Here is a 144,179-nt window from a genome sequence, read left to right on the forward strand (position 1 = left end):
CCTCTAAATCCACTTTGTAGAGAGTTTATATCTTGAATGGATGTTGAATTTTGTCAAATACTTTTTCTGCATTGAGGTGATCATGTGATTGTTACTCTTTGTTTTTTAATGTGTGTTATGTTGATTGATTTGCAAATATTCAGGCATCCTTGCATCCCCAGAACAAATTCCACTTGATTGTGGTGAATGATCCTTTTAATGTTTATTGCATGCAGTTTGTTAATATTTTGTTGAGGATTTTTGCATCTATATTCATCAGGAATATTGGCCTGTACTGTTTTTTTTTTTTTTTTTTGTAGTGTCTTTGTCTGATTTTGTTACCAGGGTACTGTTGGCCTCATAGAATGTATTTGGAAGCTTTCCTTCCCCTTCTATTTTTTGGAATAGTTTGAGAAGGATAGGTATTAACTCTTTATGTGTTTGGTAAATTTTACCTGTTGGTACAAGCCAGGGGTTTCCAAGGGAGCTCTACACAGAGGACACCCTCATAGAGTGGCTGGAGCCAAAGCAGGTGTGAGCCAGGTGATACCAGAGCATTCATGCTGAGGGTGCTCTAGCAAGCCATCTGAAGCTGAAGTTGTATGGACCTGGAGTGTTTTGGAGTGCTTTGCACCTGTATCACCTTTGCATGACGGCTAGGGCTGTGGTGAGCACTGACCAGAGGTGTCCCAGTGTGCACTGTGCAAGGGGCAGCCTTGGTGGAATGGCTGGGGCTAGGACTCACAAAGCAGTTGGCTGGTTAGGACACCAGGACCCTGCTCCCATCCACACTATTAAGATGGAGAAGGAATGTAAGCCATAGCATTCACCAGCCCCTCTGACCCGGAGAGAATTCTAGCAGCTCCCTTGCTGCTATTTGGCAGGATTCTAGGGTTCATTCCTTTGTACTTGAGTTGCTTTTTTAAACAGCAGGTTTTTTCTATGCTCAAGGACAGATAAATCTACTCACAGACCATCAGTATTCTCTCTCTTCACTGCATTAGTAGCTTTGGGGGTGGGGGTTCCCCTTGTTATCATGTTTCCAGATCTCTTGCCATTCTCTATGTGATTTCTCTATCTTTTCTTGTTGGAAGATTTTCAGTCAGCCATCAGTTCCTCTTCAGGAGGAATTGTTCTAGAAATAGATACAGATTTGGTGTGTTAGTGGAGGAGGTGAATTTCGGGTCTTCCTGTGTCACCATCTTGGACCCTTTCCTTCTCATTTAAAAAAAAAATCTGGTTGGAGATTATCAATCATTTTATTAATCTGAAAAAACAGACTTTGCTTTCATTGATTATTCTCTATTGTGTTTGGTTTTCAAAGTCATTGACTATTTTTTATTAACTTATTTTTGATTTTGCTTTTTTTGTGTTTAATTCATTCTTCCTCCTATACTTTCTTGAAATAGAGGCTTATAGTGCTGATTTGAGCCTTCTTTTTAAATGTAAGCATTCAGTACTATTCATTTCTCTCCTAATGCTGCTTTAGCTGTATCTCCAACATATAGTACATCATTAGTTTTGATGTGGTGTTCAACAATTAGTTGCATATAACACCCAGGGCTCATTCACAGCACATGCCCTCCTTAATACCTATCCCCTACCCCCTCCCTTCTGTTACCCTCACTTTGTTTCCCAGAGTCCAGAGGCTCTCATGGTTTGTCTCCTTCTCTGATTTCTTCCCATTCAGTTTTACCTCCCTTCCCCTATGGTCCTCTGTGCTATTGCTTATGTTCCACATATGAGTGAAACCATATAATAATTGTCTTTCACTTGGCATAATCCCCTCCAGTTCCATCCATGTCGATGCAAATGGTGGGTATTCATCCTTTCTGATGGCTGATCACATTGTATATATGAACCACACCTTTTTTGTTCCATTGAAAATATTAAAAAAATTATTTTGAGCCTTCCACTATGATCTCAAAATTGTGCATTGAGGTTTCTTTTTTCTGGCATATTATTCCTCCAAATGTCCTAATATTTTTCTTCTTCATGTTTTTAAGTTATTATTCAAATGTCATTTTCCCAGTGATGATGGCCATCTTATTTAAAATTATAACCCTCCAGGTTTATTTATTTATTTTGGAGAGAAAAAGAAAGAGACAGACGGAGAAAGGGGCAGGGGGAAGGGCAGAGAGAAACCCAAGCAGACTCAGCCTGAGCATGGAAACTGCCACTGCTCTGACAACCCTGAGATCCTGACCTGTGAAGAAATCAAGAGTACTTTTAATCCTACTTTACAGATAAGAAAATGTAATCTCCAAGAATAAAGCAATGTACACACTTCATAAAGTTAAGAGTGAGACAGAAAGTGGGACTTTAAAAGTTCTTATTTACAAACCTAGACCTTTACAACATACACATATATCCAGGCAGCAGCACACATGAGAATTGCAAATATGGACCTCAACAAACTTACATTATATACATATTCATTATATATGCATGCATAACATAATTAGTTTACAGAGAGATCTATGAAAATGTCTAACTATAATGTTAAAATTAAATTTATTAATAGAAAAACTAGAACTGTCTAAATTTAAATTGTTTATAAATCATTGGAATCAGTAGTTAGAGGAACATGCTGATACTCCTTTTTCAAATAAAATTTGAACAAAAACTTATAGTTCATGGTGAACACTGTGAATTGTGCAAGACTGTTGAATCACAGATCTGTACCTCTGAAACAAATAATGCAATATATGTTAAGAAAAAAAAAAGAAGAAGAAGATAGAAGGAGGGGAAGAATGAAGGGGAGTAAGTTGGAGGGGGAGATGAACCATGAGAGACGATGGACTCTGAAAAACAAACTGAGGGTTCTAGAGGGGAGGGGGGTGGGGGGATGGGTTAGCCTGGTGATGGGTATTAAAGAGGGCACATTCTGCATGGAGCACTGGGTGTTATGCACAAACAATGAATCATGGAACACTACATCAAAAGCTAGTGATGTAATGTATGGTGATTAACATAATAAAAAATTTTTAAAAAAACTTATAGTTCACATTTCTTTAAGAAGGAGTATTTTAGAATGAGTATATTATCATTTCAGTAGCCAGGCAGTATTATGGCCTTGACATATTCCAATTCTCAAAACATAGCCAAGGGCATCTTAATTCCCCTGAGACATTATTATTTCTAATAACCAGATTTCCAGAATTACATTACTATTACAGAGCTTCATTAATGTGTGGGATGTATTTAACTCTCAGATAGCAAGATTTTACTGAAGTTTGTCAGATGTTCCCTTGTGTGTTTGGAAGAATAATGAGCAAATCAGAATATTTTTCCAAAATTAGCTTCAATCTCTGCTAAATGAGCCCCCAAGAAAACAACAACAAAAAGTCATAGATAAAAATGCGAAATTATAGGAATGGGTTTCTCTACTATTTTAAATAGTGTTTCCCAGCTTAATGGAGCTTTGGAAATTTTTAACAGCAATTCAAAATTATGTGATCAACTCTTTTATATTTTTGGTAGATTGTTTATTTCTTTCTGCTAAAAATACTCAGAACAATTCTCCTTCATAAATGCCAACTATTATCCCTTTCAATCATTTTCAAAAGGATGCAATAGTACCATCTTAAATTTATCCTTCTAAGGATTGTTTTCCAATTCCAAGTTTCTGCCACATGCAAAATTAATCACATCTATCACAACTAAAATAACTACCTTGAAAGCCATGCCAAGATCTGGATAAATAATTGCAAAGGGCTATGGGTTTTTTTTTTAATCTTTATTAACACATACCAGGGAAATGTTTAAAGAGAGATTTTAAGAAGAAGCCATATTAAATGAGACAGTGATTACTAGAATCTTAATAACTCCTCATAGTTCTATTTAAAAAACAAATGAGGTAAAAGTAAAGAAAATGAAATTAATGGAAGGTATGATAAAAGAAAGGGGAAGGAAGAAGAACTAACATCTTTTTTCACCACTTAGTTCTCCTTTTTCACCTTAAGTTAGTCCTTGTCTACTACTTGGCTGGTTCCTCCTCATTTCCTAATCTCTAAAATGTAGAGTCTCCCAGACTTTATTCTCTAAATCCTCTATTTAACTATGTAAACTCTCCACATGATCTCTACCAGACTACCAGTCTCTTGGATATAAATACCACTACATGCTATTTACTTTCAAATAATATCTCAAGTATATACTTACCTACTTACCCTACTGGACAGTTCCACTAGGATATCCAAAACCAATCCTATTCCCAACCCACACACTTGCTCTTTGTCTTTCCTCTCAATATAGAATGATTCCATTTTATCTGTTTAACAGGAAAAACATACATACACTTAGTGATCTCCTCGATTATTTTTTTCTCTTCTGCCTGTCTTGCAATACAGCACCAAATGATGTATTTTTAAGATAGAATCAACATCAAGAAACCAATCTTTTCTATTTCAAGCCATCCTCAACTTGTATATGAATTAATCCAATAATTTTTAAATTGATCTTCCTGATTCTACTCTTATCCATTTATAGGTAATTCTCAATGAAGCACTTAGAATACCACTTCTAAAATTCCTTTCTAATTAAATCTCCCTCTAGCTTAAAATACTGCAGTGGTTTTCTACTCACTCAAAGTAAAAATCAGAGACTTTACAGAAGCCCCTAAATACTCCACATTCTGGCTCTCAACTGCTTTCCACTTTATCTCCTACCACAGACCTGACACCACTGCACTGTGTTCAAATATCACTGAAGAGTTCTCCCTAAATACTTTATGTAAAAGAGCACTTCCTCACCACTCCATATCCCCCCTCATTTTGCTGTATTTGTGTTCAAAGCACTATTATCTAATAGTCTATAAAATTATTTATATTTTGCCACTCCCCACTAGAATGTCAGAGCAACGACCTACCCTGTTTTGTTCACTGTGTCTTGATAATTGCCCACCAAATTTACCATATTCACTGCATTAGTAAATATTAATAATGCTTACTTGTTTTTCACCATTCCACCAGGAGTCAAGGTTTATTAGATGTTATACATTATTTTCTCTATCTCATTCTAAATATCTCTTATCGTTTATTCCCACCATTCTCCTTCTCTTTCCCAAATCATACCACTATGATCCAGGGAATTTGCTTTTGACCACATCATTCTATTGTATCTTCATCCTCTTCCAGAATATTTTCACTACCTTAATTGAAAAGAGAGTAATCCTTTCTTAAATAGAACCTGTTTTGCCTCAGCCATACACATCAGAATCATAAAGTGGGGTTATCTTCTCACAATCCAATGCTGTCTCCACATCACTTATCTCCTTCTACTTATAAAATCTTTTCATCATTCAGTTAAGTTTATGACATTGTTTTTCCATGCTCTTTTTGTTTTTCTGGTCTTCCACAAACTACCTGCTCTCTTCCAGTATTATATTAGAAAGTGTTAGAACCTGGCTCTATAACTAACCCTTCTGTTCTTGGTGACTTTGTGTAATTAGACCATCTGGCCCATTTGCCTCTAAGATTCTTAACCTCTAGATCTCTAAGACTTTTTGTTCCATTTCATCCAATTACCCTAATCCCATATTATAACATGGGATTTTATCAGCAGAAATTGCATTGCCTCCAAAACCTTCAAATATAACCTATATTTTACTTATGTAGGCATTAGCTTTATTAATCATTTAACACCACTAGAGGCTTAATTTCTTTCAAAAATTTACAAATTGCAAACTCCCTCTGGTACAATCATGTGGAAATTCTCCATTTCTGGAGGAATTTATGAAATTTATCCATGCTAACACATGTGTAGAAAATTTTGCAGGAAAACACACACACACACTGGAGAGAGTAATCTTATTCTATGCTCATGATGACCAATTTCTTTCTTTTTTAAAGATTTTATTTATTCATTTTAGAGAGAGAGAACATGAGCAGGGGGAGGAGCAGAGGGAGAGAATCTCAAGCAGACTCCATGCTGAGAGTGGAGCCCAGTGCAGGGCTCAATCTCACGACCCTGAAATCATGACCTGAGCTGAAATCAAGAGTCAGATGCTTAACTAACTGAGCCACCCAGGAACCCATCTTGATCACCCATTTCCATGGGTACTCAACACTGCCTTGTAACCTCATTATTTTTCTCTTAAACATCTGTTCTTAATCTCTGTGATATCTATGATGGCTATTTCTCACTCTATGCTCATGTATCACCCTTCTTCTCATGCATCATTTTTAGCTTCTGGACTTGTATTTGAATTCCTAAACAATTCAGAAATCTTCAAATCCTAATTATATCATTTTCTATCACCAAATGTACAATACCTGTCTTCTTCTTTCAATAAATTATAATGAATTACAATGCAAGTTAAAATGTGACTCTCCCTTAGTCAAATGTAAGTTTTTCCACTTTTGCTGTGGACTCAAAGACTTTAACATCATAAATTATACATGATCACTCCTAAACTGTCAAAGTCTCTTACTCTTTAGAGTAAATAATGGCTTACAAACAGGTTTTCTGCTGGTGAGTATACTCTTCCTTGTCACAAATGTTGTTCCATATTCCATCTTTCTGTATTTTTCCAAAGAATTATTTCTAAAGAAAGTTTCTAATTTACCACATTCTTAAACCTAACACATGCTTTTCTGTCTCATCATATTTCTGGAACTCTTCTAGTGAAAGTTTTGATGGTCTCCAGGACTCCAATTCCTTCATTTTTTAAATTTTTTTAAAAGTTTTTGTTTTAATCACCTGGCACTCATCACAAGTGATTCCTAACTCTATCACCTCTTTTACCCATCACCCCCCACACCTTTCCTCTGGTAACCATCAGTTTGTTCACTCTATTTAAGAGTGCTTCTTGGTTTGTCTTTCTCCCTCTCTTTTTTACTCTTTGCCCCTTTGTTTTGTTTCTTATATTCCACATGAGTGAAATCATTTGGTATTTGTCTCTGATGACTTATTTCATTAACATTATACTCTCTAGCTCCTTCCATGTCATTGGAAATGGCAAAATTTTGAACTTTTTAATGGCTGAATAATATTCCACTGTGCATATACACATATATACCACCTCTTCTTTATCCATTCATCAATTGTCGGGCATTTGGGCTGATTCCATAATTTGGCCATTGTAAATAATACTGCTATAGACATATGGGTGCATGTATCTCTTTGAATTCATCTTTTTGTATTCTTTGGGTAAATATTCAGTAGTGTGATTGCTGGATCATAAGGTAGTTCTATTTTTAATTTTTTGAGGAACCTCCACATTCTTTCCCACAGTGACTGCACCAGTTTGCATTCCCACTAATAGTGCATAAGTGGTCATTTTTCTCCAAATCCTTACCAACACTTTTGTTTTTTGCTGTTGACTTTAGCCAATCTTACAGTGTGAGGTGATATCTCATTGTGGTTTTGATTTGCATTTCCCTGATGATGAGTGATGTTGAGCATCTTTTCATGTGTCTGTTGGCCATCTGGATGTCTTCTTTGGAGAAATGTCTTTTCATGTCTTCTGCCAATTTTTATTGAATTATTGTTTTTTGGGGGGTGTTGGGTTGTATAAGTTCTTTATGTATTTTGGATACTAGCCCTTATCATTTCTGTCACTTGCAAATATCTTCTCCCATTCTGTAGGTTGGTTGCCTTTTAGTCTTGTTTATTGTTTCCTTTGCTGTACAGCAGCTTTTTATTTTGATAAAGTTCCAATAGTTTATTTTTGCTTTTGCTTCCCTTGCTTCAGGGGACCTATCTAGAAAAAAAGGTGCTATGGCTAATGTCAGAAAAATTGATGCCTGTGTTCTCTTCTAGGATTTTTATGGTGTCAGGTCTCATATTTAGGTCTTTAATCCATTTTGAATTTATTTTTGTATATGGTCTAAGAAAGTGGTCCAGTGTCATTCTTTTGCATGTTGCTGTCCAGTTTTCCCAACACCATTTGTGGAAGATACATTCTTTTCCCACTGCATATTCTTCCCAGCTTTGTCGAAGATTATTTGACCGTATAGTTGTAGGTTCATTTCTGGGTTTTCTATCCTCTTTCATTGATCTGTGTGTCTACTTTTGTGCCAGCACCATACTGTCTTGACCACTATAGCTTTGTAATATAACTTGAAGTCCTGAATTGTGATGTCTCCAGCTTTGCTTTTCTTTTTCAAGATTGCTTTTGCTATTTTCAGTCTTTTGTGGTTAAATACAAATTCTAGGATTGTTTGTTCTAGCTCTGTGAAAAATGTTGCTGGTTTTACTTCTTTACGGAATTGGATGCCTTTTATTTCTTTTCATTGTCTGATTGCTGTGGCTGGGACTTCCAGTACTATGTTGAATAAAAGTGGTGAGAGTGGACATCTTGGCATCATTCCTAACCATAGAGGAAAAGCTCTCAGTTTTTCCCCATTCAGGATGATGTTAGCTGTATGTTTTTCATAGATGGCCTTTATTATGTTGAGGTATGTTCCCTCTAAACCTATTTTGTTGAGGGCTTTTTATCATGAATGGATGTATTTTGCCAAATGCTTTGTCTGCATCTATTGAAAGGATCATATGTGTCTTATCCTCTCTCTTATTGATGTAATATATCAGGCTGATTGGTTTAGGAATATTGTACCACCCTTGTAACTCAGGAATAAATCCTACTTGATCATGGTCAATGAAGTACTTTGTTGACCATTTCTGCATCTGTGTTCATCAGAGATATTGGACTGTAGGGTTTTTTTGTTTTGTTTTGTGGTATCTTTATCTCATTTTGGTATAAGGTAATGCAGGCTTTCATAGAATGAATTTGGAAGTTTTTCTTCCTTTTCTAAGAAGAATGAGTATTTACTCTTTAAATATTTGGTAAAATTTGCCTGTGAATCCATCTGGTCCTGGACTTTTGTTTGTTGGGAGTAAAAAGTTTTTATTTCTTTTTTTTTTTTTTAAGAGAATGTGCATGTGTGCATGAGCATGGGGAGGGGCAAATGGGTGGAAGAGGGACAAGCAGATTCCACACTGAGCAGCAGAGCCCAAAAAGGGGCTCTATCTTACAACCTTGAGATCATGACCTGAGCCAAAACCAAGAGTCAGATGCTTAACTGATTGAGACACCCAGATGCCCCTACTGATTCAGTTTCTTTGCTAATAATTGGTCTGTTCAAATTTCCTATTTCTTTCTTTTAGTGCCAGTAGGTTATAGGTTTCTAGGGATTTTTTTTTTTTTAAGATTTTATTTATTTGACAGAGAGACACAGCGAGAGAGGGAACACAAGCAGGGGGAGTGGGAGAGGGAGAAGCAGGCCTTCGCCAAGCAGGGAGCCCAACGTGGGGCTGGATCCCAGGACTCTGGGATCATGACCTGAGCCGAAGGCAGACTCTTAATGACTGAGCCACCCAGGCACCCCTAAGAATTTATTTCTTATAGGTTGTCCAATTTGTTGGCATATATTTTTTCAAAAATTTCCATATAATTGTATTTCTGTGGTGTTGGTTATTATTTCTCCTCTTTCATTTGTGATTTTATCAATTTGGGTCATCTTTCTTTTCTTGATAAGTCTGGCTAGAGATTTATCAATTTTATTAATTTTTCCAAAACAAGCTCCTGGTTTTATTGATCTGTTCTATTATTTTTTTTTAGTTTCTATATCATTTATTTCTGCTCTAATCCTTGTTATTTCCTTCCTTCTGCTCATTTTAGGCTTCATTGGTTTTGCTTTTTCTAGATCCTTTAGGTATAATGTTGGGTTGTTTGAGATTTTTCCTGCTTCTTGAGTTAGGCCTATATTGCTATAAACTTCCCTATTAGAACCACTTTTGCTATGTCTTAAAGGTTCTGGATTGTTGCATTTTCATTTTCATATGTTTCCATGTATTTTTTTATTCTTTTATTTTTTGGTTGACCCATTCATTTTTTAGTAGCATATTATTTAACCTCCATATATTTGTGGTCTTTCCAGATCTTTTCTTGTGGTTGATTTCCAGTTTCATGGTGGTGTTGTCAGAAAAGAAGTGGGGTATAACTTTGATCTTTCTGAATTTCTTGAGGCTTGTTTTGTGACCTAATATGTGACCTATTCTGGAGAATGTTCCATATGCACTTGAAAAGAATGTGTATTCTAGTATTTAGCATGGAATGTTCTGAATATAGTTTTTAAATCCATCTGGTCCAGTGTGTCATTCAAAAGCCATTATTTCCTTGTTTATTTTCTGTTTAGATAACCTGTCCATTGATGTCAGTGGGGTGTTAAAGTCCCCTACTATTATTGTTATTTATTTAGTTCCTTTATGTTTGTTATTAACTCTTTTATATATTTGAGTGGTCCTGTGTTGAGGGCATATTTATGTTTTAAAGTCTATTTTGTCCAATGTAAGTATTACTACTCTGGCTTTCCTATTACATTCATTTGCATGATAACTGTTTCTCCATTCCCTCACTTTGAATATGCACGTTTCTTTAGGTCTAAAATGAGTCTCTTGTGGGTAACATATGATGGTTCTTGGTTTTTGTTTGTTTGTTTTTAATCTATTCAGTCACCCTATGGCTTTTGATTGAATGTAAATGGACTAAATGCTCCAGAGTAATTATTGATAGATATACATTTATTGCCATTTTATTATTTGTTTTGTGGTTGTTCCTGAAGATTTTCTGATTATTTCTTGCCTTTCTCTCCTTCATGGTTTTCTGGTTTTCTTGAGGGATATATTTGGATGTCTTTCTCTTTATTCTCTACATATTTATTAATGGTTTTTAATTTGTGGCTACCATTTGGTTTGCATATAACATCTTCTGCATATATTAGTCTCTATTAAGTTGATGGTTGTTTAAATTTGAACCTATCCTTTCCTCCCATGTTTTAGGTATATTGTGTCTTATTTTACATCCTTTTATTTTGTGAGTTATTTGACAGATTTTTTACAGGAATACTCATTTTTACTGCTTTTATGTTTCCTACCTTCATACTGTCATTTTTGGTCATTCCTTTCCACTTAGAGTCCCCTTCAGTATTTCCGGCAGGGCTTTAGTTTTTGTTTGTCTGAAAAAACAAAACAAAACAAAAAAAAACTCTTTTTCTATTCTGAATGATAGCCTTGTTGGATAGGGTATTTTTGGTTACAGGATTTTCCCATTCAGAAATTTGAATATATCATGACCAAATCCAATTCTTAACAAGCACAAAAGCAACTTGATTTTACACACTTCTTTGTTCTTCAAAGGTATATATTCCCTTGTTCTTAAAATGCCTTGTACTCTTAGTCCTTGTGACTTCTTACTTTGCTTCTAGCTGGAGTTGGAATTATTTTCCTATTCCTGATCTCTGAATTCTGGACTGCTTAGTCTAGAGTGTCTTCACTTCTTTCTATATAACCTGTCCTGGATGTACTTAACCAAGTACTAATCCTATGCATATGACTCTATTTCTCAAGGAAAGGACATCCATTTGAATTATAGATGCATATCCAAAATGGTATTTTTATACCCCACACAGAAAAGTAGCATATCCAAAATGTATTCACTATTTTCCACCTTACTATCTCCCATGTATTTTCCTATCCTTTTTTTTTCAGCTTAGTAATGGCACCATTCACCTAGTTGGCCAAATCAAAAAAAGTTAGTATAATCTTAAACTTTTCTCTTTTGTTCTTCCCCCACATCCAGTCCATCACAAAGTCCTGGATATTGCTACCTCAAAAATGTGTCTCAAAGTTAAACATTGAGAAAACATAATAGCTATAATTGGGATTTATCTAATTAAAAGGTACATGGTAGAGAAGAAAGTAGAGGTTTTCATTGCATTTAGATCAATATTGCTGTAAAAATAAGGTAGCAAAAAGTTAAAAATCTCTACCAAATATCCCTATACATTTGTTTTTCTTTCAAGTTTAATATTCTTCAACATCCTCCCATTTTTTCTTATCCAAAATTCTTTAAACATACCCTTTTAGAAAAGAAAATTTATGTATTACTATAATTTTTTACACATAATTATCTTTTTAAAAATTTAATTTTCCATTCTTTCTGACTTACTAAATAAAATTAGCACCAAGCCAAGCCTTTGTCTTTAGGACCTGTCATTATTTTTTCTAACTTCATGTTATTCACACATAGGCACATCATATTATAGTTGTTGAGCATTTTAAAAAATAAAAGCAGTCAAAGGGAAATAAAATATTACCTTTAAAGGATTTCTCAGTAATTATCAAGCTGACCATAATAGAATACTAGAAGGACATATATAAATTGCTAAAAGAAAATGACTTTCAACCTAGATTTTATACGCTGTGAAAATCTTTCAAGCTTGAACGTAAAAGAAATATATGTATTAGAAAAACAGAAAATGAAAACATTAATCTCCCAAAATTTTGACATTTAAGGATAATATATAAAAGGTAATTCTTTAGGATAAACAATAATGATCTCAGAATATAAAATTTAAGAAAGAATAAAGTTAAAATGCTAATGCATATGTAAATATAAATCATACTAATTACATATTCGCTGAATAAAATAATAGTAATATCTTAAGAATTTGAACTTTCTTGAAGTGCATTACAACAATAATGCAAAGAGCACAAGAAGATTGTTAATTTTAAGTGTTCAAAAATGCTTTCATAATTGGATAGGAGGTAAAAATAATTTTATTGAGATATCTCAAGGAGCTGTCATCTCTATAGTAACAAATAAGCAAGTTAATAGAGGGAAATGAAATAAAAGGAATATCAGGCTGGGTTAAAAATATATAAAGCAACTATGTAAAGCTTATATGAGACACCTCTTTGATATAAGAATTTAACAAAGGACAGGGAGTAATATTTAAAAATAACCAAAAGAAAGCAATGTACTTATTTTAATATCAGTCAAAAATGCTCTAGGGCAATAAAAATTGAGGCACAGAGAAGCATGCCATAAGAGTAAAGCAGTCAAATTTTCAGAAAGGTATCACAATCCTAATTCTGTATATATCTAATACCATACCTTTAAAATATCCACACGCAAAAAGGAAGGCTTTAACTGGTCTCATTCAATAGCTGATAAAATACGTTGACTAAAAATCAATAAGGCTATTCATTAAATAAGATCCAAAATGTGCGATCAACAGATTTGTCCTAGTTGATTCTCTATTGTATCTGTCTACACAGAGATGTATGTATACACACACATATGTGTGTGTATGTATATATTATATATATATACTATATATATATATATATACACTTCTAGAAATATATAAAGAGTAGACACATTTGTTAGTTACACGGGTATATCTTACTTAACCTTTCTCTCTCTCTCTCAAAACCATCTTAAGACCAAGTCTACCTAGGAATATCTTAGCAATTAGTATGTATCACTACTATAGCTGCTATGTTTGTTAAATCAATGTTAAATTGTCAAAAAAAAAATTTTTTTTTTTTACATCCGTGTGTGTCTATAGGCACAACTTCATTAATTAGGTCATTTAAAAAAGGACCTTTTTATGGTTTTATCAAAAATAGCACATTTTTTAAATTTAGCTTTTGGCTGTTGTACTAATTTCCAAATTGTATGGGATAAAATAAGTTATGTGATGTATCAGATTCTTAAGACTATCATGACAAATTACCACAAAATGAGCATCTTAAAACAATAGAAATTTATTCTCCCACAGTTCTGGAGTCCAGAGCCTGAAATCAAGTTATCAGCATGCTCCCTCTGAAAGCTCTAGGACAGAACCTGACCTAGCCTCTTTGAATTCCTACTGCTACAGGCATACCTTGCCTTATGGAACCATAACTGTACTCTCTGCCTCTGTCTTTGTGTGGCCTTCCCCCTGTGTCTCTCTGTGTCCATATCTTCCTTTCTTTTCTCTTATAAGTGAATCCAGTCATTGGATTTAAGGTCCATGATATTTCATCCTGAGATCCTTAACTAGTTAAATCTGCAAAGACCATATTTCCAAATAGTCACTTTCTGAGGTTCTGAGTGGAGATTTCGGTGGGGGGTGCTATTTAACCCAATACATGTGATATCTTTTATCATCTCGCTATCTTTTATGCAATTTCTCAAGGTTATGGTAAAAGATTGTTTCTAACTAGCCAAAGAATTGCTTTTCCCATAACACAGAGAAATCAAACGGTAGGCTTTAATTAGAGTACTCTAGGTACTCAGTTCACCTCTGGTATGTTTCTTTTTGAAAAAAAAATCATTACAATCAACAAATGGTATGATATAGGAATTGAGTAGAATATTGGCACCAAGTAGTACTCTGTTCAAATCCAGGTCCTATTAAGAGCATGGGACTATAAACTTCCACAAATGTTCTTTAAAGAATAAGCTTCACATGGAAGCCTATACTATGGGGTTGTGCGAAACATAAGATGACGGCAATAAATGTTAATACAATAAAAACGACAGAGTGGGCAGTGCCTAAATTATAGTCTATTGCCACATAACTTACCCAATGAACATCATTGTTCATGACACTTCACAAAACGTCAATAGGATGGTTTGCTTTGTGAGCTCAGACAGGCAAACCTAAAGATGAAGCTATATCTAATTTTAATAATCAGACATGGATTTTTAGCTTTAATAACTCACTTTGACAAGGCAGAAATAACCTGTATAAACTGTTAATTACTGCCAACAGAATACTGAGGCTAAATCATTGACTCCTCCCCATTCTATACTTTGTTTTACTTATTTGTGTAGTTATTTATCAAAGCAAATACTATTGCAGTTTTATAGAATGACTACAGGTTTCAAAGTATACTATGAAAGCACTACATAGAACTACACAAAACTCACAAACTGAACCCTGCCTTAAACATCTAAACTTCTGTTGCTTACTGGATCAATTTTTAAAATAACCTCCTCAATTTAATCAGGAAAATGGTATAATTTCTCTTATAATTTAGACTTATAAAATTTAGCCTGGGCAATATTTTTAAAATTTATAATATTAAAAATGAGCCTCTCAGCTATAGAAAGATGTCTCTGCACTTGTAAAACACTGTAAACTGTCTAGGTTCATCAGTTAATCTTAGAAGCTTTAGACATTAAAGCCAGTTTGATGCCAGTGGAATGCTTTTAACTCCACACAATGCAAAATGAATATATCTCTTGCATCCAAATCACTAATATCACTTTAAAACATGCTTCTTGTTTCCCTAATAAGATATATGGTTAAGAAGTCTGCTCATATTTCTCACTATGGAAATGTCATTTTCTAGCACATTATTCTGCCCTTTCATTCTGTGACAGGTGTTGTGCTTTTATTTGCTTCTAAGAAATTTCTAAAAAATGTGTTCCACAGCATAAATAGGATTTTTTCAAATTCTTCCGTAACACTAAGAGTAAATGAAATCTCATTTTAAGAAAAATATCAACTACCTTTATTCCTTCAAATAATACCTATTTGCTCAAACTCTTGTGGTAGTTGTTGAAAATGTATTTCACCCATTAATATAGATATTTTTATAAATTACTTTGTATTTTGTATTATGTCTGACTTACCACCTCTTTTAAGTTGTAAACATCTTGAGAGCTGTGTGGATATGTATATGTGTGTATATAGATATGTTGTAAACTGTATACATCTTAAGATATATATAGCCTTTATTTTTGTTTTATTAATGACAATATTATACATATACACATAAATAAATCCTTTAAGAGAAGTCATAAACATCAAAATGTTTATAATTTACAACATACGTGTGTATATATATCTATATCTATATTTTGGTTTATACAGTTTACAATGTATATATATTCTGGTTTCCCCCACATAATATCTATGTCAAATACATACAACATATGTTTTTTCAATGTATAATTTTTTTCTAAAATTAGTGAAAATATTTCATAGTATTCTCAACAGAGTCAATAATTCTCAATCTTGCAGCAAGGCTTTTCATAAAGGGGGATAAATGAAAGCATTACCCGTTCACATATCTTTTTATTGACATTTAATGTTTATAATGCCAAAATAATTGCTTGATAATGCTAAGGAAACTACTGGAAGAAAAATACTTTGAAAGATTCTCTCTTTTAAACACTGCTTCTCTAGCTTATAGAGATGATAGCATTGTTATAATTAGCTGATTGCTTTTTTTAAAGATTTTACTTATTAGAGAGAGAGCATAAGCGGTGGGGAGGAGGCAGAGGGAGAGGGAGAAGCAGACACCCCACTGAGCAGACAGCCAAATGAGGGACTCCATTCCAGGACACAGGGATCATGACCTGAGCCAAAGGCAGATGCTTACCCAACTGAGCCACACAGGCACCCCAGTTGATTGCTTTTTAAATATATATAAAATAAATGCAAGTGTATCTTCAGTGAGAATTAGATTAAATCTCAAGTATTTATCTGAGGAAAATTGATAGTCTTTTGAAATGAGGTTTCAGAAACTGCATTTAAAGACATTTTGTTTTTGTCTTGCTTAAATATTTTCAAAAGAAATGTTAAGAGGTTAGAAATCCATTCTACAGGGTCAGATTGCCTGTTTCTGAAACTTGGATATGCCATTTTCTATGTGTGGCCTTGAGCGAATGATTTAATATCACCATACATCAGCTTTAAAACCAATATTAGTAATCTTGCATACAGAGTTGTTTGGATTATTAAATGAGTTAAAGCACATAAAAGCAATAGGAAACATAGGCTTTTAAATGTTTGTCATTCCAAATGGATATGTTCTAGATTTAGGCACAGAATGTTACTGGCAGTTCTAAACTAAATTTAGGTCAGAAGTTAAAGCCTGCTTTAGAACTTCAGGTAAATATTGGTAATAATAAAAAAAAAAAAGCCAGAACTCAAGTCTCCTGCAGATTAAAAATAGCTCAGATTCTTTACTACTGTTCTAATTAAATAATGTTCCCTTTCCTTAAGCCTATGCTGAATTCCTGAGTTGCTTAAATTTGCTAAAAGTTTTCCATAAAAGAATGTAACTGAAGTGATTATCTTGGACTTCTGATACTAGGCATAATATTGGCAGCTTCTTGGAACTCCCATAGTAAGAGGTAAAGAGGAAAATACGTCCACGTGAAGAGGGACCAAAAGCCTTGGATGACAGTCTCAGCTGATAGCCCTGGCTAAGTTCCCAGCAAAGAGTTAGCATTAGTTTGAAACAAGTACGAATGAGTCACCTTGAAAATTAATCCTCAAGGCTTCTCATCTGTGATGACTCCCAATGTCATGGGGAACAAAAGTGAGCCACCCAGCTGAGCCCTTCCTGCATTCCTGACTCAAGGCTATGAGCAATTAAAATTATTGTAATCCACTAGGTTTCAGAGCAATTTGTTACACAACATGGCTGAATAAAATATCTCCCAGTGATTTTTTTTTTTTAGGTAATTGGGTAATTTTCTTCTGTCACTGAAAAATAATAATGAGCTTGACAATGGAAAACACTCCTCTCATTGTTCCTACAAAGTTTCAACTTAGTATCATGCAATCTGTTAGCGCTTTAAAGTTTGCAATTTCAAGACAGCACAGGAGAATATTGCATTGTAAATTATAAAATTACTACAGAGATACCTGGAAACCTCCATCTTTTAATAAAAAGTTTTACTATTCTAACTTCACATACATTTTCTCACGGTAGTTCTTCATAAGACTTTCACTCTCTCAGTCTCCAGCCTTTCCTGTTTGCTTGGTCCAAATATTCACCTTTGGTTAAAATTATACTTCTCACAATTATACAAACTATGATTTGATAATTTAGTTAGAATATAAAATCAGATAATTCTACTTATACAAATCTTAAAATCATTTTTCCTTATGTCAATTGTTTTATATTCCTTTTTTAAAGAATTTTAAAAAGAAAAATTCATTTTAAAATATTCATTGTAGAAAGTGAGAGAAAGCAAAAATGAGTAAATATAGATTTTTTTTTTTTTTTAGAGAGAGAGGAGAGAGTGCCCAAGCAGTGTGGGTGGGGAGGGAGAGAGAGAAAATCTGATACAGGCTCCATGCCTAGCACAGAGCCCCATGCTAGGCTCCATTTCTGACCCTGAGATCATGACCTGAGCTGAAATCAAGAGTCGATGCTTAACCAACTGAGCCATCCAGGCACCTCTAGATCATCTATAATCAATGTTAGAAAAGTATATTTTTTATGCCTTTGATGAGTATTGAAGTCACTTTTTCAAATCTATCCATTCATTATTGTTATACCTCTAAGTCTATTCTGTTAGATATAAATAGGAGTGTATATTCCTAAATATTTGCCTGTTTAATGTATGAAAAGAAGTTCCTGTTTCCATTGTTATTACTTAGTAAGTGTTCTGTTTTCATAATTTATCCCTTTGTCACTTTTTGCTAATATTTACACCACCATGGTCAAAACAACTGGTTTATACAAGTTCTATTTTGTTGTTACACTTTATGGTATCCAGTATAACATACCACAATTATGAATTATGTTTAGCAAATAACTATAATAAGCACATTGTTATTTTGATATTTTAGTAATATTAATTTACCTTAAAATTATCAAAAATTAATGTAGAAATGTACAGGAAAGAAAACTCAAAAGTCCTTGAAATTCCAAATCATCTTTTTTGGGGGGGTTTCCTTTTTTTAAATTTTAAGTTCAGTTAATTAACAATATAGTGTATTATTAGTTTTAGAGTTCAGTGATTCATCAGTTGCATACAACACCCGTGCTCATTCCATCACGTGCCCTCCTTCATGCCCACCACCCAGTCACCCCATCCCCCCCCCACCTCCCCTCCAGCAAGCCTGTTTCTTTCCTATGCTTAAGTCTCTTATGGTTTGTCTGCCTCTCTGGTTTCACCTTGTTTTATTCCTCCCAGGTTTTGGGGTTTTTTTTAACTAACCAGAATCATGCTGTATATATTGTTCATGTGCTTTTTAGAGATGTTCTCAGCCTAGCACACTCCTTTTATCCATTCCATATTCCACAGAAATATATGTTTGGGTTGCTTCATTCTGCTGTTATAACTATTCCCACTTTTGTGCACAAACTTGGGTAAAGGGGCTGAAATTTGAGGGGAACAGTGTCAATTTGAGCCTTTGGCAATCTGAGGAGAAGGCGTGTTGACTTGGCATTTAGCAGGTGGCAGGCCGTGCACGCTGACTCAGGCAGGAGGGCAGCTGGACCGTAAATTTGGGACCCACAGGCCGATGGCATCGTGTGTGACAGAGACGTGGCTGGTTTTGCTTTTAATTTTTGTTTTTCTAGGAAACTTGATCTCTCCTTCTATTCTAAATGAAAGCCTTGCTGGATGGAGAATTCTTGGCTGTAGATTTTTTCCTTTTAGCAGTTGGAATCTATCATGCCACTTTCTTCTGGCCTGCAGAGTTTCTGCTGAAAAACCCACTGATAGCCGTATGGGGTTTCCTTTGTATGTACCTGCTTTCCTTTCTCTTGCAGCTTTTAAAATTCTCTCTTTCTCACTACTTTTGGCCGTCTTATTTACTTTGTGTCTTGGTGCAGACCTCTTTAGGTTGGTTTTTGGGGGGCTCTCTGTGCCTCCTGGATCTGGATTTCTCTTTCCTTCCCCAGATTCAGAAAGTTTTCAGCTATTATTTCTTCAGACAAATCTTCTGCCCCCTTTCCTCGCTCTTTTCCTTCTGGGATCCCTATCATGCGACTGTTAGGCCTGACAGTGTTGCTCAGTTCCCTGGGTCTATTTTCATTTTGCGTATTTTTCCCCCCTCTCATCTGCTCGGCTTGATTGCTTTCCATGACTCTGTCCTCCAGGTGGCTGGTTGTTTCTTCTACTTCCTCTTGCTTGCTATTTATTCCAAATGGTCTATTTTTATTTCCATTTAGTAAATCCAATAGCTCTAACTGGTTCTTTTTTATGTCTCCTATCTCTTGGTGTAGGGTCTCAAGGAAGTCCTGCAGTCCTTCCTCAATTCCAGCGAGAATTTTTATGAGCATTACTTTAAATTCACTATCAGACATATTACTTATCTCCATTTCACTTAGGTCTCCTGCTCTGATTTTGTCCTGTTCTTTGATTTGGGACACTTTCCTCTGTCTCCTCATTCTGTCTCTTGCGTTGTCTGTTTTTCTGTGTTAGGAAAGTCAGCTACGTCTCCTGCACTTGAAAGTAGTGGCTCTATGAAGAAGAGGTCCTGCAGTGCAATGTCTGTTCCCCAGAACCTGGTGCTTCAGGGGGTGTCTCCTATGTGTGTTGCTCCAGGGGGTGTCCTACCGTTGTGGCTGGGATGTGTTTGCCTTCAGTCCTGTTGTCTGCAATGGCTCCCTGCCTGGTGTGGGCAGAGTCTGGTTCCCATGGTGTTAGTGGGCTGCTCTGGGGCTGCCTTGGGCTTGAGTCAAGTCAGACCAGGTGTTTGCCAGAGATGCAGTAGCACCAAACTGCAGGCACTGTCCCTGTGTCATCCCCAGAGAAGCTTTTGTTGGTGGGTGGGGCCTGCAGTCAGACCAGCTGCCTGCCCTCAGCCCACTGCTGGGGTCACAGTCAGACAGGTGTGTGGTTATCTTCCCCTCTCCCTGGGGCAGGACTCACTCTGGAGTGGTGCTGACTTTGTCTGGGCTGCGCACACACTGCCAGGCTTGTGGCACCACTTTGATGGGATCTTGCCAAGAGCGATCAGAGTGGGTGGATCTGCTTCGCCGTGGCCTCTTGTCTATGCTGGGCTGCGGGGAGTCTGTTCTGCCAGTTTTCGGGCTGCTTTTTGGGTTATTTGTGCCCACGTGGGTGCTCTCTAGGCGGCCACGCAGCAAGAGGTCAGCCCAGGGTCATCCTACTGCGCCATCTTCCCAGCAGCCTCTCAAAATTCCAAATCATCTTAATGAATTAGCCATCATTTCCATTTTGATGACTCTTATATTCATAAATGTTCCTATAGAGATACACATGTATTCATAATTCATTATAAAAACATTTTCTAATTTTAGAAAATCAATTGAATTTTCTCACACATGTTGGTTTTACAATTGACATATTTTAACAGATTCTTCTTTGTATGCAAAGGTAAGTTATCACCCCAGAGAAAATGCAGAGTGAGGACAAAGCCCATTGATATAAGAATGTGAAAAGCTTTCAGCCTGAGTATTCACCTCAATTTATTTGAAAGATCTCAAAAGTCAGAGAGATGCTATAATGTGAAACAGTTTTCAATTATACTGACACCTTGTAGAAAATTAAGTACATTATGGCCTATTATAACTATAAAATATGGCCCAAATTTACCCCCATAACATCTTCCTACAAAAAAAAGATGGACATGGGCAGTTTTCTTGGCTGGGAGCAGTGAAACCAGTTCTGATAACAAATCAGTAAATGGGCCAGTTGTTTTGAGAAATGACCTATAGAGAACACTATTCTAAAGAGATGAGTAAATGAGTACAGTTGTGGAAATGCCACTGCTAAGAGGGTTTGAGAATAGATATATGAACAAGAGATGGAAGGTAACATCAAAGTGCTGCCATTTTCTGTTGAATACCATATGCTGTCACCTACTCTATATCCATATCTTGGTCTGTTTTTCTCCAGAGTACCTATCACCATCTAACTGAAGCCATGAAGGCAGAGACTTTTTTTCTTTATCTTAGAAGCTACAATGGTGTTTGTCACAGAAGTTCTTTGTTAATTAACATATTTGTTAATTGAATAAAAAATGAATAAGTGACTATACAAACATGCATATGTACAAACAGAAACCTGTTATAAATACAAAATAAGCAGTGCTAGAGACTGGTATCAATATTGACTGAAATGAAGATCATATATTCAGTCATCATTCCTTCCATTTCTCACAAATAATAGATAATGGAAATTTCTTCTAAGTCACCTAATTTATGTCTATCTTGGTTTACTGTTTGTTTTGGCTTCAAGACATCCCATGGCATGGGAGTGACACAATATTTAAAACAAAAAACAAAAAAATTTATTGAAAACAACCAGGAATATATAATGTTACTTCCTGGAGCTCTTATTTTTATGGAATAGATTCAGAGTTTTTGGATTTCTTGTTAAATGATTTTACTTTAATTTTAATTAATAAAGGGTAAAATTATGTCAGAAGCTATAATGAATCATAATAGAATAAATTTCCTCACATTCTCATCAGGACTGGGTGTTAGAACAAAGAAAACAAAAGCTGATTACTATTTAATTGGTAGTTCATTGACTAAAAGTGAAATTGAGTACTTTTCAAGTTTTATTTTATGAATTATCTGTTTAGAATTGTGTTTATTTTTCTTTAGGTGCTTTTGTCTTAACATTAAAAAACTAATTTTCAATTTTTTTAAGGATTCCTTATATTACATGTAGGCAAATAGGTCTAATATGTGAAGTAGGATCTCAAATTTACTATTTTAGTTTCATACAGACAGCTAGTTGCAACATCAGGTGACAAACTGAATAAAAGTATTTGTTGAATTGAAATACCACTTTTTAATAAATTCTCATTAAACTGGAATATATACGGCCCATATATTAAATTTCACTAACCTGTCTCATTCCTTGTAATCAAGTCTTTTTTCCATTCTTCCCTCTTGTAGTATAATTAGCTATGCTCAGAACTAAGATTCCATCTGTAGCTTTATGGGATTTTATCTAATTCTCCTTTGCCTCCCAGCCCCCCAAATTTACTACTGGATTATAAGTAGAACCATATTCTAATTTATATGTTGAATTTATGAGATTTAACAGGAAATTAGGCCATTTATATCTTATTCTTGATTTTCATAAAAATAGAATTTTGTAACTACATTTTTATTTACTTGTATATGCTAATATTTGCTACTGGATTTTTATTTAAACCATTTCCTTCTATTATTGAGGATTTTTTCCTCAATATGTAGCTGGGTTTATTTTATACTAAATTTCATCAAATATCATTAATTTAATTTATTTGAGAGAAAGAGAACAGGAAGAGCAGAGGGAGAAGGACAAGCAGACTCCCTGCTGAGCAGGGAGCTCAACACAGGTATCCTCCTTTGGTATCCTGAGAGCTAGGAAGAATGTCTTAGTATTCAATAAATACTAATAAAGGAAACATTCCTTTATATGCTAAGTACTTTATCTCATTTATTATTTATAGTAATTCTTTAAGGTTAAGTATTATTTCAGATGAGAAAAATTTAAAGAGGTTAAGAAAGTCACCCTTTATCCAGAAAGTGATGGCAGAGCTGTGATTTCAACTCGTGTCCAACTATAATGTCCATAATTTTAAATTGTTTTAATTGCATTTATCAATATCCATATGCTTTCTGAAGGCATAATTTCTCTGACATTCCACATTTGCTCACAATGAATTCCCCTAAGGCAATCCACTAAGTCGAACTTAGCACATGCCATTATATTAATGTATTCTTGACTTTAAAAAGACAGTAAAAATAAATGAATGAACATAAGCACTTCTACAACCCAACTATGCTTTTATAATTTTGAATTAACCAGGGATCCATCCACATATGGCTTTAGGGGAAAGCAGGTTTGTACCACTTAGGATCATATTTCATACTCATTCAATAAATCTTTGAAAGAGTTCAAGTTGATTAATGAATACGGAAAAAAGAACCTAAAGATAATTAGATGAGATTGAACTAGAGGACTTATATGGAGGAAAGATTTTCAAAATTAGATGGATAAAGAATGGTGGTAAAAGCCAAAATGCAAGTGATAATAAAAGAATAGATATATTGTATGTATCTTAGCTTACTTTCTTAGATGAATACATTATTTAACCAACTATTCTTTTCAGTTCACTAACAGTGAACTGAAAGACACAGGAACAGAAAATTCCTGAATTCATTGGCTATCCAAAAAAGTACTGTAAGAGTTTAGAATTTTTTCTTTGAAAATAATTCCTATTTTCTAAAAGAGTCAAGAAGCCTTATTTTCAAAACTTTAAAGAAAGTCAAACAATTTTTCTCTGCTTGAAAACTGTATTTTGCAAAGAATTATTATAAACTAATTTCTATGTAAATAAGGAACTCCAGGTATATAATTCTTAAAATGCTGAGATGAAAATATGTTACAAAATATCTTCAGTTGGAAAGAAATTATGACCTTTAAAAATAATACAAATTATAATATTAAAAATACCACAGGAAAGAAAACCCTATAACTTAATACTTTATAATAAAAGCAAAATATCTACAAAGAAAATATTTATATTTACAGAAGTTGTAGCTACCCACATGTTAAAAGTCATTAAGGCATTGAATCGGAATGAAAGTTTATATGTTATTAAAGTATAATACAACAAAAATATAGTTGAATAATTTATTCAGTTTTTGGCATAAGAGAAACAAATCTTTTTAATATTTGCTATTATAGAAATAATTACAGCAAAGTTATTTTTTTTAATTTTCTATACTTTGTCATTGGAAAATGAAACTTAGAATTTGTGCTATTACTAGTTGTTTAATGATTCTATGAATGTTGGGAAATTTTTGTAAAGTATTGGTTACAAAGAATTGTCAAAGATGCATTGAGTAATACATTTTGAAAACAATTTTAAATTTGGGTCTTTGAGGTTTTTTATTGTTTTGTTCCTATTTTCTAACATGCATACTATATATAATAAGAAAATGGAAATTTTAAAAATAAAAAATTATGAATTGTCATTTTACAAAATAATGACAGGCTATAGAAGATAAAAAAGTCAATCTCTGGTTATTCACAGAAGTGACATTCAATATTTTATACCTTATTTTCCAATAGACTTTCTATTTTTTTTTAAAGAAAGTGACTATCCAATTATATCAATATTTATTTTATTCTGTAAATCACATTCCATTAAAATTATTTATATAACAGGGGACTTAGGGAATACTGTATTCAAAAAATTATGGTTTATTTCAATAAATGTTTTCACGTATTTGGCCAGAAGTACCTTATCAAGCTGACTCCTTTGTACTTTTGTTATATAACAATTACTCTTTGAGCAGTCCCTTAACTTTTGGCCAAAAGTATGTTATAGGTTTTCCTATACAACGTTTAACCCAGTCTTGAAATCAAACAATCCTCCAAGAAGCCCCAAATTCTTTCACTGAAGAACATTCAGATATCAAGATCAGAGTGTTAGGTGTCCTTACTGATATGTTATTCTTCTCTCAGTGGATATAGTCAATAAATATTCATATGTGTCTTCACATATATTTTTATTTCTGCATCATCTATTTAAAAATTATGCATATGTATTGATACTTCTGATTTCAACCAGCATTACAGGATATCTTCTCCCTACTTTATTTATAACTCTTTAATGATGAGAACCCATTCTTATTATCCACAAGATATTTACTAATTTGTTCAAACCTGGAATGCACATGCCCTTGAAAATTGACCCAACTTAATTAGATCAGACCATAGAGAAATTTATGCCACACATTAAGAAAAATAATATAGCAATGAGCTGGTAATTATGAAAACATAATTGAGGACTAGCAGCTGAGTGTGATACCAGCCAAGTCAGGAACAGCTTAACAGAGAGATCAGGAAAAGAGGTAAAGAGCACACTGCTCAAATGACTGTCATCTAAGGCTGTCCTATCCAAAGCAACACTCTATGAAGAGCAACATCATAAATTATTCACTGCTCAACTAGTCCAGCAAATTAAATAAGCAACAATTATCTTCAGTGGTGAGGGGGAATCAGTATCCAGAGTTACTACAATATGGTATTTAAAATACCACTTTTCAACCAAAAAATTCATGACATGAAACAAGAATATGTGGCTGTTACACAGTAATTTCTATTCAACATTGTAATGTTGCTTGTGCCAGGACTTAGGCAAGAAAAATAAAGGATACCCAAATTGGAAAGAAGTAAAACAATCTCTATTTGCAGATAACATAATGTATAGACTAGGTTAAGGAATCAGCTTTAAAAAATACTATTAGAACTGATAAATGAGCTCAACATGGTGTCAGAATATCAGATCAATAAAAAATGAAATATCTAAAAATAAGGTAAACAATTTTATTTTCATCAAAAACATTAAAAATATGTGAAACTTGTATTCTGAAAACCAAAACATTGTTGAAATAAATTAAAAATAGTATAAATAACTAGAAAACATCCATGTTCATAGGTAGAAGACAACATTGTTAAGATAGCAACACTTCTTAAATTGCAAATTATTTTTAAAAATTTTTGAAGAATGGAAAACTTGATCCCAAAAATTGTATGGAAATTTAAGGGACACAGAATAAGCAAAATAATATTGAAAAGGAACAAAGCTAAAGGATTCAAGACAATGTGACACTTGCATAAAGACATAGAGATCAATGAAATAGAATGGAGAGTCCAGAAATAAACCTATATATGTGTAGTCAATTGATTTCAATCAGGGTGCCAAAGCAATTCAATGTGTAAAGAACAATGTTTTTGTTTGTTTTTTCAAGAAATGGTGCTGAAACCATTGAATACCACATGAAAATCGACAAAATTGGACCACTTCCCTTAAAAATTAACTCCAAATGGATTAAAGACCTCAATGCAAAATCTAAAATTATAGAACTCTTAGGGGAAAAAAAAGAAACATGACCTTGATATAAGCAATGGTTACTTTGAACTCAATCAAAATTCAAAATTTCTATGTTCTATAGGTCACCATGAAGAAAGTAAAAAGGGAGAAGTGGCACTTGGATATGGAAGACTGTGTTTCTATCTGCAGTGCCCAAGCAGTAGTCCCAGCCAATAGCTTTGCTTATCTGCAGAATCAGGTCATGGTAGTGTCTGACCAGTGAACCTGATGGGTTGCAGGTCTGTCTGATTGGGGTCCTCAAGCAAAGAACTTTTCTGGATCTGGAGACAGGTCCAGGAAACTATGCAGCCTATCCAATAGCCCCACCTACTGTGGTGTTTGAACAGAACACATTCTGTGGCTTTTTCCATCTGCAGAATAAAACTAGTAGCACCATTTGGCCAGGGAATTCTGTTCAGAGTCTTGCCTGATTTGGGTTCCCAATGAACTGTGCAGATCCTGAGCCCTATCTTGCTGCACTGCCAACTAATGTATAGCCCTAACTTCAGTTGAGAATAGTGCCCAATTCTGACTAATATACCTGAGCAGAGAACTCAGGCAACCATGAAATGCATCCTCCAGTCTTGGTTAAGCAGGAAACCAAAGCCAACAGTCCTATGCAATTGTTCCCAGCCAGCAGTAACTTCCTCCCCTGAGACTGACTGAAGAGCTTGGGCAATGGATTCACCCAAATACAGACACTGACAGCAAGCCTCACCTGCCCAAAGACATTACCAGCAGACAAATCTAGAAACCCAAACTGAGCAGATTCCAAACTCAAATGTGCAGAAACCAATGTGAGGAATGAAGGATTATGAAAAATCAGATAAACATTACACCATCAAAGAAAACTAATACAGCTTTGATAAGTAGCCATAAAAAGGGAGATCTGTGAACTATAAAATAATTCAGAATAATCCTCTTAAAGAAGTTTAGTGAAATACAAGAACGCACAGATAACAAAATTAGAAAAACAATGCATCAGCAAAATGAGTTTATAAAAAACAAAAACAAAAACAATTGGAAGTCCTAGAGCTGCAAAATAAAGTAAGTAAACTCAAGAATTCAATGGTTTCAAAAGGAGACTCAACTATGCAGAAGTATACATCTAGCTGTTTTTCAGAAATGAAGGAGAGATAAAGACTTTCCCAAACAAGAGCTGAGAGAAAATCATCACTACTAGACCTGCCTTACAAAAAAATGCTAATGGGGGGTTGCCTGGGTGTTTCAGTTGGTTAAGCATCTACCTTTGGCTCAGATCATGATCCCAGGGTTCTGGGATGAGTCCCTCATCGGGCTCCCTGCTCAGTGGGGAACCTGCTTCTCCTTCTCCCTGCACCTTGTTCATGCTTTCTCTCACATGCTCTCTCTCTAAGATAGAAAGAAAGAAAAGAAAGAAAAGAAAGAAAAGAAAGAAAAGAAAGAAAGAAAAGAAAAGGAAAGAAAGAAAGAAAGAAAGAAAGAAAGAAAGAAAGAAAGAAAGAAAGAAAGAAAGAAAGAAAGAAAGAAAGAAAGAAAAAACTAATGGAAGTCTTTTGAGTGGCACTGAAAAAAAAACAACTAACAAATATCATAATAATATGAGAAGATAGCATAAAACTCATTGGTAATGATAAATACATACCCAAAGCTAGATATTGTAATATGGTAATGGTGGTACCTAATCCACTTACAACTCTAGTTTAAAAGCTAAAGTATTAAAAATAAACATAACTTCAATATTCTGTGAATAGTTACCCAATCATTACACAAAAGATCATGATAAGTCCAGCACATTGACACCAAAAGACATCAAAAAGAAAAATAAGTAGAATAAGAAACAACAGATCTACAAAACACCAAGAAAACAATTAAAATGACAATAGTAAGACCTTACCTATCAATAGTTAATTTAAATGTAAACAGATTAAATTTTCTAATCAAAATACATAGAAGGGCTGTATGGATTTAAAACACTAGACCCGATGATATGCTGCCTATAAGAGACTCACTTAGGCTTAAAGGCACTGACAATAAGGGAAGGAAAAAATATTCCAAGCAAAAAGAAACAAACAAACAAAAAAAAAAAGGCAGGAGTAGCTATACTTATATAAGACAAAATAGACTTTAAACTAAAAATGGTAAAAAGAGACAAACAAGCTCATTGTATAATGATAAAGGGATTAGTCTTCAAGAAGATGTAACAATTGTAAATAATCATGTTCCCACCATTGCAAACCTAAATATATAGAGCAAAACCTAACATAGCAAAAAGGAGAAATAAACAATGCAATAATAGTTGGGGATTTTATATCCCATTCTAAACAATTAACAGATCATCCAGACATAAAACCAGTAAGAACACAGTAGATTTAAACAACATTATAGACCAAATGAAATTTCCAGTTATGTGCAGAATATTTTATCTGAAAACAGAATACACATTCTTCTCAAGTACACATGTAACATTTTCTAAAATAGACCATATGTTAGGCCACAAAAACCAGCAAATTGAAGAAGTCTGAAATCATACAAAGTATATTCTCTAACCACACTAGTATGAAACTGAAAAATAATAACAGGAGGAAACTGAAACATTCACAAATACATAGATACTAAATATTACTCTCCTAAAAAACCAGTGAACCAAAAAAGAAATGGTAAAATTTAAGTATCTTGAGAAAAGTGAAAATGGAAACAAAACATACCAAAACTTAGGAGATGCAGCAAAAACAGTTCCAAGAGGGAATTTACTATCAATAAACATATACAATAAAAAACTATAATAATTGTAAATAACAATTGAACTCTATACTTTAAGGAACTAGAAAAAGAATAAAATGAGCCCAAAGTTAGCATAAGAAAGGAAATAAAGTAAATGAAATGAAGAGGAAAAAAATATCAAAAAGATTTAAAAAACTGAGAGTTGTTTCTTTGAAAAGGAAATCAAAATTGAAAAACTTTTAGCTAGACCAATCAAGGGGAAAAAAACAAAATAATGAAAAAGGAGACATTACTACAGATACTACAGAAATACAGGATCATAAGAGGCTACAATGGACAATTAGAAGCCAACAAACTGAGCAACCCAATGAAATAGAAAAACTCATACATACAACTTACCAAGATTGAATTAGGAAGAAATAGAAAATCTGAATAGACCAATCACTAGTGAGGAGATTGGATTAATAGTCAAAACTCTCTGATGAAGAAAAGGCCAGGAACAGATTTCTTCACAGGTGAATTTTACCAAATATTTAAAGTCTCAAATTGCCAAAAAATGGAAGAGGTAACACTCTCAAATTTATTTTATGAGGCAACATTACCTTGATACCAAAACCACACTACAGGAGAATAATAGGACATTATCTCTGATGAACACACATACAAAAATTCTCAAAAAAATACCAGTAAAATATATTTAACAGCACATTAAAAAGATCATTTACCATGATCAAGTGGGATTTATCCTGGGAAGGCAAAGATGGTTCAACATATGAAAATCAATCATTGTGATGACTCACATTAATAGAATGAAAACAAAACCATATAATCATCTGAATAGATGCAGAACAATCATTTGAAAAAAAAATTCATTCATGACAAAAACTCAACAAATTAGGTATGGAAGGAATGTTCTTCAATTTAACAAAGACTATATCTGGCAAAACCACAGCTAACAACATAATGATAAAGCTTCCAGCTTTCCCTGTGAGATTAGAAACAAGACAAGGGTGCCCACTCTCATCACTACTGTTCAACATCATACTGAAAGTCCTGGCCAAAACAATCGGGCAAGAAAAACAAAAGCCATCAGAATTGGAAAGGAAGAAGTAAAATTGTCTCTGTTTAAAGATGACATTACTATATATGTAGAAAATCATAAAAACACAAAAATCTTATGAATCTTATCAACAAATTCAGTAAAGTTACATAAAAAATTAACATTCACAAAACAGTAGAATTTCTTTACACCTACAGCAAATTACAAAAATAGTCCCATTTACAAGAGCATCAAAAATAATAAAATACATAGGAGTAAATTTAACCAAGGTGAAAGATCACTACACTGAAAACTACAAAACACTGATGAAAGAAATAAATAAATGGAAAAGTATTCTGTGTTCATAGATTAGAAAAATTAATATTGTTAAAATATTCCTACTACCCAAAACTATAGATTCAGTGAAATCCCTATCAAGATTTCAAAGTTTTGCTTTTTTTTTATGGAAAATCCTAAAATTTGGATAGAACCAAAAAATACCCCAAATAGCCAAAGCAATTTTGAGAAAAAAGAACAAAGTAATGTTACATGGAATAATCAAATATTCTGGTCTTAAACTATATTACAAAGCTATAGTAATCAAAACAGTATGGTATTGGCATAAAAATAAACACATCCATCAATGGGACAGAATAAAGAGCCCAGAATGGGGAATTGAATTAAGGTGGGCAAAAGGTACAAACTTCCAGTAATCAAGATACATAAGTAAAAGAAATATATAACCTGATGAAGTGATGACTATAGTTAACACTGCTGTACGGTACTTAGGAAAGTTGTTAAGAGCAAATCCTGGGGCGCCTGGGTGGCTCAGTCGGTTAAGCAGCTGCCTTTGGCTCAGGTCATGATCTCAGGGTCCTGGGATCAAACCCTGCATCTGGCTCCCTGCTCAGTGGAGAGCCTGCTTCTCCCTCTCTCTCTGCCTGCCTCTCTGTCTACCTGTGCTCTCTATCTCTCTGTCAAATAAATAAAATCTTTTAAAATTTTTTAAAAAGAGTAAATCTTAATTTAATCACAAGACAAATATTTTTGATATATATATACCAAATGATATATGTTAAGTAAACTTATTGTAGTAATTTTTTCACAATATATGTAATTCAAAACTTTATACTGTATACCTTAAACTTATACAGTGCTATATGTCAATTATATCTCAATAAAACTAGAAATAAAACAGGAGAAAAAGTAAAATAATAATCCACTAAATGTGATAATATATTTATAAATTATATACATATTTCTGAAAATGCACTTCTGTACAGGATATATAAAGAATATATGCAATTCAATAATAAAAAAGACAACACAATTAAGAATGGACAAAGAAACTTAGTAGATATTTTTCAAAAGATACATATGCTTAAGCCCATGAAAAATGCTCCATATTATTATTTATCATAGAAATGCAAATTGAAACCAAATTAAAATACCACTTTTCACCTACTAGAATAGCCATAAACAAAAAGACAATAACAAGTATGGGCAAGTATGTGGAGAAATAAGAACCCTCATACACTGTTAGTGGAAATGTAAAATGGTGCAACCACTTGGGAAATCACTTTTATAGTTGGAGACTTCTCCACACTCTGTCAATAATTAACACTAATTAGCAGAAAATCAACAAGGTTAGAGGTGACCTGAACAGCACTATCAATGAACTGGATGTAATTGACATTTATGCATTATTCCAACAACAGCAGAGTATGCATCTTTTTCAAGTTCACATGGAACAATCAGTAACACCACATTCTGGGCCTTAAAACATACCTCAACCAATTTAAAATAGTAGAAATCCTACAAAGAATGCTTTCAGACTACCATGGAATTAACTAAAAATCATTTACACAAAGGTAGCTAAAACCCCACAAATATTTGGAGATTAACTGCTAAGTAACAAATGAGAAAAAGAAGATATCTGAAAAGAAATTTAAAAACTATTTTGACCTAAATAAAACTAAAACCACAATTCACCAAATCTTTGGGATACAGTGAAAATAGTGATTAGAGGGAAACTTATAGCATTGAATATATATGTTAGAAAAGAAAGTCTAGAAATCAACAATATAATCATCAACCTTAGGAAATTAGAGAAAAAGAGCAAATTAAATCCAATGTAAGGAAAAAAGGTACAATAAAAAATTAAAATAGAAATAAGTAAAATTGAAAAGCAAATCAAAAATCAACAAAATCAAGAGGTGGAAGAAGGATTTTAAAAGTAAATTTGTACATATAAAAAGCTTGTTTAGCTAAGTTCACATCCAATAAATTATTTAATATATGTATATAAATGCACACACAATTTGTCTAGCAATTTAATCAAATTAGTCAAATACTGTGGCTTGCACAATCACAAGATGTTTTCAATTGTTAATTTAATTAGACAATACTGTCTTGAAAACCAGAATTTTTTTTTTAAATTGAATTGTGGTTACCCCTAACAACCTCAGATTTTATTGGGGAATATTATAATAACTTAATCCTGATATAATATTTGTTGTAGGAGTGTTTAGAACACATTGACCATTATATCATTCAAATGTCCTGTCTTAAAAAAAAAGACAAACTTTTCTATAATTAAGTGCAATAAGCATTTTACTTCTCCTATGGTGGGAAATATATGTATATTTTTTTCAAAGGTCCAGTTTCTTTTTTCTTTACCTTAGCCCCAAGGAGTTTACAAGTAAATATCTGTTTCAATGTTAGTAAAGTATAGGACCACAGACCTACGTATCTCATTGATAATTTTCCAGACTTTTATTTCAATTTTGTCATTTAATACCTTATACAATATTGTATATAATACTTAAATATTAAATGTGTGCAATACTGTATATAATACTTAAGTATTAAAGTATGTGCATGTATTAAATATATGCATATATATTTAATATTTATTAATCTATGCCTTCTTTATAAGGATGAGGAGATTTTAATAAATGGTACTGGTATCTGCTGAACATTTAACTATAGACTTTCTTTGTAGATGGTTAACTTAATAAGGATAATTTTATTTTTCTTGTGTGACTGTGTCCAAATCACAGCATGAATACCAAAAATAACAGTTTAACAATATAAATTTCCTTAACTCCATAATTTTTTAATTGTCATGATAATCACCATACATTACATCATTAGTATTTGATGTAGTATTCCATGATTCATTGTTTGCATATAACACACAGTGCTCCATTCAATATGTACCCTTTTAATACACATCACCAGGTTAACCCAGCCACCCACCCTCCTCCCCTCTAGAACCCTTAGTTTGTTTCTCAGAGTCCATAGTCTCTCATGGTTCATCTCCCCCTCCAATTTCCCCCCCTTCATTTTTCCCTTCCTACTATCTTATTTTTTTAACATATAATGTATGAATTGTTTCAGAGGTACAGGTCTGTAATTCAACAGTCTTACACAATTCACAGCGTTCACCATAGCACATACTTTCCCCAATGCCCATCACCCAGCCACCCCATCCCTCGCACCCCCCACCATTCCAGCAACACTCTCTTTCCTGAGATTAAGAATTCCTCATATCGGGGCACCAAGGGTGGCTCAGTCATTAAGTGTCTGCCTGTGATTCAGGTCATGGTCCCAGGGTCCTGGGATCGAGCCCTGCATTGGGCTCCCTGCTTGGTGGGAAGCCTGCTTCTCCCTCTCCCGCTCCCCCTGCTTGTTTGCCCTCTCTCAATGTGCCTCTCTCTCTCTGTCAAATAAATAAATACAATCTTTAAAAAAAAAATTCCTCATATCAGTTAGATCATATGATACATGTCTTCCTCTGATTGACTTATTTCGCTCAGCAAACTACCCTACAGTTCCATCCACATCATTACAAATGGCAAGATTTCATTACTTTTGGTGGCTACATAATATTCCATTGTATACGTATATACCATATCTTCCTTATCCATTCGTCGATGGACATCTTGGCTCCTTCCATAGTTTGGCTATTGTGGACATTACTGCTATAAACATCGGGGTGCACGTACCCCTTTGGATCCCTACTTTTGTATCTTTGGGGTAAATACTCTATTTTCAACTTTTTGAGGAACCTCCATACTATTTTCCAGAGTGGCTGCACCAGCTTGCATTCCCACCAACAGTGTAGGAGGGTTCCCCTTTCTCCACATCCCTGCCAACATCTGTCGTTTCCTGACTTGTTAATTTTAACCATTCTGAATGGTGTGAGGTGGTATCTCATTGAGGTTTTGATTTGGATTTCCCTGATGCTGAACAACGTTGAGCACTTTTTCATGTGTCTGTTTGCCATTTGGATGTCTTCTTTGAAAAAATGTCTGTTCATGTCTTCTGTCCAATTCTTGATTGGATCACTTGTTCTTTGGGTGTTGAGTTTGATAAGTATTTTATAGATTTTGGATACTAGCCCTTTATCTGATATGTCATTTGCAAATATCTTCTCCCATTCTGTCAGTTGTCTTTTGGTTTTACTGACTGTTTCTTTTGCTGTGCAAAAGCTCTTTATCTTAATGAAGTCCCAATAGTTCATTTTTGCCCTTCCCATGCCTTTGGCAATGATTCTAGGAAGAAGTTGCTGCGGCTGAGGTCGAAGAGGTTGCTACCTGTGTTCTCCTCTAGGATTTTGATGGACTCCTGTCTCACATTTAGGTCTTTCAACCATTTTGAGTCTATTTTTCTGTGTGGTGTAAGGAAATGGTCCAGTTTCATCCTTCTGCATGTGGCTGTCCAATTTTCCCAACACCATTTGTTGAAGAGACTGTCTTTTTTCCATTGGACATTCTTTCCTGCTTTGTCAAAGATGAGTTGACCATAGAGTTGAGGGTCCATTTCTGGCCTCTCTATTCTGTTCCATTGATCTATGTGTCTGTTTTTGTGCCAGTACCATTCGGTCTTGATGATGACAGCTTGGTAATAGAGCTCGAGATCCGGAATTGTGATGCCGCCAGCTCTGCTTTTCTTTTTCAACCTTCCTCTGGCTATACAGGTTTTTTTCTGGTTCCATACAAATTTTAGGATTATTTGCTCCATTTCTTTGAAAAAAGTGGATGGTATTTTGATAGGGATTGCATTGAATGTGTAGATTGCTCTAGGTAGCATTGACATCTTCACAGTATTTGTTCTTCCAATCCATGAGCATGGAACGTTTTTCCATTTCTTTGTGTCTTCCTCAATTTCTTTATGAGTATTTTATAGTTTTCTGAGTACAGATCCTTTGTCTCTCTAGATAGATTTATCCCTAGGTATCTTATGGTTTTGGGTGCAATTGTAAATGAGATTGACTCCTTAATTTCTCTCTCTTCTGTCTTGTTGTTGGTGTATAGGAATGCCACTGATTTCTGTGCATTGATTTTCTATCCTGCCACTTTACTGAATTCCTGTATGAGTTTTAGCAGTTTTGGGGTGGAGTCTTTTGGGTTTTCCACATAAAGTATCATTTCACCTGCAAAGAGTAAGAGTTTGACATCTTCTTTGCTGATTCAGATGCCTTTTATTTCTTTTGGTTTGACTGCTGTGGCTAGGACTTCTAATACTATGTTGACCAGCAGTGGTGATAGTGGACATCCCTGCTGTGTTCCTGACCTTAGGGGGAATGCTCTAAGTTTTTCCCCATTGAGAATGATATTCACTGTGGGTTTTTCATAGAAGGCTTTTATGATATTGAGATATGTACCCTCTACCCTATACTCTGAAGAGTTTTGATCAAGAAAGGATGCTGTACTTTGTCAAATGCTTTGAGGGGATCCTATGGTTCTTGTTCTTTCTTTTATGAATGTATTGTATCACATTGGTTGATTTGTGGATGTTGAACCAACCTTGCAGCCCAGGGATAAATCCCACTTGGTCGTGATGTATAATCTTTTTAATGTACTGTTGGATCCTATTGGCTAGTTTTTGGTGAGAAATTTTGCATCTATGTTCATCAGGGATATTGGTCTGTAATTCTCCTTTTTGATGGGGTCTTTGGTTTTGGGATCAAGGTAATGGTGGCCTCATAAAACGAGTTTGGAAGTTTTCCTTCCATTTCTATTTTTTGGAACAGTTTCAGGAGAATAGGTATTAATTCTTCTTGAAATGTTTGGTAGAATTCCCCTGGGAAGCCATCTGGCCCTGGGCTTTTGTTTCTTGGGAGATTTTTGATGACTGCTTCAATTTCCTTAGTGGTTATATGTCTGTTCAGGTTTTCTATTTCTTCCTGGTTCAGTTTTGGTAGTTTATACATCTCTAGGAATGCAGCCATTTCTTCCAGATTATCTAATTTGCTGGCTATAGTTGCTCATAATACGTTCTTAGAATTGTTTGTATTTCTTTGGTGTTGGTTGTGATCTCTTTCATTCATGATTTTGTTGATTTGGGTCATTTCTCTTTTCTTTTTGATAAGTCTGGCCAGGGGTTTATCAATTTTGTTAATTCTTTCAGAGAACCAGCTCCTAGTGTCGTTGATCTGTTCTACTGTTCTTTTGGTTTCTATTTCATTGATTTCTGCTCTGAAATTTATGATTTCTCTTCTCCTGCTTAAATAAAGCCTAAATAAAGTTTAGGCTTTATTTGCCATTCTTTCTCCAGCTCCTTTAGGTGTAGGGTTAGGTTGTGTATCTGAGACCTTTCTTGTTTCTTGAGAAAGGCTTGTATTGCTATATATTTTCCTCTTAAGACTGCGTTTGCTGCATCCCAAAGATTTTGAACAGTTGTGTTTTCATTTTCATTGGTTTCCATGAATTTTTTAAATTCTTCTTTAATTTCCTGGTTGACCCATCATTCTTTAGTAGGATGCTATTTAGCCTTCATGTATTTGAGTTCTTTATGACTTTCCTCTAGTGATTGTGTTCTAATTTCAAAGCATTGTGGTTTGAAAATACGCAGGGAATGATCCCAATCTTTTGGTACCGGTTGAGACCTGATTTATGACCTAGGATGTGCTCTATTCTGGAGAATGTTCCATGGGCACTAGAGAAGAATGTGTATTCTATTGCTTTGGGATGGAATGTTCTGAATATATCTGTGAAGTCCGTTTGGTCCAGTGTGTCATTTAAAGTCTTTATTTCCTTGCTGATCTTTTGCTTAGATGATCTGTCCATTTCAGTGAGGGGGGTGTTAAAGTCCCCCACTATTATTGTATTGTTGTCGATGTGTTTTTTTTGCTCTTGTTATTAATTGGCTTATATAATTGTCTGCTCCCATATTAGGGGCATAGATATTTACAATTGTTAGATCTTCTTGTTGGATAGACCCTTTAAGTAGGATATAGTGTCCTTCCTCATCTCTTATGATAGTCTTTGGTTTAAAATCTAATTTGTCTGATATAAGGATTGCCACCCCAGCTTTCTTTTGGTGTCCATTAGCATGGTAAATGGTTTTCCACCCCCTCACTTTCAATCTGGAGATGCCTTTGGGTCTAAAATGAGTCTCTTGCAGCCAGCATATTGATGGGTCTTGTTTTTTTATCCAATCTGATAGCCTGTGTCTTTTGATTGGGGCATTTGGCCCATTTACATTCAGGGTAACTATTGAAAGATATGAATTTAATGCCATTGTATTGCCTCTAAGATGAGAGTTACTGTATATTGTCTCTATTCCTTTCTGGTCTATGTTACTTTTAGGCTCTCTCTTTGTTTAGAGGACCCCTTTCAATATTTCTTGTAGGGCTGGTTCATGTTTGCAAATTCCTTAGTGTTTGTTTGTCCTGGGAGCCTTTTATCTCTCCTTCTATTTTCAATGACAGCCTAACTGGATATAGTATTCTTGGCTGCATATTTTTCTCATTTAGTGCTCTGAATATATCATGCCAGTCCTTTCTGGCCTGCCAGGTGTCTGTGGATAGGTCTGTTGCCAATCTAATGTTTCTACCATCGTAGGTTACAGATCTCTTGTCTCAAGCTGCTTTCAGGATTTTCTCTTTGTCTGTGAGACTCATAAGTTTTACTATTAGATGTCAGGGTGTTGACCTATTTTAATTGATTTTGAGGGGGTTCTCTGTGCTTCTGGGATTTTGATGCCTGTTTCCTTCCCCAAATTAGGGAAGTTCTCTCCTATAATTTGCTCCAATATGCCTTCTGCCCCTCTCTTTCTTCTTCTTCTGGGATCCCAATTATTCTAATATTGTTTCATCTTATGCTATCCCTTATCTCTCAAAATCTGCCCTCTTGATCCAGTAGTTGTTTATCTCTCTCTTTTTCTCAGCTTTATTTTCCATCATTTGGTCTTCTCTATCACTAATTCTCTCTTCTGCCTCTTTTATCCTAGCAGTTAGAGCCTCCATTTTTTATTGCACCTCATTAATAGCCTTTTTGATTTTGACGTGGTTAGATTTTAGTTCTTTTATTTCTCCAGAAAGGGTTTCTCTAATAACTGCCATGCTTTTTTCAAGCCCAGTAGTATCTTTATAATCATCATTCTGAACTCTAGTTCCCACATCTTACTAATGTCCGTATTGATTAGGTCCCTGGCAGTCAGTACTGCCTCTTCTTCTTTTTTTTTTTTTTTGAATGATTTTTTCCATCTTGTCATTTTGTCCAGAGGAGAATAGATGAATGAGAGAACAAAATGGTAACAGGGTAAAAATGACACCAGAAAAATATACACTAAAAAAATCAGAAAAGACCTGAAACTGGGGGAAAAGAAAGAAAAAAAGAAAAAGATAAAAAATAAAGAATATGATCAAATATGATCAGGCTGGTGCATAGATAACTGCCACACACTTGATTTTGGGCATATTTTGGCCTGTTAGAAAACTGCCTCCCAAAATTTCAAAGAAAAGCTTATATATGTACAAAAATAAGGGCAAATACAATGAAGGGATGGAATATGACTTTAAAGATGAAAATGGTAAAAGATTTTATAAGAAGAATTGGTAAGATAAGAATTTGGTTGAAAAAAGAAAGGAGAGAAATTTAAAAAAAAGGAGAGAATGTGATCAGGCAGGAGACTAGAACAAAGCCATATACTAGAGATTTAGGTATATTTTGGTCTGTTAGAAGAAACTGTATCCCAAAATTTTAAAGAGAGAACAACTTATATATACACCAAAAATAAGGTTAACTACTATGAAGGGATAGAATATGACTCTAAAAATGAAAAATAAAAAGGATTTTTAAGAAAGGGATTGACAGAATGTTGGTTGAAAAAGGGAAAAAGATAAAAAGAAAATTTAAAAAATTAATTTTAAAAGACTAAAGAATCAGGGGGAAAAAGCCATGAATTCTATGTGCTGTATTCCTCTAGTACTGTCATTCTGCCGTTATTGATTGGTAAAGTTGGTCTTGGCTCGATGCTCTCACTTATGTTCTGGGGGAAGGGCCTGTTTCAGTGGTTCTTAAATGTCTTTGCCAGAGGTGGAATTGCCCCCTCTTGCCAGGGCCATGCTAAGTAATCTGCTCGGGTTTGCTCTCGGGAGCTTTTGTTCCCTGCAAGCTTTCTGTACAGCTTTGGAGGACGAGAGTGAAAATGGTGGCCTCCCAATCTCTGCCCTGGAGGAGCAGGGAACTCAGGGCCCCGCTCCTCAGTGCACCCCCAGAGAAAAGCAGTCAATCATTCCCATCTCTCAGGGCTCCAGCCGCACTCCATGCTCACTCAGCCTATGACCGAGGATTTCTATCTCTGGCACCCCACCCCATGTGGAGTCTCCCAACCCAGCAGATTCCTGTGGTGTGCTCCCCCGCTGCTTCTTTTGGGGGTGGAAGGGGAGTCTCCCCAGATCTGTTGCTTGTTGGGTCCCTGCTGGAAGAGCAGTAGCCCAACTTGCCACAGATCATGGTTTTTGGCAACCGCTTGCTGAGAGCCCACTCCTCAGCTCTGTTGTTGAGCCAGCTTCCCTGCTCCAACACCTGGGAGCTCTGCCACACTCTGGCACCCCCGGTCTTTCTGTGACCCCGAGGGTTCTGAGACCATCTGTCCCAGTGAGGGTTCTACCCCCAGCTTAGCCACTGGAGTGATGTCCCTCAGTGGAGCCAACTTCTACAAGTTCTGATTTTGTGCTCCACCACTCCATCACTTGCCAGTAGTGGCTGACAGAGGCTCCCTCCCCCCATCATCTATCTTCTGGAATATTGCCTCAGACTCACTTCTCTGCATGTTCTACGTTCTAGAAAGTGGTCACTTTTCTGTTCAGAGAGTTGCTGCAATTCTTTTCTTCAATCTCCTATTGAGTTCGTAAGTGTTCAGAATGGTTTGATCCCTATCTAGCTGAATTCCTGGGACCAAAATTTAGGTCTCCTATTCCTCTGCCATCTTGTTACTCCCCCACCCCTTAACTGCATATTTTTTTATGATGTCAATTAAATTTTAAATTTCTAGCAAGTTACATTTGCCCCAAAATCAATATTGAAGATTAAAAAGCTATTAAATGTTTAACACTTTATTAGATAATAACTACTATTTTGAATGTTCAAGGATTGTTGTTTCAATAAGTAATGTTTCAGATAAGAGAATAGTTTACAGGAAATTATAACTTTGTGATGTTTTTCATGCCAGTATAAATATAGAACACTAAATTATATGAAATACTTATACAAATCATTTTCTATTGATCATAAAAATCTATAGACTATGCTTAAGCTATTGATTTATAAAGTTCTTAATTTATTATTTAGGCCATATTTTATATGATAATATTATCAATATTTGATCTGACCTTGAAAATAGTTTCTGTTCTTAATGGTTTATCCAGTAAGTGATTTGATGTCCTATACTTTTATCCATTATCAATAAATTAAAATATATCATTTTATATGAGATTATTGACCATACGTTTTAACATATGGCTTTAAAACTAAAGCAAAATTATAGCAGTGGGTAGTACAGACTTAATATTAACTTATGGGGTTTGTGGGAAAGTGAGATTAAGGGTTCTTAAGGAAATCTCTTAAGGAAATCTGGAACTTATACCATTAAATGTTAACAAACTAATGTTATGAAGTGCTCAATTCCACCTTCCACAAGAAGGGATGGTGGTATTAGCCAGCAGAAATACAGCCTAAGATAGGAAAAGGCAGACCTTTAATGTACACAGTCTTCAAGACAGAGTATAATTTTACATATTTTCAAGAAATATTTATTGCAAATAATTACTTTGGGGGAAAAAAAATCCCAAGGGAATGGAATATAGGCTTTTGTGCTTTTCTCATACTAATCTGTATTATAAAATTATATCGGGATAACCACAGGATTCAAACAAGGACTAGTCTGTGTATTATAAATGGGGGAATTTTTAACATTTAAACTCTCCTATATTCACTATTTGATTAAACCCACAAAATTTATTGCCAATTTTTTTTTACAACTGATCATAACACATGTATTAGAAATTTCCCTAAATAATTAAAGAATACTTAAGGAAAAAAATTCCAAGAAGTAACTGAAGTTAAGGTTATCACTTTAAAAAAAATATATTTTAATAAAATGAGAATATTTGAACATTTAAACTCTGAAAGTTTAACTTAGAGAAAAGATAATTCACCATTTTCAGCAACCATAAAACCCAGAAAGATTTCTCTAAAAGATTATACACAACTTTATGACAAAATATTTACTAGGATTTTTTTCCTGATAATTGAAGATAAAAACGTACTTTGATGCCACTTTATCAATCCACTTTGAAGCCTATCTTCAACAAGATGTAGAACACTCTAGGCTGACATTTGGTGCAACTACACCCTATAAAAGCCATTTATCACAGAGAAGATGGTCTGCTGAGCTAAACCCACAACTTTACTTTTCTATCAAACTGAATAATAAATTATTAGATTCGTAGTATAGTGCAGCCCGAAATGACTATTGCCAAATACCACCCCCTTATCAGTCTATTACTGAATATCAGAACCAGATAAGTAGGAAAAAATACTCAGGCAACTAACTGTCTTAAATTTGAATAAAACTAGAAGCAGGCAAACAGCCAGAGATCTGGAAAACAAGCTAGAGACAGAGATTGAAGATAGATGTAGAAAATGATTTTCTAACTCCAAGATTAGGGCTTTTACTATATCTTTATGTTGCCTAGTAATATAGAATATAAAACAATTTGTTATATAGAAAAGATATCGGGATTTAAAAATCTAATTCCTTGTTATTAATGAGTTTCAGATACTAAAGACATTGAATATTTCTATAGGCCACTTTATATTTTCTCACTATTTACTCTTTTATTTTGCATTGCAAAAGAAAAAATATATAACAAAATATTTTCAATAATAAAATGATCCTCCTCTCCCTCTTGTGCCCTACATTCCACCCATCAGAAGTAACCACAATTAACAATTCCTTATGAATTCTTTAAAACAATTCCCATTATGTACACATATTTTTAATCCCAACTTATAAACTCTTAATTCACCTGGTATATTAATTTTATTATGGACATATATCTATGGCCATATCCGTAGTTTTATCCTCTATTACATGACTGCATTTTGTTCTATGAGTATACCATAGTTAATAACAGGCCCTGATTAGTGAACAGTAGACAGTGTATCAGTGGGGAATGTCTTTTACAGCAAAACAGGACTCCCAAATATAGTATTTTGAACAAAAAGTGAGTTTTCTCTTTTCATATAAACAAGTCTCTAGCTGAACATTTCACAGCTTTAGTTTAATAGCCCCCTTGATATTGGTGCTGGTGCCTATGTCCTTAAAGTTACAAAATTCTCCAGATCATCATCAAGTCTACATTCAAAGGAAGAATGCATCAGAATTGTCTGTCACTTTCATTAGGAAAGTGAGAACTTTCTCCTAAGCTTCCTTAACACATTTTTGCTTAGATCTCATTGCCAGAAAGATATGAAATAGCCACTGCTGGTGGCAAGTGAAGTTGACTAAGGAAGTAATGAATTAAATGAAATGATTAAAGGGTTGGAATTTTTTATTGAGTTAGTCAAATAGTGGTGTTTTCCACAGATTGTTTCCATTTTTTCTAAACATTTTTTTAAGATTTTATTTATTTGAGAGAGAGCAAGAGCGAGAGAGAACACAAACAGGGGAGGGGAGGGAGAAGCAGACTCCCCGCTGAGCTGGGAGCCAGACATTGGACTGGATCCCAGGACCCTGAGATCATGACCTGAGCTGAAATCAAGAGTTGGATGCTTAACCAACCAAGCCACCCAGGTGCCCTAAACATATTCACAATGAAAATCTTTGTAAGTATAACTTTGTGTAAAGATAGCTGTATGACAAATTCCTTATAATGAGACAGAAACTTGAAAGAAATGGTAGCGAAAAGGTGTAAAATAGAAGGGAAGAGAAAAAGAAAATAGGAAGAGGGGAAGAGAAGAGAAGAGAGAAGTGAGGTGAGGGAAAAGAAGGGAATGAGGATAAATTATAAGACTAGAGGAAAATGACTCAAAGCTATCTACAGATTCAGTGAAATCCCTATCAAAACACCAATAGCAGTTTTTACAGAACTAAAATAATCCCAAAATTTTTACAGAGCAACAAATTACCTCAAATAGCCAAGCAATCTTGAGAAAGAGAAAGCTGGTGGTAGCAGAATCCCGGATTTCATAATATACTCCAAAGCTACAGTAATCAAAACAATATGTTACTGGCACACAAATAGACACATAGATCAATGGAACAAGATAGCCCAGAAATAAATCCGCACCTATATGATCAATTAACCTACAAGAAGAGAGGCAAGAACATACAGTGGGGAAAGGACAATCTTTTCAATAAATGATAGTGGGAAAACTGGGCAACTACATGCAAAAGAATGAAACTGGTCCACTTTGTTACACCACACACAAAAATAAACTCAAAATGGATTTAAGACCTAAATGTGATATCTCACACCATAAAACTCCTAAAATTAAGTATAGACAGTAATAGCTTGGATATTGACCTTAGCAACATATTTATGGATATGTCTCCTCAGGCATGGGAAACAAAAAACAAGAAGGAATTATTGAGACTACACTAAAATAAAAAAACTTTTGCATAGAAAAAAAAATCAACAAACAAAAAGGCAACGTGCTGAATAGGTGAAGATGCTTGCAAATATAAGATGTTATTATCCAAAATATATAAAGAACATATACAGCTCAACACCAAAAAAAAACCCACACACAGAACTAAACCAAACCACACCAAACCAAAACAAAACCAAAAATCACAAATACTCCAGGTAAAAAAAATTGGGAAGAGAATCTGAATAGACATTTTTCCAAATAAGACATCCAGATGGCTAACAGGCACATGAAAAGATACTCAACATCACTCATCATGCGGGAAATGCAAATTAAAACCACAGTGAGTTATCATCTCACATCTGTCAAAATAGCTATTATCAAAAAGGTAAGAAACAAGTGCTGGCAAGGATGTAGAGAAAAGGGAGCCCTCATGCACGGTTGGTCGGAACATAAATTGGTGCACCCACTATGGAGAATAGTATGGAGGTTCCTCAAAAAATTAAAAATAGAAATATGATATAATCCAATAATGTCACTACTGGATATTTACCCCCACAAAAACACTAATTTGAAAGGATAGGGGCGCCTGGGTGGCTCAGTCGTTAAGCGTCTGCCTTCGGCTCAGGTCATGATCTCAGGGTCCTGGGATCGAGTCCCACATCGGGCTCCCTGCTCGGCAGGAAGCCTGCTTCTCCCTCTCCCACTCCCCCTGCTTGTGTTCCTGCTCTCGCTATCACTCTCTCTCTCTGTCAAATAAATAAATAAAATCTTAAAAAAAAAAAGAAAGGATATAGGCACCCCTATGTTTATTACAGCATTATTTATAAAAGCCAAGATATAGAAGCAACCCAAGTGCCCACTGATTAGATGAATGGATAAATAAGATGCGATACACACACACACAAAGGAATATTACTCAGCCATAAAAAAGAATAGGATCTTGCCATTTGCAACAACATGGATGAACCTAGAAGATATTATGCTAAGTGAAATAAGTTGGACAGAGAAGGACAAATACCATATGATTTCACTTACATGTGGAATCTGAAAAACAAAAATGAACAACAACAACAAAAATAGCTCCCTAAATACAAATAACTGGTGTTTGTCAAAGGGGAGGTGGAGAGGGTAATGGGTGAAATAGATAAAAGGGAGTAAGAGGTACAGACTTCCAGTTATAAAATAAATAAGTTATAGAGATAAAAATATAGTGAATAACACTGTAATAACATTGTATGGTGACAGATGATGACTACACTTGCACTGAGCATGGCGTGATGTGTAGAATTGTCAAATCAATATGTTGTACACTTGATATAACTATAACATTGTATGACCATTATACTTCAATGAAAATAACTGGAGGAAAATAGCTGAGGTTGACATAAATTAGAGGTAATATAATTTGTCCAGTTATTTCATATATGTATTTACTTTGAGGAGAAATCAGCTATCCACTGCCACAAATTTGCTCTATGTTAAACTGTTCCTTTCTGATATTATCTCTGAATCCACCCTTTTGTAGGAGCAGGATATGGTATTGAGGTAAATGCAAATTAAAATAATAGCGGAATATCATTTTATACTCATCAGAATGGCATAACTTAAACACAAAGAAAACTATCAGCACTAGTAAACAAATGGGGAAAAGGATATGCTTCTAACCTGTTGGTCAAAATAAGAAGTATCAAAGACATCTCAGAAAATTCTCTGACAATATATTTTAAATACATACAGTAAAGAAGATAGATGATTGAAAGATGATTGATAGATAGATGATAGATATATAGATAGATGATAGATAGCTAGCTAGAGAGCTAGTTTGCTAGCTAGCTAGATAGATGATAGATGCCTTTCAACACTCCTGGAGATCTATCCCTCAAATAAGAATTATTATGAAATAATATATTAGGTAGGATGTTTGTTAAATCTTTCTTAATAATGACAAAACTGACAACAAAGTGAGTTTCTACTTATAATAAATGGTCCATAAAGTACAACACATTCACACTATGGAATGTTATGCATCCAGTAAAGCTAGAGAGATCCTTACAAGAGAAAAACTAGAAAATTCACAAATATGAGGAGATTAACATGCTACTGGAAAACCAACAGAACAAAGAAGAAATTTTAAAAAATGGCACAAAAGGAAAACATATTAAAACATATGGGGTACAGGAAGGCAGTTTTAAGAGGGAAGTTCATAGCGATAAATGCCTACATTAAGAAAAAAAAAGTAGCTACCTATATAGCTCAAAGAACTAGAAAAAGACAAATGAATCCCAAAGTTAGAAGTAAAAAAAAATAACCAAAGTCAAAGTGGAAATAAATGAAATAAACACTAAAAAGACAATAGAAAAGATCAATGAAACTAAAAGCTATTTTTTGAGGTAGTAAAGAGAGTAGACAAAACTTTAGCTAGACTCATCGAAAAAGAGATGAATGAGGAGATGTTAACTGATACCACAAAAATAAGAAAAGATCATAGGAGACTACCATGAACAATTACATGCCAAATAATTAGACAACTGAAAAGAAATGAACAAATATCTAGAACAATACAACTTACCAAATTAAATCATGAAGAAAATAGAAAATCTGAGAACAACCAAAAGGAAGGAGATTGAATCAATAATCAGAAACCACCCAACAAACAAAAGTCCAAGACCAGATGACTTTACTGGTAATTCTACCAAACATTTAAATAAGAATTAATACTGATCTTCTCCCGTTCTTCCAAAAATTAGAAGAGGAGGGAACACTTCCAAACTCATTTTACAAGACTAGAATTACCCTGGTACCAAAACCAAACAAGGCCACTATAAGGAAAAAAAAAAAATTACAGGCCAAATCCCTGATGAATTAGATCCAAAAATGCTTACTAAAAAATTAGCAATCCAAATTCAACAATACATTGAAAAGATCATATACCATGATCAAGTGGGATTTTTTCCAAAGATGAAAGGATAATTCAACATCCACAAATCAAAGTGGTGTACCAATAATAAAAATCATATGATTATCTCAATAGATACAGGAAAACATTTGACATTGAGTATATATGCTCAATTAATTTGTGACAAAGTAGCCAAGAATATATAGTGGATAAAGGATGGCCTTTTCAATATACAGTGTTGGGAAAAATGGAGAGTCAAATGCAAAGAATGAAGCTAGTCCCCTACCTTATACCATGCATAAAAATTAACTCAAAATGGATTAAAGACTTGAATGTAAGATCTGAAACAATAAAACTTCTAGAGTAAAGCATGGGCAGTTCTATTTGATACCAAAAGCAAAGACAACAAAAGCAAAAATAAACACATAGGAATGCATCAAACTAAAAAGCTTTGCATGGCAAAGGAAACCACCAACAAAGTGAAAAGACAACCTACAGAATGGGGAAAAATTGTTTGCCAACTATATATATGATTATATGTACCTATATATATATTTATATATAAAACATATTTTGGAGATAAAGAACTTATACAGCTTCATAACAACAAAAAAAATCTGATTTAAAAACTGCAGAGGATCTGCATAGACATTTTTCCAAAGAAGATATACAAGTGGCCAATAGGTACATGAAAAGATATTCATCACTACTCATGAGAGAAATGAAAACCTGTTAGGGTGACTATCACCAAGTAAACAAGAAATATGAAGAGTTGCAGAGGATGTGGAGAAAGGGGGAATTTTGTGCACTCTTGGGGGAAATGTAAATTAGTATAGTCATTACTGAAAAAGGTATGAAGGTTCCTCAGAAATTAAAAATAGAGGGATGCCTGGGTGGCTCAGTCTGTTGAGCATCTGCCTTCAGCTCAGGTCATGATCCCAGAATCCTGGGATCAAGTACCACATCGGGCTCCTTGCTCACAGGGAGTCTGCTTCTCCCTCTCCCACTCCCCTTGCTTGTGTTCCCTCTCTGACAAATAAAAGAATTAAAAAAAAATTAAAAGTAGAATCAGCATAGGATTCATTAATTCTACTTCTGGGCATGTATATGAAGGAAAAGAAATCACTATCTCAAAAAGATATATGCACCCCATATTTACTGCAGCATTATTTGTAATAGCCAAAACATGGAAACAACTTGTTTATGATAGATGACTGGATAAAGAATTATTCAGTATTCAGTGATTAAAAAAATAAGGAAATCCTTTCATTTGTGACAACATGATGGACCCTGGGCAGTATGCTGTATAAAATAAGTCAGAGGCAAATGCCATATAATCTCACTTATATGTGGGTTCTAAAATAAAACCAAACTCATAGATAGATACAGAGAACAGACTGATGGTTGGTAGAAGTGTGATTGTGGGCGGGGGGGGGGGGGGAGTTGACAAAATGAGTGAAGACCAAAAATTACAAACTTCTATTTATAAGGTAAATAATTTGGGAGATATAGTCACCATGCTGGTGACTATAGGTTAGCAATATTATATTGTATATTTGAAAATTGCTAAAAGACTAGATTTTTTTTTTTTAAAGATTTTATTTATTTATTTGAGAGAGAGAGAATGAGAGATAGCACGAGAGGGAAGAGGGTCAGAGGGAGAAGCAGACTCCCTGCCGAGCAGGGAGCCCGATGCGGGACTCGATCCCGGGACTCCAGGATCATGACCTGAGCCGAAGGCAGTCGCTTAACCGACTGAGCCACCCAGGTGCCCCTAAAAGACTAGATCTTAAAAGTTCTCATCACAAGAAAAAAAAATTGTAACTATATGTGGTGATGGATGTTAACTAAACTTATTGTGTAATCATTTCACAACATATAAATAAATACATCAAATCATTATGTTGGACACCTAAAACTAATATAATCTTATATGTCAATTGCATTTCAATAAGATAAAAAAATTTTAAAAAGCATTTATGAAATAATATATTAACTAGGATGTTTATTAAGACATGGTTAATGGCAAAAATGGAAACAAAGTGAATTACTATTTAATTAGATGGTTCATAAAGTATAGCATATTCACATTATAGAATATTTGTTATTCTATTAAAACTAGAGAAGATTCAGAGTAATCTCTATATTTAATAAATTTAAGCATAGAAAGGGTAGGTGTGTGACCTAAAATTTTTATTTTAAAAATAAAATACTGAAAGTGTGTGTAACATGTGCATAATTTTATGCTCATGAAGTGTGGGTAGAAACATGGAGGGATATATATGAGCTTGTTAATAGGAGTTGTGGAAGGAAGGAAAAAATAAAAGGAAAATAATAATGAGGACAGAGACTTCCATAAAATGTATCTGTAATTACGGTATCTAGTTTCCAAAAATATCCTAATAAACCATGCCTCACAATATTTACAAATGTGTGTAGTCCCCTCCCCTTAAAACTGGACTAGACTTTGTTACTTGCTTGACCAATGGCATCTTATAGAGTAACATTCTTAGACATCCAAGGCCAAGGCATAAAAGAACTTATAGTTATTGGCTAGACCTCTTGGACACTAATTCTTGGGATGCTACTTCTCAAAACACAGGCCACCAAGTGAGAAATGCAGGCCACAAGGGGAGGTTGTGTGTGAACATTCTGGTCAGCAGCCCTGGCTGAGTTCCCAGCTTATAGGCAGCATCAACAGCTGCCATATGAGTGAGCCATCCTGAACATTCAGCCTAGGTAAGGATTCAGATGGTTCCAGCACCCCCAACCAACTGACTTCCATGTGAGAGACCTCAAGCCAGAACTGATCAGCTGAGCCTCGTCAACAACATAAATGTGAGAAATAGATTTTTGTTGTTGTTGTTGTTTAAACTACTAATTTTGCAGTATGTCTTTATACAGCTAAGAACAAGTGATTATAGGGCGCCTGGGTGGCTCAGTTGGTTGAGCGACTGCCTTCGGCTCAGGTCATGATCCTGGAGTCCCTGGATCGAGTCCCGCATCGGGCTCCCTGCTCGGCGGGGAGTCTGCTTCTCCCTCTGACCCTCCCCCCATCTCATGTGCTTTCTCTCTCATTCTCTCTGTCTCTCAAATAAATAAATAAAATCTTTAAAAAAAAAAAAGAACAAGTGATTATATTCACATATTAATGTAAAATTTAGTATGAAATCCGTTTAAATAATAATTAGGATGTTATTTTCAAAAGTGGGGAGGAGACTTGGTTTTGATCTAGTTTAAAAGAAAAAGGAAAAAGAATTAGAAAGTAAAACTAAAAGGAAGAGAAATTGGTGAATGTGACTTATTGAAGATAGATTGGCTTTGGAGTTAGGCAGACCTGACTACAGAAATCCTGCTCTGCTTCCTCCTGATTGTCAAGGTTTCTTGAACTTCAATTTTCCCACCAGTAAGTGAGGAAAATACTACCATTTGGCATGTAACTCGATAGCAAAATCGGGGCAATTTATTGTTGAACTATCTACAAAATTCTTCCACTCCCCTGCAACATCTTAATCACACATGAGCTATAGAATATTAAAACTGAGACAGATATGGTGTAATATGCATTACCATCTTGTCAGTGTGATTCTTAACAGGTCTATCTACTGGCTTATTTCCTTTTTTCTTTTTTTTTAAGATTTTTACTTGTTTATTTGAGAGAGAGAGAGAGCACAAGCAGGAGGAGTGGCAGAGGGAGAGGGGGAAGCAAGCTCCCCACTGAGCAGGGAGCCAGACTTGGGGCTTGATCCCAGGACCCTGGAATCATGACCGAAGCCGAAGACAGACGCTTAACCAACTGAGCCACTCAGGTGCCCCTCTATTGGGTTATTTCTATGCCAACCCCACACTGCCTTGATTATAGTAGGTTTATAGTGTGGATTTTGTGTGGGTCTGTGTGTTTTTGTTGTTTTTGTTTTTTGGTTCAGTATGGCGAAATAAACCTTACTAATGTTTCCTTTAAAGATTGGTCATAATATTCACATATTTATTCATCTATATTACTTTCCATTTTCCACCCACCCTGGCAGATCAACAATATAAATACAAAAAAAATAGATTTTATTTGCATTGGATTACATTTAGAGATAATTTTGTAAAAAATTAACATTTTTTATATAAAAACATGTCAACCAAGAAAGGTTAATCCTCATTAGAGATAGTAAGATTAAATTATATAAGCAGTAAATGACCATGAGTCTTAAATGGATGAGTATATTTCTATTAGGAAGGGAATTCTAGAAAAAAAAAAACAAAGCAAGCTGTGAAGACATTATAAGTCATGTATATATGCACAGATTAACATTTGGCCAAAGAGCTACATAACAATTTAGAAGTGAATGAGGGTAGACATTCAATTTCCAAAATAAACATGCACCATCTTTCTCCATAGATTAATAACAGTTTGTTCTCATTTTGGGGAGAATTTGAGGATAAAAAAACTTAGTACATTGTTATTTTAAGTCATCTTAATATCTTATGTTAATAGGTTAACATCACAAAAATTGCCAATTTTTGTTTTGCTTCATTTTGTTTTTTTCCCATCCAACGAAACAGTTAATGACTTGTTCAAGGTGTGTGCATATGCCTTCACTATCAATTTGTATTTTGTAATTTGTCATTTTATGGAGAAATTATTTTTTCAAAATATTTTATATAATAAACTGTACTACGATAATTTGTATGGAAAACTGCATAAAACAATTGCTGTCACTAATTTCAAATCAATACAGTACATAAAAAGGGTAGGAATTGTAGCTGTGTTTTTTATATCTTAAGAGTACAGAGAAGTTCCAAAGTCTGATTGTAAGAGAAGAAAAAATTAATTTGAAAAAATGCAAATAAACATATACTTATTTTTCAAATCAGTTTATAAGCAAGAAATTTTCATGTTTTTCAATGTCTCGTTTAAATGTTTTTTAATTGGAGCATCTTCTAGAGCCTGGCAAACACTTGTTTTCACTTACTGTCTTTTTATATCAATTCTATGAAATACTGATCTGATTAAAGTGAGACTGTGTATGTTAAAATATAATTACATCATACAAGTAAAAGGGATCATTGTCAACCTTTAGTGATCTCAGGGGTGCCTGGGTGGCTCAGTCGGTTCAGTGTCTGCTTATGCACTCTCTATCTCTGTCAAATAAATAAATAAAATCTTAAAAAAATACATTTAAAAAAACATTCAATGATCTCACCGATTTTTATAAAGGGATAACTTATACTAATTTAGTGAAGTGTTCTTACTTTGGCCATTTTTGTTTCCACTGTGTTAAATCTCAAATTCCCAGAAGCACCAGAAGATAACAGATTAACAAGTGCAAAGGCTTTTCATAAAGTTATCTTAGTAGCTGAGAGGCCAGGTGCAATCAATGAGAAAAATTAATCCTAACTCAATTTTAAAAACAGGGAAAATGTTTCCATTAAGACAACTGTGTTTAGAAGTGTAGTCATTACCATTTTTATTTCTTCCTAACTTTTTAGAGTGGATTTGAATATGAACTGGAGGGGAAACTATGGGATGAGGGCAGAATTTAGAAATTTGATCTCACCCACCTGCTAAATACAGTATTTTCTTTGCCAGCCCCTTTCCTTGTATTTGTGAGCCAAACAAGAGGTAGAGAGAAAAAAATTGGAAATGACCCAGATTTCTTCCAGAAGATTGATGAGAGAACAGAAGCAACAGAAAGGGAAGAGGAAGAAAGGATGGGATTTTAGAGAGTGATGAGGGAGAAGGAAAAGGTTTGAGGGAGCATCTGCTATTCACATGAAGGTTACTGATAATGACTGAGACAGAGACAACAATTTTTAAAAAATGCTTCAATATACAACAAGAATGTATGTTCTAATCTTTGAAAATATATCAGGACGTCGATAACCTTTTGAATGAGTATCAGTTACCATAGTTTGTTAGACTAACAGTGTATTGAATGTGCCTTTGTACACTGTTGGGTCACATGGGTCCCAATTGTGTAAACCTTTCTTTCATGTGTGCGAGTGCATGTGTTTAGCTGACAATTGTGAATTAGCAATAACAGCATTTGTAGTTATTATAAAAGGTGAAAGAGGGGAAAAAAAGAAGTAGAATTACCTTGGGATAAGAAAGAATAAGATATCAAACATGAAACACTTTTCAAATGTGAAATACATTTATATGTCAAACTCAGCAAGGTATTTACAAATATAGCTTTTATAATCTATTGGCATGTAATGTCTTGAACTCCACCCCTAATTCTGCTGGCTTTCTCAATTTTGTTCACAGACCAAGATCTGTGCCACTTTAAACCAACGAAAACACTGAAATAAAAACAATACCTATAATACCATAGATATGGGATTGATAAAATGACTCCTTTGTCATCTTTGGATATTAGAATAAATGTTAATGAAAAGAATATTGAGATAAAAAGACACATAACCTGTAATTTTTTCACTTTTGTCTAGAAATTGCAAGAACAGTTTATAGTAATCTGCCCCTTTTTTCTAACTATAGTTTCCAGGAAAGGGGAAAATATGCATATCTGATATTTCTCTTCAATGAAGTTTTAAAAATACCAAAGTCAGGGTGTTGTTTTCTTAAAGATGTATTTATTTATTTGAGGGGAGAGGTACAGAGGAAGAATCTCAAGCAGACTCCCCACTGAGTACGGATTCCCTACGTGGGATTCAGTTTCACAACCCTGAGATCATGACCTGAGCTGAAACCAAGAGTCAGATGTTCAACTGACTGAGCCACGCCGGTGCCCCTCAAGGTGTTCTTTAGTACTAGAAAAAGAACTCCCAGAAGTGTATGGGCTTTACATTTTATGTGACCAATTCTTTTTCCTCTTATAGAGGGGCTAGGTGTGCAATCACTGTTAAGGTAGACATTGGCTCAAATTCCAGTACTACTCTGTATTAGCAGGATATCAGGCAGGTTGTTTAATCTCTTTGAGCTTGTGCTGTAGGAAAAATGAAGCTTGGGTGACAAAATGTGCCATCTAAGAGAATAGAGCTGATATGGAGTCCCAGATGAATGAACTCTGAAATAAGGAAGACCTGGGTTTGAATCCTGACTCCATTGCTAGCACTAATGTGATCTTGTGCTCTCAAAGCTTCACTTTCATATGTATAAAATATTAATTGAAATGCACATCTTGAGGATTGCTATAAATAATCAAAGAACACATATATTTTCTGTATAATAATCACTCTGGTCTTTGTCTCTAGTTCCTGGGAGGTGACCTCTATATCCTTGGAATTTTCCAAGTGAAAATAATGTCTTTGTTATTCATGGTGGGCCCCTCAACCAGGATGAATTTATGCTAATGAGGCAACTCAGGACAGGAGCTTGTCACCCCAGAAAGACCAACCATGTGTTTATAGCATCAGGGCTTTGAGCAGGTGATATCAGCCTCACCAAAACCAGGGAGGTGAGGAAAGCTGGAGATTTGTACCACATGGCCAGTGGTACAATCTCTCCTGCCTACATAATAAAACCCCAATCAAAACTCTGGATCCTGCAGCTCAGTGGCACTTCCTGGTTGGTAAACATATTGATGTGCCAGCAGGATGCTAGTAGGCAACACATCCTGATTCCACAGGGAGAGGACAGAGAAGCTCTGCATTTGGCATCCTCCCATACCTTTCTCTCTGTATCTTCATTTGACTTGTCCCAATTTGTATCTTTTTTTTTAAAAGATTTTCTTCATATATCCGCTAATGCTACAAAGGTAAAAGGTAAGTGCTGATAAAACAAAATGACTGAAGAGGTAGAAATATGCAAATGTATATGGGGGATGGGGAGATATATATATTCACACATATATATACATATATAATCTTGCCATTTTAAGCATCCCCATATATGTATACATACACACATATCATATATATAAATACAGACATAGCACACATGACAAAAAATTTATAGATAAGTAATACAACCTCAACATATACATATACATACACCTGAATAAGTGAAGAATGAATAATAATAAAAGTCTAAAGTACAATTTTATTTTGTGACTCAGAATCTATCTCAAGTGAGAGAGAACACCATGATGTCATACATATATCTAACTAAGAACAAAACCAGTATCTAAACACTGCACTTTCAGTTGTAGCTTCTTAAATGACCTTGGAAAAGTTACTGCAAATTTTTAATTTTACAATAAATATTTTTTTAAAAATCTAGTTTGACAATTTGCCATTGTTCATCTATAGAATAATAAGAATAGCTCTTCTCTTTCTCTCCCACCCATAGTGTACATACACACACAATCACACACACACATATGTGCATGCACACACACACACACACACACAGCCTAGAGCAAAAATGTCTAGGCAGTCAGGCAATCTTGTATAAGAATACTTTTTTTTAATCATCATTTGAGAAAACTATGAAATGAAGACTGTGAATTATTTTCTATTAAAAGTAGTTTCAATGTTGCCATATAAATATGTCATGTAAATGTCATATTTCTGCCTATGATCAAAAGTTTTCCCTGCATTTATCATTAAGTATTTCTCTATTTCAACATATATAATTTAGGATTAGATTTGGCTGCTAAAAAGAACCAAAAAAAAAAAAAATCAGTGGCTTGCTTATTCCCTCACATAAAATAAAGAACAGAGACTGACTGACAATCCTGAGCAGTCACAGTGGCTACAAACTTACCCAGGACTTAGGCTCTTTTGATATCTCCTCCATCCTCTTTGCCCATGACTGCCATTCTTACACTGAAGCACATTTTTACAATGGCTACTGGAGCTCCAGAAATCGTATCGACACTTGAGGCAATAAGGGGAGGGGAGGAGATCATAAAGGATGCATAACCTGAGTAAGTCATCTCACTTTGAAGAGTATGCCTAGAATTCTGATGCAACATCTCAGATTAATTAAATCTGCTTAGCTCTTATTGATCAATAATTCCCTCGACCTTCCTATCATGGATGCTGGACCATCATTCTCTTAAGTCAAATTTGAGCTGGTAACAATAGAGGCATGTGAAATGGTCAGTGGAAACATACCACATCTCTCTAGGACCACACCGAGGTGCAAGGATGATTGAGATGGGAATATTGCCATTGAGAATAAAATTGAGATTCTTTGATGAAAAAGTAGAGAGTAGATTTTGGGCAGATAACTATGTTACCCTTGAACTTAACTTTTAAAGTGTTCTGGTCCTAAACCATATTAAAGAAAATACCCCATTGTAAAGCTATGGGAAAACTATGAAAGTGATCATTTTAGCTTAGTAGACGTGAAAGTCTGAGCACAGACTTAAAGCCCACTGAGTTACCATAATTACTGGTGTGGGCAGACACACACACATGCACAAACAGAATCACCATTGTGCAAAACTAACATAAGGGAGGTATGAAGGCAGATAAGATCTTAAGTTTCTACCTGCTTACATTTATTCAAGTTTTGGTTACCCTTTATAGATTGTATGACTTTTTTTTTCTGTCCTTGGACTATTTATCAGTTTATTCTCAAGAAGCAGACTGTCTTTTCACCAGTATTTCTTGGACTTATAAGACTTATTCAAAGTCTGCCTTCCTATGCTTTAGCCTCATCAATCAATAATTCCCTCGACCTTTCTATCATGGAGGCTGGATCATCATCCTGTTAAGTCAAATTTGAGCTGATAACAATAGAGGCATGTGAAATCGGCAGTGGAAACATACCACATCTCTCTAGTATTTTTGGTTACCCAGTTATGGCAAAGCACACTCATAATATTCTCCGGGTGGTACTGAATGCTTCATTGAAGTGGGGACACATGATATTGCAATGCATTTCATGCAACACAAGTGTAGTCATCCCAGGTCCTTTTATGTATCTTAGTAATATGGAGTCACTCACTATCTTTTCACACTTACAGGAGTTCTCAGCCTTTGAAAACATATTCATATTAATCAATGAGATCAGAGGAAAAAGGAAATGCCAGGTTTGTTTTTAATTTGACATATTCTCAGGAGTACATAATTGCACATGGCAAAACTGCCTTAAGTAGGAAAAAGTTCTTCTCAACTCATCTAGAAAAATGAAGAATTTTACACAGTTATCAGGATAATTTATATACTCAATGTACTTTTTAAAAGAGAAAATTTATCCAGGTAATTCAAGGGATAATGGTGATTTTACCTAATTTTCAGAAGTAAGAGTAGTTGCAAGACTTAAAATGTCATTCTTACATGTAAGTGGTAATTCTGGGCACCAGTCCCAAGCCTAATGTAAAACTCTCTGACTTTATGGTCTCTTCACTCACTTGCCACTAATAAGTAAATTGGCTCTTAGGTGTGGCTATAATAGAGAATGTCATAGAGATCCCAGAATGGTGGCAATTTCCAGACTAATAACTAAAATGAGAATAAGAACAGGACTCTTTTGGATAATTCAAAAAATATGCTTTAGCATATAAGACTTCAAAGATAGTCTAACATCTGAGGAAATTAAAGAAGTATGTCTTTCCTAGCAATAAAAGAAAATTTTACTTCCATTTAATGCCTCTCCCAGATGATCAATTTTCTACTACAATGAAAGATGTAAGTTCCAGAATTGTGAACAAGCTTAAAAATACCCTCATTCCTGAATTCTTTCATCCTTTTGTGCCTAAACTGAAATTTTGCTGAGCCAAGACCAGAGATTGCCTTTCTGATTAACTTTTGTAAAGAAGAGACACGTTCTTTTTACATCTGTTTCTTCCTGGAATCATTTTAAAGACAACAACCAAATCTTTAATTTTTTTTGATATGGTTATTCAGTGGTTACATGGAGGATTCTGGCATGTCTCAGAATACCTATAGTAGATACATACACTACCATTATATGTGTTCACATATATTGCATGGTTTCCACAAAATTTAGTGATCTGCACACATATCCTCTATGTTGCTGTGGAATTGTGCCAAAGTACCTATCTATGAGCTGAATGAATAAGCTGGAGATGGAGGGAGGAAGCTCAGGGGGTCTAGTGCTTTAAACTGAAAAGAGGAGTAGTCTAACCTTGATGAAGTCATAAGCAATCTTGACAAGAACAGGTTAGGTGAAATGGTATGGAAAGAGACTGATTGGAGTCATTTAAAGAAAGAAATGGACCAACATGAATAAATTATATTTGCATCCAGTTACATGAAAAAATATCATTAAACATAACGTTAAGGAAAAAAAGCAGCCATAAAAGCACATTTACATAGGTATTATTGCATTTATATAATTCACAAACAGGTAAAACTAAATCTTAGTCTTTAGCAATGTCCACTGGAGCAGCAAAAATATAAGGAAAATAAAAGGAGTGATTACCATACCATTAGAATAGTGATTATGTTTAGGAAAGAGGAATGGGATTTAGATGATGAATGGCTATACAGTTTTGGAGACATATTTCCACAGTAGTGAAAATGTTCTACTTCTTGACCTAGGTAGAAATTTCATTTATGGTTTCTTTTCTGTTAAACAGAAAGTTGTATGCTATATTTTATGTTTATTTCTGTATATGTGTTATTTGCAAAATAAAGCATTTTGAAAGATAAGATGGGACGGAATTCTACTTTTATCCATGACAAAGTTACTGAGACTGGACTCAACCCACTGCTCTAAACAATTATAACACTGGAGAAAATATGAGACAGCTGGACAAATAAATATCGGACGCTGGATAGAGAGTTGCAAAGTACTGTGATCCTTATGAGAATGGAAACATATGAGGTGAATTCTACATTGTCCCAGTTTCCTTTATTGGAGATGGAGTCCCAAAACAGCATGGCAGTCTTGCTGAAATTGAGAAGACAAAATGAGATAAAAGCAATGGAGAGCAGAACCAACAAAAACGAAGCCAAGTCTGTCAGGTTCAAAAAAGTCTACAAGTAATTCAACTGTCATCCAGAACAAAAATCAACAACCTATAAATAAAGGAAAGATAATCCAGATTCCCTACAACATATCATTCACAGTATCTAGCATAGAGTTACAACTACTTGGCATACCAAAAAAAAAAAAAAAAAAAAAATCCAGAAAATTCAACCCATACTCAAGGAAAAAATATCATACAATTAGAACAGACTCTGAGATGTCTTAGATGTTGAAGTTAGCATTCAAGGACTTTGAAAGAACTAGTATAAATAAATCCAAATATCAGAGAAAATATGGACATAAGGAATAGATGAGGAATCTCCACAGAGCAAAAGAAAACCTACAAAAGAACCAAATTAAAATTTAAGAATTAGAAAAATGAAATTTTATTAAATGAGCTTAATGGTACTTTGCAGAATACAGAAAAAGGTGTAAGTAAACTAGACCTATCAATAGGAATTATGCAATCTCGAAAACAGTTCTATTTATCTCTTGAAATTAAGGGTCGTGGGTGCAGAATTAGGCCAGGAAGCACTATGGAATACTCTTCAACCCCTTACATCCTCTTTGGTACAGCCAACAATGAAAGTAGTTTGATTGAACCAAGTTTGTATTTTAACCAAAAGAATATAAAGAAATGAGGGAGGTGAAAGGGAGTTAATGAGAGAAGCAAATAGGGATTATAAAATTTGATTCAGTAAGAAATTAAATTTTAGGCTAATTAAACAGACTAGTAAGAACATGAAAGTGATCAAGGAGTATGAAAAAAAAATTGCTAGGATTGATGAACCATATATCCAGGAGGTGTCAAAGATTGAATTGGGTAACTAGATGCAGTAAACTGGAAAGATAAAAACTAAGGGTTAGAAAGTGGGAGGTATAAAACAGATTATGGAGAGATTTCACTTACAGATAATGAAGATGTCTAGGAGGCAGCACTATCCAGTAGCACTTTCCGTAATAATGGAAATGTTCTGAGCTGTCAAGTATGATAGCCAACTAGCCACATGTACCTATTAAGCACTTAAAATGCAGAGTGCAATTAAGGGAATAATTCCTAATTTAAAAACTTTATTAGTCACATGTGATTAATGACATTATATTGGGCAGTGCAGTCTAGGGGTAGGACTGCAGAAGTGAGCAGAAGAGATCAGATAGGAAACAAGATTTTTCAGGAAACTAAACATTGCATTGGAAGGATCGTCTGTGTGGTCATTGAAATCACCAATTTTAATATGTGTGGTGAAAGAGAGAGGGACAATGAGCCAGGAGTAGCAATGTCAAGGAATGAAGGAAAGTAATTTGGACAACTGCAATAAGCAAGGTAATGGTTACTCTAGTCTTTTGACATGTAATTCAAACCTGGAAGGTTGCAGGGAGAAAGATGGAAGAATTATCTCAAAGTGGTAGTAAGGGGTGTGGAGGACACCTTCCTGCTGACAGGTATTGGGGTGTATGGGTTGTGCTCAAGGAAACAGACTGCTTGAGAGGGGTCCTGGGAACCAGAAGTATGCTCAGAGGAAGGTAAGTTTTCAGACTGAATGAGAGACTAAAGAAGAGAATGTTCAAACACAGACATTATCTTCACTTTCTAGAGGAGTCTCAGGAAGGTGAAGCAAATTGTTCAAGATCACAGAGCTTAAATAAATGTCAGAGAACTTGAAGCTTGATATTTTATTCCAGTGCCCATGCTCCCAATCATTATACTGTAGTGTATGGCTAGCATCCACTGCAGTGCCTAGAATATCTGGAGCACCTGGAACCTATTAAATATTTTTTAATTAATGTCCACTGATAAAGCACTGAAGAGTGGCCATAACTATGGCCTAGCATTCAACTCCACTGACCACATAAAACTACACATAAATGGTGCTTATTTCATGGTAGAATACAGATGACTTGAAGTTCATAAAATTTTGTCTCTTTATATGTATTTGTTTTATGCTATCTACAAAAGTCCAATGGACATCATCTTAATCTTTCCCAAATTACTCCCATATACCAAAATGCTAAAGTATAGTGTTACTATATTTTGTCATTGTGGAGTGAATGTTCTTTTCTTCCCTAAATTTCACCTCTCTAGTTTCCCTTCCAGTTTCCCTGAATTACTTTTTTAGAGACACTATGACACAGACAGCAATAACTTTTGACAATTTTAAAGTCATATAATTTATCCTGAGTTTTCATGGATTGTTATAATGCTAAACTACATTTAATCACATAGAAAATTTGAAAGTTGGCCATAGGAATGCTAATTCACTTTTTTCCTAGAAATGAAAAACAGAATGTGAAACTATGAATCTTTCTTTTCAAAAGTTACTGAAGCTTGGTTACTTCTAGAGTTTTTACACTTTGCTCAATTTACTTGTTCTATTTGCTCACTTCTTGGAACTTAGGTTTAAAAATGTACTTGTTACACATTTTTCTAAGATAAAAAAAGAAACTTAAATCACTTATCTTTTATTATTTCCAATTTTCCCAGAAGTCTATGTATGTTAGTCATAAGCAGGGCAGTAAGCTAAAGAAGAGATGTGGAGTGGAGGTGTAGCTAAGAGAAAGGAGAGGTCAAGAAACAATACAATACAGAAGAAAATATGACAGCAAGGGGAGTTGAAAAGACATTATCTTAGAAGACAAGAAAACGATCTGAAAGCAAGTAACCTGAGAGGGGATTTGTACATTGACAGGACGTCATCAAGAAACATAGCAAATGGTAGCCTTTAGTATGTTGGGTGGCTTGGGATGTGACCACGGTAGAGGAAAGTGGAAAAGCAAGGGTGTTGGGAGGTTGTATTTATTATGTGTTGAGCACCTGGAGCTAAACAGGACTGCTCCTCTAAAGATTTAGGATCCAGTCACCAAGACATCAGCAAACACTTATTTATGAGCTGCAAGGTGTTCACAGAACTGGACTACATGCTAGGGGGAATAGAGTAAATATGAGACATGGTCCCTTTCCTAAAACTGACTGGAAAAACAGAAATACTGAAAGGAAGGAAAATAAAAGGAGTATATGCTTATTACTGGATGGTTATAGTTTATGTGCAGAATATATACCTCCACTGTGGTGGAAAACTTTTGTTTTTACTTAAGTAATTTAACAAATACATGTAAGTAATTTAACATGTATACAAATATATTAACAAATATCAATATACATAAAATAGACAACTGCTTTTATGTGCATACCATGTGCCTACAGGTCACTCTGTGGATAGAGTTATAGATTGTTCTTGGTCTATGAGAGATCACAGGGTGGAGAACTTAAGAATATAGACTTTTGGGGCACCTGGGTGGCTCAATCAGTTAAGCATCTGACTTGATTCCGACTCAAGTCATGATCTCATGGGTTGTGAGATTGAGCCCCATGCCAGCTCTGCAGTCAACAGGGAGTCTGCTTGAGATTCTCTTTCTGCCTCTTCCTTTGCCCCTCCCCACTCTCTCTCTAAATATATATATATATATATATATATATATATATATATAAAAAGAATATAGACTTTGGAGCCACACTACTTTGGTGCAAAGCCAGGCTTCATACCTTAACTAGCCATATGATGTTGCATAATTCCTTTGTCCCCAGGTTTCCTGAGGAGTAGTTGCCAGGTCCCCATCACATATACCAGGCATTTGGTAAGTGCTCAATAAGCACCAGCCCTTATTATATAATTATATATAATATATTATCTTGGGACCAGAAAAGCTATATCTTTATTTATTTATTTTAAAGGGAGATTGTGAGCATGAGCAGGGGGAAGAGCAGAGGGGGAAGGAGAGGGAGGGGAAGGAATCTCGAGCAGACTTTGCACTGAGCACAAAGTGCAACACAGGGCTCAATCTTAGAACCCTGAGATCATGACCTGAATGGAAACCAAGAGTCAGAAGCTTAACCAACTGAGCCACCCAAGTACCCCCAGAGAAACCATATCTTTAATAAAGAAAATTACAATCTTTTACTTGGGTTTGATGATGATAATAAAAACAGATGATTTACTAGTGCTATCAGATGTTTTTTGCACAGGAAGTAAAACACAAGATAATCAAAACAAATGTCTGTATTGAAAGTATAATGCAAATGACAGAAAGGTTGATCAATTTGAGTCATCAGATATCATTACTTGGATATGCCAAGCTCACTGAGGTTGCTAAGTTGGGAGTATTTCCAATTGCATATCTACCATGGACCAAATTTGAGGGTGACACTGAAAGTCTTCACTAGGAGTAACTGACATCTAGATAAACTACTGGCCATCATTGACTGAATTGAGCCCCAAAATACTGTGTTCTTCCATGACTCAATTTTCAAAGCTGGATGATGATTAAATCCCAACAGAAATCCCAGATTTCCACCTAATTTGTTCACCTAATGATATTCTCAATTGTTTTTTAATTACACAAACATCTTTGATGCCTCTTACTGCTAAGATCTGTTTTACAGGTAGGAGTTTTAATTCACTAAAAATGTTATCTTCTATATGATTTTAGTTTTCTATTAAAGAGGGAACATATTTCCTTTGCATTTTTAAAAAATTTATTTGTAGTTTGCATATTTTACAATATATTTTTCAAAAAGCTGGTTATTATTCATTCATTTATTTATTATTGAAGTATAGTTGACATACAATGCTACATGAGTTTCAGGCATACAACATAGTACTTCTTTAACTCTATACTTTATGCTAAGCTCAGCACAAGTGACACTACCATCTGTTAACATACAAGACCACTGTACCACTGACTACATTCTCTATGCTGTATCCTTCATCCCCATGATTTATTCATTCCATAACTGGATGCCTGTGTCTCCCACTCCCCTTCATTCATCTTTGCTCATCCCCTCAATCTCCTCCCCTCTGCAAACATGAGTTTGTTCTTTGTATTTATGCATCTGTTTCTGCTTGTTTTGTTCTTGCTCACTGAATCCTGCCTGAAACATATTTCAGTATCTATTTGGCATAAACTTATCAAATCCCTATAGATAAGGCAATCATGTTTTCTGAAGTTGCTCTTTGCATTTTTGTTGAATGCAATATTTTCTTTTATTCTTAATGCTTATTATCCACTGGATACTTTTCAGTAAATTTCAGAAAAAATTAATTCATCACAACAAAAAAATTATATATGTATGTATACGTGTGTGTGTGTAGTGAGAATTAAAAATGATTAAATGATTAAAACTTGTTATATAAAATGATAAAATAGAAATCTGAAACTGTGCTTTATCATTGTAATTTGTCATTTTTAAAATAAAAGAAACATGTCTAACTAGCTCCGTTCCTGTTAACACATAATTTGATATTAATTAACGAAGTTTTGGAATAATTTAGGAGAGTTAGGAAAGAAGTATGGTATTCACAATCAAGACTCGAAAACTGTTGAACATAAGCAAGTCAACAAATAACTTTCACAACTGAAATTATCTTAAGCCTCTGGCTTGTATATCAGCAAGTTTTGCAGACTTTCTTTAAGTCATTTAAATACACTGCCATAACCCTTTCCCATCTTTCATATTCCAGCTGTCATAAGCTTTCTTATTAAATTTTAAAGATTAAACAATTCCACAGATGGATCAGTTTTGAAAAGATATTACTTTATCTTTATGAACAATAGTTGTGCCAAATATCTAAGGTTAAGAAGTTGGTGAATTTATCAGCCTTGAGGTTTTAGGTTTGCCACCAAAAAAAACTACACTAGTTCCCTAGTATTTAGGTGTGAAATTAGATTGCCACAAACAAAGTATCTGAACTATTAGCTTTGTGTCTCCCATTTGCTCAAGCAGGATACAAAGTTTCCAAACATTCTTGGTGATTTCAGAAGGTTGACTCACCTGTCCCCACCATGTCCCCGTCTTCTTTTTCCAGTATCCACTCAGACCACTGATCTCCCTGAGGCCCGATTTTGACAACTACCCAACCACCGATGCTTGCAAAGTACAGAGTGACATGAAAGCTCAGCCAAGTGAGGAGCAAATTCTCTGTGTTTTGCTAAATTAAGGGGAGATGCCACAGTAAGGTAGCTTGAGCCCTAAATGTAACAAAGTTTGTATCTTGAAATTATTCCAAATTTCCTTGGACCACACATCCACTGGTAGACTGCCCCTCAAGCCAATCCATATTCCTAATGTACTATATTGAATGGGTTAAGTGGCAGCCACTCTTTCAAACCCAGAAACACCACTGTCCTAAAATGATTAATCTTACTGCTAAGTCCAGTTTATTGCATGGAATTTCTTCTTCTCTTTGCTGCAGTCAGCCCCTGTACACTGGGTTTTCTTGTTTCCTTGACCACTATTACCCCTTCTATCCACAGCAAACCTATGATATCTAAACTACATTGTAGATAAAACACATAATTTTCTTGAAGAAGCTTGTGGCCAACAGTAAAACAGATGCAGATAGATACGGTAACATAGATGAATAGAAATCTCAGCAGGAAACCCTGTTTCAACTATGTAAACAATTTTATTATAAAAGATTGTACCATGTACCATCCAGCCTTCTAAAATTCTCTTCACAAGTTAATAAATAAATACACTCACAGTAATTTGAAAATTAATGCTAAACTGGAATCTTTGCTGCATTTTGAAAATTTCAGTACAGGTCATACAAGTAATTGATCAAAAGTTTCTGAACTGCTCCAAAAATAGAGAAAACTAAGGCTCATGTAAGCAGGTGATCATATGAATTTATTAGAGTTGATGTGATGGGGTTTTTCCAACTCTCATAATAATCTATCTCTGCAAAACAGACCAATTACATACTATTCATGCTCCAGCGAGTGAACTGTAAAATTAACAATCCAATCACCTGTATAGACAGGCTCTAAAATTTACTGCATCTTTATGTGGCATTCCATTTAGTTAATGGAAGTCCTGACTTTTCTGACACAACTCTACCTAATTATCAGATGTTACTGGTGGGATTATCAATAATAAAGTGTTAATCACATTTTGCTAGTATCAAAATTAAAAACCAAAAAATCACCAAAGTAAGGAAAGATAGAAGTATTAATCTGTATAACTGACAAAATTTTATGTCCACATAGTGGCTTGATGAATAACAGAGTAATGCTGATGCTTTTGAGAAGGATGATAATAATGATGAACCACACATTACATGTAAATGAGAACAAAATCTCCCTACACTTTAAATCATTGAGATTTGAAGGTCCTTCCCTTCTATTTCACAGCTTATAGCCACTGGTGTGCATATATGCATTTAATTTTGTCCAATCTCATATAATACTGCCAAGGCAAAAGTGGAATCCAAAGATTTGGTGATGCATATTTGTGTTTTACTTCTCCAACTGTATATCATCAAATATTCAAAAGGCAAATAGCATATTATATTCTTTCAAAAAAATCCTCCATGACTAAGTAGTAGGAAGCAAGTCCAATGGCATAAGACTCACAGAAATTGTTTTTTTAAAGTTAAAAATAACTTACAAAATGGAAGATTTTACCTGTCACAGAGCAAGCCTGACTCATTTTTATGAAGACTGGATCTCACACACTTAGGAGGCTTTATAGGAGTCTTGCCACTGTCAGAGCAGCTCAGCAGGTATTAACTTCCTCCTGGGATTTGATCATTTCTCCTCCCATATGTCTCTTTTTATAGAAAATGGCTAGTTTCTCTTTTATATCTAGATATAAAAGGTTTTAAAGAAAGTGTTTCTTCACATACTGAATATATTTTAAAGTTTTTCATGTGCATATATATAAAGCAACTCTGTATATGTAAAACTAGTGAATACCTAAAAATAATATGAAATAAATTCAGAGGAAATTAGACAATGTAGCATGTACCTGTGTCCTTAAATACTACCTTCCCACGGGTGTATGTACTATTTGAGCTCCACTGTCAGAAAATAAAGATTATTTTTCAGTCTTCCAAATTATCAAGCTTATTTTAGTTTGGGCAATGAGGGTCTTTTTTTTTTTTTAATACCAATACTACTACACTGCTTTCTAAAAGAAAATGTGTTCAATTTCTTCATTCTAGGCAGGAGTTAGAAGGAGGTGAATCTATAATTCAATAAAAATAAAGTATTACATTTCTCCTTTGTGCTTAGCAGATCCCAAGATGGTAGAAAAGGCCTTCCTATAATCTACTTCTGATAATCTGTTATCTCAGCAAAGTTTCCATCTCACATAGAAGAAAAACCTAAGTCCACACTTTGGCCTGCAGAGAACTTTCAGTCCTTATCCCTCCACTGTCTCATTGGCCCCCACTTACACCACCTCCCTCTCTGATCCAGCCAAACTAACCATCCTACTGCTTCTGGAACATTCAAGCACACTGACCTCAGGATGTGTACCTTTACTGTTCCCTCTGTTTAGAGTGCTCTTCCCTCATAGATCTGCTTTGCTCACTTCCTCACTACTAAAAAGTTTCTCTGATAACTAGTATAAATTAACACCTCCCACTGTCACTTTTTATATCATCACACTCTTTCCTTTTTTTGGTAGCCCTTAAGACCTCTTGACTTATGACATATTTACTTCTTTATTCCCTATTTTTTCTGTCTTTTCCTCTAGAATATAGACTCCACAGAGACATTGGTTTTTTTTTCCTTCCTGACTACTGTATCCCCTGCTAATAGAACATAAATTGAATAAATAAATAAATGAATAAAGAATGAATGAAATTACATCAGTGTTGTCAAAAGGGGCAGGAGGAAATGGAGGTGCTATCTAACCACTTTGACATCTTATTTTGAGCTAGCCTCTTCCTTTCATCATGAAAGCCAATAGAGGCAGTGTTGCACAATAGCTAAAAGCACAGGCTTTGTATTAAGCCACACATCTGTTCAAATCTCCACTTCCACTCTAACTACCAAAGTATTTTGGGAGGTACATAGGGACTTTGAGTCTGAATGGCTGCAATTGCAAAATGGGGATATTATTCTGAGAATTGAGCATTTTATATAAACCTCTAAATACAATGCCTAGCAATTTGATCAGAACAAGTTAGTATTTCTTCCAGACTGTTGATATTATAGAAAATTTACCTATATTCATCTATATTACCTTTAATCAAATGTAAAGAAACACACATAATGAAAAAAAAACTCCAAAGTTCAAAAAGAGGTTCTATTAGATTCATATAAGAAATCTGGGAATCACAAGTATAATTATAGAGTTGCATAACCCAGCTCATTGGTATTAATATGAATCACTATATTGATATGGAGATATTCATTTTATTTTATTTTTACTTAGTCCAATTGCTGTGTTTATTTATTTTCAAATTTTTATTTAAATTCTACTTAGTTAACATATAGTGTAATGCTGGTTTCAGGAGAATTTAGTGATTCATCACTTATATATAGTACACAGTGCTCAACACAAGTGCCCTCCTTATTACCCATCATCCATTTAGCCCATCTCCCACCCACCTCCCCTCCATCAACCCTCAGTTTGTTCTCTCTATAGTTAAGATTCTCTAATGGTTTGCTTCCCTCCTTTTTTCCCCCTTCCTTGCCCCTATGTTCATTTGTTTTGTTCCTTAAATTCCACATGTGAGTGAAATCATATGGTATTTTTCTCTCTGACTGACTTATTTCACTTAGCATAATATACTGTAGTTCTATAGTATTCACATCATTGCAAATGGCAAGATTTCATTCTTTTTGATGAATGAGTAGTATATTTATTTTATAAACATTCATCGGATGCCAATATTCCAGATACACTCTAAGCACTGTGTCTTTCCATTTTTCTGATGGGAATACAAAAACAAGACTCTTTGTGATTGGAAAGATCTAGACTTCTCCAAGATAGAAAGATCCACTCTTTATATTCTTTACATTCTTAGCATACATTTGCCCAAAATCATACTTAAAATAAAAAGTGAAACCATTTACCCCCATTTACAAAGCTTATCCTTTTGATTTAAAAGGAAAGCAAATTGATCTGACATGGCTTGTTTTTCCTAAAGCTGTTAAAATTGACTTCTGAGTTGTGTCTAAATTGATAGTTTCCAAGCTTTAACTGTACGTTAGTATCACAGTAAGGGATAGTAGTATGGATCTTATAAAAAATGGAGATACCTGGACTCCCTCTGACCTCCTAGTTTCTGGTTCAGAATTTTGAGCCCAGGAATGGGCATTTTTAACATCATTTCAAGTGATTCTAATGTCTTATTACCCACTTTGAGAAATACTCATCTAATAAATTTAAGTATGTATTTAAAGAAAGTAACAAAACTTTGCAATATTATTTCTAAACTAAAACTTTTAAAGGCATGAAATTTTTAGCATTTTAATTACATGATTAAAATCTCTAACTAATGTAACAATGTGTTCCTGTCATGATTAACCAATAATATAATGGAAATTAAGGCTACACTAGAGCAGTAATAAGATACCCTTACAATTTGTAGAACTTCTCTCCAATAATTATTCAGTGAACCAAATTATATAGGTTTAGGGTTTTTTGTTTGTTTGTTTTTTAAGAATCTAAGATTAGAAGTTTCATTGAGAACATAACATATCACAAGTTAAAAGAGCCTAGAAAACTATAAATTGTGTTTTGATTTTTGCTTGTTTTTAATCTAATTTTATTTTTTTAAGTTTTATTTATTTATTTGACAGAGCACAGGTAGGCAGAGCAGTAGATAGTGGGAGAGGAGAAGCAGGCTCCCTACTGAGCAGAGAGCCCAATGTGGGGCTCCATCCCAGGACCCTGGGATCATGACCTGAGCTGAAGGGAGAGGCTTAAATGACTGAGCTACCCAGGCACCCCCAAGTCTAATTTTAAAAGTATAGTTTGACAGGGGAAAAAAAAGCATATAAGGAAACCAGTAATCTTGTCTGCCCTAGCTTTCTTTTCTCTTTCGATGGTCCATAGAAGTAGAGAAAGAGAAACCTGGAAGTTTTAAAGAGCTTGGAAAAGCCCATTGATATGAAATGCTGTCACACTTCACTTTCACTACTTGAGAAATAATTATTTCCGCTTATGTTTGACAGGCTAGAATCAAATTTTACAGTCTAGATGTCTGGGTGCAAGAGGCTGGGAATGACAGCTAAGAGTGCCTGTCAGCAAAGGTTCACTGAAATCTCGAGGGGGGTGGCATCTATTTGGCGTAATTAAAACATACAAGACCTCACAAATTGCCTGTATTGAAAACACTTTTCTTCATCTGAAAAGATGTGGAGGGCTAATATTTATTCTTAAATTTGTTTTTGTAGAATTTACTTCCTTAAATATTTTCTCATTAAAAAAATGAATGTAAAAAGAGGCTACATGTCATCAGGTTTTCTTTGTTAAGAATTTTCCACAATCTTTCCATGAAGTCAGTATAATTAGGCAATATCTACTACAGATAATAAAGGAAACTTATTGTCTACTTTTTACTTAATATAGGATGAAATATTTTTCCAGAAGGGGACTTAAAGGATTTTTTTAGTAAAATAAGACAATTTTAAATAAAAAATATGTTAATATTTATGAATAAGATAGGACAGTCTTCTTTGAGGACTGTGTTCTCTTTTTTATCATGGTATTTTCTACAAGAACACTGTGGTTATTTGACAGACAATTGAAACTGATCATCCTTAGTATATGGAATATTGTTCCTCTGCATTCAATTTAAGCTTATATATATATACATATATTAAATTAAATATATATTTATATTTTATAATATATATTAAATGAAATATACATATAATATATACATAATATATATATTTAAAAATTTTCCAATACTTATTTTCCAAAAAATTTAAATAGAAAAATGAATCTTTAGATTATAAATTTGGTTTTCTCATCGGTGGCAACATATGTAAAGCATGGGATCACCATGTTCCCTATATAAGGTCTATGCTAATCATTTAATGATGTATAGAATCTAATGTAAAAATTCACATGTATTTTATTAAGAACACTATCAGGTGGAGGAATAATTTGATACTATCAAAAGATCACTGTGATTTATAACAATTTTTAAGAAACTAAATTGGGTTTTGGTGGTCTAGGTAGAAATGTACTATATTAAAACAAAATTGCTAAACATTAAAGGGACAGTCCATTTTCACCTCATTTATGAAGGTCTAAATTCTTTAGATAAAAACTATTTTTCCTGGTACATTATAAAGATGAGGAAAGCATAAAACTGAAGTTTAGTTAGCATTTTGTCCACAGAAAAGGAAACTGATCAATAAGGGCCCCACTGTGATTTCACAAAAAAATACTATTAGATTAATGATATCTCACAAGTTACCTTGAGAAATTAAGGGCAACTGCAAGCAGGTTATCACAAGCCTCCCTTATTCACACATCACTGATCACATTGACAGTTTATATCAGATATTGAAAAGAACAGAGACTATTAGTTATACACAGCACTGAAAAGGGAGGTAGTAGCACCAACCACTACTCCCCTGTCTCAAGATTTTGTCCACAAGTGGATATGGCTGGTGACTGAAATAACATTAGTGACTCTTCTTGGACCACAACTTGACAATGATGGAACCCATTCATCAGTCACTTCTTCATGTGTATACCCTGTGATGAAACTTGTCTCAAAGCATAATACAACCCACAGCACATGACATCACAGTACTCAATTCTTACATTTCTTGATATCAAAAGCAAGACTCTTTTCTCATTAGTTAACCTGTCTTCATTTTGGTTTCAGAGCTAGGGTTTGCTTCTCATTGACACCTTTATTCCTAAGACCCAATCATTAGAAATTTAGTTTAATTTCTTTTTGTTCAACTACTTACCTTTTTAAGTAAGACAAGCCATAATAAGTTATTATTATATGGTTGTTACTTTCTTCTTTATTTTAACTTAAGGAAATATCTAGATAGTCTCTAGAAAGTGATAAATCTTGCAAAAGAAAAATGCATTAGGCCTGGAAATGGAGAGGAGGGGAAAGTTCATGGGCTTTTGAAAATTCAAATGTTAAGGGGCTGGCTCTAATAAATGTATGCATTGATAACACATTTCTCTATGATCCACTTTTATTGTCATTGAATATGTACCATGGGGTATATGACTAGATGTGTATGAATAGAAAGAGCTGGCCACTTGACTTACAATACCCTAAACTGAAAAAAAAAATGGAGAAAAACTATTCTTTCCCTTTCTATTAAACATTTCAGCCTTGGTGTGGGGGACTGGGCTTCTCTGAGACTTATGCTATGCCTTGTCTTACCCGTCCCCACCATAGCCCTTGGCTGCAGGGAGAAAATGTTCTTCAAACCCCTGAGTAGTTCCACTTGCAAGGTGGTGGCATAATTAGGCAGCCATGGCAATGGACAGTTTTGGGACACACACACACACACACACACACACACACACACATATGAGCAACAGAAAAGCTCAAGAGGTCTACCATTTGGGGAACAGGCTTTCAGGGTTACAGTGAATTTATAAGGCCTTCCAGTAGGTGATAGAAGTGACTGACATTAAATGGAATGATTCATGAAACCTCTGGACATTCTCTGTGCTTTCACATATTACCAGAGTGAGAATATCTAGGGACAGGACAGATTTCTGGTTCTAAGAATAATCTATTGTCTCAGTCATTTAATTTAATATTTTAAAATATGTTATCTCCCTTAGTCCTACAAAAGTGAAGTGGGACACATTGGTTGCTTTATCAAATGATTGCAGTTTATAAATATATCTGGCATATGTCTTGACACTTTTTTCTCTCTAGGCAAGACAATCATAAAGAGAACTTGAAGAATACAATAATAACAATGTGTTTAAGTCATATTACATTTTTAGAATTGGTTGACAAATATACATGTAGATTTTGCAAAATTATATATAATTATATACACATACATATGTGGAGAGTGTGAAAAAAAAAGAGAGATTCATAATATATCCACAGCAGAATAATATTTTGATAGATTAGCCAAAACATTTTATTTTTTCCATTTGGGCAGGCTGTAGGGAATTCTCTGATTTGTTCACTCGTGAAAATGTTGAAACATCAGAAAGAAGATAAAACAAAAATATCACATTTTGACTTTTGAAATTCAAAAGCTTAGATCTCAAGAGAATTGAAATAGCCTAGAGGATGAGTGACAGATTTACATTATGATAAGGAACACAACTTTCTGCTCAAAACCCCCAACATCCAGATATAAGACAATCTCCTTGGACTAGAAGGACAAAGAAAAGAAGAGCTTTGGGAAAGAAAGGAATGAGTGCACAGTGTAGGTCCTTGAGAAAGGAGGCTCCTGCATCTGCAGCATCGCAGAGGAAATGAATCAGACAGAAACCCTGGATATGTCCCAGAAAGCAAGAGAAAGGATGGGGGAATCATAGTACAGAGGAAAACTATGTCTTTCCAGGTAAAGCCCAGGAAGGCAAAAAGACACAGAGAAGAGTATTTCTCTTACTCTTAATATCTGTACAAAAGTAGTGAATGGTTAGAAACAGCTTCATGGAGTTTCTCACAGCCACATTATTTCACATAAAAGGAAGTAGGACCCTAAAGGAGCAATGGAATTAACTGAAAGATAGGTGAGTCAAATGATGTCCCCAGTCCTAAAGCATGGAAGGAATTGAATGTTGCCAGCAACCACATAAACTTAGAAGCACATCCTTCCTCAGTTGAGCCTCAAATGAGAGTACAGTCCTAAAACAAGGGACCACTTAGAAGTGGTCTTCATGGACAAAACACCAGAGGGGGAAAAATCTTAATTTATTCTAGAGTAGCTTGATAGTTATCTAGACAATATGCCACCTTCCCATGAATGTGGTGGAATTACAAAGTACCCCAGGGAGCAACTCCAGGGAAAATGGGGTAGGACTCCAAATTGATGAAAATAGTTTTAACTAACTGTGAAATAAAGTCATAACAGTAATTTATTTTTAATTATAATATATTTTCTACAAACTTGAATTTTTATTTTGTATTAAATGTCAATCCTCTCATAGATGGAGATCTGCCCAGAACATAAAAGTAGAAAACTTAGTGCATCCCATTATCTGCATCATAGAGTAATTAATAGGGCCCAGTTCTCTTGAGGACAATTTATAATCTTGTGAAATATTTGATGTGCTGAAATAGGATTAACTTTCATCTATAAATTCTGATTTCAAATATAATTCCAGTAAATTGTGGTAAGACTGACTTTAATATTAGAATGCCTTAAATATATTAAAAGAGAGTGAATGCAACAACTCAGTGTTTGTTAACAAGAATACTCAGATTGAGGTATCAAAGAGGATGGCTAAAGGCCTTTTACTGGATTCCAAATTTCTAAGAACCATATTTTAAATAAAAAAGTGATTTCAGAGGTATCAGAATCAGAAAGATAACATTTACCATTCAAACCTACTCATCCCTCATTCTGCCCAAAAAGTGGATACCTGGGACACTAGCAAAAGTGTGAGAAATAGAGCAGCCAACTGACTCTGATTCAAGATCAGTGAGGTCACTGCCCAACTCTCCTAAGTCAGCCAAGAGGAACACAAACATGTCCCTTTTTCTTTGCAGTTATAAAAAAATAGACATGTCCTTAGAGTTTCAGCCCATTTAGAGAACCTACAGTGAGTAATGTAAAAGCTAAGGTGAGCTTGAGGTGTGTCCTCCAAACCAGAAAGACACTGAGGAGTGGAGCTAAGCTACTCAGAGAAACTAATTTCTCCAGCCTTTTCTTCTTCTTCTGGCCAGAAAAAGCTCTTAGGAGCAAGAGAAAAAAAAGCTACAGTTTCAATGAGAGAATCAACCTCCATCATCTGCTATCTCAGCAAAGTTTGCCTACCTCGCCATTCCCCTCGCCAACTTGTACATTTAAATAATCAAAAAAACAAATGTATGAATTAAAACAAGTCTGAAGAGATGAAAAGATAAATAACAAAAGAAGAAAAATGTAATAGTAATTTTAAATCTTACACTGCACCAAAGGAAAAAATATAGCATGAGAGAAATATACCTTAATGGTAGAATATATCAAAAAATACCTAAATATTTTGTTCCTTTTAAGACCAGTAAGTCAGGGGTGGCTGGGTGGCGCAGTTGTTGAGTGTCTGCCTTCGGCTCAGGTCATGATCCCAGGGTCCTGGGATTAGCCCCACATCGGGCTCCCTGCTCTGAAGCAGGAAACCTGCTTCTCCCTCTGCCACTCCCCCTGCTTGTGTTCCCTCTCTCCCTGTGTCTCTCTCTGTCAAATAAAATCTTTAAAATAAAAAAAAAAGACCAGCAAGTCAAATGTGTCATGCAGGTACCGTAAAAACTAATGTGATTTTGGGTGTTTTTTTTTTAATTTAATTCTAGTATAGTTAATATACAGTATTATATTAGTTTCAGGCTAATGTGATTTTAGAATGCAGGGACATAAATGCAATATCCAGTAGTGACCACAAAAAGCAGATGGTTGGTCCTTTGACTCTTTGGTAGAATATTATGTTTTGGACACTAAGCTAGATTTTAAGAAAAACTCTTGACAAACTATAACGCATATATAAGAGAGTAGAACAGAGGCAAAAAGAAGTGAGAACTTTCTGAATAACTGTGGTTATATTCTCTATATAAACATTGGATCATCAGAACCGAGTGCAAAAACCACAACATTTATTGGTTTGTGTTTATGTTTTACTGAAGGCAGAGATTATGAAGAAAAAGTTAGGCCATGTTTTTGTGGAAACCTAAGCAGTACAGGACACACTCAAAAACAAAATGTGTAGTGTTGGATGTGCTGCTGTGTGTAGCCATAACAATCAGTGTCAACCAGAATGAATGACTGATTACATTGAGAAGGCTAAGAAGGCTACAGTTTGAAGATACAAAATACTTCATCAGTACTGACTACCTTAACTTTTTAGGATATCATATCATATTATATCCACATATTTCATGACCTGGTTCTAATCCCACAACTGGCATAAAATCCACTTCTTAAAATAGTGCTGCAAGCTGTACCAATGTGCATGTTGGGAGCCAATTTATACCTTCTGGTATACAGACAAATTTCAGGACTAGTAATGAAATAGGAAGTTAATAAAATTATATTCATAGTACTTATCACTATCACAAAGTACTATATCACTATAACTTATCTAATAAACACAGTGACATCAGTCACTGGTGTACCCTTACTCCTGCTACTGCAATTACACCTATGTTCATCCAATGTCAACAATAGATTACCAATAAAACACTGAAATATAAGTGAATATTTATAATTATGCTTTATATCCAGTGTTACATGATTCATGATATTGTCTTACCACCGACAACTGTTGTTTCAAATGATATAAAGTTAGGCCCCATTGAATGATACGGAGTTGAACCAGCCAAGCACTGAAGCCTTTATATAAGGTAGGCCTTAGAATTATGTTAGGAGAACTCAGGAAGTGGTTGCCAGCATAGGGAACAGACAGCAAGGTACTAGGATGGAACACACGTTTCCCTTTACACAGGAACTTACATATTTCTAAGGAAATATATATATATGCGTATATTATATATTTATTTATATAGATATTATACAAATATTTTAAAACATCCCTTGCTATATGAAATAATAGAAGCACGTGTAAACTAGAATGACAGCAAAAAGGAGGTGAATAATTCTATCTTGGTGGGGTAAACTGGACTTGTTCAGGAGGAAAGAAAGCACCATAGGAGAGACAACTCTTATTGCCATTTTATTTTAGTTTATTTGTTTTGTTCAAGTTGGATTTTCAATAGTTTAAATTAATTCAATAGTCAATTAAGGAGAAGCAATATTCCAAAGAGAAGAAAGTGTGTATTATTGGTATAAAGAAGGGGAAACCAGCATCACGTAATGTTGCTAGGATGCAGAGTATAAAGGAGAGAGTAAAAGGAATAAAGTAGAGAAGCACGAAGTAGAGAGCAACTAGAGGCAAAAGCAGGGGTCATGTCATGAGGGGACGCACGAACTCTACCAAGTAGCTTGATCTGATCCTGGAGACACGAAGAGGTCATCGAGAGGCTAAAAACAAAGTTCTAATAGGTAAAAGTTGCATTTTACAAAAAGTGAAATGTCACATGGATAATTGACTGAAGAAAGAAGAAATCATAGACAAGGGAAGCAGTTGGCAGATTATTGAAATTATCTGAGTGAAAGATGAGGGTGGGGGGTAGGAGGAGAAGGCATTAGTACTAAGAGAAAAGGATGAGTTTAAAAGCTGTTTGGAAGGTAAATTCTGTGTTGTTTGGTGATTTATTAGATGTATGTAAGAGGGAAGATGGAGTAATTAAAGATGATGCATTGTTATCTGAAAAGATAGATACTGTACCACTAATTAAGTTGGAGAAGCCAATATAATTAGAGGTTTTAGGGGAAGAGATAATTAAATTGGCTTGGAATAGCGTTTCAAGGACCTAGATGTCTAGTGAAAGTATCTACTAAGAAAGTATTTATACACTGTTCTCTAAAATTGACAGAGAGCTTTTCCTTCAGTAATAGATGTCCCAATTTATTTTTAGGGCAGGTATACTTGAAATTTTGGGAGATATTTCTATGTTCAGTTCAGAAAAAAACTAATTTCAGTACATATTAAGCTATTTTTTTCTTAAAAACACTTTAAACATTACATTGATTCTTATCTGGCTACTCTTGAAGAAATCAAAATGCATGTGTTTGAACTATAAAGGTTCAATTGAATACTGAGTACCTTCTGTCTGCCAAATAGCTTTAATGTGAAACATGAAAAGAATAGAAAAAGATCTTTAAACGTATGAATAATTTTTCTATGTTTTATAAAAGATTTTTCAGTTTATATGCTCATTAAACAGTGCTGGATAAAGTTCATTTATGATGACTAATTGAGAAACCCTTCTTGTAAACACAAAGTTGGGGATTCAAAAGCTCTAACTTTTTATTCTTTATATGTATGTATTATATTTATTTATAATCACAGGTATTTTATTTTTATTTTTTAATATTTTATTTATTTATTTGAGAGAGAGAGAGAGTGAGTGAGGGAGAGCACGAGGGATGAAGGGGTGGGGAAGGGGAGGCAGAGGGAGAGGGAGAAGCAGACTCCCTGCTAAGCAGGGAGCCCTGACCTGCCAATGCAGGGCTCAATCCCAGGATCCCGGGATCATGACCTGAGCTGAAGGCAGATGCTTAACCAACTGAGCCACCCAGGTGCATCTATAATCACAGTTTTATCCAGTGTTTTATAAGAAGTGGTAGAAGGCCAGAGTTACTAACCCTAGGTTGATTATTAATACACTTTTAGATTCCCTTTAAGGGAAAAGAGTCTAGGTGCCCATCTTTACTCTAGGGCCATGTGTTGAAAGATAATCCTTTAAGAGATTGTTTGTAAGTATTGAATCACTAAATCATATACCTGAAACTAAAATTATACTGTGAGTTAACTGCAAGAAAGAGAGAGAGAGAATTACAGTATCAAAGATAATATTTAAACAGGGCCTTTTATGATCCCTACTTTTGCTGACCATGCATAGCTAATATTACATGATTTTCTGCCACCACAATCTTAATATGTGTATATGAGTAGTTAGTGGTAGATACATTCATTGGATATGTAAAGAAAATATCTTTTTTTTTAAAGACTGGGAATAAGCTGCATTTTAATTTAAATAGCTGTTAAATTTTATTTATTCAGTTAAAAACATCTATAAGAATAGATCATCCCATTTGATAGTATGAAGAGATTGAGGGAAGGGGAAAGAAAACCCCATCAGTTCCTTTGGTATAACTGAGTATCCTTTAAACATCTTGAGCCCGAAAGCCAGACCTATCAGTTTGGGAGAACCCACTCTTCCATTTACTAGCTGCTTTACAGTACTTATCCTTACCAAGCCTCATATTCAAAATGCTTCCACAGTTTCTATCTTTATAAGTAAGCTTTAAAGGTAAAAATGCACTAACTTTTGTTCCCTTCTTTTGTCCCTCTTACTCAAATCAATTTTTAAATCTGTTTTAGCCCTCTAGTTCAAATATCCTCTCCTCTTTAGGTTATTGAGTCAATCACTAGGAAGTATCCTCCTATACATGTTTTCCTACAATTAGGCTTTAGTATCACCAAATGGAGATGAAAATTTCTTCTATACATCCACTTCAAGTTGTTGGGTTTTGGGGATTTTTTGTTTTGTTTTGTTTTGTTTTTTATTTTAATAACAGAATGGTGAAAGGTTTTACTGTCTCCTTCCTTCACTTAAAAATATGACCTCTTTTAATGAGGCCCAAACTCTCAAATGGTACAATTTATCTCAGCTAAAATCTGTAATTTTTTAAATAAAAGGCCCTATTCTACCTTTTATCATTGAACATCTTAAAGTTTTAACAATCTTGTTACCACTAACATTTGAAGTGGTTTCTGATCTCTACTCTCTCACCACTTATCCAGGGTATGGGCTGAAATCTCCAGACGTACTCACTGAAACCTAATAGAGCTTTTGCAGAACTAAAGGTTGAATTAAAATACTTCCCAGTCTAATTGCCCAGTAATTACTTCGTACAGTCAAAATTATGCAAGTTTATCTCAGTTAAGTTTCCCTTACCTGTCTCAACATAGATCTTTCAAATAGAATAATCTGTGACCTAGAGACTGACATTGTTAATTCTAAAGACAAGTGTTTCATCTTAAAACTACTATGTGTTAGTTATCAGGCTAGGCATTTAGGGAGATAAAAAGATAAGCCAGAATTAACACCTGTCCAGGGAAGCATCCATGGAAGACAAGTCATGAAACACAAGGTAGAGAAAGGTAAGACTTAAGAGCAGTAGAGAGAAAGTACTAGAGCATTCAATTAACAAACAACAACAACAAAAAAGCACAAACACAAGCACATACACAAGCTTCTTCCTTCTTGACAAAGTTTTACTCACAAAATCATATTTTACATAGATAAATGCCCAGGGAATGGGGCCCATCTCCAATTTCAGATGGTGAATCAATATTGATTTAAGCTATTCAGTGTGTCATTTTCTTTCAAGAGTTAATTTGGTATAAACATTGGACTCCATTTTGGCTAGAAACTTGAGGAGTTGAAAAAAAAGTTTTTATTTTTAAATAGAAATGCACCCGCATACACCTAATTTTCTGGATATTGTTTGTCTATATATGACCCTTGGAGCTTCTATAATTTTCTTGCAATCTGAGAAGATAACACCAAAACACTGGGATTTTCCAGTGAAAACATGGAAAGAATCTAGATCTTCATGATATTAAGCTTCTGAATTAACTAACCCTGGAACCATTCTTCCTCTGTCCTTCATATGAGTTAGGTAATACATTTACTGTTTAAGCAACTTCAAGTTGAGTTTCTGTTACTTATATCCAAAAACATCTTAACTGGGGGGCAGAGCAAGATGGCAGAGGAGTAGGAGACTTGGATTTCGTCTGGTCTCAGGAATTCAGCTGAATAGGGATCAAACCATTCTGAACACCTACGAACTCAACAGGAGATTGAAGATAAGAAGCGTAACAACACTCTGAACAGAAAAGCGACCACTTTCTGGAAGGTAGGACGTGCGGAGAAGTGAATCCGAGGTGATATTCGGGAGGATAGATGGCAGAGGAGGGGGCCTCCGTCGGCCACTTCTGGCAAGTGATAGAGCCACGGAGCACAAAATCGGAACTTTTAGAAGTCGGCTCCACTGAGGGACGTCGCTCCAATGGCTAAGCGGGGGGTGGAACCCTTGTGGGACAGTGGGGTCTCAGGACTCTCAGGGTCACAGAAAGACTGGGGGTGCCTGAGTGCGGCAGAGCTCCCAGGTATCGGAGCGGGGAAGCCTGCTGCAGGGACGGAGCCGAGGCACGGGCTCTCGGCTCAGGGCTGCCATAAACCGTGATCCGTGGCACAGTTGGGCCACTGCTCCTCCAGCAGGGACCCAACAAGTGGCAGAGCCAGGGAGACTCCCATTCCTCCCCTGGGAGGAGTGGCGCGGAAGCGCACCACAGGGATCTGCTGGGTTTGGAGACTCCACACGGGGTCGGGTGCCAGACATAGAAATGCTCAATCACAGGCCGGGTGAGCACGGAGTGCGGCCGGAGACCAGGGAGATGGGAGTGACTGCTTTTCTCTGGGGGCACACTGAGGAGCGGAGCCCCGAGTTCTCAGCCCCTCCGGGTGGAGATTAGGAGGCCACCATTTTCACCCTGGTCCTCCAAAGCTGTACCGAGAGCTTGCAGGGAGCAAAAGCTCCTGAGAGCAAACCCTAGCAGCTTCCTTATCCCGGACTCACAAGGGCGGGGCAATTCCACCTCCGGCAAAGACATTTGGGAATCACGGCAACAGGCCCCTCCCCCAGAAGATCAGCACGAGCAGCCAGCAAGCCAAGACCAAGTTTACCGATCAAGGAGAACAGGAGAACTCCAGCGCTAGGGGAATACTGCACATAGAATTCATGGCTTTTTTACCATAATTCATTAGTTTTTCAAAGTTAATTTTTTAACCGTTTTTTTTTTATTTTTCTTTTTCCCTTTTTCAAACGTCTTATCAATCCCTTCTTTAAAAAAACATTTTTTATTTTTCAGTTTTAGAGTCATATTTTTATCGCTTCATGGTAGTTACCCTTATTTTTGGCATTTATATATAAGTTGTTCTCTCTTTAAAATTTTGAGATACAATTTCTTCTAACAGATCAAAATATACCCTAAATCACTAGTGTATGGCTTTGTTCTAGTCTCCTCCCTGATCACATTCTCTCCCTTTTTTTTCTTTTTTTTCTTTTTTCTTTTTCTTTTTAAATCTTCTTCTTTCTTTTTAAAAACAACTTCTTATCTTATCAATTCCTTTTATAAAATCTTTTATAATTTTCATCTTTACACTCATCTGCCATCCCTTCATTGTATCAACCCTTATTTTGTACATATATAAGTCTTTCTTCCTGTAAAATTTTAGCAGGCACTTTCTTCTAACAGACCAAAATATGCCCAAAAGCTAGTGTGTGGCACTGATCTATGCACTAGCCTGATCATATTTGATCATATTCTGTTTTTTTTTTTGTTTTGTTCTGTTTTTGTTTGTTTTAATCTTTTTCTTTTTCCTTTTTTTTCTCTTCTTTCTTTCCCTTTATTGTTCCCTGGTTTCAGGTCTTTTCTGATTTGTATAGAGTATATTTGCTGGAGACGTTGTTAACCTGTTAGCATTCTGTTCTCTCATTCATCTGTTCTCCTCTGGACAAAATGACAAGACAAAAAAAATCACCTCAGCAAAAGAACAAGAGTTAGTACCATCTGCCAGGGACCTACTCAATACTGACATTAGTATGATGTCGGACCTAGTTCAGAATTATGACTTTAAAGATACTAGCTGGGCTTGAAAAATGTGTGGAAGTTATTAGAGAAACACTTTCTGGAGAAATAAAAGAACTAAAATCTAACCAACTCGAAATCAAAAAGGCTATTAATGAGGTGCAACCAAAAATGGGGGCACTAACTGCTAGGATAAAAGAGGCAGAAGAGAGAATCAGTGATATAGAAGACCAAATGATGAAAATAAAGAAGCTGAGAAAAAGAGAGTTAAACAACTACAGGATCACGAGGGCAGAATTCGAGAGATAAGCGATACCATAAGACGAAACAACATTAGAATAATTGGGATCCCAGAAGAAGAAGAAAGAGAGAGAGGGGCAGAAGGTATATTGGAGCAAATAATAGCAGAGAACTTCCCTAATGTGGAGAAGGAAACAGGCATCAAAATCCAGGAGGCACAGAGAACCCCTCTCAAAATCAATAAAAATAGGTCAACGCCCTGACATTTAATAGTAAAACTTACGAGTCTCAGAGACAAAGAGAAAATCCTGAAAGCGGCTCGGGAGAAGAGATATGTAACCTACAATGGTAGAAACATTAGATTGGCAATGGACCCATCCACAGAGACCTGGCAGGCCAGAAGGGACTGGCATGATATCTTCAGAGCACTAAACGAGAAAAACATGCAGCCAAGAATACTATATCCAGCTAGGCTATCATTGAAAATAGAAGGAGAGATAAAAAGCTTCCAGGACAAACAAAAACTAAAGGAATTTGCAAACACAAAACCAGCCCTACAAGAAATATTGAAAGAGGTTCTCTAAGCAAAGAGAGAGCCTAAAAGCAGCATAGATCAGAAAGGAACACAGACAATATACAGTAACAGTCACCTTACAGGCAATACAATGTCACTAAATTCATACCTTTCAATAGTTACCCTGAATGTAAATGGATTCAATGCCCCAATCAAAAGACACAGGCTATCACATTGGATTAAAAACAAGACCCATCAATATGCTGTCTGCAAGAGACTCATTTTAGACCCAAAGACACCAGCAGATTGAAAGCGAGGGGGTGGAAACCATTTACATGCTAATGGACACCAAAAGAAAGCTGGAGTGGCAATCCTTATATCAGACAAATTAGATTTTAAAACAAAGACTGTAATAAGAGATGAAGAAGGACACTATATCCTACTTAAAGGGTCTATCCAAGAACAAGATCTAACAATTGTAAATATCTATGCCCCTAATGTGGGAGCAGCCAATTATATGAGGCAATTAATAACAAAAGCAAAGAAACACATTGACAACAATACAATAATAGTGGGGGACTTTAACACCCCCCTCACTGAAATGGACAGATCATCTAAGCAAAAGATCAACAAGGAAATAAAGACTTTAAATGAAACACTGGACCAAATGGACTTTACAGACATATTCAGATTATTCCATCCCGAAGCAAAAGAATACACATTCTTCTCTAGTGTCCATGGAACATTCTCCAGAATTGATCACATCCTAAGTCACAAATAAGGTCTCAACCGGTACCAAAAGATTGGGATCATTCCCTGCATATTTTCAGACCACAATGCTTTGAAACTAGAACTCAATCACAAGAGGAAAGTCGGAAAGAACTCAAATACATGGAGGCTACAGAGCATCCTACTAAAGAATGAATGGGTCAACCAGGAAATTAAAGAAGAATTAAAAAAATTCATGGAAACCAATGAAAATGAAAACACAACTGTTCAAAATCTTGCGATACAGCAAAGGCAGTGCTGAGAGGAAAGTATATAGCAATACAAGACTTTCTCAAGAAACAAGAAAGGTCACAAATACACAAACTAACCCTACACCTAAAGGAGCTGGAGAAAGAACAGCAAATAAAGCCTAAACCAGGCAGGAGAAGAGAAATAACAAAGATCAGAGCAGAAATCAATGAAATAGAAACAAAAGGAACAGTAGAACACATCAACGAAACTAGGAGCTGCTTCTTTGAAAGAATTAACAAGATTGATAAACTCCTGGCCAGACTTATCAAAAAGAAAAGAGAAATGACACAAATCAACAAAATCATGAATGAAAGTGGAGAGATCACAACCAACACCAAGGAAATACAAACACTTATAAGAACATATTATGAGCAACACTATGCCAGCAAATTAGATAACCTGGAAGAAACGGGTGCATTCCTAGAGATGTATCAACTACCAAAACTGAAACAGGAAGAAATAGAAAACCTGAACAGACCTATAACCCCTAAGGAAATTGAAGCAGTCATCAAAAATCTCCCAAGAAACAAAAGCCCAGGGCCAGATGGCTTCCCAGGGGAATTCTATCAGACATTTAAAGAAGAATTAATACCTATTCTGGAACTGTTCCAAAAAATAGAAATGGAAGGAAAACTTCCAAACTCATTTTATGAGGCCACCATTACCTTGATCCCAAACCCAGACAAAGACCCCATCAAAAAGGAGAATTACAGACCAATATCCTTGATGAACATGGATGCAAAAATTCTCACCAAAATACTAGCCAATTGGATCCAACAGTACATTAAAAGGATTATTCACCATGACCAAGTGGGATTTATCCCTGGGCTGCAAGGCTGGTTCAACATCCGCAAATCAATCAACGTGATACAATACATTAACAAATGTATTTTGTTAAAAAAATAAAAAAAAACAAGAATCGTATGATCCTCTCAATAGATGCAGAGAAAGCATTTGACAAAGTATAGCACCCTTCTTGATCAAAACTCTTCAGAGTGTAGGGATAGAGGGTACATACCTCAATATCATAAAAGCCATCTATGAAAAACCTACAGTGAATATCATTCTCAATGGGGAAAAGCTGAGAGTTCTTCCCCTAAGGTCAGGAATGCGGCAGGGATGTCCACTCTCACCACTGCTATTCAACAAGTAGTAGAAGTCCTAGCCACAGCAATCAGACAGCAAAAAGAAATCAAAGGCATCCAAATCGGCAAAGAGGAAGTCAAACTCTCACTCTTTGCAGATGATATGATACTGTATGTGGAAAACCCAAAAGACTCCACCCCAAAACTGCTAGAACTCATACAGGAATTCAGTAAAGTAGCAGGATATAAAATCAATGCACAGAAATCAGTGGCATTCCTATAAACCAACAACAAGACAGAAGAGAGAAAAATCAAGGAGTCGATCCCTTTTACAATTGCACCCAAAACCATAAGATACATAGGAATAAATTTAACCAAAGAGGCAAAGGATCTGTACTCAGAAAACTATAAAATACTCATGAAAGAAATTGTAGAAGACACAAAAATATGGAAAAACATTCCATGCTCATGGATTGGAAGAACAAACATTGCGAAGATGTCAGTGCTACCTAGAACAATCTACACATTCAATGCAATCCCCATCAAAATACCATCCACCTTTTTCAAAGAAATGGATCAAATAGTCCTAAAATTTGTATGGAACCAGAAGAGACCCCGAATAGCCAGAGGAATATTGAAAAAGAAAAGCAAAGCTGGCGGCATCACAATTCCGGACTTCCAGCTCTATTACAAAGCTGTCATCATCAAGACACTATGGTACTGGAACAAAAACAGACACATAGATCAATGGAACAGAATCGAGAGCCCAGAAATGGACCCTCAACTCTATGGTCAACTCATCTTTGACAAAGCCAGAAAGAATGTCCAATGGAAAAAAGACAGTCTCTTCAACAAATGCTGTTGCGAAAATTGGACAGCCACATGCAGAAGAATGAAACTGGACCATTTCCTTACACTACACACAAAAATAGACTCCAAATGGTTGAAAGACCTAAACGTGAGACAGGAGTCCATCAAAATCCTAAAGGAGATCACAGGTAGCAACCTCTTCGACCTCAGCCGCAGCAACTTCTTCCTAGAAACATCACCAAAGGCACGGGAAGCCAGGGCAAAAATGAACTTTTGGGATTTCATCAAGATAAAAAGCTTTTGCACAGCAAAAGAAACAGTCCACAAAACCAAAAGACAACCGACAGAATGGGAGAAAATATTTGTAAATGACATATCAGATAAAGGGCTAGTATCCAAAATCTAGAAAGAACTTATCAAACTCAACACCCAAAGAACAAATATTCCAATCAAGAAATGGGCAGAAGACATGGACAGACATTTTTCCAAAGAAGACATCCAAATGGCCAACAGACACATGAAAAAGTGCTCAACATTGCTCGGCATCAGGGAAATCCAAATCAAAACCTCCATGAGATACCACCTCACACCCATCAGAATGGCTAAAATTAACAAGTCAGGAAATGACAGATGTTGGCGGGGATGTGGAGAAAGGGAAACCCTCCTACACTGTTGGTGGGAATGCAAGCTGGTGCAACCACTCTGGAAAACAGTATGGAGGTTCCTCAAAAGAGTTGAAAATAAAGCTACCATACGATCCAGCAATTGCACTACTGGGTATTTTCCACAAAGATACAAATGTAGGGATGTGAAGGGGTACATGCACCCCAATGTTTATAGCAGCAATGTCCACAATAGCCAAACTGTGGAAAGAGCCAAGATGTCCATCGACAGATGAATGGATAAAGAAGAAGTGGTATATATACACAATGGAATATTATGCAGCCATCAAAAGGAATGAGATCTTGCCATTTGCAACAACGTGGATAGAACTGGAGGGTGTTATGCTGAGTGAAATAAGTCAATCAGAGAAAGACATGTATCATATGACTTCACTGATATGAGGAATTCTTAATCTCAGGAATCAAACTGAGGGTTGCTGGAGTGGTGGGGGGAGGGAGGGATGGGGTGGCTGGGTGATAGACATTGGGGAGGGTATATGCTATGGTGAGCGCTGTGAATTGTACAAGACTGATGAATCACAGATCTGTACTTCTGAAACAAATAATGCAATATATGTTAAGAAAAAAAAAGAAGAAGAAGAAGATAACAGGAGGGGACAAATGAAGGGGAGTAAGTCGGAGGGGGAGACGGACCATTAGAGACGATGGACTCTGAAAAACAAACTGAGGGTTCTAGAGGGGAGGGGATGGGGGGATGGGTTAGCCTGGTGATGGGTATTAAAGAGGGCACATTCTGCGTGGAGCACTGGGTGTTATGCACAAACAATGAATCATGAAACACTACATCAAAAACTAATGTTGTAATGTATGGTGATTAACATAACAATAAAAATTATTTTATAAAATAAATAAATAAAACATCTTAACTGTTATAAAAGTTATAGTTTTTCAGAGAAATAATGTAAAGTGTCCAGTTGGCTTAGAAATTGGTGATATTCAAGCTGAGCTAGAAGTGTATGAGAACTGGGTAGAAAATAGAGATCTGTTCTTCAAATAGCATATAAATATTGGTCAATGACTGATACATACATGGAAATATTAAGTGAAAATTTAGGAGTAACTCTTGATTAACTATGGTATTTACAATAAATATTTATATAATATTATAGATGAATACTACTACAGAAAGACAAAGAGACATTGGGGGAGAGAAAACAAAGAAAACTTTTACAGGTTTACAGTGAAACAACACTGTCTATGCATTCTACTTCTAGAAATATAATGTCATCTTTTGACCACATTTGTTTACAGGTATCTTTACACTTTTGCTAGATCAAATTTGTCACTAAGTACAGCAATATCCTATATCAAGATCCCAAGACAGAGTGATGACAGTTTGAATCACACTATTAAACTAATTTCTGTGTGTGATTCTATATATTACTCTTATATCTAATATAAATCTTTAAACTTGGCTAACTTTTAATATTTGAATAGATTTAATGGCAACAGTATTTGTCTCTGTCAAGAAAATTAAACTTTGACCTTAATTGAGTTTGCTGTAAATGCTTTATGTGGTTACCTGACATCAAAAGAGCTAACTAAAGTACTGTCCATCAATTTGCAAATGACATATCAGATAAAGGGCTAGTATCCAAAATCTATAAAGAACTTACCAAACTCAACACCCAAAGAACAAATGATCCAATTGAGAAACAGACAGAAGACACGAACAGACATTTTTCCAAAGAAGACATCCAAATGGCCAACAGACCCATGAAAAAGTGTTCAACATCGCTCGGTATCAGGGAAATCCAAATCAAAACCTCAATGAGATCCCACCTTACACCAGTCAGAGTGGCTAAAATTAACAAGTCAGGAAATGACAGATGTTGGAAGGGATGCAGAGAAAGGGGGAACCTCCAACACTGTTGGTGGGAAGGCAAGCTGGGGCAGCTACTCTGGAAAACAGTATGGAGGTTCCTCAAAAAGTTGAAAATAGAACTACCATATGATCCAGCAATTGCACTACTGGGTATTTACCACAAAGATACAAATGTAGGGATCCGAAGGGGTATGTGCACCCCAATGTTATAGCAGCAATGTCCACAATAGCCGAACCACAATAGTGGAAAGAGCCAGGATGTCCATCGACAGATAAATGGATAAAGAAGATGTGGTGTATATACCAATGGAATATTATGCAGCCATCAAAAGGAATGAAATCTTGCCATTTGCAACGATGTGGATGGAACTGGAGGGTGTTATGCTGAGCAAAATAAGTCAATCAGAGAAAGACATGTATCATATGACCTCACTGATATGAGGAATTCTTAATCTTAGGAAAGAAACTGAGTGTTGCTGGAGTGGTGGGGGGTGGGAGGGATGGGGTGGCTGGGTGATAGACAACGGGGATGGTATGTGCTGTGGTGAGCGCTGTGAATTGTATAAGACTGTTGAATCACAGACCCGTACTTCTGAAACAAATAATACAATATATGTTAAAATAAAAAGAAGAAGAAGATAGCAAGGGAAAAATGAAGGTGGGGAAATCAGAGGGGGAGACGAACCATGAGAGACTATGGACTCTGAGCAACAAATTGAGGGTTCTAGAGGGGAGGGGGTGGGGGGATGTGTTAGCCTGGTGATGGGTATTAAAGAGGGCACATACTGAATGGAGCACTGGGTGTTATATGCAAACAATGAATCAGGGAACACTACATCAAAAACTAATGATGTAATATATGGTGATTAACATAACAATAAAAAATTTAAAAAAAACTAATGATGTATGATTAACATAATAAAAAATTAAAATTAAAAAATTAAGATGCAAAAAAAAGTACTGTCCATCAATATATTAGATGTTCAAAGTTTTGATTTGCCTACAATGATCTGAATTTTGATATTTGTTTTGAAATCATTTTCCCCTCTGCCCTTCCCCTCATAGCTGTTGCATCTGAAACTGATGCTCATTCTGAACATACTTCTCATATCATTTCATATCTTACCTGGAAGCAAGATAAATTATGTTTGTCTCATTATTATTTGGGAAGAGAGGGTAAACCAAATTTATTTCAAAATCTTTATTAAATTTTATGGAAAGCATTTTATCAAATAAATAATATTGTTGATTTACATGATAATTCTTTCCGAAGCTTAAAAAGCAATATTATTCCCTCCATTTAATTAAACCAGAAAAGCATGATTCAATTATACTACAGTATTAATGTTGTTTCCTTCACCAGTTTGTAATTCAACCAGTACCAACTCAACAAGTTGTTCTATTCCCTGCAAAAATATTACTATGCTTACATAAGAGAAAGTATATATATGACAAGATCACAAAAGGCAGTGTTGTTATTAGAAAATAAAATTTAGCAAACCTGTGAGTCAGTACTATTTTACTGAAACAACAAAATCTCACGTGAATATAAGAAAGTAGCAGCAAAAACCTCAAACTGGATATAAGAAATTACCAGCCATATCTTTTGCTGTGAATAATAACCAGTACCCATGAGGCTTCTGACTTTTTTGTTAGAATTATGTCTGTTTCATTTTTGTTTTTCCAAGGAAGGATCCAAAGCTTTCACTAGGTTCTCAATAAGTGTGTGGGCTTTTAAAGATTAAGAACTATTACTATGTGTCCATGAAGGAATATAAATTCAAAATTTAATTCATGAAGTTTGAGATAAAGTTTTGTCTGATTTTCAGAAAAAATACACAAGTGTAAAACAGAAGTTCTACTTTGTTTTATTCATTTTAGCAATATAGTTTTAATCACAATATACAGAGACTGTTCACACTCTTGCCACATTGATTAGTTCCCCATGTTCTTGTCTGCCTCCCCATACTCCCTAAGCATAACCCCAAATTGTGTGGTCTTTTCCCTAAATGAGCTCATCTTCACTTCAAACACAAATGATTACTGTTATACACTGATGGCCCCAAAATCAGTACTGGGAATTTTGATCCATCTCCTAAACTCCAGGATGCCATTATTAAGTAGTGTTTCCTTTCTCCTGCTCTTACCTAACTTTGGGCTCTCTGAAAGTCATCTTTGATCTTGGTCCTTCTGCAGCTGTTCAGAGAAGTGCAGACTTACTACTGCCCAAGTGATGACTCCCAATAGTTCAGATCTCCCTATATGCTTGCTACAGAAGCCTCCTATGCAGGATGTTGGAGGACAGTACTTTGGAATTACTAGAGCACTATGCATTTTGTGGCCTTATAGAATCAGTTTGGAAGTTTTCCTTCAATTTCTATTTTTTGGAACAGTTTGAGAAGAACAGGTATTAATTCTTCTTTAAATGTCTGGTAGAGGGCACCTGGGTGGCTCAGTTGGTTAAGTGACTACCTTCGGCTCAGGTCATAATCCCAGGGTCCTGGGATTGAGCCCCTATGGGGAGCCTGCTTCTACCTCTCCCTCTGCTTGCTGCTCCCCCTGGCTTGTGTTCTGTCAAATAAATAAATAAAATCTTAAAAAAAAAATAAAATAAATGTCCGGTAGAATTCCCCTACAAAGCCATCTTGGCCCTGGACTTTCATTTGTTGGGATATTTTTTTAAATTACTGTTTCAATTTTCTTTGCTGGTTATGAGTCTGTTCAAATGTTCTATTTCTTGCTTTCAGTTTTAGTAGTTTGTATGTTTCTAGGAATTTGTCCATTTCTTCCAGATTTCCCAGTTTGTTGGCATATGCTTTTTCATAATATTCTAATTGTTTGTATTTCTGTGGTGTTGGTTGTGATCTCTCCTCTTTCATTTGTGATTTTATTTATTTGGATCTTTTCTCTTTTCTTTTGATAAGTCTGGCTAGGGGTTGATCCATTTTATTAATTCTTTCAAAGAACCAGCTCTTAGTTTTATTGATCTGTTCCAATGTTTTGTTTGGTTTTTATGTCATTTATTTCTGTTATAATCTTTATTATTTCCCTTCTGCTTTATTTGCTGTTTCTTTCCTAGCTCCTTAAGTTGTAAGGTTAGGTTGTGTATTTGAGACTTTTCTTGCTTCATAAGGGAGGCCTGTTATTGCAATATACTTCCATCTTAGGACTGCCATTGCTGCATCCCAAAGTTTTGGACTGTTGTGTTTTCATCTTCATTTGCTTCCATGCACTTTTTTTTTAAATTTCTTCTTTAATTTCCTGGTTGACCCTTTCATTCTTTAGTATGATGCTCTTTAATCTCCATGTATTTGTAGTCTTCCCCATTTTTTTCTTGTACTTGACTTCAAGTTTCATAGTGTTGGGGTCTGATAATATGCATGGTATGATTTCAATATTTTTGTATTTGTTAGGGGTAATTTGTGACCCAATATGTGATCTATTCTGGAGAATGTTCCATGTGTACTCTAAAAGAATGTGATTCTACTGCTTCAGGATGAAATGTTCTGAATATATCTATTAAGTCCATCCAGTCCAGTGTGCCATTCAAAGGAATGGTTTCCTTGATGATTTTCTGTTTAGATGATCTGTCCATTGCTGTAAGTGGGGTGTTAAAGTCCACTACTATTATTGTATTATTATCAATGAGTTTCTTTATGTTTGTTACTAACTGACTTGTACATTTGGGTGCTCCAAAGTTGGGAGCATAAATATTTATAATTGTTAGATCTTCTTGATGGATAGACCCCTTTATTATGATATAATGCTCTTCTTCATCTCTGATTACTGTCTTTGATTTAAAATCTAGTTTGATATAAGGATGGCTACTCCACATTTCTTTTGGCATTCATTAGCATTATAGATAGTTCTCCATCCCCTCACTTTCAATCGGCAGATGTCTTTAGGTCTATAATGAGTCTGTTGTAGGCAGCATAGAAACAGGTCTTGCCTTTTTTTTTTTTTAATCCATTTTGATACCCTATGGCTTTTGATTAGAGCATTTAATCTATTTACATTTAGAGTGATTACTGATAGATATGAATTTAGTGCTATTGTGTTACTTGTAAAGTTGGTGTTTCTGGTGATGTTCTCTATTCCTTTCTAGTCTTTGTTGTTTTGGTTTTATTGGGTTTTTTTTCCCCCACACTCAGAGTCTCCTTTAATATTTCTTTCAGGGCTGGTTTAGTGGTCACAAACTCCTTTAGCTTTTGTCTGGGAAATTTTTTATCTCCAATTCTGAATGAGAGCCCTGCTGGTAAAAGTATTCTTGGTTACATATTTTTCCCATTCAGCATGTTGACTATACCATGCCACTCTCTTCTGGCCTTTCAAGTTTCTGTGGACAGATCAGCTGTGAACCTAATCTGCCTTCCCATGTAGGTTAAGGACTTTTTTGTTCCCCTTGCTGCTTTCAGGATTCTTTCCTTGCCTGTCTATTTTGTGAATTTGACTATGATATGTCTTGGTGATGGCCAGCTTTTGTTGAGTTTAATGGGAGTTCTCTGTGCTTCTTGGATTTTGATGTCTATTACCTTCCCCAGATTAGGAAAGTTTTCAGCTATAATATGCTCAAATAAACCTCTACTCCTCTTTCTTCTCTTCTTCTTCTGGGACTCCTATGATATAATTATTATGCTTTAAAAAGTAATGTTTCCTGAGTCTACATTCATGATCCACTACCTTTCTTTCCCTTTTTTTAGCTTCACTATTTTCCATAATTTTATTTTATATTTCACTGATTATCTCCTTTACTTCATCCATTCCATTATCATTGCATCTATATGGTTTTGCATCTCAGTTATAGCATTTTTTATTTTAACTTGACTAGTTTTTAATTCTCTTACCTTTTCAATAGGGATTCTCTAGGGTCTTCTATGCTTTTTCTCAAGCCCAGATAGTATCCTTACGATTATTGTTTTAAATTCTGGTTCAGACATCTTACTTGTATCTGTATTGATTAAATCCCTGGCCATTACTTCTTCCTGGTCTTTCTTTTGGGGTGAATTATTCCATCTTGTCATTTTGTCTGGGTCATGTTTTTTGGGTGTGAAATCCTGCTCTATTCCTGTTCCTGAGAGTAATGGCTTTATTAAGAAGAGGGGGAAAAAAAAAAAGGAAGCCAGCTCCTATTTCCCCTAAAGCTGAAGCTTTGCAGCACTCTATGATCAGTAGACTTGGTGTGAGTGAGGAGTTCGTGCTGGTTTTCTGGAGGTGGGGCCTGTTGCACTGATTCTCAGGTGGACATGCTCTAGTGGAGATGCACCGACAAGGCACAGGGGGTAGGGCTTGGTGTAAACGGCTCCAGCCTCCACTGGGCAGCACTATTTTGCTCACTGAGGTCCATCAATGCTGATGGGCGGGGGGGAAATAGTGTCTTATCCCTGGAGTGGGGAGTCACACCCACCGCCCTTCAGGAAACCCTCACAGAAGAGCAAACAATCAGCGCTCTTGTGGCTCCAGCTTCCACCACAGCCTTGCCTTACCCCTGTCTGCACATGAGCTGTCCACCTGCCAGGTGGCACAGTACTCCTGTATTTTATTTCACGTACATGGCTGGGTTTCAAAATTCCAAATTTTAGAGATCCATGCAGCAAAGACCAGACCCATGCTGATCCTCTGGGGGAGGGTCTCACTGTGCTGTGGCTGGTGCCAGTTTGTCCCAGAAATCGGTCTTGTGAACCTGCAGCAGGTCAGTGTTTATGGTAAAGCATAGCAAAAACCGAGCACCAAGGCTTGCTGCCCTCAGCTGGTGTCTCTGTTCCTATACTAGTGAATAGGGTAGCACATTGGCACCCCCAGTTCTTTTGTCCCTGGAGAGGCCATGCCATGACTCCCAAATGCACCCAAGCAAGGGGACAGTTTCTCCCTATGTGACCCAGGGGATCCTCAGACCATACTGCCTGCTCCTGGGTGTCCACTCTCCTTCCCCACCGGAGCACCTATAAGCCAGCCATGCATGACCCTGGTGATGGCGAAGACCTCCAAAACTACAGACTTTGTGCTCTGCTGCTTATAAATATTTGCAGTGGTCAGCCCCTCTTTTGCCAGCCAGTGGTTTTGGGGAAGAGATTTTTTTGTGTGCAATCGCCTCTATGCACTTTCACTCTTTCTCTCTCTCTCTTGCTCCTCTCTTTGTGATCAGGGATCCCTCCCTCCATAGCACCCACAGTTATTTTCTCCCCCAAATCAACTCTCTGCACTCCTATCTTCCACGATGTGGCCATTTTTCTACCTCTAGTTGTGCAGTTTTGCTCTCTCAGTCCTCAGATTGATTTCTGGGGGGAGAAAATGATTTGATATTTATCAAGCTGTGTTTGAGGGATATGGCAAGCTTAGGATCCTCCTACTCCTCAGCCATCTTAAGTTATCTCTTGAGCACCAAGCATGTTTTGAATCCCTCTAGGAATCACTCTGTCAGCTGACTTAGCATCCAAGCTGAGGCCCCTTCCAATTGCACTATGACAGTTCTAAACTGAACTATGTTAAAAAAAAAAATGAAGGACAAGCAGTGAGTTTAACCCTGTGGGGAGTATATACAGTTAGGTAGGGCTGTATTGTTTCCTGTTCTGACTCATCTTCTCTGAGCTCTTCCAATAGCTTAGATCATAAGAAATTTTCATTGAAATGAACCTGCAACCACAGTGTCAAAACAAACCAAGTTTGATTTGTTAATAGGCTAAAAACAGTTAACAATTTCTATATACTTTAAGGTAATATGTAATAAAAAATGAACTGCCAATCCCTCCACACCAGTATTAATTAAAAAAAAAAAAAAAAAAAAAACAGAGAAAATTGCAAAGACCAAGGCCAAACTGTGAAGTAGGCAAAAAACCAGGGGAGAAAAACCAATGAATAAGTTGTTTTAAAGAGGAGAGTACTAAAAGAAAAGAATAAAAAAAAAATAAAGAGGAGGGTACTATCAGTGGGGTCCAATGCTACTGACAGCATAGAAGAGGACTGAGGACCAATCACTGGATTTAACAGAGTGTAAGTCACTTCTTGCCTTAACAACATGAATTTGCATGGTGTGGTCTAAAGGGAGAAGGGAGGATAGAAAATAATTTGTAACATCATGAATACTTTATGGAAGAAATAAGAGCCTGACAGATTCCGTGGAAAAATTTGATGCATCAGGAGAGGAACATTCCTGAGACACAGCCTTGAGTAGACTAGAGGATAGGGTCTAGTATTTAAGAAATGTGGGGGAGGAGAGCTTAGACGATATCACAGACAGTTCATCTCTACTAAAACAAAGGAGCAAGAGTATATGAGAACACATGAGGTTACATGTGTAAATATGATAGCAACAGCTTGTGGAAATGCTCTACTGATTGCTTCTATTTTCTTAGTGAAATAAGATGCAAGATCATCAGCTAAAACTGGGGATGTGGCAGAAAAGTTAGAAGTTGGAGGACAAGCCAAATATGAAATGGTTCTTTATTTGTTGACACTGAATAGGTAATTAAGAGAAACCATGTAGAGATTTGAAGGCCACAGCAAGGCATTTGCATTTTATTTAAGTGTAGTAAGAAATTATGTTTATAATCAACCTTTCCTTAAAATTATCTTATAGTGTTCTATTCATCCCTGAAAAACAACAACTTTTTTATCTATGCCATATTATTTTGATTTTAGAAAGGTAGGTAGATAGACAAGCAAATGGACAGGGACAAAGACAGAGAGACATCTATACAGCATATATTTATTTGTGAAATCCTTAATAACTTTTCTTTTTTTTAAATTTTATCCTACCAAATAGGTCAAAAACTGTTCAAAAGATACCATGCTTTCTTTTTTTTTTTAATTTAAGAAATCTATATAAGAGAATTGTTTGATTTAATAATCTATAAAATCTGGGTTCTTCAAAATGCATCCTATTAAAAGCACCTGTAGGTATGGCTTGCCCCTCTAACTGGTATACACTCTGAAAACTTTAGGATTGCTAAATTGTCTTTTAAGTGTTAATAATGCTACCAGTGTTTGAAAGGCAGTTTCTCTTAGAATAGGATGTTAGGAATCTAACTCACCTATCTAATCAAATTTCCCAGGCTGTCCCTAGAGAATTCTGTTAAAAAACAAAGACAACATTAGCTGCCATCTACTTGCTTCATAAGAATATTATATGAACTAATGAGATAATTCTTGTAAATCACATTAGTTCCTCAGAGATAAGTGCTCAATAAAGACAAAATTATATTATTATTATCCAGAGAATACTGGATCTTTGTCATACACTCCTACTTAGGGAGATATCAGTTGCAGACAGGCATCTGCTGCTGTGAATTGGAATGCATTTCAGATTTAGAGGCAAACTTTCACAAATGCAGTCTTTCACAGGTTGGACAAGTTACCTCTTATTTAGATTATGTGTATCAGCATTCAACAAAGGGGTTCTAGTGCCAAGGAGACTTGGTCTAATGATTGAATACAATAAAATTTAATTAAAATTTTCATCTACATGAATTTTAAATTAAGATGAAGTCTTCAAATAGATGGTTAAGTCTTTGAAGATGTCTATTTTTAATTCTATTGGCCCAGATTTAATGACCCCTTCTCATTGTCAAGCTCTTAAAATTATCCTGATCCTATTATCTATTTCCACTAATTCTGAAATCTTTTCTCAATAAGAGAAACAATTTCTAAGTCCCAAAGTTACAATAAATATATCTTGTCTGTGTCTTGTCCTGTAGTAAGTGCCAAGAAAATGACAATTTTATCTAAATCATAACTTGTTCCTCGACTAAACTACAGTAATCTTTCAAGGAATAATGCACATATACCTTTTTATATTTATAACATTTTATTATAATTTGTAAACATGTCTATTAAGTGAAAAAATGTGAATTGCTTGAATATTACTATGCTATGCCATTTATTTTTGTATTTCTAACACATTATATACTAATAGACCATATCCTGAGCCATAAAATAAATCTCAATAAAATTAAAATGATCCAAATCATACAATGTATGTTCTCTTATCACAAAAGAATTAAATTAGAAACAACATAAACCTATCTAGAAAATACCCAAGCATTTGAAAACTAAATAGCACACTTCTAAATAGTTCACTGATGAAAGAAAAAAAATCAAGGGAGAATTAGAAAGTATTTTGAACTGAAAAAAAATGACAACACATATCAGGATTTGGGATCTATCCACTTGGATTTAAATGAGCAAATTGAATGGATAAATCATATTGCTATTTATTTAATTTACATAAATAAAATGAGATACAACTAAGAGACTTTTGTATCTTAAACATGCCAATAATCATTCCTACAGTCGGCCTAATGGAGCTGGATTCCCACAGCAGGGCATATACCATGAGGGTATGTATATTTAGAACTCTACTAGTAATCATCTACATAACTAGATTTATTTCACTATCCTATTCCTTATTCCTGTAATGGTATAAACTTCTTTAGAATATAGGTCATCTTTAGATACTTAAAATAAAAATCCCTATTTGCAGGCTAGAAACATTTGAAGATGAAGAGTTTTTATATTACTGTATATCAGGGATGAATAGCTTACATTCATTCAGTGTAACCACAAGACTCTAGGTGAAGATCTCTGACCCTTTTTATTCTATCCGAATTCAAAGCAACACTATTGATTTTAGGATTTATCTTAGAGACATAAGTGTTTCATCTGGAAAAGTTTACAACAGGGGCTACAATGTGAACAAAAACAATGATGTCAATCTTAAAAAAAAAATGTAAAAGAACTTTGATAGGTCACAAGTTACCAAACTTTTTTGTGTGTTTAGTTAAGTGTATTTATTGATGACCTGCTTTTTGATAAAAATAGTGCTACTCTTTAGTAGTTAAAATCTGGTGAAATGAATATATTCAGGATTGTGTGTGTGTGTGTGTGTGTGTGCATGCTATTTCAATACTTTAGGTAGATACTCTTATAGTCTTATGCATAAGTGCTTACAACAAAAGCACATAAAAAAGTAACAGAACCACACGTGTATGGTTCTAGTCTTTTCTAGTCTATCTAGACTAGGTAAGACTAGAAAAAGTCTAATATGATGAAAAAGAGTGTTCCAGGCAAAGGAACAAAAACTAGAGACTGATGCTATTGAAATTTAATATTCCAGTTGAGAGTGGGGACAGTTATGGGAAGAAGGTAAGTGGAAAGCTGTTCATGGAAAGCCTTTTCTCTTGTGGTAAACTAAACTCTATTCTATAGGGAGTTAGTATTTGTCTTGGGAGGGGATGTGTGAGTGAGGGCAGTAAGGAAACAGGAACCAGCAGATAAGGATTGATGAATTATAATCAAGTAGGTAAGTAAGGTGAAATATTTTTGTCTTACATACTTATTTGAGAAAAACAAACCTGGAGGCAGAAAAAAAAAAAAAAAACAGATAACAGCTCAAGTAAGAAGTCTAGGTAAGAGAAGGCAATTAGGATGAAATTTAGATCATGGCCGCAGGGATACAGAAAAGGTGACAAAATAGGAAAACTGTTAAGAGGTAAAATCAACTATGATTGATAACTGATCAGCTAAGACTAAGGTGAAAGATGTCAAATCATAAATAAACTTAAGATCTGGGAATTGATAAAGTATGTGATGGTACTCCCAATCCAAACACAGAATGAGTCTCTTCCACTACATCTAAACAAGCACTGTGTACAGTTTTCCCATTATTTTGTCCTCACTGACTATCAAAGTGCCTGGCTCAAAAAACAGTTCTCAATAAAAATGTGCTGAATGCTCACAGATGAGAGCTCACCATGTCACAGGCACAGCCCCACCATAGCAGGTGGGTGTATAAAGTTCACACAGGGACCATCCTTTGATTACCAGGTTCTGGTGGCAGAGGAATAGCCCTTCTGAGCACACCATAAGACAGCTTCTATAGAAGGCCACTCTTTCAAGATTGGGAGAGATAGCTGATTTGGCTGATGCATAGAAACAAATGCAGAGAATCAAACAAAAGGAAGAGACAGAGGAATATGTTCCAATGAAAGAATAAGCTAAAACCTCAGAAAAAGACCTTAATAAAACAGAAATAAGCAATACATCTGATAAAATTTTTTTAAGATTTTAGTTATTTATTTGACAGAGAGAGAGAGAGAGGGAGAGCACAAGCAGGGGGAACAGCAGAGGGAGAGGAAGAAGCAGGCTTCCCACCAAGCAGGGAGCCTGACATGGGGCTCAATCCCAGGACCCCAAGATCATGACCTGAGCCAAAGGCAGACACTTAACCAACTGAGCCACCCAGGTTCCCTGAAAAGTTTCAAAGTAATGATCATAGAGATCCTCACCAAACTTGGGAGAACAATGGATGAGCACAGTGAGAACTTCAACAAAGAGATGGAAAATGTTCAAAACTATCAAACAGAAATTACAGAGCTGAAGAATATAACTGAACTGAAGAATACACTACAGTGGTTCAACAGCAGACTGGATGAAGCAGAAGAACACATCAATGAGTTGTAAGACAAAACATCCAGACAGAGTAGCAAAAAAGGAAAAAGGAACATTAAAAAATGAAAATAACATAAGGGACCTTTGGGACAATATCAAGTAAGAACAACATGTACATTACCGGGGTCCCAAAAGAAGAAAAGAGAGAAAGGGCCAGAAAACGTATTTGAAGAAATAATGGTGAAAACTTCCTTAATCTGGGGGATGCAAGTCCAAGAAGTCAAGAAAATTCCAAATAAAATAAATCCACAGAGATTCATGCCAAGACACATAATTAAAATGGTAAAAGTTGAAAATAAAGAGTTTTTAAGGCAGGGGGAAAAACAACTTGTTATGTACAAGGGAAACCCCATAAGTCTATCAGCAGATTTTTCAGCAGAAACCTTACAGGCCAGAATAGAGTGACAGGACATATTCAAGGAGCTGAAAGGAAAAAAATGTCCAATCAAAAATTCTCTATCCTTCAAGTTTATCATTCAGAATTGAAAGGGACACAGATTCCCAGATAAGGAAAAACTAAAGGAATTCATCACCACTAAGTCAACCATAGAATAAAGGATAAAGGGACTTTAAGCTGAAAAGAAATGTCAATAATTAATAAAAAGAAAACACACAAAAGTAAAAATCTCACTGTAATAGGTAAAGCTAGTAAAGAGAGCATATCAATCACTTATAAAGCAAGTATGAAGGTTAGAAGACAGAAGAAGTAAAATTAAAACTTCAATAATTAGTCAAGGGATACAAAAAAATGAAAAGATGTAAAATGTGACATCACAAATATAAAATATTGAGAAGGGATAAAAAATGTAAAGTTTTGGAATGTGTTCAAATTTAAGTTTCTATCAACTTAAAATCAACCATTATATACATAGGATGTTATATGCAAACCTCACAGTAAGCACAAAACATAGAATATAGTAAATACACAAAATGAAAAGGTAATCCAAACATAACATTAAAGAAAGCAATCAAAAAGGGAAGAGAAAAAGAAGACAGACACAAAAAGGAATGACAAAAACAACTAGAAAACAATTTACAATATGGCAATCAGTACACACCTATCAATAATCACTTTAAATGGAAATGGACTACATTAATTAAAAGACATAGAGGGGCTAAATGGATAAAGAAACAAGATCCATCTATCTGATGCCTACAAGAGACTCACATCAGAAGTAAGGGCACACACAGACTGAGAGTAAAGGGATGGGAAAAGATATTCTGTGCAAATGGAAACATAAAGAGAGCTGATGTAGTAATGCTAGGGGACTTTAACTCTACTTACATCATTGGATATATCATTTAGACAGAAAGCCAACAAGGAAACATTGGCTTTAAATGACATATTAAACCAGATGGGCTTAAGAGATATATACAGAACATTCCTTTCAAAAGCAGCAGAAGACACATTCTGTTCAAGTGCACATGGAAAAGTCTCCAGGATAGATTTTATGTTAGGCCACAAAACAAGTATTAATATATTCAAGAAGGTTGAAATCATATTCAGCATCTTTTCTGATCACAATAGCATGAAACTAGAACTCAATTACAATAATACTGGAAAAACCACAAATATGTAGAGATTAAATAACAGGCTACTGAACAACCAATGAGTCACTGAAGAAATCAAAGGAGGAAAAAAAAATACCTAGAGACAAATGAAAACAGGAACATGACATACCAAAATCTATGGGATGCAGCAAAAGCAGTTCGAAGAAGAAAGTTCACAATACAGACCTACCTCAAGAAACAAGAAAAATCTCAAATAAACTGTCTATCTTTACAACTAAAATAACTAGAAAAAACAAATGAAGCCAGCGTTAGAAAAAAGGAAAGAAGAAAGATCAGAGCATAGATAAATGAAATAAGGATTAAGAAGATAAAAAGATTAATGAAACCAGAAGATGGTTATTTGAAAAAAAATTTTAATTGACAAAATCTAAACAAGAAAAAAAGAGAGAGGGTTCAAATAAAATCAAAAAAGAAGGGAAAGTTACAACTGAGACAACAAAAACACAAGGATCATAAAAAATTACTATGAATAATTATAATCCAACAAATTGGATAAGCTAGAAGAAATGCATAAATTTCAAAAAACATACAACCTCCCAAGCCTGAATCATGAAGAAATAGAAAATCTGAATAGACTAATTTCAAACAAAGAGACTAATCATTAACCAAAAGCCGCCCAACAAAGTCCAGGATCTGACAGTTTTACTCTACCATTCAAAGAAAATTTAATACCTTTCCTTTTCAAACTTTTCCAAAAAATTGAAGAGTAGGGAATGCTAATAAACTCATTTTATGAAGCCAGCATTACTCTGACACCAAAACCAGACAAGGACACTACAAAAAATAAAATTACCAGCAAGATCCCTGATGAACATAAATATAAAAATCCTCAGTAAAATCTTAGCAAACCAAGCTCAGCAATACATTAAAAGAATCATACACCATGATCAAGTGGAATTTACTTCAGGGATGCTAGTATGGCTCGGCACCCACAAATCAATATAATATTTCACATGAACAAAATGAAGGATAAAAATCATATGATCATCTCAATAGATGTAGAAAGAGCATTTGACAAAATTCAACATAATTTGATAAAAACTTTCAACAAAGTGGGTAGAGGGGAAACATACCTCAACATAATAAAGGTCACATATGACAAACCCACAACTAATATTATCCTCAATGATAAAACACTGAAAACGTTTCCTCTAAGATCAGGAACAAGACAAGGATACCCACTCTTGCCACTTTTACTCAAAATAGTATTAGAAGTCCTAGTCACAGCAATAAGTCAAGAAAAAGACATAAAAAGACATCCAAATTGGAAAGGAAGAAACAAAAATGTCACTATTTGCAGATGACATAATGCTGTGTATAGAAAACCCTAAAGTCTCCAGCAAAAAAATTTAGAATTAATAAATGAAGTTGGTAAAATTGCAAGACCACAAAATCAATATACAGAAATCTGTGGCATCTCTATACATTAACAACAAACTATCAGAAAGAGAAATTAAGAAAATAATCCCATTCACAACTGCATCAAAAATAATAAAATACCTGGGAATAAATTTAACCAAATAGGTGAAAGACCTGTACACTGTAAACTATAAGACACTGATGAAATAAACTAAAGACACAAAAAATGAAATGATATTCTGTGCTCATAGATTGGAAAAATTAATATTGTTAAAATGTCTGTACCATCCAAAGCAATCTGCAGATTCAATGCAATCCTTACCAAAATTCTGATGGCAGGGGCACCTGGATGGCTCAGTGGGTTAAGCATCTGCCTTTGGCTCAGGTCATGATCCCAAGGTCCTGGAACTGAGCCCCGCATCCAGCTCCCTGCTAAGTGGGGAGCCTGCTTCTCCCTCTTCCTCTGTTTGCTGCTCCCCCTTCTTGTGCTCTCTCTAATTAATAAATAAAATCTTTCAAAAAAAATTCTAATGGCATTTTTCATAAAACTAGAACAAATAATCCTAAAATTGGTATGGAATCACAAAAGATCTCAAATAGTCAAGTTATTTGAACAAAGGTGAAGGAATCATGCTCTCTGGTTTCAAACTATACTACAGAGTAAAATTAAAAAAATATGGTATTGGCATAAAAACAAACACTCAGATCAATGGAAACTAACTGATAGCCCAGAATAAACTTGGGCATATATGGACAACTAAATTATGACAAAGGAGCCAAGAACATACCCTGGGGAAAGAATAGTTGCTTCAATAAATGGTACTGAGATAACTGGACAGCCAAATGCAAAAGAATGAAACTAGACCACTATTTTACACCATGCACAAAAAGTTACTCAAAATGGATTAAAGATTTGAATCAGAGACCTGAAACCATAAAATTCCTAGAAGAAAGCATAGGCAACAACTGCCTTGACATCAGTCTCAGTGACATGCTTGTGGCTCTGATTCCAAAAGCCAGAAAAACAAAAGCAAAAATTAACAAATGGGACTACATTAATCTAAAAAGCTTCTACACATCAAAGGAAACCATTGTCAAAAGTAACCTACCGAATGGGAAAAGATATTTGCAAATCATATATCTGTTAAGTGGTTAATATACAGAAAACATAAAGAACTTTTACAACTAAACAATAAAAAAAACAATAAAAAATCGGCAAAGGACATGAAGAGACATTATTCTAAAGAAGACATAAAAATGGCCAACAGGTGCATCAAAAGATGTTCAACATCACTAATCATTAGAGAAATGCAAACTGAAACAATGAGACCCTCACACCTGTTAGAACAAGAAATAACAAATGGTGAAGATATGAAGAAAAGGGAACTCTCGTACAGTGTTGGTGGGAATATAAATTGGTGCAGCAAATGGAAAATAGTTGGAATTTCTTTAAAAATTAAGAATATATCTACCATATGATCTTGCTATTCTGCATCTGGATATTGATCTGAAGAAAACAAAAAGAGTAATTTTTAAAAAGATATACGTACCTCTTTGCTCATTGCGGCATTTATTGTAAATAATGCTGTAAATAAAGCAACCTAAATATCCATCAGTAGATGAAAGAATAAAGAAGATGTGGTGTGTGTGTGTGTATATATATATATACACACACACACACACATACATACATAAATACATACACACTGGAATACTACTCAGCCATAAATAAGAATGCAATCTTGCCATTCGTGACAACACAGATGGACTTTGTGGATATTATGCTAAGCGAAATGAGCCAGAGGAACAAATACAAATACTGTGTGATGTTATTAGGAATTAGTTGGACACTTAAGTAGTCAGGGCCAGGGTCCCCAACAAGAAAACAAGGAGCTGGGACAGCTAAGACAAAAACCTCACTAGCATCCTGTTTTACAACTTAGGCAAGACCACAATAGCATCCTCCCTAGCAGTCTCTACGGAAGTGACTTTTGCAAAACATCCTGAAACAAAACAGTTAACCATAAAACATTTGTCACTATCCCAAGCTGAGACAGCTAGTCTCCAGATGTTAGCCCAGAAGACCATCAACACGTAAACAATAACCCGACAGGTAGATGGGTGCATGATCAAAGCCCTGACTGGCACACCTTAGCAGCCAAACCACAGGGGGCCCACACTGGGGATGCTCAAGATAGTTCTACAAAAGAGCTTATAAAAATCCCTAGATCTGAATGCCAAAACGGCAATCCTTTTGGGCCCCTCCCTCTCCAGGAGCCTTATACTGTTGCTCAATAAATTTTGCTTTGCTGCCCACCACTTTTTGTTTGATCTACCTCTTCCTTCTTCGAAGCAGTGTGACCAAGAACCACGGGCACTAAGGGAATAAAATTCCTGTAACAACATCACTCACATGTGGAATCTAAAACAAAACAAAACAAATGAACAAAAAACAATACAGAAACAAACTCATAGGTACAGAGAACAGATGATGGTTACCAGAGGGAAGCAGCATTGGGAGTCGGCAAAACGGGTTAAGAGGGTCAATTGTATTGTGATAGATAACTAGACTTTTAGTGGTGAGCACTTTGTAGTATATACAGATATTGAACTATAATACTGGCCCTGAAACTTATATAATGTTATATGCAAATTTACTTCAATAAAAAATATGCGCCAAATGAATGAATATAAAAGTAACATGTTAGGAGTGGAAATTCAAGGATTTAATTTTAAACAACATGAATTTGTCATTCCTAGCTAACATTCAAGCATAACACCTCACTCAATTTAGAAAAATTAATTTCTATCCCAGAGAATTTGAAATGTGACAGAAAGACTAAGTCAGTTAGCTTTGGGGGAATATTTTGCATATATTCACATTAGCATGGTTTACTCTAACATTTGTGGAATCCAGGGCAGAAATACAAATGGAACTTCATATACTATGAGTATAAACATGTAAAAGTTATACAATCAAGCTAGCACATTAAAAGAATATGTGCTAGCCTCCTATGTTGACAAATATATCATTACAAAAACAGATTTGAATATAGAATTTTCAGAACTTTGAAAATTTCTTTCAAGAATGTAGAGACAAAGGGAGAACTGGCCAGTGGCCCTGGATCATGGCCACCTCCCTTCTCTTTCTAGAGTGCAGCCTGTCCATAAGCAAGGGTATCTCACTCCCTGAAAACCTTTTCTGCCCCATAGCCAACACTAGGGCCCACAGTGACACACGCCTACTGCATGAGCTCACACCTACTGCATCCTCAGGAGGATGTGCCTGAGGAGGAAGATTTCAGAGGTGCTGGTAGGATACTTGATAGAATATCAGAGAATTCTAGACCCCAGGTATCCATAGGCTGGTCTAGCATGGGACAAAAATTGAGCAGAACCTAGAGAGAATTTCCTCTTGCCTTTGTCTGAGAGCAACACTGCATTTTGAAGCCGCCCTGATAGGTTATAAACAAAGAGCTGCAAAAATCTAGACTGCAGGGGGAGAGGGAAGTGAAGGAGACAGAAGCAAAACAAAAAACTCTTGAAAGACACAGAATTGAAACTTAGTGACAATGTAATTCTTTTGAAGTCCAGTTAACCTTCTTGCAGCTGATTTCCATGAGCTGCTTCTTGGGGCTTATATTTTTTTTTCCTAGATCATTTGAATTGGCTTTTGTTCCTTGTTATTATATTATTCATGACTAAGAGAATATAATCATTAAAGTTATGAGAACACTCAGGGACAAAATGCAGAATGAAAAATGGTCTAAGAATACAACCTGTTATCCCACGGATTTGACTGAACTGTTCTATTTTACATCAAATATATAGACATGGTTGAGAAGAAAGGACCAAAGACCCAGAACAAAATCTTACTCACTTTATAAGCCTCCTTTAAATTGTTTGCACTCTCCCTTCTGTTCTTTCTAGGGATTATAATAGAACCTATACAAATCATAAACCCATCTTTCAAGTAGTACTTCTTCAAGTTACAGTGAAGGGTGTTATAAGCTGGTGAGTGCACAACTATCATCTAGTTTCTCAGCTCCAGCATTTTAAAACCGTCCTACTCTATTTCTATGTACTCTCAGAGAATAGATATGACTGTTAAATAACATTCTCAGAGTAAACTTGCATATAAGCTCATTCTAACAAGAGTCTGTGCTAATGAAAGCAATAAAAAGGGGGGGGGGATGTCAAGAAACAAATAAAGCACTGTTTCTCAATTCCACCAAGACCTCTTTCTTGAGAATTCAGCAGAAGATAAAAAATGAGAAACAGAATTACTGTGGCAAAGACAAGTTGCCTTGTGTGTTGGGAGGAAAAAAGCAAAAACACAAAGAAAAGGATCACATCACTTGGGTAAATAAGTTTTCACATTTCCAAGAAACAGACACAAGTAATTCCACAGGACTCAGTGAGTGATTTTAGAAGTCCATCAGGCATAATGGGCCAAACCTCCATGAAAATCAACAGAAAATGCAAAGAGTATCATTTCAGTCTTTGCAGTAAGGGAGTAAATTGCACAAATGGAATGCGGGAAAAAAAGTAAATTGTAAAAATGCACTGTCTGTCCTGAGACCTAAATAAGCCACCGACAGATGAAGAAATTCACTTCAACCTAATCATTAGGGACCTAAGTGCAAAATAGAAAAGAAGCAAAGAAGAGGATATAGCCACTCTGGAATTAGTGCATCATAGAACAAAAGAAAATATTGTTGTAGTAACATGCACATGGCACAGAATCTTCCAGCTTATAAATATCTAATGTACAGGGATAAAGAATATATAAATATAAAATGATTCCATTCTGAGAGAGGAAAATATTTATGCAATGAAGGAATTATGCATGCATTAGGAGTAGCATGAACTCAATGCACATAGAATGGAAAAGAGTTTAGAAAATGTCTTAGCTGCCATGTCATCAAATGTTCTCATTTTACACCTGAGGAAACTAAGAAACAGAGAGGGTAAATGTTATTTTATAAAATGAATTACTCACTCCCAGTCAAGGCAATATAAAACAATGGGGCAGTGTCCACAATTAGCCTGAGGCTGATTTTAAGTGTTCAGTATAAACCAACATAAACAATAAAACAAGAAGTGAAATGTACGGATATTCTCTCATTAAAATGTTTATCCTCACAAGAAAATAATAAAGTCATTATTTAATAGAAACAAGCACTTATTAAACATGTATTTTATATAGCACAGGGGAAATATAAGATTTTAAAAAAACAGACATGTAAATTAAAAAAAATGCTTATCGTTTGTTTTGGTTCATAATAACACTAAACTCAAGATTGACATTGAGTATAATACAAACAAAAATTCATTCTATTTTATTTTTATGATTTAATTTTATGATTCCAGGTCTATCAATCTAGATAAAAATAAGAGGGCAATAACCCAAATTATGTCAGATATACCAGGGGCTATCATTACTCCCAGGTAAACACATGGTTTTCCTTCTATTATTTTTTTTATTTTTTATTGTTATGTTAATCACCATACATCATTAGTTTTTGATGTAGTGTTCCATGATCCATTGTTTGTGCATAACACCCAGTACTCCACGCAGAATGTGCCCTCTTTAATATCCATCAGCAGGCTAACCCATCCCCCCACCCTCCTCTCCTCTAGAACCCTCAGTTTGTTTTTCAGAGTCCATCATCTCTCATGGTTCATTTCCCCCTCCGACTTACTCCCCCTCATTCTTCCCCTCCTGCTATCTTCTTCTTTTTCTTTTTTCTTAACATATGTTGCATTATTTGTTTCAGAAGTACAGATCTGTGATTCAACAGTCTTGCACAATTCACAGCGCTCACCATAGCACATACCCTACCCAATGTCTATCACCCAGCCACCCCATCCCTCCCACCCCCACCACTCCAGTAACACTCAGTTTGTTTCCTGAGATTAAGAATTCCTCATATCAGTGAGGTCATATGATACAGGTCTTTCTCTGATTGACTTATTTCACTCAGCATATCACCCTCCAGTTCCATCCACGTCGTTGCAAATGGCAAGCTCTCATTCCTTTTGATAGCTGCATAATATTCCATTGTGTATATATACCACTTCTTCTTTATCCATTCATCTGTTGATGGACATCTTGGCTCTTTCCACAGTTTGGCTATTGTGGATATTGCTGCTATAAACATTGGGGTGCACGTACCCCTTCGGATCCCTACATTTGTATCTTTGTGGTAAATACCCAGTAGTGCAATTGCTAGATCATATGGTAGCTCTATTTTCAACTGTTTGAGGAACCTCCATACTGTTTTCCAGAGGGGTTGCACCAGCTTGCATTCCCACCAACAGTATAGGAGGGTTTCCCTTTCTCCACATCCCCGCCAACATCTGTCGTTTCCTGACTTGTTAATTTTAGCCATTTCCTTCTATTATCTTTTAACCAGAATACATCATTGTAGAGGTCTTTGAAAATACTCATTGACTCCAGAGGAATTTCTCTTTGGGTACAGTGAGGCTAAGTGTGGGACTCAAGGATGCCAGGGTGAGGAGCCCTCTGTTTTACAAAGGTCATTCCTCATCTTACCTCATCTCTACTTACTCAACTCCTCAAGGCAGTTACCAGCTTGTCATGGAACCTCACCATCTAACCTGATATCTGCTAATTTTGCACAACTTCTCTATATGATTCACCACATCTCATCTCCAGGGAGAAGCTTGTTTTCTTCCATGACTCCTGGGGCCCTGTGTACTTCTCAGTGTTCCTGGTTCATTGTTGACTTTGTTCCATTCTAATCCTCTATGCCTCATTCTCTCCATAACAATCACTTTGGTAAAGAATGCATCTTAGTTGCATCATCACTTGTTGATATGTTTACTCACTTCTCGATATCAGGTATTCTGGAACATTATTCCAGCTCACAGCTTGTTCTCCCCGTTGGTCCTGAGGCAGCTACTGGCAATTGGGTGTATAAAATCCTTTCCTTTGCTGAAAGCTACCCTAGTTTCAACTAGTGCATTAGGAGCACAGATTGATTGCATGGTAGGATTCAGGTAAAATTAGGACACGCTCACTAACAATCAAGACGCTGAACCCCTCCACTTTGGAAAACGTTATTTTTGTGGACAACAGTAACTCCATGATGTCATTTTGCAATTCTTCCTTTGAACACTATGTTGAAAATATTGTATTCACCAATGATTCCATTGTCTCCTTCACTTAAAACATATATATTTTTTCAGCACCACAGAGGAAATATTCTTTCGGGATGGAATGATTTATTTATGTTGTTAGAAATTGTACAGTTTACTAGGTGGAACTATATATGGAATAATTTTGGTACTACAGGTCCTGGAAAATCTATTTCTAAAATATGCAAATAAGCCACCCCTACAACCTGTTTAGCAGCAACTTTGGAGCCATATTGCTGATTCTCCATAACTTTTAGCGACCATATTGTAAGGTAGGACTGAGTGTGACTTATAAGAATACCTGTGGGCTTTATTTCTAAGGGAGATAATCCCTCCTCCAAAGGAAGCATATCATATGCTTAAGTTATGTTTCCTTTGACCTCCAGCTACTGCTCAGTAGTCCCTTCAACCACACTGTCCAGACTGCTACCTTGTGAACAAGGGCTCTTCCCTTGGAACTGCTTATACTAAGTTCCCTTAACCCAGAGAGGCTTGGAGGTAGCAAGGTGTGAAGGGATTAAAAAGAAATGAGATAGAAGAAATAGCACAAAGCCAAGAATGAATATCACAGAGACAGATGCACACACCTTAAAAAAAAGCCAAGAAGAAGGCTAAAGTTGAGATTGTATGGAAACATGAATAGTCAACTGCAATTCAGTTGCTAACAAGACTAACTAAAAGAAAGTACAGATTCAATGAATGACAGAGAGAGGTGATTCTCTGCTAAGATGATAACGCAACTTGGAAATAATGCCACCCTTATAGTAGATACAAAGCAAAAAATATTCTTTTTAAATCATAAGAAAATCTCAGAACAAAGCATGTTAGGTGTCTCTGAGGGCAGAGCATATAAAAGAGAGCCAGAACCGTATCGTTAAAAGAATACAGGACTCTGTTCACAGGATATCAATTCTACACTTTGGTCTGCTGCTTAAATAGCTGTGGTACGCTTGGCAATTCACTCAACAGTTACTTTATCTGTTACATATGAATAAAACCACCTGTTAACAGTCTTGTAACGACAGTAAGAATAAAATTAGCAGTTGATGGGATAATATTGTGAGACACGTAGAGTACCTTACAAAGCAATATTTTAATTATTACTTGAGCAAATTAGTAACAAATTTTATTCATATCAGAATTCAATAATAATAATAATAATAATAATACAGGATCATTGTTATATGCCCTTGTCAATACTTCAGCAGGAACTCTGTTTTTAGAGTCCAATCCAATCAGGGTTTCTCTCAAGGGAAAGTATGCTTGCTCATAAAAATGGAATTTCCTTGGCTAGGTAATTTTCCAGAAAGGCAGAGTTTTCTTTTTGTTTGGGAATATTTTACAGTGAAGTTGTACTCCAGAAAATTTTATTCTGAGAACAAAAGACTTAAATCTTACTTATACATGGACTAAAGAGAGTAAGAAGTGCAGGCTCTACTTACGTATTACAGAATCTTATATGCTGACATTTGAGAATCCAAAGTGTCATCCCAGACCCCCACAAAGAATGTTATTTCTGAGACACAATATTAACCAGGATTTCACACAGGATCAATGTATCTTCTGTGTACAAACACAATCTAATACTGATTACAGCTTTTTTCCCCATAAATTCAAATATTTACTCATGTTCACTGCTAAAGAAAGGTATGTTATCATATTTATTTTACTGCATTTTTGTTTTTCCTTTTCTTAATAATCTGCAGATTTTCAGAACAAAATATAACTACTAATTTGTCTTATGATTTCTGTCAACATAGGTAAAATCAAGCACATTAAAATTTTATTTTATTAAAAAACAGTATATTTTGGTTTAACATGGTAATTGAATGTATGAGTTTATCTCCTAAAAAGAACCATAATGAGAGTAATGGGGGAAAAAGGAATAAACCCCAGAAGACAAAGAAAATTTATTTAGAAATATGGAGGTAAATATTAGAAGGAACAGTTAAAAGGTTTCCAAGTGACTGCTGTGGGAAAGCAAAAGGGGTGGAGGAAGGGGATGCTGTTTTTAATTATAAGCCTTATAGAGCTAGTTGATTTTTAAAACTTTGTACATGTACATGTTATAATTAACATCTACTGGTGTATAAAAAGTAATAATTTTAGAAAATTCAGAAAAGTGAAAAGAATATAAAAATAATCCATAGCCACAAAATCCAGAGATAATTACTTTTACATTTTGCTGTTGATCTCCTCAGTCTTTTTTTATTTTATCTTCCCCAATTTTCACTCTATATATTCAAGTTCCTTGTATTTAATATCACATGCATTCTTAATGACTTTTATAAGCATTATTGTGTTGGCCAAATACTTCATCATATAAATTTTATAATGTATTTAACCATTCTACTCTTTTTTTGTTTTTTTTATAGAACCGTATACTTCTCTATCATAGTGTGTGATGCAAATCTCTGTGTAAAATGCATTGTTTTCTGTAGTTTTTAATGTGCAGATATCCATTATTATTCCAAATCTATCAGTTTGTAGGGGATTTCACACCTGAAATCATTTCAACAAAATTTTGTCCCAATAAAACAATATAAAACCACTATAGGGTTTATTATGAAACATTACCTATGTAAATGATTTTCCAGTTCTGTATTCCCAGTTTTAGGATTTTGCCATCTCCCTATGGGAAACTTAACTTTCTACTACAACCTCAAGCTCTTCCCAGTTGTTTATTTGCAAGCCCCTTGGGGACTTCCCAAGTATAATCTAAAAAAAAAAAAAAAAAAACCCTGTACATGGATGACAGGGAGAGACCAAAGGAAAAAGTAGACCACTCCAGATTGGTAGGTGAGAGGTTTAATAAGCAAAGAAACTTTGCTTGTTTGCAAGGCTGCAAAACAAACAGATCTCCACACCACTCACCAAATCTTAAAAATTTATATAAAGGCTTTTATTGGGTTCAGTCACATATAACATCCAGATGGTCTCAAAACCACATCACTATCTCAAGGCTATGTTGTTGGATCAGCTTCTGGGAACAGGGAAGCACAATGCAGAATACATACTCCAAGGACAGGGGAGCAGGGGAAGGAGACTCCAGCTCATCAGTAAACTGTGGTCTCATCCTCTCAATGACTACCTACAATACCAATGAGCACTTACACAGATAAGTTAGTCATTTTCTGCTGCATTTGCCTCTTTTGTCATTGAATTTATTTCAATCTCAAGGGAGTTTATAATCTTCCTTTCCTAGGGGCGCCTGCATGGCTTAGTTGGTTAAGCATCTGCCTTTGGCTCAGACCTGGATCCCGGAATCCTGGGATCTGGCCCAGCATCGGGCTTCCTGCTCAGTGGGGAGTCTGCTTCTTCCTCTGTCTCTGCTCCTTCCCCCTGTTCATGCTCTCTCTCTAGCTCACTCTCTTTCTCAAATAAATAAAATCTTAAAAAAATAATCTTCCTTTCCTGTCTTTTCAATTCACATATATTTATGAAACTGTATTTTTCTTCACAAAACATGGATTCTTCTCAAAGGTCTTCTTTTGATTTATTTGATTATGTGTTTCTTTCTCCTACATTTGTAATACCGATTTAGATTTCTTATCTTCTATGCCTTTTCATTGTGTACAACCTTTATGCCTTTCCCTAGATATCAACTTTCTTCACTTTCTTCTTCAAATAATGTTTATTAATGATGCCCAATTGTTGAACTCCCAATGTGTTAATAATGACTAGGTTGAGAACCCAAGATGCTAGGCATCTATTAGGTGTGTTGAATATGAGGATTCATTTTTTTCTTCACTACAACCTTGTAAACTAGGAATTAGTGGTATTTTATTTTTACACTAAAGGAAACCATCACCAGTTGTAATGTGAGACAACTGGACAATAGCCAAACTGTGGAAAGAGAAAGCTTCTTAATCTACTCCTTGGAAAGTGGAGATGGGAGAGTCAGCAATTGGTCCTTATTTGTTGGTTAGTTTTGAGTGACTAAATTGAGTCAAACCAATTAAAATCAAGCTGACATTTTTCTTTCTATTCTATGCTTAAATGACTACTTTTTCATCTGGTTTTCCCATTGCCTGAGCTAAATCTTTGTAGAGGTCAATTAGCAATTTGAAAATCAAACACTGACCACTTGATTCTGACCACCTGGCATTTGAACAGGGCTCCTGATAGAAAAGTGAAACCTTTGGAAAATTTGTTAATAGATTGTATAAACCCATCTCTACTATTGGAGAAAAATATTTAAAAAGCAAGAACTAATTAAATGTCATTCCTTTTGTATAGGGTAATCCATTTATACCTAAAAATATGTGATTGCTATTTCTAATGGTATACGCTTAATTATTTTGATTGTTTACATTGTTTGATACCAGCAAATATTTAAAGATTTGAATGATTAATTTCCATGATAGGTCAATCTAATGTCTCTAATACCAGTGGTAATTCCTTAACACTTTTCTTTCACTGATAGGAAGAAACATAGTTCAGAGAAAGATGAATTAGGGATCACATGTAATAACAACACTTCATTCTTTCTGTTTTCTTCATATTGGATTCAATCCCAGCTTTGTCTTATTTGACCTACATCCTTGGATTTCCTTAGAAATCCTGCCTCAAGTGATTTATCATTAAATCCTTCAGCTTCATTCCCAATATTCATAAATGAACAAGCTGAAGATAGCTTTTAGGTTTATATACCTATAAACCTAAATATATACATTTAGGTTTATATACCCTACCAACAATTTTTCCTTTTATTTTTCCTGGAATCTGTATTTTTGCATCTATATACCCCGGATTTTTTTTTCCTCTTCATTTTCTTGCTATGCTACACCACATCTTGAAGCTATTTTTCCATACCTCTTTATTCTCATACTCTGTATCTAACACCGCTCTTAGGCCAATCCTTATTCCCAGGCTTTTGGCATCTACATTTTTTCTCCACCTCCCAGTCCCTGTTTTTATCTCAGCATTACCCTTCTTGTTCTACCAACACTTATGAATTCATTAACAAACAATAATCTGATTCTAATTCCAGTGTGGGTTTTTTTTCTTCCCCCCATACCACCAGCTGGGTGTCCTACAATGTAACTCAGTTCTGACATTATCTACCTAAAGATAACATCAGACACCATAGGTCTCAGTCCTCTAAGACTGACCCCACACCCCTCAACTTCAGATGACAGTTGCAAATCCAGGTTGTTACCTGTACTTCTGACCAACAAGCTATAGACAGAGGTTCCAACGATCCTCTCCTTGGGTTTGATTAATTTACCAAAGTGACTCACATAACTCAGGAAAACATTTTACTTACTAGATTGCCAGGTTATTATGAAACAATATAACTCAGGAATAGCTAGATGGAAGAGATACATGGAGTAAAGAATGGGGAAATGGCATGGAGCTTCCATGCCCTCCCTAAGCACACCGCTCTCCCTCAAACTCATGTATTCACCAACCCAGAAGCTCAATGAACCCAATCCTTTTGGGTTTTATGAAGGCTTCATTACATTGGCATAATTTATTAAACCATTGGTCCACTGGCTATTGATTCAACCTGTAACCCCTCTCCTCTTCAGGAGGTGGGGAAGTGGTGCCTGAAATTGCCAACCCCTTAATCACATGGTTGGTTCTTCTGGCAACTAGCCCCCACCCTTAGGTGCCTTCCAAATTCACCTTGCTAACTTATGGTTCTTATCTCTTAAGAAATTCCAAAGGTTTTAGGAGCTCTTTGGCAGAAATGGGGATGAAGACCACATATTTACCTTCTACAAACAGTAATATCACACAAACCCATTTTTTCCAGCTTGAAGCAGCTCAAATTCTTTTTTAGGTGACTTTTCAATTTGATATGCTTAACACACACTTGCATATATAACTAAAATGTCCAAGTTCAATTATGCACATTCATATGAACACCAAAATTACAAATGGTCTCAGCTCATATCTGCCATTTATGCTAAATCTCACAGTGCCTGTGTAAGTTTTGGTCCTCGGAGAAGACCTTAGCAAGGAGTTAGCACTTGTGAAGATGAAAGGGAAGGGAGAAATATATAGGTAAAGCCTTCAGACTATGATACTATTTTGACCTCTATAAAAAGAGAGAGGAAGGAAGGTTGAGCTGAGAAGAGTCATAGATTGCTGCTCTATTTTAGAAAACTTTTGGCCAGACCAATGAGGAGTCCTGAAACTAAAGTGATCTATTACATGAGCTGTGCATCACTAGCATTAGTCCCCTTACCATGCTCAGATGATAGCTGACATCTCGGGAGAATCACAGCTTTGGCATAAAGGCAATTGTGGACCTAGATGGGAGCAGCTGGGCTGCCAGTCAACCATACTGTGCAGCAGGCTATCTGAATGGGATACTCTCAGAGCAGCATTTTCATGGCCACCACAGCACCCTAGTATTTCCTAATGAATCATCAAACATAGCAGCATCTCATGGGGATTTTTGCATTAGTCTGTGTCTTGATTCTGGCATTTTTTGGATCCTTACTGCTATGCTCTGTGCCCTTACCTCTCAGAATAGCCTGTGGCAGTTTTTAAACTATCCACCAACCTAGAATAATCTATTACTAGCACACTGTCCTAAGATGAAGTAGGGGAGTCTTATAAGGGAGAGTTGTTATTGCCTGCATTTTATCATTATTTCCAGGCATGGCACTGACCCTTCATTTAGTTTTCCCAACACAGAAGAAAACAGTTTGTAGTTTTTGATAAGATGTTTTCTAAGCTTGAATTAGTTTACATGAGAGAATTACAACACAGTAATTTACAATTTACAGTATACATGGCTATTCTCAGAGATTAAAGGCTCTAGCCAATCCCCCTGGAGAAGGCACCTTCATAGACGACACTGTCGTCTCTTTCAATATCAATCCTGCCTCTTTGTGAAAGGGACTAGCTTAACCCAACCAATGAGAGTGCCTTTAAAGAAAAGCTAATGTTCAGGATCAGGTCTCAATAACTGAACCAAAGTGTGGTCCCAGTCTTAGGCTCTGTATTTGCCTCAGTGGGATCATAGACAATGGGAATTTAGAGTCCACTCAAGGAAATTAGGATGCATACATATTCTCTTATCCAGTGACTCCAAAAGCACACTCACATAAGAACATAATATTCCAACATTAGTATATCCCAACAATAACAACATCTTAGTTATTGACCTATGTAGAATGAAATGTGCAAGTCATTCCTGGCACAGTACAGGTTGGACTTCAACTCACTTAATCTAGTACAATTTCTTCCTGCAGTCATCTAGAACACCACTTCATATCTTTTGTTTATTAATCTTCAGACAGGAATAAACACAACAAGCAACTCTTTAGAGAAAAGTACAATCTAAAACCCACATGGAGAAAAGAAACATTCTTCTCCCTCATAAGCAGAAAAGCCTGTGAAGACAGAATTCTGCCTCAACAATATACAATTATGGGCAATCCTAAATATAACACGTCCCTTCTCAGTCCAAAACCTCTTTATTAAAGTTAATAGTTATTTCAAAATGTCCCCAAAAACAATAGGAGACATATTTTGCATTAATATTGTTTAAGTTACTATAAAATAGTGAAATGGAATGATCAATACACATATTTAATTCCTTACCTCAGATATTAAAAATGTTTATAGATTTAAAATGTCATCTTTTCCCAGATACCACCAGTTCTATAGAAATTTATAAAAATGTCTGAAGTTTCAGCCAAGGAATGGTTTACATATAAAGTCATTAAATCTAACATCTTTAAAATACCAGAATCCAGTTTTTATCTGTAATCTATAGTGTAATCTGTTCATGCAAGCTACCTACTGAATCTCCTCTCTATAGCCTCTTAAATCTTTAAGGAATTAGAAAAGTAGTCTTTGTAGAAGAGTCTCAAATCAATTCTATTCCAAATTCAATTATCCCAATTCTAAATAAATTATCTACACCTACACCTTAGGTGTTAGGCAATTCCCACTCTTATCTAGCCATTTATATTTCCCATTTGTCTTAATTCTGCTCCCTGGAAACACACACAAATTCTGATCCTCAGGAGTGCCTGGGTGGCTCAGTCTCTTAAGCACCAGACTCTTGATTTTGGTTCAGGTCATGGTCTCAGGAGATCATGCCCCACTTGGAGCTCCACACTCTGTGGGGAGTCTGCTTGAGATTCTTTCCCTTTTCTTCTCCACATCTCTGCCTCTCCTCCTGGGCTCACTCTCTTTCTTTTTCTCTCAAAATAAATAAATCTTCAAAAAAGAGAGAGAAGTCTGATCCTCTAAATGTCTGACAATATTTATCATTTTTTCTCCTCATGCTAAATAATCCCTTTTCCTTCAACTATTTCTCATATTATATATGATCTTTTAAGCAGCACTGGCTTGTTTAGCAAGACAACTTGGATGTTTTCCACAATTTACTACATATAGGATCTTGGGCACATCCCTAAGCCTAAGTTTCACATTTTTAATATGTAGACATGCAGAGACAAGTGCTTGTTTCATAAAGCAGTTATGGATTTTTTATTAACAAGTAACTGATGTACAATATTATATTAGTTTCAGACATACACAAAACACAGTGATTCAAAAACTATATACATTATACAATGCTCACCACAATAAGTGTAGTTATTATCAGTCACCAATGTTATCGCAATATTACTATGTACCTTATGCTGTAGTTTCCATCCCTGTGACTTGTTTATTTTATAGCTGTAACTTTGTACCTCTTAATTCCCTTCACCCATTTTGTCCATCCTCCCACTTGCCTTCTCCTCTGGCAACCGACAGTTTTTTCTATTTATGAATCTATTTTTTTTTTTTAGATTCCGAATATAAATGAAATCATATGGTATTTGTCTTTTTTCTGACTTATGTCACTTAGTATAATACCTTCTAGGTAGATCCATGCTGTCATGAATGGTGAGATTTCATTCTTTTTATGGGTGAGGATAATACAAATGAAATACATAATATTCCATATATATAATATATATAATTTTCTACAAAATACATGTGCCATATATTCCGTATCCATTTGTCTATTGGTGGCATTTAGCTGGCTTCCATATCCAGGCTATTATAAATAATACTGTAGTAAACATATATCTATCTTTTCAAATTAGTGTTTTTTGTTTTCTTCAGGTAAATACCCAGAGTAGACTTGCTGGATTGTATGGTATTTATATTTTTAATTTTTTGAGAAACCTCCATACTGTTTTCCACAGTGGCTATACCAGCTTGCATTACCATCAACTGTGTGTGAGGGTTCCCTTTTCTCCACATTCTTACCAACACTTGTTATTTCCTGTCTTTGTGATTTGATGTTAACCATTCTGGCAGGGGTGAGGTGATACCTTGTTTGGTTTTGATTTTCATTTCCCTAATGATTAGTGATGCTGAGCATCCTTTTATGTGCCTGTTGGCCATCTGTATATCTTCTTTGGAAAAATGCCTATTGAGGTCCCCTTTTGCAATTGGTTTATTTGTTGCCTTTGTTTGGTATTGACTTATAGGACTTCTATTAATTTGGATATTAACCTACTATTGGATATATCAATTGAAAATATCTTCTCTCATTCAGTAGGTTGCCTTTTTGTTTTGCTGATGATTCCCATCACAGTGAAAAAGCTTTTTATTTTGGTATAGTCCCAATAGTGGATTTTGTTTCCCTTGCATGGAGACAGATCCAGAAAAATATTGCTAATGCCAATGTTCAAGAGACTACTACTGCATATGCTTTCTTTTAAGAGTTTTATGTTTCAGGTTCTGCATTTAGGTCTTTAATCCATTTTGAGTTTGTGTGTATGGTGTAAGAAAGTGGTCCAGTTTACCCAACACCACTTATTCAAGAGATGGTCTTTTCCCCATTGTATATTCTTGGCTCCTTTGTCATAGATTAATTGCCTATATATGCATGGGTTTCTTTCTGGGCTCTCTATTTTGTTTCATTGTTCTCTGTGTCTTTTTTTGTGTCAGTACCATACTATTTTGATCACTATAGCTTTTTAGCATAGTTTGAAATATGATATTGTGGTAACTCCAGCTTTGTTCTTTCTTCTCAAGTTTGTTTTGGCTATTGGGGTTCTTCTGTGATTCCATACAAATTTTAGGATTGTTTGTTCTAGTTCTATGAAGAATACTCAACATTTTGATAGGAATTGCATTGAATCTGTAGATTGCTTTGGGTAATATGGACATTTTAACAATATTATTTCTTCCAGTCCGTGAGCATGGTATACCATTCTATTTATTTGTGTTTTCAATTTATTTCATCAATGTTTTATAGTTTTCAGAGTATAGGTCTTTCACTTCCTTGGTTAGATTTATTCCTAGATTTCCTAGATATTTTGTTCTATTTGATGCAATTATAAATAAGATTGTTTTCTTAATTTTTCTTTCTGATAGCTTGTTATTAGTGTACAGAAACACAACCAATTTCTGGATGTTAATTTTATATCTTGCAACTTTACTGGATTCATTTAACAGGTTTTTGGTGGCATCTTTAGAGTCTTCTATATTTAGTATAATGTGATCTACATATAGTGACTGCTTTACTTATTTTTTTCCCAATTTGGATGCCTTTTATTTTTTTATCTGATTGATGTGGCTAGGACTTCCAGCACTATGTTGAATAAAAGTAGTGTCAGTGAACGTCCTTGTCTTGTTGCTGAACTCAGAAGGAAAACTTTCAGCTTTTCACCAATGAGTATGATGTTAGCTATGAGTTTGTCATATATGGCCTTTATTATTTTGAGGTGTTTCCTCTAAACTCATTTTGTAGAGAGTTTTTATCATGAATGGATGTTAAATCTTATCAAAATGCTTTTTCAAGGTAGTTATGAAATTTAATTGAAATTATGCATTTAAACCACATAGCACACTACTTGGAACAATATTAGTTATTGTTATTGCCTTGGACTCTTTTGTCTGGATAATATCTAGTTTATACCTTTCTTAAAATAGGGTATTCAAACTTGAGCAAGTTAACCAAGAGATGATTTAGCAGATGCCATTTTCCTATTAACATCACTGAAAAGCATATTCATTGTCACTAATCACATATCATGTCTATATGCAGCTAAATATTTTCTTTCCAAATAGTGTACTGAATGTCCCTTCTTTAATCACAGTCATTGCTTGACATTTACCAGTGATTAACAAGTCAGTGTAAAAGGTAGAAAATACAACCATGAAATAATTAGGCCACAACTACTGATGTTCACCAAGTAGGAAGTTTTATAGACATATAAACAGTTTTAAGTATTATGCATGAAACATGTGTGAAAAGAGTTATGAAAGGAAGATGTAAAGAGTATTATCAAAACAGAGATAATTACCAAATATTGTTGCTTGGGAGGATATCAGAGAAGGTTCTATTGAAGTTCTATAGGAGTTCTTTATATTCATTCATTCATTTGTCCATACATCTATTCACTCATTCAGTAAATTTTTAATGACTTATGTTCCAGGCCCTACACTCACCAGTAATGGCTGCAGACAATAGTGTTAAAGATATGGCTCTTGTCCCCAAAGAGAAAACTATCTAGTAGAAGAGAAAAACAGATGAACTATGGTTTCAATATATGATGGTTAGGGCCATTAAGTCCAGAATGTTAAGAGGAATACATGATTTTGCTTTCACAGAGGTTTAGTTGTAACCTGAGTAGAATTACTAGGTTTAGCAAATAAAAATACAGGATTCCCATTTAAACTTAAATTTTAAACAAACAACAAATATTTTTTAGTACAGGTACATCCTGTGTAATATTTGGGACATACTTCTACAACAAATTATTTGCTATTTAGATGGAATTCAAAATTAAATTGGTGTCCTGTATTTTATCTGACAACACTAAATCTGAAGGACGATTTGAATAGCTTTTCCTTACCAAGGATATATGGGTGAAACTGGGAGACCATCTGAAAAGAAGAAAACAGCTAAAAGGGCTAGAGTGATTCTACACACTGTGAGACAGGCTAAACAAAAATAAGTCCAGAAAGATGAAGAACACATGATAAACTATATTAAGGAGATTGAATTCTATTCCTTAGAGCAATAGCAGCTATTTAAGGGATTTAAACAGGGGACTGACATCATCAATTTGCATTTTCCAAAGATAATCTGGTTAGTGTAATGAATATATTCAAGGGAGCAAGTCTGGAGGCAGAGAGGAGGAGTCAATCTAGAAGAGAAAGAAGATAGAGTAGGGCATTGCTGTCAGAGGGAATAGTTTGAAAAAAGCCTTAAAGACAAAGATGTGAAAATTATGTGCATCCAGAGAATAGTGAACAGCTTGGATTGCAAGGGAACATTAGAAGAAATTAAACTAGAAAGTGAGGTTGAGGTCAACTTTTTTAGGGAGCTTATATGGAAAAGGCTCAGACTTAATCCCTAGAAAGTGGCTGAAAGATGGTAAAGGGATTATCATTATTATTCTATTTCTCACTTGGAAAAAAACGGACAGTTTAGACTGACTTCTCAAAAATGCCATATGCAATGAAGTCAGTGAAGACTCTGTGGTGAAGCTGGAAATAAGATCAAGTTAGGGAAGAAATAAAGTACTTTCATTCTAATCAAATTTTTTAAAATAAAAAATATGCACATGGGCTAAAACTGACCCCCTCAAATTATTCTGTAGAAACTGAGATCTTAAAGCACCAAATTAGTATTCTGAGTGCATAAAAACCAGGGCAAAGAATCATAAAGAAAAAGTTATGCTAAGACTTGTAAACAATATCCTCTCCAACCTCACTTTCCCAGATCCATCTTAGTCATCATGATTATCACCATCATGAGTTAGGTGTTGTTTTCATCCCCATTTTACCAATAAGGAATTAGAAGCACATAGATGTCTATTAGATGTCCAAGGACACAAAGCTCGTAAGTGGCAATGTGACTCCAAGGATAGGAAATATACTACCACAATTAAATATTCAAAATATGTAAGAATGTCATCATAAATAAACTCTTCAGTAATAAATAGATCCTCCCCAACCCCAGAAAAAAATGTTTAACAAGAAATATTAAATGGCCACTGGAGAAAAAATAAGAGAAAAATAAATATACTCAAGGCTTATTAGTATTATTAATTTGGATTGGTTGTCAAAAACAAAATTTTAGATCCTCCATAGCTAGACTACAATTCAATCAACATGTTGACAAAAGCAATATCTGTTTCATCTATCATATGTTTCATGTATTATATATAGCTATTGTCAACATTTCAAAACAAAGAAACAAACACATCTAGTTCTTTGAATTTATCAGTACTCCGAGAGTAGACCTGCATTCAAGAGGCAAATCTGTAACCAAATTTACAGAAATGATACAGATACAGAATTCCAGCCCACAGAGAATCAATACTACTACTTTTCTCACCATTATGACCAGTTAAGTTTCCCAATTAAATTTGTAGATGTAAATACACCTTTATAAATGCATCCAGGAGTTGTTATGAAAGAAACATTCTGGCTAAGATTTAAGCAAAGGTAGGGGTGCAGATAGTTTAAAAAATGTGCTAAAGTTGACTGAATTTAAACATTCACAGTGTTGTGGAAATAGAAAAGAATGCCCAAAGGCCTCTGAAATGGAGAATCTAATAGTTTGGTTTCCAATATAAAGCAAGAATCAAAAAAGCTTCACCTTTTGTATAAGAATAGAAAATAAAAGTGCTATGTATTTAGTATTCTTGATAAATAAGGAAGCAACCAAGGAAACAAACAAAATTTTTCTCGTATCTTTACACTGAGTGGCGGGAGGAGGAGTGTCTGAGGAATCTTTCCTGAAAATTAATAAAAGAAGAACTCATGTGAGTTTTGTGCCCTAATTCACAGTGCTTGGTTAAAAAGACAACTGTTAAGCCAAGAATTTAGCTTAAAATTTAAAGTGTTAAGACTCACGGGTACTTAACCCAAAAGAAAATCTGATAGAACCTACCTTAGCTTAAGCCTAAAAAAATTCACAAATATAAAGTTCTAAGGAAAATAAAAGCAACTAATAGTCAAAAATCACAAAACACAGAAGGAAAATTCATATATAAGAGTAAACAGAAAAAAAAAAGGACCCACAGGGCCTTCAGATATTGAATTTGCAATCAAGGAATATATTTCTAAAAGTATGTTTGATAGCATTCAAAAAATACAAGAGGCTTAAAACAATGAATTTTGCAAAAAGAACAAATTGCCTTCTAGAAATGAAATCTAGTAATAGAAATTAAAAGCTCAGGGGGTATGTTCAGACACAGCTAAAGAGAAAATTAATAAACATTATAATAGTCACAAATCAGGGACACAGGCTTACTAGCTGATTGAGATACAAGAATAAATTCATAGGGACACCTGGGTGGCTCAGTCATTAAGCGACTGCCTTCAGCTCAGATCATGATCCCAGAGTCCTGGGATCAAGCCCCGCGTCGGGCTCCCTGCTCAGTGGGGAGCCTGCTTCTCCCTCTTCTGCTCCCCCTGCTTGTGCACTCCCTCTCTTTCTCTGTCAAATAAATAAAATCGTTAAAAAAAAAGAATAAATTCATAGGTAAAGGGGATTAAGAGTACACATCATGATGAGCACTGAGTAATATAGGAAACTGTTGAATCACTATATTGTACACCTGAAACTAATATAACACTGTATGTTAACTACACTGGAATTAAATTATAAATAAATAAATAAATAATAAATAAATAAAATTAAGATTTAAAAATTCTAAAAAAAAGAGTAAGTTTATAGAATAGTTCCCCACCCTGCCCCCTCATTACCATCATATCAGTGAGGCTCTAGTGTTAGAACAGAGACTTACAGCTGAAAGAGCCGCGTGACACAAACTGAATTTAGGGATACAAAAGCAGGAACACTAGATGAATTTGAAGTGTCTGGCATTTATAGATATGGTAAACATTAGACACAGACTAATTCATGGTCAGATTAACATAAACCTCCACTGAAGGCCTTTTCCTCAATTCCTAGTACCTATTACATCATGTCAAGCTTTCTATAAAAAATTAGAAGACCAGAAGAGACAAAGCTAGCATCAGAATCAGACTCAGTTGTAATACAGATGTTAGAATATTGAGATAGGAAATTTAAATAACTATAATATATTAAGTGTTCTAATAGAAAAAGAAAATATATCAAAATATATGGATAATGTAAGCATCACTATGCAAATTCTAAGAAAAAAATGTAAAAAACATTCTAGAAATCAACAATACTGTAACACAAATGATGAATGAAATGCTTTTGATAGACTCATTAGAATGGACATAGCCAACGAAAGAAAAAATGATTTTGAAGATATGTCAGTACAAATTCTCAAACTTAAATGGAAAGAGAAAAAGGAATGAAAAACAAGAAGAAAAAAAAGAATAGCCAAGAACTGAGGGACAATTTCAAAAATTTAACATACTCATAATTGGAATACTAGAAAGAGAAAAAAGAGAATGGAGCAGAAAGAATATTTGAAAGAATAACAGTGGACAGTTTTACAAAATTAATGACAAATATCAAACTACTAATCCAAGAAGCTAAGAGAACTCTAAGCAGAATAAATTCCAAAAAAAAAAAAAACCCTACACCTAAGCATTTCACATTTACACTACAGAAACCCAAAGACAAGATTTGGAATGAAGTCAAATGAAAAGAAAAACACCTAACCTATAGAGGAACACCAATAGGGAAGTAATAAATAGAACTTCTCATCAAAAACGATGCAAGGAAGAGAGAATGGAGTGATTTACTTAAAATATTAGGGGAAAAAAAGACACTAACCTAGAATTCTATATCTAATGAAATTGCCCTACAAAATGAAGGAAAAATAAAGACTTTCACAGAAAAACAAAACTGTGGAAATTAACTGCCAACCAACCTGAATTGCAAGGTATGTTAAAATGACATACATCAGAAATTAGAATCTACACAAAGGAAAACTGTCAGAGAAGTAAAGGTAAATTGAAATCTTTTATTTTTTCTTATTCTTAATTGATCTAAAAGACACTTTTTGGTTAAAGTAATAAAAGTTACATAAGTAATTATAGCATATGGATAAATGAAATTAATAACAGTAATGTCATAAGAGATAGGAGGGAAGAATTGAGAAATCTCTGTAATAAGGTACCTGCACTCCCCATGAAGCAGTAATGGTTATTTGACAATGGATTTAAAATAGTTGTAGTTATGTATTGCAAAATTCGAGGCAACCACCAAAAAAAAAAAGTTGAAGAGATAACAATTGATATGCTAACAAAGAAGGTAAAATGAAATCATATACAATGCTCAGATAAAACCAGAGAAAGAGGGGAAAGTGGTAGGAAAAAAAAGTGTAAGTGCAACAAATAAAACAGTTACAAAAATGGGAAATATTAATCAATAATATTGATATCAATAACCATTTAAATATAAATAGTATAAATGGTGTAAAAGGCAAATTATGAAAGTTGATAAAAAAAAATAAGAACAAACTGTATGTTGTCTGCTAGAAACCCATTCTAAATATAAAGACTCAGATAGCTTAAAAGTAAAGGGATGGAAAAAGATATTCCAGGGGCATCTTGGTGGCTCAGTCAGTTAAGCTTCTAGCTCTTGATTGCCACTCAGGTCATGGTCTCAGGATCCTAAGATCGAGCCCCACATTGGGCTCTGCACTCTGCAGGGAGTCTGCTGGAGATTCTCCCTCTCCCTTTGCCTCTTTCCCCTCCCCCTAGTTGTGTGTGCTTTCTCTCTCTAAATAAATAAATCGTTTTTAAAAAAAAGTATTCCATGTTAACACTAATCAGAATAAAGTGGGTGTGGCTACTTAATTTCAGGCAAAGCCGGCTACAGAACAAGAAAATTATCAGGGATAAAGAGGGGCATAGCATAAGGATAATTGGGTCAATTTTCCAGGAATTCATAACAATTTAACATGTATAGACCTAAAAGAGCATCAAAATAGGGGTTGTTAAAATCATTCTCACATGGCAGGAACCAGTTTACTAAAAGTGCAGCACACTCAAGATACAGGGATAAACAACTTTGTTTTTTCCCCTATTACTCCTACAAACCTGCTCTGTGGAGCTCGATCTCCTTCTCCTGAGCTCTGTCACTTTAGACAGCCCTAAAGAGTAATTATTATGTCCATTCCAGGGCAATAATAAAAGCTCCAACAGAGACGCATCTTCTCTTCCAGTCCTGACCTTCTGCATGTAGGAAGCCTGCAGTATGAAGAGAACTCTACTAGCTTTTCTCCCGTGGTTTCTGACATCTCTATGGTGGGAATAGATGAAAGGACAGAAAGTAAGGGGACAGAAAAGCTCTCTCTTAACTGTCACTGAATGTACATTGGCTTTTACGTGTAATTTACAACTGATTATGGATGTGATGGTTAATTCTACATGTCAAATTGGCTAGGTCACAGTACAAGATATTTGGTCAAACACTAGGCTGGATGTTGCTGCGAAGGTATTTTCTAGATAAGATCAGCATTTCAGTTTGTAGACTTTCCATAGATTACCCTCCACAATGTGGGGGGCCTCATCCAATTAATTGAAGACTATAAAAGGGGGGAAAAGAGACTAATATCCCCTGAGGAAAAGAGAATTCTTCTTCCAGACTGTATTCAGACTTGAGCTGCAACATCAACTATTCCTTGGGCTCTCCAGCCTGTCAACTCACCCTAAGATTCTGGACTTGCCAGTTTTCTACAATCACATAAACCAATTTTTAAAATACATCCATACATACTTCCACATATAAACACACACACATGCACACACACACCCAGCCCATATTGGTTCTGTTTCTCCAGAGACCCCTGGCTAATACAGTGAACATCTCAGGTGTTTGCTGAGATGGGGAATTCTCTTGGAGGGCTTAGGTCTATGGGTGATAGGTATTTCTGGCATGGGTGATGCACTCTCTGCAAGGCCACTTAGATCTGCCCCCTCAGTCCCTGCTTCTCAGTGGTCACTGTCTGGGAATCACCCTGAATAAGTTATTTTAAGAAAAATAACTACAAGTTTTCTTCATTGTTTGATCTCCAGCTCACTCTTCACACCCTCACCCCCCCCCCACCAAAAACATCAGATTAATAGGATGTATATACATAGACCTGTTACTACCTAAACCACATCACAATTCATACTTTGCTGCTGCTGCAGCCAGGATTTTAGCTTTCTTTCCTTTAGCTTTCTCAGGCCTGTGTCCCTCAAGTTGTGGGGGACAAATATTGTTATCTAAAAAATCTCCCTGGAAACCCCACCTCTCTCTCAAAGGAGAGGGGACATATCTCAGAGCATTCTGGTTCTTTGTACATAAATCACCTATCTGTCTAATCTCTCACTTCTGTATGTCAGGATCTCCACCCACTTTTATGGTCTGGAGGTTGATGATCACAAAATCTCTCATCTGAGACACACCACCCTTTGCAAATCCTCCTCAGGTGGTCCTCCCCTCACAGTATTTGGCACTTACTGTCTCAAGCCTTCAGCAAAAACATAAATGGAAAATTATCAAAATAATAACTCAATTTACAAGATGCAATTATGATCACTTTAGTAAACTTGCTTTGAATCTTTTAATGGCTTCCTTTTGACATTAGCTTGAAGTCTCATTTCTCAGAATGACATACCAGGCTCTCCATCACTTACTTCTCAGTCTCATTTGGTCTCTCTTGTCATCATACCAGGGCTCTAGAATTGGTTTTCTTTCACTTCTCGAATTAATCTTTGCTGTTTTCTCTTGCAAATCCCAATCATGCTGTTGCCTCTGTGGCCATCTCCTCCACTGCATTGTATCCTTTAAGTCTCAGTGTACAGATTACTTCCACCAGAAAGCTATCTCTGAACCTTCTCCTGGCCTCCACATGAATACTGGCATAGATGCCCTTGCTAAGTACTAACAAACACCCTTCCCTAATTATAGCTAGTTATTTATGTTTGTCATCTCAACTAATATATGCACAGCATAAGGATAGGTATACATATTTAGCTCAAGGTAGTACACTCAGAGCCTAGCACAATGATGCATAGGCATCATACAAATAAGTATTAAATTAATAAGTTAACCATTTGGCTTATGCGTGGCACTCATTATTGGGAAAATTAAATCATGTGACATTTGATCACATGAAGACAATCAACAGGATTTTGCCTATTGTACAATTTGATACTTTTAAGGTTTAGTTACAAGAGTTAAGAGATCCCTGGCAGTTCTGTTACAAATACTGTAGCCAGATTTAAAATAATTGGGGACCTCAAAGACTTATTTTAAACATCTTTTAGGTTTCAAAGAAGAACTAAAAGGAAATGTTCTTTGAGGGAACACAGATACAATTGTTATATTGTGAAGCTAGAGTATTGAAAGTTTTTATAAGATCTTGAACCAAGTAGGCCAAAATCTAATCATTTCTTAATACCTTCTGTCCTTCAAGGGTCTTAAAAGTTTAATGATTGTTAGAAATTACTCTTTGCATCCCTCCTAATGTGAACTGGGAATTAAGGAAAGTGCCCATTTCTAGTCTAAAGATGATAGAAGATATATGTCAGCTCCTAGGATTTTGACATTTAAATAGTAACTGAATTGATATATCACTGTAAAATATTGGCTTCAAGAAAATCATATTATTTCTCCTCTAAAAGTAAAATTCTTATTAAATCAAAATATTTTATTTATTTATTTTTTAAGATTTTATTTATTTATTTGACAGAGAGAGACACAGCAAGAAAGGGAACACAAGCAGGGGGACTGGGAGAGGAAGAAGCAGGCCTCCCGCTGAGCAGGGAGCCCAATGCGGGGCTCGATCCCAGGACCCTGGGATCATGACCCAAGCCAAAGTCAGACGCTTAACAACTGAGCCACCCAGGCACCCCTAAATCAAAATATTTTAAACTACTTTTCATTTATTTGATCTATCATTCTATCACAAAATCAAATTAGACTATACTAAGTCTTCACAAAACCATGTTTGTCATTACCTTGGCTATTTGTGAGTATTTAATATAGTCATGAATGACTTGTTTCAACCTCTCTCAAAGGAAGAAGTTAAGTGGTCACTCCTGTGGTTTTCAGGGTAGTAGTATTTAAAAGCAGACACTGCTGTGACCCAGTTTGAATGTACTGATTGTCACAAGTCACTGGTACCTGCAGACCTCAGGATAATTTATGCCTTTTTTCTTTGTGCTCATCTTAGCTGCTTAATCATCCAGCCTATTTTGTAACTTCCACTGATCTTCAATAGCAACTGAATTTGATTCCATAGACTGAAGTTAAAGAGAAAGGAAATCAGTAACTTTGCATGACTTTAGTACCATTAATTTTACTTCACTAGTTTCAACTTTCTACTCCTAAATAATAAATGGATAGATTTTGTCATAGTAGTGCTTTATTCATAATATATTTAAATATATACATTTTAATTGCTTTGTATTGCTTTTTCCAGTTATATGATTCTGGGAAGAGCCAAAGTAACCTTATTCCAAAAACAAAAAGAAATTTTAACTATATTTTAAATAAAGGAGAATCTCAATTTACCAAAAAAAATGCAAAATTGGAAAAAAATTTCTAATAATCATGCCCAATTCCCAAGCTTTCATTGAGAAATAGTGTATTTAAATCATCTAAAACTTAGAATGACTGCATAATTTGATTTTTTATTTTGTCTCTGTAATTAATAATAAAAACAAAAATTGTAAAGAAAATAAACAGCAATGATGGACTTATTTTTATCCTGTAACTTGTGATAGGATAGTGCCACAGACCAAAAAAAGATAGAACATAGGTGCTTTGTTTCATTTAGTGACTTAAATAATTGGTCAAATGCATTGCCTTTGGAAATGTCTAAACTGTGTCTTTCCTAGCTCTTTGCCTGTTAGTCTTTAAACCCGTAGGCATTTCAGGGTAAACTTCATCAGTGTGCTTCTGATTTACTGTCACTTAAGTCACTGAAAAGTTGTTTCTAAAAAGTTAGTTCATGACAAATCAGCTTTATGAACCATTTTAAAATACTTTCAAGACCTTCTCTTCAGAGACAAGAGAAGTCGTTTCTCTAGATGTCACTGGACTGAAATTCTAGCAAGGAGAGGTCTAACTTTAGAATACTAAAGTCAGAATAGATTTTCAACTTGGAAAAGCACATATTCTTCTGCTCTTCTTGGTATTCTCTAACCTTCTTTCCCTTTTCATGGATTTGATATTTAAGAAATTGAACTTTGACTTCAATATAAAGGCTTTCCTAGTACTTCTCTTTGATTATTTGACTTTTTCACTATTTACCTGTTAAAATGACAACTAATGAGCATAACTCTCTTTAACTCTTTGATTACATTCATCTATTTTACACTTGTGCACTTCACTAATATCTGCAATTGCACTTATATTAACAGTAATGAAAGCATGTTAATTACTTGGAGTTAAATATTTTCACAAGAAAAATTTGGAAGAAATTCAAACACTTAGAAGCTGAAGATCACTCTGCTCAAGAAAGTTTGGGTCAACCAGGAAATCAAAGAAGAACTTAAACAACTCATGGAAACCAATGAGAACAAAAACTCACTGGTCCAAAATATATAAGATACTGCAAAGGCAGTCCTAAGGGGGAAATACATAACCATCTACACCTCACTCAAAAAAAAAAAAAAAAAATAGAAAACTCCCAAATTCACCAACTTTACATCTTAAAGAACTAGAGAAAAAGCAACAAATGATGCCTAAGCCATGCATTAGAAGAGAAATAATAAAGATTAGAGCAGAGATCAATGAATTAGAAACCAGAAACACAGTAGATCAGATCAACGAAACTAGAAGCTGTTCTTTGAAAGAATTAATGAGATCGATAAACCACTGGCCAGACTTATCCCAAAGAAAAGAGAAAGAACCCAAATTAATAAAATTATGAATGAAAAGGGAGAGATCATGACTAACACCAAGGAAATAGAAACAATTATTAGAAATTATTGTCAACAAATATATGCCAATGAATTAAGCAAACTGGAAGAAATGGATGCCTTCCTAAAAACCTATAAACCCCCAAGACTGAAACAGGAAGAAATTGACAACCTGAATAGCCCAATAACCAATAACAAGATTGAAGCAGTGATCAAAAACCTCCCAAAAAACAAGAGTCCAGGGTCTGATGGATTCCCTGGGGAATTCTATGAAACATTCAAAGAAGAAATAATACCTATCTTTCTGAAGCTGTTTCAAAAAATAGAAAGAGAAGGAAAGCTCCCAGACTCATTCTATGAGGCCAGCTTACCTTAATCCCCAAACCAGGCAAAGATCTCATCAAAAAGGAGAATTTCAGACCAATATCCCTGATGATATGGATTCCAAAATCCTCAACGAAATCCTAGCTAATAGGCTCCAACAATACATTAAAAGGATCATCCACCACGACCAAGTGGGATTATTCCCCGGGATGCAAGGGTCGTTCAACATTCACAAATCAATCAATGTGATAGAACACATTAATAAGAGGAGAGAGAAGAACCATATGGTCCTCTCAATTGATGCAGAAAAAGCATTTGAAAAATACAGCATCCTTTCCTGATTAAAACTCTTCAGAGTATAGGGATAGAGGGAACATTGCTCAAGTTCATAAAATCCATCTGTGAAAAACCCACAGTGAATATCATCCTCAATGGGGAAAAACTGAGAGCCTTTCCCTTAAGATTAGGAACCCACTCTCACCATATTGTTCAACACAGTACTAGAAGTCCTGGCAACAGCAATCAGACAACAAAAAGAAATAAAAGTATTCAAATTGGCAAAGAAGAAGTCAAACTCTCTCTCTTTGCTGATAACATGATGCTTTATGGGGAAAATCCAAGACTCCACCCCCAAATTACTAGAACTCACAGCAATTCAGTAATGTGGCAGGATACAAAATCAACGCACAGAAATCAGTTGCTTTCTTATACATTAACAATGCAACTGTAGAAAGAGAAATTAGAGAAATGATTCCATTTACAATAGCACCAAAAACCATAAGATACCTCAGAATAAACATAACCAAAGAGGTAAATTATCTATAATCTACATAACACTTATGAAAGAAAATGAAGAAGACACAAAAAGATGGAAAAACATTCCATACTCATGGATCGGAGGAATAAACATTGTTAAAATGTCTATGCTACCCAGGGCAATCTATACCTTCAATGTCATCCCAATCAAAATTCCAATGACTTTTTTCAAAGTACTAGAACAAACAATCCTAAAATTTGTATGGAATCAGTGAAGACCCTGAATCGCCAAGGAAATGTTTAAAAAGCAAAACAAAGCTGGGGGCATCATGTTGCCTGATTTCAACAAAGAGAAAATGAAAAATAGATGATGTCAGATAAAAATTAGAATCTATACCCTTCTAGTAATTGTCCTTATTATTTAACCCTATATTCTAACATTACCAAAGATAGCAGGCATTTTACTTGATTCTAGGTCTAAGCACTATTATTTCAGATCTGAGTCCTTCTCTCACATTCAGTTCTGGGTTTGAGTTAAGGAGAAATTCTTGAATCTCAGAAAATGATGCTTTCCTTTTTGTTTTCCTTTTCATATTTCTAGCTACTGCATCAACTTAGTCACTTCTGGATTCCACAGAGAAGTTCACATAAGAGGAAACACATTCTAAAAATACTTCATCTTCATCTCTTCATGATAGCTCAGCTTCTAATCCCTTTTCATGGGTGACACTTTATAGCTGAATTCTTCAGTGAAATTTCACTTTGATTCCAACATTACAATTTCCTTGACAGTTTACCACTTTTGTCTTCTTGAAGAAAGAATATACTGTCGCCAAATTAACTTGTTAGTAAAGTCACTGTGTTATTTTATCTTTTGCATAGCATCTATGGGTTATATCTTTTCATCTTATCCAAAGGCATGAAAGTTTATTCTACATTTTATAAACAAGTGAAAAGTGAGAACAAAACTGAAATTTTAAAAATAACAACATCTGACAATTTTGAAGATGGGAACTCTATTGCATTTCTAAGTAAAGTCCTATATATTATAGAAAATATGTAGCCAATAATAACATCTAAATTTTTATCTATACTGATTCACCCCTTCCAAAAAATAGAGAACTAGAGAAAGATTATAAAGATGGTTCCAGTGAAAAATCACCACTTGACATTTTAAGTTTATTTTCTTAATGCCAGTGTCGACCATTTAAAAAGAAAGATAAGAAAATTGTATCAGTCAAACCAGACTGGGTTTGCTGATGTAATTAACAACCTCAAACTTCAAATGGCTTATAATAGTGTGTTAGTTTCCTATTGCTCCTTTAACAATCACTACACACTTAGTGGCTTAAAACAATACAAAGTTATTTTAGGGTTCTGAGGTCAGAAGTCTAAAATGAGTTTCACTGAGCTCAAATTCTTTTTGGAGGCTCTAGGAAAAAATCCATTTCCTTGTTTATTCCAACATTTAGAGGTTACCTGAATTCCTTGACTCCTTCCTATATCTTCAAAGCCAGCAATCACATCACTACACCTCTGCTTGCATGGACATATTAATGACACTTGTCATTACAAGGGACCCATCCAGATAATCCAAGATAACATTCCCATGTCAAGGCCTTTAACTTAATCATATTTGCATAACATCTTTGGCTACATAAGGTAACATATTCACAGGTTGCAGATTAGGACATGGACACATTTGGGAAGACATTACTCTACCACAAATAACTAAAATCTGTTTCTTGCTCCATGTACATGCCCACTGACAATCTGCAGGGCTCACTGTAGTCAGTCAGATAACCAAGCTTTAGAGTGGCTACTATCTTGAGCAACGCTAGCTACAACAACCTAGGAGAGGGAACTCTCAGAAGCAATTAAATGCTTGGCCTTGAAGAGATACAAATCACTTTCATTTACAATTCGCTGGTCAGAACCAAACATATGGTCTCATCCAGGTTCGTTGTGTTATGCTACCATGTGAAAGGATGGCAGAACATGAAATATTTTGTGAATTCTTTTCCTATCATAGCCCCCTGTGTTGTCCTCAGGACTCAGATTACTCTCATTTCCCCATGCAAATTATATTTTTTCCTCACTAAGACAATCTGTGCTTGTTGTTAGTTAGCATTCTTCACCACATATTACCAATTCCTCACCCTCCATATATCAATTAAATGCCTCTCATGATTGGACTAAGTCAGAACCACATGGAGAAAGGAATTTTAGAAAATGTACTTTTAGGCTTCTCTTATGCAATAAATAGGAAAGCTCAGAAGAAGTGGGCAGTGGTGGTGAAGTAACAAAATAAGACTAAGGTGTTCCAATAAAATGCTCTTATTACATGTTTACTATAAACTGTCTTCTCCTACAATTATCACATTTAATTTCTAAACAGTTTTGTAATTGTTTGGTATTATTTTCTGACATAGAGTTGAGTAGTCTGCCTAATTAATCAGTAAATGCTGGCATCAGAAGTCAACCTTAAGTCTTCTTTTATTGTAAAGTCCATAGATATTTACTATTTTTCTCCCACTGTATTTATAAGCTGCTGAAAGATTCAATCACTGATACTAGTCAGAGTCAGAATTCATGATGAAGAGATGGTATCAGGTTATAATCCTATGAGGGATGACCATCACTTCCCACTGGCAAAGCACACTATATGGTAGCAAAACTCTAAACATGGAAACATAAAACTTGGATTATATTCCCAGCTCTGCCAAGAAATCACTTTTAAGTAAAACACTTTGTCTCCACATCTTTTTTCCCTTATATACAAAAGTGGGTAATATCACTGTCAGCCTATGTTGCAATAACATAAAGGAAACCATAAATTAGTGCATTTAGGCATAAACTTATTGATTCATGTAATCATTTAACAAATAACTATTCCCTAACTATTCTCCAATGAACATTCAAAATTATGTTCACAAATCCTTTTGAAATAGGAAAAGAAATTTGTTCATTGATTGACTGATTACTGGTTACAAAATTTTATTAAGAACATACTCTCCATTAAAATTATGTTAGAGTCTCTCAATATTAGAATCAGTAAATATATAATTCCTACCCCCAGAAAAGTTTTGGTTCCATTTCATAGATGAGGAAATTGAGGTCTTGTACAAAGATATACTTTTGGTACAGCCCTAAAACAAATGTTCACTTCTCCAGTTTTATTTATCTTAATTATAGTAACATTTTGCCTTATTTTCACATAATTAATTTATGTATTTTATATTATTTTCTTTCTAAATATAAACATATAAACTGAATAACACATCCATGGCAATCTCTATAGTCCCAAATTCTATGTTGATACTGAACATTGATTTAGACAACATATTTCAAAAAAAATTCATTAATGCATGTAGCAATATAGATTCCAATCAAGAAAATTAATACAATAATGGATTGAATGACAATTCTAACTGCTTCTATTGTGCTAACTTTTGAAATACACACGTGTTTTGTTCATTGTATTTTTCCCTTTCCCTCATTCCAAGTAGATTGTCAGACCCACTATTTTCTTACCTTGTGCCTTTTTGTACATGGAAAACTAAAGCTGATTATATCTTTTGAAAATCCTAAAATCACTGAAGACATAATGGTTAGTATCCCCTAGCAAGAAAGGATAGAAAAAAAGAGATATTCCATCATACAGAAAAGGGGCCTGAGGGTTGGGAATCTAAGTACTGTCTAAAGTGTATTAACTGGAAGTGTGGCCAGAACTCAGAAGAGATAACTGGTTGGTGTCACTGGGGTGAGACAGAGCCAATTCACAACATTGCCAGAATGTCAGGCATTATGTACTGAAATTTTAATACCCTTTGATGCAATGTCATTATTTCTGTGTTTGAAAGAACTTGATATTTAAGTCATTTATATCGTGATAATGAAATCAATAACGTATCTGTTCAATATACGCAGAAAAGACAAAACAAAACCCAGGAGAATTGCACCTACACACCTTACCATAAGCAACCATCTGCTATTAAAAAAAAAAAAAAAAAACTTATGTTTTAAAGCATAATTATTGCCATACTTCAAAAACCTTTTGAACAAGTGAAATATTAGCATCATGGTATTAAACTGGGTATTAAAATGATACTTTGCATTGTTAGATGGTGTTGAAAAAAATGTATTCAATGTTATCAATAGATCTTGTAATTATTTAAAGGTTAGGGACTCCAGGGAAAATATTTAGAGTTAGTTTATAATGGCTGCTAAACATTCTTCTGCTAGAGAAGACTTAAGTTCTTTTCCAACAGAAGGAAATATTTTTACAAAAATAGTCTCGGCTCAATAATAATCACATTAACGCAATTTTTAGAGGACTGAGCTTTACAAAGGAATTGAATTGCATTATACCACTTTAATGAGTTATGATAACTAAATTTTGTCCACTTTCATGTAGTACTGACTTTTTGGATAATGTTAATTATATTAACTTTATCAGCTTATGATAATATATACTTTATATTTTTATTAGATTCATATTTCTAATTTGCTTATAAATTTAATGAATTATGTATGTCATTTTACTGATTTTTTTATTTTATGTAGTCCTAAATAATGCTAATATTATTGTCACTGTTAATAAGCAATAAAAATACTGGTATTACTATTTTGCTCTTCTATTGAAATCACTTCTCCCAGACTTGCCAAACTCATCTGTGCCCCAAGAATAGCAGAAAATCAAGAGGATCAACTATAGGACGTGAAAGATTGATAACTATTAAAACAATGGGTGTCTCAGAAGCAGTGACCCCAGGGGTTCTTCCTCAAGTTTTAATGGGAACACAAAACTAAAGGGAAAAAGTCCACTAAGACTGAGATTAAATTCTCTGTCAGCCCAAGAGATAAAAGGAGATTATAAATGGATTTTTAAAATATTACTATTCTTGCACAACAGCAATTGAAATTCCAAATTCATATCATTTACACCTTGATATTTCTCCTATCCATATTTAAGCCTGTGTTATCTCTTGACTGCTCTCTGGTGTACACTGCTTAAAGTTTGAGTCCATAAAAAATATGTTTTTTCAATCGAATCTTCCTCAATTAACAAAATAATTCCCTCCAGACCTCTCATAAGTTTGACTGAAAATCTCATAAGATATAGTTCTTATACTCTACTTAAATTATTTGAATTTCCATTTTACCTCTCTAATGGATTTCCATGTTCTTAAATGAAGAGACCTTCTTTATCTTAATATTCTTATTAGTGCTTACCATGGGCTTTGTGCTTAGCATTTTCCATTATATTATATTCCAAACTTTGGTCATAACCCTTAAGTTTATAATCTTACCTCAAATAGCATTCAACACCGTTCTTTTGATTTGTTCAACTCATTTTTTTTCCCCCCGCAAATCCTGGAAACATCTGTTTAGGTTCTCCTTACACCTTTTTCAATCCTCATTTTCTGCTCCTTTCAACAGTTATTACTTCCAACCTATAAATTCTTCCTTATAATTATAAAATTGGTTCACTTATTGTCTTGTTCCATAAGCTTTATCTGAGCCATAGCAAAGACTCCTACAGTTTCATTTAAAGTGGACAATTCCAAATACTGTTGATTTCACATCTTGAATTTAATCTTCAAATTTTTCCTTCCACTTCCTTAATATGCACTTTTCTTCTACTTTCTTAGTATGCTCTGTGGTTTATCAAAACCACCCTCCATTTGGTTTCCCTGTCTCCTCTTTCTTCCTCCTTTTCTCCGGGGAAAGTGGAGTGGCAGGGGTGGGGGGGGATCAATGTAAATATTAAATGGGAAGTAATAATGAGAAATAGGTAAGTAATAAAATTTCATATATTTTTGAAAGCAGACCTATAGGATATATTTTGTGGTGTATGAAAATAAACAACAAAATGTCTGTAACCTATGAATAATGGTGACTTCCAGTAAGAGGAAATGCAAGAGAAGGAACAGGTTTATGTTGAGTATATAGTTCATTTATGGACAATAAAGACAACCTTATTATAAAGGTTCATTCATTGACAGCATATATAACTTCAAGTTTCAAAGCACTGTGGTCTGAAAATATCAAATAAAAGAGATTTATACTTTTATATAGTGTGTGTGTGTGTATGTGTGTGTGTGTGTGTGTGTGTGTAAGGAGAGAGAGACTGGTCAGATCTCAAAATCTAATAATGTATAGATAATATTTAAAGCCAATGAACTAAAGAAGATAATTTAAGAAGTGAGTAAAGATAGAACAAGGAAGAAATCCAAGAAAGAAGCATTGAGTGTCCCAACATTTATTGGCAAGAAATGAAGTACTAAGTGCTTGGGGAAATATCATCCTGTCAACTCAGGAAACTTCTCCACAAATGAGAAGCAAAAGATCAACAAGGAAATAAAGACTTTAAATGAAACACTGGACCAAATGGACTTCACAGACACATTCAGAACATTCCATCCCAAAGCAACGGAATACACATTCTTCTCTAGTGCCCATGGAACATTCTCCAGAATTGATCACATCCTAGGTCACAAATCAGGTCTCAACTGGTACCAAAAGATTGGGATTATTGCCTGCATATTTTCAGACCACAGTGCTTTGAAACTTGAACACAATCACAAGAGGAAAGTCGGAAAGAACTCAAATACATGGAAGCTAAATAGCATCCTACTAAAGAATGAATGGGTCAACCAGGAAATTAAAGAAGAATTAAGAAAATTCATGGAAACCAATGAAAATGAAAACACAACTGTTCAAAATCTTTGGGATACAGCAAAGGCAGTCCTGAGAGGAAAGTATACAGCAATACAAGCCTTTCTCAAGAAACAAAAAATGTCTCAAATACACAGCCTAACCCTACACCTAAAGGAGCTAGAGAAAAAACAGCAAATAAAGCCTAAACCCAGCAGGAGAAGAGAAATAATAAAGATCAGAGCAGAAATCAATGAACTAGAAACCAAAAGAACAGTAGAACAGATCAACGAAACTAGGAGCTGGGTCTTTGAAAGAATTAACAAGATTGATAAACCCCTGGACAGGCTTATCAAAAAGAAAAGAGAAAGGACCCAAATCAACAAAATCATGAATGAAAGAGGAGAGATCACAACCAACACCAAAGAAATACAAACAATTCTAAGAACATATTATGAGCAACTCTATGCCAGCAAATTAGATAACCTGGAAGAAATGGGTGCATCCCTAGAGATGTATAAACTACCAAAACTGAACCAGCAAGAAATAGAAAACCTGAACAGACCTATAACCACTAAGGAAATTGAAGCAGTCATCAAAAATCTCCCAATAAACAAAAGCCCAGGGACAGACGGCTTACCAAGGGAATTCTACCAAACATTTCAAGAAGAATTAATACCTATTCTCCTGAAACTGTTCCAAAAAATAGAAATGGAAGGAAAACTTCCAAACTCATTTTAGGAGGACACCATTACCTTGATCCCAAAACCAGACAAAGGCCCCATCAAAAAGGAAAATTACAGACCAATATCCTTGATGAACATGGATGCAAGAATTCTCACCAAAATACTAGCCAATAGGATCCAACAGTCCATTAAAAGGATTATTCACCATGACCAAGTGGGATTTATCCCTGGGCTGCAAGGTTGGTTCAACATCCACAAATCAATCAATGTGATACAATACATTAACAAAAGAAAGAACAAGAATTATATGATCCTTTCAATAGATGCTGAAAAAGCATTTGACAAAGTACAGCATCCTTTCTTGTTCAAAACTCTTCAGAGTATAGGGATAGAGGGTACATACCTTAATATCATAAAAGCCATCTATGAAAAACCTACAGCGAATATCATTCTCAATGGGGAAAAGCTGAGAGTTTTCCCCCAAGGTCAGGAACGCGGCAGGGATGTCCACTATCACCACGGCTATTCAACATAGTATTAGAAGTCCTAGGCACAGCAATCAGACAACAAAAAGAAATGAAAGGCATCCAAATCGGCAAAGAGGAAGTCAAACTCTCACTCTTTGCAGATGATATGATACTGTATGTGGAAAACCCAAAAGACTCCACCCCAAACCTGCTAGAACTCATACAGGAATTCAGTAATGTAGCAGGATATAAAATCAATGCACAGAAATCAGTGGCATTCCTATACACCAACAACAAGACAGATGAGAGACAAATCAAGGAGTCGATCCCATTTACAACTGCACCCAAAACCATAAGATACCTAGGAATAAATGTAACCAAAGAGGCAAAGGATCTGTATTCAGAAAACTATAAAAGAAATGGAAAAACGTTCCATGCTCATGGATTAAAAGAACAAACATTGTGAAGATGTCAGAGCTACCTAGAGCAATCTACACATTCAATGCAATCCCCGTCAAAATACCATCCACTTTTTTCAAAGAAATGGAACAAATAATCCTAAAATTTGTATGGAACCAGAAGAGACCCTGAATAGCCAGAGGAATATTGAAAAAGAAAAGCAAAGCCGGCGGCATCACAATTCCGGACTTCCAGCTCTATTACAAAGCTGTCATCATCAAGACAGTATGGTACTGGCACAAAAACAGACACAGAGATCAATGGAACAGAATCGAGAGCCCAGAAATGGACCCTCAACTCTATGGTCAACTTATCTTTGACAAAGCAGGAAAGAATGTCCAATGGCAAAAAGACAGTCTCTTCAACAAATGGTGTTGGGAAAATTGGACAGCCACATGCAGAAGAATGGAACTGGACCATTTCCTTACACCACACACAAAAATAGACTCCAAATGGTTGAAAGACCTAAACGTGAGACAGGAGTCCATCAAAATCCTAAAGGAGAACACAGGCAGCAACCTCTTCGACCTCAGCCACAGCAACTTCTTCCTAGAAACATCGCCAAAGGCAAGGGAAGCCAGGGCAAAAATGAACTATTGGGATTTCATCAAGATAAAAAGCTTTTGCACAGCAAAAGAAACAGTCCACAAAACCAAAAGACAACCGACAGAATGGGAGAAAATATTTGCAAATGGCATATCAGATAAAGGGCTAGTATCCAAAATCTAGAAAGAACTTATCAAACTCAACACCCAAAGAACAAATAATCCAATCAAGAAATGGGCAGAAGACACAGATATTTTTCCAAAGAAGACATCCAAATGGCCAACAGACACATGAAAAAGTGCTCAACATCGCTCGGCATCAGGGAAATCCAAATCAAAACCTCAATGAGATACCACCTCACATCCGTCAGAATGGCTAGAATTAACAAGTCAGGAAACGACAGATGTTGGCAGGGATGCAGAGAAAGGGGAACCCTCCTACACTGTTGGTGGGAATGCAAGCTGGTGCAACCACTCTGGAAAACAGTATGGAGGTTCCTCAAACAGTTGAAAATAGAGCTACCATACGATCCAGCAATTACACTACTGGGTATTTACCCCCAAAGATACAAATGTAGGGATCCAAAGGGGTACATGCACCCCAATGTTTATAGCAGCGATGTCCACAATAGCCAATCTGTGGAAAGAGCCAAGATGCCCATCGACAGATGAATGGATAAAGAAGAAGTGGTTTATATACACAATGGAATATTTTGCAGCCATCAAAAGGAATGAGAGCTTGCCATTTGCAATGACATGGATGGAACTGGAGGGTGTAATGCTCAGTGAAATAAGTCAATCAGAGAAAGACGTGTATCATATGACCTCACTGATATGAGGAATTCTTAATCTCAGGAAACAAAGTGAGGGTTGCTGGAGTGGTGGGGGCTGGGAGGGATGGGGTGGCTGGGTGATAGGCATTGGGGAGGGTATGTGCTATGGTGAGGACTGTGAATTGTGCAAGACTGTTGAATCACAGATCTGTACTTCTGAAACAAATAATGCAATATATGTTAAGAAAAAAAAAGAAGAAGAAGATAGCAGGAGGGGAAGAATGAAGGGGAACAAGTCAGAGGGGGAGATGAACCATGAGAGACGATGGACTCTGAAAAACAAACTGAGGGTTCTAGAGGGGAGGGGGTGGGGGGATGGGTTAGCCTGGTGATGGGTATTAAAGAGGGCACATTCTGCATGGAGCACTGGGTGTTATACACAAACAATGAATCATGGAACACTACATCAAAATTAATTATGTAATATATGGTGATTAAAATAACAATAAAAAATTAAAAAGAAACTTGGGTTTACATACAGAAAGTACTACATAAAGAGAAAGAATAAATTAAGATTAAATAAAAAAGAAAAAGAAAACAGTAAAAATCAAAAAAAAGGAAAGAGGGGGGGAAAGCAAACCAGAAAACTTTCAAAAAAGATGGTATAAGCTATGTCAAATTTTGCTTAGAGGTTGATCAAGGAAGAATGGAAGAATGATTACCAAATCTAGCAACAGATTAAACATGTTACCTTAATATTAAAAGAGAATGTCATTGGGATGGTAGGAGTAAAACCTTGACAAGAGTATATTCAGGAAAGAAGGAGAGGAAAATGTAAATTAGGCTTCTATTTTGAGAGTTTGCTATAAATGGAAGAATAAAAAATTGTTACAGGGTAAGACCACTATATTTGTTGTTTATTGCAATAATCCAATAGAATGTGAAACATTGATATTTCATGACACAGCAAGGGTAATTGTAGTAGTCCTACTGCAAGTAAAATGAAAATACAGAGGAGATGTGGATCTTCGACCTTAAGTGAAAGGAAGGACAGACTTCATGGTGGATAATAAACTTTTCTTCTGATTATTTGTTTCATAAAATAAAAAGCAGGGTCACTGAGATTGACGAGAAGGAAAGCATGTTAGAGATTTGAGGACAAAGAATGTGAAATAAGTAGCTCAGAGTATGGGAGAGCAAAAGAAAACAGACTAAAGCACTAGGCATCAGCAGAGATCCTGCTAGAAATGGCCTGTGGTCACAAATTTAGAGTGACAGAAGTTGGCATGGATATATGTTTTTCTACTTACATTAATCTGCTATGACACTAGTATGGAATCTTCGGAGTATTATATTTAACCAGCACTGGGTTTGGGTGAGGCAAGTACAGCTAAAGAGAAAGGATGTGGGAGTTGGTATGTCTGCCTAATAATGGCTATATTTATTATGGACATTCAGTTTTAAGTGTTTTAATTCCACAGTGAAATGGGAAACAAGATTGTTAACTGAGAGTGAGTATGGGGGAGAAAGTGGAGGTTTGAAAAGAAGAGAAGCATTGGGCGCCTGGGTGGCTCAGTTGGTTAAGCAACTGCCTTCGGCTCAGGTCATGATCCTGGAGTCTCGGGATCGAGTCCCACATTGGGCTCCCTGCTTGGCGGGGAGTCTGCTTCTCCCTCTGACCCTCTTCCCTCTCATGCTTTCTATCTCTCATTCTCTCTCTCTCTCTGAAATAAATAAATAAAATTTTAAAAAAATTTAGAAAAGAAGAGAAGCATGAAAAAATTTTCCAGGAGAGGGAGCGAGTAATATAGATGAGTGTAGTGTTTCTAAGTAATTTAAAAAGCCCATTTGAGGTTAATGGTTATGGATTTAAATGGAGACCAGTCACCATGGTTTTGTTATTTTTCTCCAACCGTACTTAGGTGAGTGCTTTCAGGCATGGAGTGGAAAGAGACTTGGATTTAACTAAGGTTATATTTATCCAAGCAATTAAGATATAGGAAGAGGACAAGAAAATGTGGCACAAATAGCAGGTAGTGATTAGAATGATTTAACATGAATATAAGTTATGGAAGAAGAGGAATCAAAACCTAAGGAG

This window comes from Eumetopias jubatus, unplaced genomic scaffold (genome assembly GCF_037043125.1).
Source record: "Eumetopias jubatus isolate StellerSeaLion01/CBP00866 unplaced genomic scaffold, mEumJub1_p1.0 scaffold_2, whole genome shotgun sequence".
Classification (NCBI taxonomy): domain Eukaryota; kingdom Metazoa; phylum Chordata; class Mammalia; order Carnivora; family Otariidae; genus Eumetopias; species Eumetopias jubatus.